The sequence below is a fragment of the Pagrus major genome, chromosome 17, assembly GCF_040436345.1.
Source record: "Pagrus major chromosome 17, Pma_NU_1.0".
Lineage (NCBI taxonomy): Eukaryota > Metazoa > Chordata > Actinopteri > Spariformes > Sparidae > Pagrus > Pagrus major.
In genome coordinates, this window is record NC_133231.1 from 27,058,202 (window position 1) to 27,180,097 (window position 121,896).

At 42.4% G+C, this 121,896-nt stretch overlaps 1 protein-coding gene across 1 annotated transcript; it reads right to left on the reverse strand.

Annotated features, from left to right (window-relative positions):
• Nucleotides 1-52,589: 52,589 nt before the first annotated feature.
• satb1b (SATB homeobox 1b) lies at nt 52,590-115,989 on the reverse strand. Its single transcript, XM_073484570.1, has 13 exons — nt 115,749-115,989; nt 101,875-102,113; nt 98,913-99,089; nt 97,841-97,967; nt 93,875-93,998; nt 86,976-87,087; nt 85,830-85,907; nt 81,396-81,892; nt 78,145-78,357; nt 74,422-74,493; nt 73,682-73,837; nt 56,721-56,927; nt 52,590-54,675 (listed from the first exon to the last, which is right to left on the reverse strand). Exons 2-13 carry the CDS (start codon nt 102,086-102,088, stop codon nt 54,052-54,054), a joined length of 2,601 nt encoding a protein of 866 aa, XP_073340671.1. The 5' UTR covers nt 102,089-102,113; nt 115,749-115,989; the 3' UTR covers nt 52,590-54,051.
• Between the last annotated feature and the right edge of the window lie 5,907 nt (nt 115,990-121,896).

Here is a 121,896-nt window from a genome sequence, read left to right on the forward strand (position 1 = left end):
GTAACTAACTCAGATCTAAATTTATTCTATTGTCATCCAGAGTTCTTGCATCTGATTGGCCGACAGAAAGTGTAAATGAGGACACCTCAGACATAAATCTGACAGTTAAAGTACAGTTACATCACTCTTATAAATCAGTGCTTTAGGCTGTGAGTAATCACAAAACAATGGTACGGTGGCCCTGAGAGCTCAAAGCACTGCAACTTATAAAAGCAGGGACAAAACAGAAACTGTTTCCTAGAGACATTACAAAGTGATGCACTCACACACACGTGTTGTCATGGTCGTAACTCTGAAAGTTATTAGTCATCTAACCGTAAATGGTGTTTAAAAAATTAATTGAAATGTTTTTAATAAAAAGTTTATGTGGTGGGAGGTTTTTTTTGGGAAGTGCCCCAGCTATGTCCGGGCGTGTTCATCATTTTTTTTTTGTATATGACTAATACTCGTTGTCTCATCTTGTCCTTGTTACTGCCAGTCCTTGTTTCTGACATGTTGTTGATGTCGTAAAAGGGTCTATTTTAAGCCAAACAATGATATTTTCCTGAACATAATCTTTACCTTACCAAGTAGTTTTGTTGCCAGACTCTAACCAAAACGAGAAAAATGAAAACTAATAACTAAAAATTAAAAAAACTCAGAATAACAAGTCAACTAAGTCCAAAAATAATAGGCTACTAAACCCAAAACTCCAAGGTGGAAGCCTCGAGTTTAACCTATTTATCTACTACAATCTCTTCTCTGCGCCCCCCACAGTTTCTGAGTGCAACACCACTGTCGTAAATACAAATAACAGGTCTGTAACAGTTTGTCAGACGTAATGTAGGTGCTAACTACAAACAAAACTCATTGCTTCATAACAATGTTAACAATGTAAACTTCATCTACTGTGTCAAAGCCTTTTTCTAACTGCGTGGGAAAACAGAGAGTACGTTCCACTTTTGATGGGAAAATAAACAGATAAAAGATACAATATACTTTATTTTAAGTATGAACAGTTAGAAGCCTGAGCAAAATGTATCCACGCCAATATCAGAGAGCTAAAATTGGCTGTGGCCTAAGAATTAGTAAACTGTCAGTCTTGTAAGATATTCACACCTTAGCGATCATCAGCTGGACTCAGCAGCTGCTGCAGAAAAGGAAAATGTTTCTTTTTTGGTCTTTGCAGAGTCCATTTGTGATACACTAGTGGCTGTAATAGTACACGCAGACAGTATATACACATACCATCAGAGCTGACAAGTGTTGCACTGCTGGCGTACAGTATATATATGTTCATGTTGACAGTATGTGGCGGCACAAACAACGTGACACACCTCCAGCAGAAATAATAAGCATTGTGGAGCAGAGTACCGAAGCAGGTGCAAAGACGCCCACTTTTTCCTCCCCCATCCCCGACGAACCCCCATATCACACACAGATGTTTCCCATCAAAGGCACCCACAAACCTCTCCACCCTGAGTATGTAAACCAAGATGAGCACCCATTCAAACAGAGGGACTCTGCTAACTGCACCTTGCTATTGAGCTTTTCTTTCTTTTACAATACGCACTTCAAGACTGCGAGCTGCCTCCTTTTTTTTCTCCCCCCCCCCTCCTCTGAGGGGTCACATATGCTTTAGCGCCACGAGCAAAACATGTAGGTAGGATGTCTGTGAAAGGCATTTGTAAATTGACAAGAAAAAGGGATAATACCAGAGTGGTATTTGGATGCGGCGGGAAAAAAAAGCGAATGATTGAATAACAGTAATTAAAGCAGTTATTCGTTCGGCGAGCACCTGCATGAGGGATGATATTGCTCCTTAATTCAGCTCAGTTTAACTTCTCTCAGCCGGTGGTTCCAGCATCGCCTCATTAATCGCTGATTGGCATCGAGCTGTTCACAGGAACAAACTGTTTACTCTGTCTTGCCTGCATTCTCTGGGCTGCACGCGGCGTCGGCCTCGCTCAAATGCAGCATTAAGACCTATTGTATGGAATGAGGCCAGCACGGCGCTTTTTACATGTGCTTTTGTCGACTTGTGATAGGCTAATTCACATATACATATACCACTGAATATGACGCATTGCCGTACAATCACAGAGTGCACTCTACATGTTATTTTTTTTTACATGCTGATGTTCTGGGTGAAAAGGTGCACTCGGTAAAAGCTGCATTCAGTCCAGGTGTTGTTACAGGAAACTTGGTTCTGTCACGTCTTCTTTATGAGGGTTAATTAACAGGAAACATTTATTCAGAAATGTACTTTTTTTTTTCAAATCAATACTAATATAGAAAGAAAATGACAATATGAATTGCTCGTAATGACAAATCAGCTAACTTTATGGTTGTCAGCACTGCTATTTTAGCATCTCTCAGCTCATTGTTTTGGTTTTAAGGCCCTTAAACTTAATAGTTTTGGTTAAGTCTCATCAAATGGCAGCAGGCAGCAGTTTTTTTGAGAAAATGCTCTGATATATCCACGTTAGCAACTAGCGCGTGAACACAGTGAAGCATTCAGCAGCAAAGAGAGGCAGCTATTTCTCTCAGGAGTTGGTGGAGACCAAAACAGAGCTAAAAGGAAGAATGACAAAGTGGACAGATGACAGATTATGATTCCAAACAAAATCTAACATTACACATTGCACATTGTAGCCAACATGACAGCTCCTCAAAAGCGAAAGCGAAACATCTTGATCGCACCCCTTGCAGTGGCTGGCTGCAGTATAGGTCATAAGAACACAAAAGCACGTCAAACAAATGTCCTAAAGATGGTTTGGGTAGCTTTTATCATGCTGATGTACGTTCAAGTTTGATGCTGTAAAAATGAGGAAAATGTCAAAGAGATTAACAGCGAGACCTCATTGTGATTGAGGTGGGCGGGTGTGTGGGCGGGACCTCGCTACTGCGGCTAAATGTTTTCAAAATGAATAAACCACACCCATACTTATATATATCCTTGACACCAATAGGCTGACAAGCTCAATGATGGCACATCAAACATCAAAACATACATCTTATATATCTTATAAATCAATAGAAATCTGCAAGTACCTACATCTGCAGAAATAATGCCTGTATCTGGGAAATTTTGGGTTTATTTTTGTACAGTGGGAGGAAGTGGAGACAGGAAGTTCCATCTTTTGAGGAAACTCTACGTTGACAGTAGAAGGAAACAGTAGATTTCTTTCATAAATGAGTAGAAGAAGACTAATCACATGCAGGTTCTTCCACGTAGGTCACAGAATGGTTTTAGTTTGATGCCTATAAAAATAATGTGAATCATATGTCACCACAGTTGAACGCCTGTGTTAGATTTTAGACCGATGTGATACAAACCGCTCCTCGCCACCATTATTCACTCAGCAAAACATCCAGTTGGGTTTAAGATACTCGGAGAATTAATGACAAGCAGCACTGAAGCTACCGTAGCCTCACTGAGACATTATGTTGGTTTATTTGTCACCTGTAAATTTCTCCTGGAGAATGACATCTATAATCTAATTCAGCACAGCGAAGCCTTTAAAGTACATTCGGCTCAATATTTGGTTAAAGGCCAGAACAATTAGCGATCGATTTAGCCTCTAACAAACTGCTTTTAACTGAAGTGAAAAATGCTTTAACAGATTCCCCCTTTTTTCACAGCGGTTGTAAGCTTATACGCACAATTTATAGAGAACATCGAGTTAGCAGACTTGCATACACACTCAAACCTATAGACACAAACACAAACGCACACCTTTCTTGGGGGACGAAACCTCCCACTCGCCTCGAAACACACCTGCCAGTCAACATAAAGTGGGGTCAAATCCCAAAGGGCATCGACTCCGAAGCATCCTACAGACAAACAACCTAATGTATGCAAGATGGATCGGGGGGTTGGAATAAGCTATACATTCTCCAATATATCTAAACACAATTAAGTGAACTGACAATTACAGCGAAAGGAGAACCTGCAATTATCTCTTTGAGGACTAGAACTTCAACTGATGGGAAATAATAGCTGATTATGGATGATAGCGTGGTCACATTGTTATTTACCTGCCAGGCGAGTTTGCTCAACTCGCTAAGTGCAACTTATAAATAGTAAATTAGTGGTTTCAGCTGAGTCGCTTTACTCGGTTAACGTGGTTGTTTTCTAATCGAATGCTTCATTTGTTTCAAACAGAATCCACTGGATTCAAAGGTTGCTTGGGTCAGAGAGCAACCTATGGATCAGATATGGTGGCCCATGAGGGACAATTGTCACATTCATTAATGTTTTTTATGTGATAGGTCTGGTTGCAGCAATTCTTATTCTGCTTTAGGGGGAAAAAAATGCTCTGGCTTGTTTGAATTTCTTTAAACCAATCAGAATCGTCTTAGCCAGCACTTAACCCAGGATGCACCCATGGTGCCCCTGCAAAATAGTGTCACGGGCAACCTGTTTTGAGGGGGCGAGCCCTGACATTTAATTAGCTACATCCCTGCTCGAGAAAAGTTAACAGCTGCTAGCTTTTTTCATGTTCATACAGTTAGCGACCAGCTTAACTTGCCATTTTTAGTACGGAGGTGGCTAGCTTGGAGGTTTTTAATGTTTCCCGTAGAGACAGAAACGCTAACACGCAGATAGCAGAAGCAGGAGGTACGTGTCCACGGGAGCGTCATTTCACATGGCGGCATGGCGCTTCTTGGCTTTGCACGCCTGACTGAAACAGGTTGCACCCTCCGACAACCACGCAAACACTCGCTGGTTGCACCTGATTGGACGAACGCCACTTGTCGGCCGTGTGCATTGAGATTTCAAACTGGACCAACATGGCTGTTCGTTTGAAAATGTTTTCTTATATTACAAAATCAGCACAGCGATTTTAGGTGAGAAAACGTAGTAGCCATGTAGTTGCAGAATCTGTATTCATTTTAACTCGACAGTGTTTAGTTTTTATAGTTTTTCAGGAGTTTCCAGAGACGGCACATCACACCAGAAGCCCCTGATCGGCGTAAAGTAGCCGAAATTCAACATTACGCAAACAAGAAGCAATGTGACGCCCCGTCTCTTGAAATCCAGCTCATTGCTACCAGAACGCATTGCACAGCTTCCTACATAGACAACGAATGGGAGGTGCGAAAAACGACGGATCCTGTGGACACGCACCTTTAATACCCACAATCCACATCTGGTGAGTCGGACTGCTCCAGCTGCTGAGGAAGGCCACAAGATGTGGTCGAAAGCTTCGGAAAACGACAAGTGAGTTGGACTTTTCTTTCTTGTCTAATACTAATTTCCAAAGTTCTCAAACAGGTAATAACTCACATTTCCATGGTTACCAAACAAATAAAAAGAGGATTTCATAGTTTGGAAGTTTCTGTAATGCAGCCCCTGGTGATTAGAGCGCCAATCTGTCAACTAATGCACCTCAATCTAAAGCTCCATGTTGGAAATCATCCATTTGACTGATTTTACTGTTTGTGCGAGACACTTAAGTTCTTCCAGCTTCAGGGCTGCTGCTCTGCGACCGACCCCTGACCTCCCTGCGAGAAGCAAAGCACCTCTGATGTGAATCAATGCGGCATCACATTATAATAAACTACCTAATATGCATTCTGTGCCATGTTTTTTCATGCGTCGGAGAGTGTATGTCAAAAAACAATGTGTTAGGAGGCAGAGAGGGAGAGATAGAGACGGAGTGAATGAGCAGCTGTGGCAATATTTCCAATATTTACTCTTCTCCACTGAGTGCAGTTGCTCGGGCCTTTGAGGAGCAATCAAACATCCGGAGATGGTCGGAAGATTCTCCCTTTAAGCCACAAGGTTTTATTTGAGAAAGAATACCTTCTGTTCATAGGATTTGCAGCCATTTCATTTGAATCCATCTGTTTTTAAGGTGAAAAAGAGAGGAGAGGGGGAGTGAGGAAAAAATAAAACAAACAACAACAACAACAGGAAAAAAAAAAGAGGCAGGCTATTGAAGAGAGCATGTTTGTGCATCATATTGTGCTTGATGTAATGTAGGTCAGTGTTCTGCACAGCACCAGATAAGACACAGGGAACAAGTGTTGTGTGTACTTACAAGCAAATATCTGTCAAAATAGCAATTGACAGATCTACAAGAGCCTTCTCCCTCCCTCCCCTCTCTCCCCTCTCTCTCTCCCTCTCTCTTCTTTTTATTTTTTTTATGTTTTTTTTTTTTTTTTTTTTGGCCAGGGAAGTGGTTCCTTCGTCATTAGCATTTTTGAAAAAAGGGCCAGAGATTTGGGCCTATCTGCCTCCACTCGCTGCCGCAAAGCCAGTCTGGCCCAGGTTGTTATCTGTGCACTACAGAGGTGCAGCTGTTTAGCAAATGGATTTGCAGATTTTTAAAGGGAGATGAGGAGAAAAAAAAAAGAGGGGGAAGAATCAGGTATTCACAACAACCCTCCCCAAACTGGCATTTTGTGTATGTGTTGTGTGTGTGTGTGTGCGAGCGGACATGTATGTGTACGTGTTTTCTTATAAATCTTTACCTTCTGTTTTCCGAGGCCCACATTATTTTTGGAAATGGCATTAAACACAAAAAAGCATGAAAAATGCTTATTCTCCCTTTCTGCGCGTTCCTTTATTCACTTTCCAGCCTCCCGAGGGGCCTTTTTCTTCTCCTGAGCGGGCGCCATCGCCGCTCCGGTTGCCTAACTGGACCGAGGGAGGCTGGGAGTGGAAGGAGGAACCAATGGGTTGCTTTAGGTGGGGTGGGGATGCTGCTGTCTTCACCACAGCTGCTGGCAAGTGCGTCTCTTTTGTCTAATGCAATCCCAGCGAGGCCGACACTCTCTCGCACACAAACATTCGCACACACACACGTGGAGGAATTCTGGCTTCAATCGAGGGCCCCCATGGGAGAGAGAAAAGGGCCCTAAGCCATTGGAGACACTGAGGGTGGTTGGCTTTCCTAAGTGGGGGTATGTATGTATGCACACACACACACACACACACACACACGCTTCCGCAAACACACACACATCGCCTTGTTCTCTCCCTTTTCAAAGATACAAACAGACACCGCCAACATATGTACACACGTAGACCCTCACATATGCGCAAAACACACACCACACACAGACCGTACAGCGTTGAGCGCGATGCCTCCGAGCTGCAGCCTCGGTCTCTACCAGGAGGTGTCGTATAACAAACCAGAGGATGCAGAGATTCTCCTGCAGAGGAGGGAGGACGAACATGACGCCCTCAGAAAAAGTCAGCGACACACACACACACCTGACCTGGACGGAAAGTCATTTCTCAGCTCTACAGAGCCGCAGATAATATGTGACACAGTGCACTATAATTAAATACATTTCTTTACACAAACCTGGCTTCTTAAATACATTTTTGCACCCTTGTTATGAGTAAATATCACAGTTTTTGAAGCTGTACATAAAGTGATATTCCTAATGTTGATTGTGCATTAAAAATGTAACGCACTTCTTTACATTTAGTAATGTATATTTTAGTGAGCAATAAATATTGTACCATCTGTAACGGCAACTGTAAGTCAATCCATGCATGTAAGTTATTCATGCTGTCACCCAGTCTTCCCACTCATCCATTCTACTTAACATGCCTCGAATTTGTCGGCCGCATGTGTTCGTCTCACTCCTGTTTTATGTTCGGGTTCGGTTTTTTTTTTTCTTCCTTTTTCCCCTCCTGCATTCTTGTTTCTCTGCTGCAACACAACAAGAGATCATTAAAGTTTCATCTCGACTTGGTTAACTCCACCCCAAAAGCAAAATGAAGTAAACTATTCGGAGCGCTTCGACTCAGGTGTGACAGCGAGGATGCGGCAGAGTTTTGGACAAACTTGTTGTATATTTTTGTTAAAAATCTTTCAGTCTAAAGTCCCGAATTCAGGTGAAGTTTGGCTGAAATTTAAGGTACAGAATTATTTTAAAATGGTGACACAGGAGTCGGTTTTCTGGCTTTATTTCTTTAAGCGATCTGCACTTTCTAGTAGAATCAACTTTGACATTTAAACATTTAAACTGCGCTTATTTTAATAACCAATACTACAAATTTGGGAATATGGGCAGCCATTTCCCATCATGCTTTGCTAGTATGCTGCTTTCTCCGACTCGTCACGTCTTTTTTCTGAACTCCTCAGAAGGAGTATTTATCCTCGGGAACACCTTTGACCTTTGATGCTCTGAAAAGTCAAAGTGATTATTTCAGTCGTCGGTGCCTCTCAACAATTACCAGCACACAGTGTATTTACAGACTGATTAATGACGGCAGAGCAAGGCTTATACCGAAGGAAAATTAATTCAGATTAAGTTCCAGCGTTCGCTCCATAATGTCAAGTTTTAATTTTTTTCTTTTCTTTTCTTTTTTTTCTTTTTTTTTTTTTTGAAGAAAGAAATAAGATATTCCAAAAGTTAGAATCAACAGATGCACTACTTTGCATTTGTTATCAGTGTAATTGAATAGGCTATTGTGCTGATAAATGCTTAAATGCTTTAAACTGCAGCTTAGGGGACAGTATGTGTTCTTTGTAATGACTGAACTCGCTTCCAAAATTAACAAAGAAATCTATTCAAATAGAAGAGAAGAGGTGTGCAGGTGTCTTTTAATTTTATTCATCTTCTTCTTTGCTGAGCCATTAGTGGGTTTTGTCTTTGCCCAACCATTGTGTGGGCGGCAGAGCTAACAATTAAACTATTGTTAAGACAATTGAGAACTGATAAAACTGTATTTAGACAGTGTAATATTCGAATGTTGCTTTACTATAATTACTATTAAACCATTTAACCTTGAAGTGTTTGCAGCAGGGGAGCTGAGGCTCAGACAGGCGGCTGGTATAAAAGTTGAGGAATTATCAAATGTTAAAGTTGTATAAAGCAAATAAAATGTGTTTTTTTAATTGTTTCTAATAAAGATAAATTAATTCTTTTTTCCCTTTCAGGAATTTGTCTTTCTGTTTGATAAAGTTAATTTCTCCTCTGCAGTTCGCTGTGGCTGGGCTGCAGAGGAGATCAGGTGAAGCAGCCATTTGTCAGAGCGGCTGACAAATGGCTGCAGAGTGAAAAAAAGAGGCTTTTTTGGACTTCATCAGCGGTTCCAACAGATGCTGCCTGTCCGCGTGTTCCTCCCCTCTGCCAGAAATATCAGGCAGAGAATTAGGAAGAGGCGATCTATAATTTAACGTAACAAGTGACAGTTCGTATGCCGCCGCAGCAGCAAAGAGCCACAATGGAAGTGCATCTCAGTGTTGGAGATCCAGGCTCGCCTCAAGCCATCGCCTCCTCCGTTAAAGTCAAGTAGGAGTGAGGGGAGGGGGAGGAAAACACCAACACACACAAACACTACACACACACACTACACACACATACCCCCTGTACCTCACTCTCTTGCTCTCTGCCGGGGAGCGGAAAGAAGAACCTCCAGTGTGGCATAATGACTTTGCAGGGAAACAATAAGAAATAAATACCTTGGAGCTCCTCTATTAGTCAACACTTAAAAATCGTTTTTTTCCTCCTCCCTCCTTCTCTCACTCTCTCTCCCTCTTTTTGATTCTCTCTCTCTCTTAATGAGCCTCTTGTTGGAGAGGTAACTAGGGCCGCCGCTCTGCTCCACGGCGTTCACGATGAGGAGACTGTTCGCTGTAATCACACAGAGGCTTGAGATGGAGGGAGCCTGGATTAGCTACTTTACCATGTGAGGAGTGTTTAACATGGCACCCGACACCGTGCTCCTTCCTGTCTTCACTAGACAAACACTCGCCGTCATTAATTTCATTTGCTTTTCACAATCACTGCCGTCCTCTTTCCTCCCTCTTCTCCCCCGCTCCCTCCATCCCTCCCAAAAAACCTTTCAATTTGGACCCTTCCTGCTTTTTCGATTCAGGCGTCAGTGCAAATTATTGCAGCCCGCTGCTAAGAATTACTAGGTAAGGAAGCTAAATGAAGATGAAGAATTGGAAAATGTTTCCAGTTGGAAGAATGTTGATTACCAGGGCTGGGGTCCTGGAGGATTCCCCACTATTTATCCTCATATTTTGGGCTGCCTCTCCCTTCCCGCTCCCCTCCACGCTTCTCCTGGGGCCTCGGAGAAGCAGCTTGCACTCAGCGCTGCCAAAAGAATTTATTAGAGCAAATGGTATTGTAAGCCCTATGGAAGGCATACCTTATGTGAAGATTTAAAAGATATTAGGAGGATGGCGCAGGCGGGAACCCAGGTGTGCCGGGTAATAGCCATTGTCTTGAGTGTGTGCGTGCACGTGCGTGTGTTTGTGTATTTACATGTGGCTCAGTGTGTTTATAGAGCTTCTGCCTGGGAAGACAAGAGGAGGAGCACGATGCACCCAAGACACCAGAGCAGACTGATTCTGGTGTGTACATACAGCCCATATCTCCTCTCAGTAGTCTTTATTAAAGCTGCTGTATTCACTCTGCAAGCCAGACCTGGGTCAGAAAGAGACTGGGGTTTTTTGTTTTCTCTCAGCGTTTGCTTTATTTCCCCCGTGCGCCAGATGGGCGGGGTTTATCACATAAGGCCGGCTCTGATAGGTTCAGGTACGCTGCCAGTCACAGAAAAAAGGAAGTGAAATCCAAATATGTTCAAGCTGATTGTTCTGGCTTCCTGTTGTGGATGAAATGTCTGAAAACAAGCATTTGAGTTTAAAGGAATAGTTCAACCAAAAAATTAAAATGAAGTCATTATCTACTCACCCTCGTCTCATTTCTGGAGCTGCGCAGCAAAACAGTATTGCAGCATTCTCCTAATCGATCGAAGTAGATAGAAACATGTTTTAAAATGTAAAAATAAAAATGTAAAAGAGATGAAATGGCTCCACACAGCTTGTCCAGTGTAATCCAAGTCACTAAAAGCCCAGAGAGATCCAAAATTTATTTGAAAAGACGTTATTTAGACGCTTTTTAAAACCAAAATCTTCACTGTAGCTGCTAAGCTAAAAGCATTAGCGCATTCCTCATCTTAAATACACAAGCTTGACTGTCTTGTCTTTTGGAGACTTGGATTAGGTCAAAATGGAGCCACTTTACCTTTTATTTTCTTTTGGAAACGAGTCTCCATCTATTTCAGTTGTTTAGGAAAATGCTGCGCCGCTTGTTTTGCTGTGAAGCTCCAGAAACTTCATCTTACTTTCCGTCAGCATGGGGATAAATAGGTAATGACTGTATTTTTATTTTTTGGGTGAACTTATCCTTTAAGCAAAGTTTCACTCTTGATTTCAGGTACATTTTAAGAATGAAACTATTTTTATGTCAGATATTATTTGTAGAACTTTGGATGGAGGAAAATGCTCTTTTTTGCAGCGTAATGTTTGATGCAAGTGATGTTCTTGTCTCACAGATTTGTCACCATTCTCACGGTATTTTAGTTTGTTTTGTTTATAATGCTGCGTTCAAGACAACTTGTAAATCTCAAACATCCTACTAGAAAACATTTTGACATTTTGCACCGGGAACACTTGTAAATTGTGACCACTGACCTCACATTGATCCATGTGGGCTCAAAACGTGTCTGCGCACGACACAATGAATAACAAACCAACCAGGCACATGTAGAGTCACTTGTTTTTATGTTTTCCGTGTAAAGTTAGACTTTACAAGACGTCTCTCGTGATTCAAACATGACTGATTGAAATTATTCTATTTTATCCTCTTTGCAGATTAAAAAAAATATGTTTCCTCTAATAAAGACAAACTGTGTCCGTTGCAAAAAATCAATTTTTTGCCTCAGAAACTAAACTTGTAATGATTTCAGGCTCCCGTACCGGCTGGAGCTGTTTTGGTGCTTAAAATGCGTATTAAGTGTAGTATGGTAGCAACACCTTATCCACATTATGCAGCTCAATTATTCCATGAGCAACACCTGCAAAACAAATTTGGCATTCAAATTTGCTAAGGATGATCAAACAACGCCGAAACACTGTCATTATTTCTCCCTCACATACGGCAGCGAGGGGAGGAGGAGAAAAAAAAAAAAAGACTAGCTGTGTTTTTTTTTTTTGTTTTTTGTTTTTTTCTTTCTGGATGCACTGAATTAACTATTCAGCTGGAAGCAAACTTCATTTTATAGGTTTCATTCACCTCATTTCCCAAAGTGTATTTAACTGCCATTGCAGAAACAACAACATAAATTGATTTGGATCCACAAAATCTCACCTGCGAGAAAAAATAAATAAAAAAATCACTCTGAAAATACTCTGCAGGAACTTTTGGGGATTTATTCCCCTCCTCCCCCTCTTTTAAGCGTTAATGTGGAAAGCATCACATCTGATAACTTTTACACTAAAACTAATTTTTGACCGTACAAGAAGCTCTCTGAGACCCAGAAGTTGTAAAGGACTCTTAACTCTTCTGTATAAAATACAGCGACATGATCCGGCCCGGCTCCGCTAAAGCTAGCCTCGCACTCTGACGCTAGATAAAGAGAAATCAGGGCTAATGAATTGCGCTTCCCCGGATATAATTCTGTAATAGCTATAATCAGGCCGTTCTGAGCGCATGAATATACATGGCCGGCATCAGCTGCAATCCTGTTGGTGGTCAATATTCTTGAAGCTTTGCCAGTCAGGGAATATTCCTGCTTCCCTGCTCTGCCTTAATGTTATCAGGTAACACACACTGGCATTAAATCCCACAACAAAATAAAAGCCTCTTTTTGGAAGCCTTCACAGCAGACAATGCGGCTCTCACCAAAAGCCCTTTAAGTGTTCGTGTTTTAATGTCATTACGGCACCACGAAGCAGCACACAGACCGGGCGGGAGGAGGAAAAGCAAAAAAAAAAAAAAAAAAAGAGCTGCAGCTTGAAAAGAGAAACCCTACACAAGACCTCAAGGTACATTTGCTCCGAGAAGAGACAAAAAGACTCGAGCAATGGCAAAAACAAACGGGACGGGTTTATTACGTTTATGCGGTGAATAGTGGAACAACGGCCTAGGCAGTCCTCGCTGACAGCTTCTAAAGCCGCAGATTTGTGCCCATTAGTCACACATTTTAGCAAGAAGGTGGTTTCTAAAGTGCATTGATAGGGATTACAGTTCTATCCTTTCCTGTCTTTCTTTCAGCACCGAAACATGCGGCTGATTCCTGAGATGCCAGGAGGTTTCTGCAAAGAAAAGAGTGGGGGAACTATTGTATTTGTTTTTCTAAAATGGCAATCCATAGGGTATTAAGGGGCTTAATCTGTGATTAATATTTTAATGAACAAAATAAGCAGCAAATTCTGAAGTTTACACCGTCCCACACCACAGGAAGGTTTATTTACATGCTGTCTGGGAGAGAGGGAGAGAAAGAGGCAGATGAATGCAAAACACGTTCGGTTGAGATTACATGGTGGCACTTGGGTGCGATTACACCACGAGGGATTTGAATAATCTCAGTTTATTGAGTTCGAGATATTTTGTAATCGTAGATTAGTTTTAACAGGGACATTCTTAACCGTGCTCTCCAAAGCTAGGATTAAGACAGATAAGAGTTTGTGTTAGTGGATCCAAAAATCACTATTTCAGGCCCTTTCAGTCCCTTTGCTCCCTCAATATTTCTTTCATTTTTGGCTGAGGTTGAATTTTGGTATTTTCGGCCTTTATTCCTCCGAGGGAAGGTCCAGGATGCTGCCGAGTAAAACACCAAACGGTCTCAGTGTTAAATGCTTTGCTCATGGGCCCTCTTTCAGAAAAAAAACTGGCAGGTGAACTCTCTGGTTTTATCTTGCTGTGGAGAATCCGGGTGTGATTCATTAGAGTCAAATCAACAATGACACGATCACAGATTAGCAGTGAGAGTACTTTTACTCAAGTACTGTACTTAAGTTCAATACTGACATCCTTTTGCTTCACTTAAGTATTTCCATTATCTGCTACATTATACTTCCCCAATATTCTGGAGACAAATATTTTACTTCTTACTCCACTACATTTATTTTCTAACTTTAGTTACTTGTTACTTTGCAGATTACATACTGCATCAGAGCCAAAGAAGCGCATTTTGAAGTTTTTTTCGGCTGATTCTTTGAAAAAATGCTGAATAATGGTTCAGATAATCTTCCAGGATGATTATACTTTATTACATTTATTACTTTATTTATACTTTATTACTTTTCATACTTAAGCACATCTAATATCAGATACTTTTACTCAAGTACTATTTATTTGGGTAACTTTCACTTTTACCAAAGGCATATTGTAACATGATACACTGCAGATTAGTTTCTTTAACATCTCGGCCAAAAACTTGAGGTACTTGCACTTTAATGTAAACCTTTTATTCTTCATTTCTGGGGCGAAATATTGCACTTTTTGGGACACGATGTTTAAATAGCAGCTATAGTTACTTTCCATAACAAGATTTCATATGGAAAACATAAGATAACTTGATATATGTTAGATATGAACCCACCAACAGGATGTGAAGTAGTTCAAATTAGCTCAATCTAGACAAATGTCAACACTAAAGTCCTGCCTATATATTAATGTATGAATAACAACAATGGTCTGCACGCTCTTACTTTTATTACTTTCAGTGCATTTTGTTGCTCCTGTGCTTTTATTGTGAAGTCAGTTTTGAATGCAAATGAGTATTCTTGACATAGTGCTACTTTTACTTAAATGCACAGTATGTAATTTCTGCCGCTAGGGCTCTTTTAGTCAGAACAAAACATGTAGGTAGCATGGGATTGTGGGGGTTGTTCTCTTTCATTGTTACACAAACACTATTGCCAATAAAAAAAAAAAATCTAGAGCATCTCTGTGACTCAGAAATGCAGAAATATTCACTGATGATGTGATGCGGTAAAGTTTTATTGCCGTTTATGTTGAAATGATGTTTGGTGACTTCCTTCCTTAAGTTTTTCTAGAAGTTATAGTGACAGGCAACTAAATGAAACTGTGAAAAATAGTCTGGGTTTGAACACTGTTGGAAACATTTGGGGTAATGTAACACAACAAAATAATTAACAAAGGTCTGGACATATTTATTCAGAATTGTTGCATATTATGTCTTTAAGTAAATGACTTCAGTTCTTCTTCTGCCACTGTTGGCTTCTGCCACCTGCAATAATAATTAACAACAGTCAACCTGTCGTCGCACGAGAACAAAAAGTTGTAAAGTCAACTAATAAATGCCTTTTACTGCTGTTTCAGTAAATGAATGCGATCGCCTAATTCAAATTCTAAAATATGCACGAGGGGCCATAAAAAGTAGAGTCAGCTTCTTTTTCTTTACCTGCAGCTATCAATTTAGAGAAATTCACAAAGTGTCATTTATTCCTGAAGAGGATTATGAATGTAATCACACCTTGAACCCCTTTATTCAGCATATTTGGTCAATCCTCTCACATGTGAAAGTCTTTGACGGCCCGATAATCTTCGTATGAAAAGCGAAATGGCCTGTGTGGAAAATGAAAAAAAACAAAAAAACATCTCAAGTGGGGTCTTGCTCAGATCTTCTCCCATGACCTCACCCGCTGCTTGGTTGTTTCAAAGCAGAGAGAGAGAGAGAGAGAGAGAGAGAGAGAGAAGGGAAGAAAAAAAAAAAAAAAACATTAGATAACCATCAGTGTCTCCAATATCTTTCCTCAAAGAGGCTGAAGGCCCACATTGCCTATAATTGGATTTGATTTGCACTCCCAGCATCAGTTAGGGAGATTAAGGGCAAGCACAAAAATCCCCACGATTCCTTTTCATCCACATGACAAGCAAGGCCTAACAGATCCTGAAAGGAATATTTGTGACGGAAACCTTCGCGTCTCCTCGCGCAGAGGCTGCTCGAAATGACAGTCCTGGGGAACAATGAACACATAATAAAAAAACGTAGATTATTATGGGTGTCTTAAGGATCCGTTTGTTGTTTTTCACCGCTTCAAAGTGGGAAGGAAAAAGTGCCGCTCGGTACCTGGATGCCAAAATAAAAAAAACTGGAATTCCTCAAGAACTTGAAACTATGGAACAATAGTTTACTTGTTACAAAATGCCAAGTATAGGTAGTTAAAAAGTTGCACTGTGGAGTGTATAGAGAGACCGAGTCTTGCCAACAAAAGCTCTCAGTCAGAATAATGCGAGACTTAACTTATTTTTCTTCCTCTTCATCGCCTGTGGGGAGAGAGAGGTTCTGTTCTGGCCTGATAAGTCATCTATTTGAATGGATCGTCATTCTCACAGGTATGTAAATAAAAAAACAACCCATATTCCTCTTCCCCTTTATTCCACTCCTTTGACAACGAGCAATGCTTACACTAGATTAAATCACCATCAATAGACTTCCCCACGCTCGGGTGTCGTATTCACTCTACCCCATGCCAAAAGACTAATATTAGTATCTCCAGAAAATAATCTCTCTTTATTTCGCAAGTTCCCCGCTAAGGCATTCGCATTTATCAGAGGATTTAAATGCGGATGAAATAGTATATAAGCTGGATCCCCTCAGGAGAGGTTCTCATTCTCTTGTATTCTTTCAGATGGGAGAGAAAAAAGAGAGAGGGAGCACGCTGCACCTTGGCGGAGAAAAGGGAGGAGGAGGATGCCGAGGAGGAGGAGGAATTAATTTTTCCCCTCTGGGAGAAACACATGCTGGATCTCAAGAGTTGGAGGGAATCTTCCCATCTTGCTCTGATTGGCATTAAGAGGGTAGTGGGGGGGGGGGGAGCGGAAAGGATGAGAGGGAAAGAGATGCCATGGTTGTTACTAATGATTTATTGTCTGAAATGTGAACGGTGTTTTGGTGGGTGCTTGTCGTTCAAAACGTTCAGCGGATCGTCTTTGCGGCAGGCTTTCTCGCTTTATGTCTGTGGGCTTTAATTTGGCTCCAATAAATGTTATTATCAGGCAGGTAAGACGCAAAAGAACTGGGACATTTGTTTCACTGAGAGACGAAAAAGTTTTAATACCTTGAAAAAAACCACGAAGAACCAAGACGAGGGCTGAAACTAAAGATGGGTTTCATTATTGATTAATCTGCTGTAGCTTTTCTTTATAGCCAATGTCTAAAATGTCTGAATGAGGTCAATCAAAATTTCATAAAATGCAAGTGGATGTCTTTAAATCACTTATTTTGCCTGACCAATGATCTACAGCTCAAAGATATTCACCTCACAGTCATTTAAGATGAAGAAAAGGTGAAAATCCTCACAAGTTAGAAGCTAGATCTAAAGAAGGTTCGTCATGTTTGCTTTGAAAATGTTCCGATCGATTAATCATTTATCAAAATAGTTGCCAATTAATTCTCTTAAAAATGTCTGTAATAAAATGGCAGACATAGAGCTAACCTACAATTTATGGCCTGTACGGAAATGGGTTTATATATCGTACAAACACAGCTTCAAGGATGAAACGTGAAACACTTGAACAAATAAAAAGTCTGTTTACCCAACCTCCACTCTCTAACTACATGTGGGTCGCACTACATCCTGTATTGGTACTCACCATTTGTATCAGTCACATCATCATGATCCTGAGCTGAAATAATATCCAAAGGGTCCAGAGGTTACTCAAGCCTAATCTGACTCACCGGGTGTAGAGTGGGTATACAGCCCAGCCACCAGGATGAAATGTTAGCAGTCACTATACGAACGTGTCACAGCTTACGCACCTGTCATAACTTTCATATTGGGATGTGGAGAGAGTGATGGTGGAGTTACAGGCCAGAAGGCTGCCACACCGGTGAACACAGCTCGACTCTGCGTTCTGACATTTGCAGGTGTGACACCAGTGGATATTTCAGTGTGTTCGCGGAGACAAAAAATATATATTTTTGGCAGGAAGTCGGGACATCTCCAGCTGTGTTTGTGTGCGAAATAAACACAACCCACGGTGTTTTCCTAATTCTGACCAAGTGGCTTTTGAGCCTAAACCTAACCAGAGCATAAGCATAGGGGAGAAATAGAAGACTGAAACTAGAAAGTGTAACGTTTTAACTTATCTGTGGTTTTGCAGAAACGTACTTTGCTAACATTTATTCTGGTGATTTCTGGGATTTAGTCGGCATTCTCCTCCCTTCTGTGATCAGCCTGAAAACATTTCTTTACAGAAAACAACAACCTGCACGCTAGCAACCGACACACAATGGCAAGTTACCCTAACCTGGTCGGTAATGGTACGAATGTAAACACCTTCACCGGCTTATTGCCTGCAGAACATGGTCATTTACATTCACATTAACACATGACCAAGGCACCTTTACTGGATGTAGCTGGACTGAACTTGTGGCTCTTTATGGTGCTGTGTTTCTCTCTGCATGAGAAGTGGCACTTCTTTGGCTGGAAGTGGACGAACTCACTTTGACAAAACACCAGAAACAAAAACACAACCTCGAGGAAACTCAAACTTCTTTAATATAAATGCAAAGGTAAAGTACATCAGAACCCCGCCCACTCAATGCTTGACTGACAGGTAAAGTTTTTAAAGTGCAGCAGCGAGTGCCACACCAGAGACGGAGGGGAAAATAAAAACAAGACTCTCACAGATTACCACTTTAATATTTGATAGCGCGTGTGGGCTTCCTACCACTTAGTATAATTAAATCAGTCGAGACCTCACTTATAAAGACTGAATTTGGACGCCATTATTGTCGTATTTGGTTTCATTCACTCAAACAAGTGGGACGTCGGTTTCACCATGACAGGCGGAAGGCAAAAAAAAAAATTAAAAAATGGTTTCCTCGATGTTTGATGCATTTACTCAACAGACGCACAGATAATGCAGTTAATGGCCAGACGTCTAGCCAGACACTGTCCTCTGTGTGTTGACGGGTAGACAGAAGGCTGAGGAGCTGCACACAGATCAACCCATATTGACTCAATCTATTGACAAATGAATTTGGGGGCAAAGTCCTTCTGCGAGTTGTTGATTTAGGTGTCACAGTTCATTCCTGTTAGTGCCAAACCTCACAACGCATATCTCTGCCTTGATCTGACAGCAAGCTGTGAGTTGAAATACCCTTTTATTAAAGTGTTATATATCAGAATTCAACACTATTATCACTCATGTTTCCAAAGCTCTGCTCATCAAGACAGAGCGGTAAACTGCGAATATGAAGCGTAGCATAGTGAGCCATTAAGAAATTCGGAAATAATGTCTGTGAATTCAAAATGGAAATGAAATGAAAGCAGCACAAACTTTGTTTTCCGCAGTATTATAGACAACCGGCTACATTAAAAAGCAATTAAAACTAACTATTGCATTACAAGGAAATGAATTAACTTCCAGCACATTGAAATGCATGTTTTCTCTATAAGCATGGTGTAAATGAAACTCTTCATTAAGGATTAAGAAATAATAAAGAACATTAGTCTGTACTATGAGCCTTTAAAATGTTCATTATTAGCTTTATTTGCTTTAATGAGCTGTCTGAGGGAAAAAAGCGGAGAGAAAAATCTGCTGTAGACTTTAATGCCGTGATAACTCGATCAAGTTTCCAAGTTCATATTGGGGGGGAAGTTAATGAAATCTCCGAGAGAGATCAGCCGATTTCATTTCAGCAACTTCTCGACTTTATACAAAGATGCAGCAGGTGTTGGCTCCCGAGAAGAATTTTGGGTAAATATTGATCCTGTAAATATGTGTGCTGTTCACACCCTCCCTGTTTCTCCCTTCCTCTCCCTCTCCCTCCTCTCGGAGAGAGACGCACCCTCCCTGCAGCCAACACGGGAGCTAGTTAAGTGAGGTATCATCTTCAGTCCGCAGCTAGCCCACCGTCTCCCACAAGGCCATCGTGGGTAGGGTACAACTGTTGCGAGTGGGTGGCACATCTGTTCCCTGAGACAGGCGAGGCCCCCAGGGTCATCACGCGCCTCGGCTAGCGTTTCACGCGCATCACTAATAACCGCTCTGGTATCTCTGCTTAGCTGGAGACAAAGGGCCTTGACGGGTGCCACTCGCCTTCAGATCCGAGCCTCGACATTTCTAATAGAAAGAGCATTAAGTATCATGTTTACCTTATTCTCATCCTTCGATCCATCTGGCGCACCGTTCACACTTAACAGGTTAAGTACATTCAAGATATACGCATCTGACATGGAATAAATTTGCAGTCGATGGCGCAGGTTCTCGATTGAAGCACCATATGTACAGTGCTGCTGTATGCTATAGTTGCCAGGTTTTCAGAGGCACGCGTGTTTGTGAAAATATGCAAAGACACAATGAGGACAATTTATGGAATTAAAACTGTATCACTCTCTCAGCTTTCCCCCGCGAACTTTACTGTGAGAATATTCAGAATCACAACTGTACAGCTTTTGTCAAAGTCAGGAGTACTCCCTCCTACAATAGCCAGGGATATGCGCGCCCCCGCACCAAACTAAAAGTTTAAATCCAACTCGAGCTCTGAGAAAGAGAGAGAGAGGGAGATTGTGTGTTCATGTTTACAATCCCTGTGCACGGTTAAAAGAGCTGGAGGGGGAGGGGGGGTGAGGGATGAGGGTGGGACAGAGATGGAGAGAGACAGAGAGAGAGAGTCAGGTGAGTTTGTGTGTTGGAGGTAGAAAAAGACGAGCATGTGTCCACGGGGCTGGTTCACCGGCTCACCGGGAGCAGTGATGGCTCTGGTAGTAGAGGGCGAGCAGAGAGCGTGGAGGATGAAAGATGGGGCCTAATCCTCCACATGTGGCGTCTTTCTCCCCCCTCTTTTTTTTTTTTTTTTTAAAAAGGAAAGCCAACTGGAGCCGTTCTTTGGACTCTAGGCCAGGGGCTCCAGGAAAGCATTGCCTCCAGCCAAAGCACATAGTGTGAAATGAGAAGCTAAAGCTTGAATGTGCTTTTGTTTATCAGAAAACTGCACTCTAAGTGGGATTGGCAGTGGAGGGGCCCAAACTCCATAAGTCATATAGACTGGCTCGGGCCGAAGTGGGGATGGCACGCCGAGGTTTCAGGCTTGAGCGGCCCAGGAAAGGCAGCTAGTCAGTCAGCCACTTGGCAACCTCGCTCCCCCCTTCATCGCTCCGCTCCTATAATCTTGGTTCCAACACAAAGGGGGGGATCAAAGAGGTCAATCTAAAGTAGGAAAATATGGTCACAAGTTGAGAAAATAGAGGCGAAGCAACATTTGATATCCACCGGTCTGGTTGCGGCGGCGCTAAGGAAAACTCAAACCTAAGCTCGAGGAATTGGGGACGAAGATTTCTGGGTGAGAAGAGGCCAGCGGGGTGCCAAAGACCGTTCGGTTTTTGAGATGGATTGTACGAGGGGATCCATGACCACGAGCCTCTTGGCTACGAAGTGGCACAAAGATAACTTCAAAGTAGGCAGAAAGTTGTGAAGAGGGCTCAGAGCTTTGGATCAATCTGAGCACAGTGTTCGGGGGGAAAATCTGCCTTCCACCGATCAACTGCTGAGTCCATTCGTGAGGACGTTGAACTTGAGGATACATCCTGCAATTAATTTGAATGAACTGGAATAAAACTTTTCCTTCATTCGCTTACAGTCTGAAACTTTGAGCTGCAGAAGTTGCACAAGTTCTGTCACCTTATGGTTCATTTTTTGCTCAAAAACATCAGATAATATGTGGAGTTGATGTCAAAGACGTAGTTTCAAGAGCGTCGTGGTATCTAAACTTTCACTCTGCCAGTGTTCAGTATATAAAGTATATTAATAGTAAAGCCTTCTGTGTATCAAAAGTCACTGTCACAATGTTTGCTGGTGGCCTTTAATTTCCCTGTGATCTTGCAGCTACTATTAACTGCAAGTGTTGCCAGGGGAGAGGCAGGCTGTCAGAGCCACAACAGTAAGCACACAAGTGAAGTGATGTAGGTGTGAATCTTAATAAGTAATTTATAATGAACTCCTTTACAGGTTTTCTTTTGAATATTTATTTTTAGACAAACCATTTCCTGACGTCCCCGTCACATTAACGGAGTAATATCTAGATCCGTGCAGAGATACTGAGCCCCGCAGGACGCCCCGGTCTCGTGAAATGATCAGGATTGAAAAGCAAAATGTTGAAATGAAAGATTTTCATTTCTTCAGCGGTAAAGGATCGCAACTAAAAACTTGCACTGTAATAGTGCGGCAGAAGGGCAGGATGTGGAGTTCAGAGGGCGGGCGGGTGTATGCAAACTCTGGTTCAAATCCCGACTGTGATGGGGAAAAAAAATTCAATTAAGTTTTCATGTTTGATGTCTCCAAAAACCTTCCTCACCAACTCAAACTGTTTACCTAACCCTCCAGAACAGGGTGGGCTGAGAGGGCTGAGGCACAACAGAGTGAGGTTAGACAGAGGAAGTCAATTCTTAATGCTTCTGGTATTGTTTTGTAGTATTTAATGCTGAATTGGGACGAGTGGTTAAAATGTTTATAGTGTTTATTTTTTTTTAAAAAAAGAAGACGGAGAGAAATATTCAGTGCTGCAATATAACAAATGTGTTTGGAGAAAAGTGTTGTCTTAAAAAAGCAAGATGGCAGTATGGTGACATGCTGCAAGCTACTCTAACTGTGTGTGTGTGTGTGTGTGTGTGTGTGTGTGTGTGTGTGTGTGTGTGTGTGTGTGTGACTGTATGCCATGTACATGTTGACTAGAGAGCAGTTTTTAAATGGAGTGAAAATCACTGTTTATCGTATTAATACATATGACAATAAACTCCTTGAATCCTTGGGATTGTGCACAAGACGTCCATAAAATGAAAGTAATAATGCATTCATTAAAAAGATCACATTGTGGGTTTGACTAATAAAAAACGTTGTGGTGTGCAGCCGAATATTTTTTAGCTGCACAAACTTTATTTTAAATTCTAGCAGAGATCCTTAAGTTCTCAAAAATGCCAAAAATGTGAGGATGAAGGTACAAAACAATGCACACTACATCTAAAATAAAATAATAAAACGTCTTAGGTTTGTATAAACATCACAAACATCATGTAGCTCTAATGAAGACTTTACAGACATTAGACATTACATGTTTAGGACCTGACTGTGATACCGGGAGGTGGAGGGGATGGTGGTGGAGTTACACATGAGAAGGGTGCCAAGCAAGTGACCGCAATTCAAGACTGTGTTGGGATCATCTCCAGCCATATTTGAGGCGCAACACATCCTCATTCCTAAATGACTTATAGGTCGACCGCTAGTGACTCCGAAAACGCCATATGTCTCCGTTCTGACTTAAAATAACCATCTAATATCAGTTACATGACGTCACTTAACTACATAAATAAGTTCATATAACCCATCGTTGAAGTCTGCCTTCACACCAGCGTTCTCCTGAGCTTGTTTGATCCAACCATCCATCCCTGACTTCCTCCTTTGCTGCCATAATAACATTAGGCTACTTTTGGATTACCTCAATACCAAACATATCCAAATAAAGACGAGAGAAAAGAAATATCTTTTAATAATAAGAATTGTAATCCTGTTAGTAATCCCCTTTATTATGAAATGTATCGTAATCTACTTACATATTTTTTCTGTAACTGTAACAGAATACAATTACCTTTTTTTTTTTGCATATTTACGTAATCCTGTTACATGTATTCTGTTACTCCCAAGTCTGTGTAATAATTACCACAGCCACTAGAGGTCACCGCCTAACAAGTAACCTAACTATGGGTCGTAATAAGCTGCTTTCACAGTCGACTTTATACGGTTGTTCTTCTGGACGTGTGGCGACAAACCTTTATCTTTTCCTGAACCTAACCAAGCGCTGTTTGTGCCTAAACTTAACTGGAACATAAACACAAAGATGTCACAACATTAAATAGAAAATATGGACCCTACGAAATGTTTCAACACAATGTTGGTTTGCAGAAACATTCTGTAGATTGCCAACACTTCCTCCTGATGATAAGATGATTTTAACAAGCTTAAAACTACTTAATAAAGAAAAAGAAAATTGTGTGTCAGGGGGTTAAAACTTTTAAACTACTGAAGATCAAGAAGCAAATCCAAACTTTAGAAGAAAGAAAAGTCTGGTGATATTTTATGTTTTTCATATTGTCAACAAACTCTATGAATGAACACCAACCCATCAATAAACTGTATTAATACTAACTAATAAGTATTTCCTGTGTATCCACAGCCTGACGTGTTCGTCCTCTGTGACCATCGAGCTCCATTATTGTCCAGAAACTATTAAAACACATCAGTGAGCCACACTGTCGCACTGACTGAAGTCTTCCTTCATTACTACAGTATGAACATGGGCACCGAGGTTTATTTTGATTCAGTCCCACAAACACTGTCCTGTTGCCATAGCTACTCACTAGAGCACCAAATGTGTGTTCATCCGCGGCTGAATATAGTCCCTTTCAAACAAACTACTTCCCCACGTTTGAGTAATGTTGGCTAAAACTCACAGTGCCGTGCTGTTTCAGGGAATCATTAAGTCTTTATTTATTTATTTGTTGGAGGACAGTGAAAGAAAATAATTAGTGTCCAGAATACATAATACATAATCTGCACTTCGGCTCCTTTTACAAAGGCCTGTGTTACTTTCTCAACTAATCAGGGGTTAAATGGATCATTCGAGCATTACCCACAGTATCCACTGCATAGTTGATTTTTGAAAGAATTAAGGTTGTTACTGACTTTCCTAGTCAATCCGGGGGATTTCAACAGGCGAACATCCAATCTCAACAAATCTGTTCCAACAGACTGTGCTGTGAAACCATTCTCATTGATATCCAATACACTCGAGGGCCAAGATACTTTGTGACTGGTCCTGTTTAACAACACTGCAACACAAAGCCGGCACATCATCGCAGTGCATTTACTCCACTGCAGCAGCCCTGCGTTACTCTTTCATTTAAAAAGGCTGTACCACTTTCAGTCACTCGAGGACAGACACAAAGAGCAGGCGCTTTTCAAAGGGCCCATTGTGGAGCCTAGTGAAATTATTCAATTAGTGAATTTAGCACCTGATCTGGTTAGCCAGTAGCCCCGAGGACGCTACAGCTGCATGAGAGAGGGAGAGAGAGTTAGAGACATAAAAGAGGAGGGGGGCTGGACAGACCAGACGGTGTAATATTCATTACCTCCCACTCCCCCCTGTTTTATGACAGCAAAATTACCCAGTATTCATATCACACACTGTAAAATATTGCTTTTCATAACACACAGCTATCGCTCTTTACAGTGCATGATATTATCGCAAGTTGTAAGCGTGCATGCGTTTTGTAAAACAGATTGTAGATTTCGTAGTTTGGAGGTTTAATCAGCCACATTCAGCCTGAAGTCCTCTCACACACACACACACACACACGCACACACACCACGACACTGTGCGGTGGAAAACAGGAAGAGAAGCAGATGAATGTGGACGTGTCATGAAAGGAAAAGGTTGAAGATGGTTCTACATCTTGTCAAGTTTTGTTTGCACCACCTACATTTGGTATACAGTTTAATTACAGAACCATTGTCGCAGGAATTACGTCCATATTTTAATGTTTACGTCTAGTGTCAGTGTTCAGTGCCAGTGCAGGAAATAAGCAGCCCAGCAGCCGTGATAAAACGTTAGCAGTCAACATTTCTGCAAACCACTGATACGTTACATTTTGTACATGACACAGGCTGCGTACCAACATGTTTTGTGACACTTCCACAAAACATGTTGTATCTCGTTCACATTAGATGTTTCTTACCTGATTTTCTTTTTTTTTTTTTTTTTATCTAAGATGCCGTTCCAATATTTGTAACCGTCACACCTGCGGATATTTTTAAGGAGACCATTAAGGAGACAATTTCCAGCCATGTTTGTGACGACAGAACCAGGTATTTGAAGCCAAAACATGATCTTTTCCGAACCCTATCTAAGTGTTTTTTGTGCCCAAACATAACCAAAGCATTGTGACAAGAGCACAATTAAATATTGAACCGAAAGAAATGTAAAGTTGCAATGTTAAAGCTCAGCTGTAGCTTCCACAGTTCACTTGACGTTAGCAAGAATGCTAAGCCATTAGCGATTCTACAGTTCAAACCAATGAGGTGTGTTGACGGTGTTGTGGGTTGATGTTTGAAACTCTTCATCAGCTCATCACTTAAAAGTGCTAATGAACAAACTGATCCATGTCTTTGTTCACAGTAGCACAGCTAAGTTTTCCATGTAAGATCAAAATGATTCAATCAATGTAATTGTTATTATTTCTAAATTACACTAAAACTTTTCCTAATTTGGTCGAAAAGTGAACGTTTTTTTCGGTGTCCTGGTTTGATTTCGAGCTCCCCCTCAGCAACATTTCACTGACTTTTTTTTCAATGTGTTGTTATGCAAAATATGCCATTATTGAGTGAAATTTAATCGGTGCAGATGTGTAACCTATAAATCAACAAATCAGTGCTCACTGGAAAAGAAATCAGATGTGAAACACTGAGCTTCATTCAACACAGCACCAATAAATCTCAACGCTTCATCAGAAAAACACAAGTGATTTAAACCGAACATGCTGGTTCACTTTCATGAAAACATGTACGAAATTAAAGAATCGACATATTTGTGTAATTACGTTCGATTGTCTATATGATGGAGTGTCGCTTCCTCAAAAAATGTGATTATTCATGTTCATTAACATGCGATCAGGAGGGGAAACACCAAGGTGCTGAATTGAAATCACACACTTGAGCTTTAATCTGTTTGGCCGGCATTCATGGCCGGTCTACCTCCACTTCCTCGAGGTTGTTAAGACAGACTGTTATCTCAGATCCAAGGCGAATCAAAAGTGTTGTAACCTCAGCAGCCATCTGGATCTTGGAAAGCTCTTTTTCAGTTTTCAGAACAGGGAAAAAAAAAATGAAATTTGAGCCTGATGAAGCCAGATGGCTCACAAGGTTAGAGTTGTTCAACACGCAGCCTTTTAGAAAGAGACGAGCACCACTGGCTACATGCACCACAGCAACATACCATGTCTTCTGTATATATGAGCCTCAGAGCACTGTGATCACTTTGTCAAAATGAGACTAATAAACCGCATTACCAAAGTGGAGAAAAACATTTTTTTTTCTTTTTCTGATATGTATGGAAGATTCCTTGATCACTATAATTAGGAGAACTCTAATGAGGCAATTACAGACAACTGATGAAAGCAGTTTGATGAGTTGTACACAAAAAAAAGAGAGAATATCTGCAAAAAAGCAGCAATAACTGTAAGTTTGAACTGACCTGAGTAATTAAAGGCCATGTAAATACTCGCTTCCAAATCAGCTACATTAAATATTAATCATGCAGGTGCCGGCCAAACATTTCCCAGAAGTTGTGGGCAAACTTCAGAATAAAACAACAACAACAGAAGAGAAACACAGCAGTGTATTAAATCACAAATTTAATTCTACAACCAGTAAAATAGCACATTCAGCAGCCAGTTGTTTCACTTTGAGCCTCTCTCTCATCTCAGCCTGCACACTTCTCCCCGCGTGCCGAGACACGAGCTGTAATCCACTCTGAAACGCAGCGACTGAGACGAGAGCTTCAGTAAAACTGTTTAGGCTCGGATACCTCATTTACACTTGCAGCAGTGCAGCAAATACTTTCAGTGCTCGGGGCAGATAGTGAGCCGGTGGCTTATTGTCAAAGATCTGCCTGAAGGACGGCCCGGCTCTGACAGACACTAAACCGAACAACAACAAGATGGCGTGAACGAGCGGCGACACGAAGAGAGCAAGTTTCCACTTCGAGGAAATCATCAGGATCCATACGGATTTCCTCAGACTTCTTCTGACTTTACAAAAAATCTTTTTCTGCATCATTTTTAATACTGAAATCATTTTGTCTGCACATTTACAACTTTTAATTACAAAACATGCTGATGTGTTTTTACAAATTTGGATCCTTTTTGTCTCCGTACTTGTGGACGTTTATCAGCACGACTCTTGGAACTCGCTTGGGTTGTGTAAATGTTGCATTAATGTTTAATTAATGTTGCATGTTTGTTTGTTTTTTTCAAAATATGTGCATAAACTACATGCAATAATATTATAATTCTGGAAAAAATCATGCAGACTTGGTGTTCACTGTAATGGATTTTCATTAGTACAGAGCCAAAGACTACGTGGAACAGTTGGCACAACACAATACATTTATAAAAAATATTATAGCCTCTTACATGCACATACATCATCTGAAAATTAAACACAATCCTTAAAGTTTAGACTGGAAAAAATCTATATTTTTCTTTTATTCAGCAAACATCCAAAACAGACAATATGTTGTCCGTCGCCCTGTCGCTGGCCCTGAGCCCGTCAGTCAGTCAGTCAAGTTTTATTTATATAGCCCAAAATCACACTCTCGGCCTCTGTGGGCTTTTGCAATCTGTACAGTGACCCTCAAGGTCTGAATAAACTCCCCAGAAACAACTCTCTTGTGGCAGGGTGGAAAAAATGGAAGAAACCACAGGAAGAGCCACAGAGGAGGGTGTAAAACACAACAAGAACATCACAGAGTGCACAGATTTCATTGATGGAATATTTGATATGTGCTGAAGACATAAATCCTTTAAAATGATTAAAGTTTCATTTTAAAACAGGTCGGAAAGTAGTTTCCAAAAACAGCTGTACACTGTAGCTTTTTAGCAAATGATCCTCAAACTGGAGAAAATATTGGATTTATTGGGGACTATTTTTAGTGGAGGATGTATACACAATATTTGTTCTAGTGAGGATTCACAGCAGCAGGACAGGTCCCTGTTGGGCCCAGTCACACTAAACTAGTGTGTGTGTTCATGGTGTTAAAGGAACAGTGTGACTGTTGAAATATCGGGTTTTAAAATACATGGACGCTGCTTGTTCACAAATTAAATTCAGTGTTGGTTTTGGTCTTTTGGTGGGATTTGACTACAAGAGAAAAAGTAATTTCTTAAAATAATACATATACAAAACATTTTCTAACTTATTTCCAAGGCAAATAAACTTATTTGCAGCATTTTCTGAAGACATTTTTTATTTTTCTTGACTGTACTGGAGTAATCTGCCTTATTCTTCTCCTGTTACAAGATACAGACATTTATTTCTGTAACATTTTGTTATTCAAATTGAGAACAAGTTGAAATGCTCACTGAAGAAAGGTTATTAAAGTGCATTCTAGAAAGAAATTACTTCATAAATCAGATATATTTTTTGGCGCTTTCTTTCTTCATCCTCAAACGTCTCTGAAATCCTCGTCACAGCGCTCCGCCAGCACTGCAAACTCTTTGCAGGGGCCAGATGCGGACGCAGCACATCCTCCTCCTCTGCCGGCTGTGATGACACAGTCACCTGATGCCGATGACGTCGGAGCACTCTCTGGACGCATGGCCGGTTTAGACCGGTGTCTGTGTGGGCTCGGTGTGCCAGCTCCACGCAGCAGGAGTGTGGCCGAGGAGAAAGGAGGCGGCCCGGGGGCAGACTCTGTGTCAGCTGATAGTGCAGAGGGTGGGCAGGGCCGGGGGGAGGGTGGCATGCCTGGGCGCGAAAGGCTCGCCAAGACCCACACTCTTTTGGCATTTTGGCAAGGGCAGGCGGCAAAATAAAATGATCCAATTTAAGCTGGTTTAGGAGTGCCGGAGAATATTCAAATATTTATTTTTGCAGGGCATTCGGGGAGGCTGTGCTTGCTCCGCAGATCAGCGAAAGAACCAAGTTTTCGTCTGTAAGCCTCAGCGGCGGCAGCGCCATCTTGATAGCCAGTTGGCCTCCAGTGGTGGAAAATGGATCTGACGGTGGAGCAGTGCATCCCGCCGCTCTGCTGTCTTCTCAATCCTCTTTCTGCTCTCTCCTGCTCACCTCTCTTTCATACTGACACTACCTCCTGTGTTTATGTGTCGTTTTTTTCTCTCCAGTTTTTCCCCCTTTATTCTATTATCTGAACAAAACTTAGAATCTAATTGACAACCCAACAAAATAAATCTCATCATCGAGCCGAACATAAAAAAATACATCTTGTTTTTGATTCAGCTTGTACAGGCACAGAGTAATTTGTCTGTGTGTGCTCCGATAATAAAGCCTCTGCTAAATTGTCTCCCGTAAATACCAAAAAATAATGTCCAGCGTCCAGCTATATTTTCTGTTTTGGGGCTGACATTGACGGCAGGATCTTTCAAATGATTGCTTTTTAATGCCATTATTGTTATTACGGCTATTATTACTGCTAATGAGGGAAATACAGCCCTGGTTTTCCTCAGCATGAATTTCACCATGGAAATAAATGAGTAAAAAAGCCTTTATTGAATTACACTAAAAGCAATCTCAAATAAATGGGCCTTGAATCTGCCTCCATGAGACGATGCTCGCTATGCTATAATTTCATTGTGCGGGGAACGAGAACAGCGGGGCCAAAGACACAGACAGACCCCTGATATGGAGGCTTCAGCATCGTCTTGGAAACGGTAATGTGTACGTGTGTCTGTGTGTGTGTGTGTGTGTGTGTGTGTGTGTGTGTGCGCAGAGTGAAGTCAACGTCTTGCTTCTTATCTGCGTGTCAGCCCTCCTGCTTTGAAACAAAAGGGGGGCACCGCCATCGCTGATTCCTCCCGATTACGACGCGAGGTCGTTCACATTCGGCTGGATTATAAATAGAAACAATTAAGCAATTATCGTAACGGCAACTCTGACCCTGTGAGGTTTTTATGCAGCAACAAACAATTTCACAACTCCCACCACATCACTGCAGAGATCTGCATCCGTCCTGCATCGCAGCTGCAGGAACGTGTTTCATTACGTGACCGCGGTGAACGATTGCGTCTTACATCCAAACTCCCGAAGTAAAATTAGCCTCTGAGTTCAGTTTTTAGCTCGTAACCAGTGACAAATAAAGGGGATTTGTACTTGAGCTAAATCTGCATCATTTCTCTCTGTTTCTGGTTATCAACAAGTCCCATCAGTCGTCACTTTATGTTCTATATGTGCAGCTGAGGTCTCCCGGGATGTTTATTGTGAGCGCGTCAATAGACTTTGTTGTTGTTTTAGAGGTCACGGCCTCCGTCACATAAACCCTCCATTGTGTGTCGCAGGAGATCAGGTCACTGGAGCAAATGGCTCTGAAATAACACGATTGTCGGCCTCGACGTATCAGACTGATAATCACGTTCTGTTGGGGGGTTTTTTAAATGGTGTTTTAAAAGCAGCGTCTCTGTAACAGAGAGGGGGAATAATTGAGTGAGTTGCGATCTGAAGTCATTCAATTCAAATAAAACGTCAGATAGAAAGAGAAACAGTTTGTCTCTCCTCTCCCTGCAGACTGACACGTCTCGAGTTATTAAAGCTACTTTGTCCTGAAGTGAAACCTGCCAGTGCAGAAATGTTATTTCAGCTTGTTTCAGGGTTTTTACAGGAAACAAGTCGACTTCTTTCCTGAGTCAAGATACTCCCTCTGATTTCTCCTAAAAGTCTTTTCTGGAATTATGACAAGGTACAGTTTTTATGCCATGTTGAAGGTCTTTGTTTGGAAATATTTTCATGAGCTTTGAGCGCTGAATGAACCTTTAACTCACAGAGGAGCACTGGTGGAGAGGACATTTACTCAAGTATTGTAACTTTGAAGTACTCACCACAATTAAAGAGAAATATAACTTTAGCCTGCTAATGCACTTACTTCTGTATGTGCACCTATGTTCCTGATGAATGATTACTTTTACTTTTGATAATTTAAAACATTTTTTCTGACAATATTAACGCACTTTTACTTATGTAGGATTTTAAATGTTGCACTTTACTTGTATTTAAAGTATTATGGCAATAGACAAGTTTTTTGCTTTAGCGCATGAAGTAAATGTTGATTGCACGATATAATGGCACCACTGACATTTAGGTTGGTTCCTTAAAAACTCCCTAAAGACAGTTTTGTCGAGCATCGGCCACAGAATCTCTGGGACTAGTGATCCAGTCAGACACATTTCTACCTGCTTGCACGTCTCCGTTAGAGTCCAAACAAATGAAGTCACCCACGTTTTGTCCTGGGTTGTTGGTAGTTGCGACTTTGAGAAAAACCGAACAATCCGGTTGTCTTTGCGACAGCGACAATAATACCACTTGGAAACTGTAGGCGGGTGGGAAAGTTGTATATTTCCACTTGAAATAATCGTTTGAGACAACTTAATAAAAACTTGTCCTTTGTTCTTCGCACTTAACATATGATGATCTACCACGTGAAAAGATAACAATAAAGACACAGACATCCCAAAACCCAACAGAATGGATGCTGGATCATAAAATAACAGGCGAAGTTGAAAAAGAGAGAGACTTTTATTTTCTGCGTGATGTTTCAAGTCTCGTCTTCAGACTGCTTCGTTTACATTCTGACCCTCTGGTATATAAACTAGTTAGAAGTTTCTCCACCTCGACCTGCTGCAACAGTAAAAACCTACTTGCGTATTAATGCATCAGTTACAGTTTCATAACGTCATGAATAACATTAATATCTCTGCAGGATGATTTGATTATTCAAAACATTCTTCTGATAATATTTCTGCACTTTTTACTTCTGTGGGATTTTGAATGCGGAGCTTTTGCCTCTCGAGGTGTTAGATGGAGTATCTTAAAAACAAATTTACTTGTCAACATCCAAAATCCCTAAAAAGCACGCGAGGTCTACAGCGACAGCAAATTACGTGTGCGTGCCGTAAAAGTTAAGAAGTTCTGCAACATAACAAGTCACAGAAGAAGAAACATCAGATGCGTTTTGCAAGAACTGGAACTTTCTGCCATCACAAGCACAACACACATATGCACACATACATGCATGGACACACACGAGCACAGACACACACTGAAGCGGACTGACGGAGTCATGCTCCACCATTAGAGAGATGTAGTCAAAACCTAATCAGCAGACAAGCGGTTACAGCAGAGAAGTCACATCCACCCACAACCTGAAGTCAAGGCGATTAATTGAAATGATCCGGTGGAAACAGAGAAACAGACAGAGGTCACAACACCGGCTTAAAAATAGTAGAGCAGCTCTCAAACGCTCCTGACGAGAGGAGAATGGTTTTGTGTTTAGAGCCAGTTAGGCACGTAGAGAATCAACCCATTGACTCTCCGCTGACTTTTAAACCCCCCGGAGCGCGACTCACTCTTCTTATTAATCGACCACGGCTCAGAAATATAAACACCGGTGGAATTAACATTTACACTGGTGTCGGCGTGTCTTATTTAGCCACGCGTTCTCGTTGTCAACATGACAGTTAACATTGTAATTCGCGCTGCTCTCTGCTGTCACCTCTGTTACTGTGAAGCTCCTCAGTTCTCTCTTATTTCACTGACTTTGCTTTGCTTTTGAAATCTGCGAATGTTGTGAGACTTGATGAAGATCTTTTTAATGTTTGGGCTGGAAAGTGAAGCAGATCACATGAAAAGCTCAGTGACCTTCGTCTGACACTCATTAACTTTGAATTAAAGAAGGTTTTTAGACGTGTGACAGCCTCCAAAATACGTCCCTTTATATAAACTGTTGCTCAATGTATGAATGTATTTTGTCAGACTCATGACAAAAACAAGAACCTTCTCTTTTATCTGCATTTCTAACCTTCATCATGGAGAAAGTGCAAACTCAGTGACATTTTTTTCTTACCAAATTGCAAATGAGTGCCGGTCCTTGAAAAAAACAATACTTGTCATTCAAAGTACAAAAACTTGCCTGCTTTAGAAGATTTAACAGCTGCACGATGATGTCGGTACGTCAGTGCTATCAGCCGATAAAAGCTTTAAAATGAAATATCTGCATCAGAACGAAGTAAGATGATGCTTAGTTAGTAGTTTTCTTAATTTGCCCCATGAATGTGTACATTGTGAAAAGCATTGAAGGTCTGCATCCAACATTGGGCGATCATTATATTATTATAATATATTAATCTGTCGAGAGAGAGGAGAGACTTTGGACTGTGGGAAATAACGTGTTTATATTGGTATCGGCATCTGTAACCGGCATGAATATCAGCATATTGGATATCTGCAGAAATCTAACAACTTACTGTACGTTTCAGAGAAGTCTCCTCTTCTTAAGAGCACACATACTGTGGCCAGGTAACTTCAGGTAGACAGTTTCACCTCAGTTCAGCGGTAGAGATACAGTAGATATACTTGATATGTAAATGTTAGCACGTCCCAAATCTAGTCATAAGAAGAGACTAGATTTCTGATACCTGATACTTCAAATAAACTTGTTTAAAAGACAGTAAATTGTAATTTATTTTATTCATGTAAAAAAAAGATCTATTTTTATAGGGAGGAAATTGAGATGATGCGCTTTCAGGAGAAACTTTTGACTAAAATAAGTTGTCATGATCTAATTTTTTCGTAGAGGACTAATTATCGGGCTTTTCCATTGGCCCTTTTGACAGCTTAAGAAAAATAAATAAAAAATAAATGAAACCGTGCCGAGTCAAGCCTGAGATGGAGCCTCTGAGCGGTCTGTGGTGACGTCAGATGGGCTTCATCATCATTCAGGGAGTTCCTCGTCCTCTTTTAAATCCAATGAGTCATCCTGTCTCCATTTTTCAGGCAGGTAAACAGCCTGAAAATCAGTGATCAAAGGTACCTGGCTATGAGTCTGACTTACCAGATGTAGACCTGTTGGTATAAAGCCTGTCATTGGGCGCATATTCCCCGCTTTCTTCCTTCTGCTACCTGTGTGGACAGTTTTCAAAACCCTCATCGCTACCTGAAAGAACGACAACAACCTCCAAGCTATTAACTTACACCCTGAAACTGGCAAGTTACTCCAACATTGTCCTGGTTGCTAACGGCACAAGCTAGCAGCTGTTACCTTTTCCTTTGCGGGGATTTAGCCATCTTAATGCCAGGGCTCACCTTACCCACGTGCAAACCAAGTTTTGCACCGTCACTGCATCCTGGTTTAATGCCCCCAAGACGACTGTGATTGGCTTAAAGACATGTTAACAGGCCGGAGCGTTTTCATTCCCGCTCTACCAGAATGAGGATCAGTGCAACCAGACCTTTTTCCAGTGCCGACACAGCGCTGCGGAGATATGTGGTCTGGATATGTGAGACTACCTGGCTACCAACAACTGCTCCACAGAGGAATAGTAATAGTCACCAGTTAAGGACACATGTTTACCTGTTGTAATATAATTGCAAATCCTTGCCACGCTGGGCTGACACGAGTCAAACCAAGTCAAGCACACGTGTGTGGAAAGAAATTTAAAGTTTACTTCAGAGAGCAGCAAAAACAGTCTCAGCACAAGGTCCATTCAGCGGCTGTGGAAGAGGTGGCCTTCCTTTTCTTTTTCTTTTTTTTCATGAATATGTCTAGAGCAACCAGAGTGAGAAGAAACGTTCAGTGAAGCCAGTGACATGTGTGGGTGGATTGAAGTTGTCATATAACCTGCAACACATTCAGATATCAACATTAATAAAGCGAGAAGAATCTGCCCAGCCGTCATTTGTGGCCTCTCCGCCCCGCATTCACCTCCTGTATTCATCGTCGCGGGTTTAATTTCTGCATTAAATCCCCCCGTTCAGAGCGACTGATTGAGAGAAACTGGCGGAGTTGTTGTGCTTAAGTCGCACAGAGAGCTGTTGCACTAAATCAAAACCGCTCTGATCTGAGAAAACGATACCTAACATTTCAGATCCAAGGGCTTAGCGGCGGCGCTCGGTGATAACACTTATTGCCCGAGGGCGAAGCCATGAATGAAACATCAGATTTCTCTTTCAGACAGTCTTTTATAAACACCCAGCGAAAAGTGAAAAAACACATCTCCATTAATGGTGCTCTTAGCATCCATTTGCTACCTGCAAATGAGACACACTGAGACACCTGCGTGTTCTAGTGAAACAAGAGGCCTCGGCGCCCTCCTCCCATTTGCACTGGCAAAGATAACAGCAAGTAGTGAGTCGCTGGCGAATAGGGGAGGTGAGACCGTTAACTATGAGGGATGATGTCGATTTATCATGATATTACAGCTCTGACAGGGAAACACACCTGTACTTTTTGATGTAATTTATTGACTGGTTTGTGGATGCTGAGCGAGAGAGGGAAAAAATTAGTGCGGCTTTAATTACTGCTGCTGCTGGTTAAAATATTAATGGGGCACAGAGTGTTGCATGCTCATTTCTGTTGATTTTTAATTAGCAGTAATTCATTTCGCACAAAGCATGTTGATGCCTGTGCCGCAGACATTAGCGAAGAAGCTGAATAAAGATGTTTTTCAGGGGGGAGAGAGAGAGAAAGAGAGAGGCAACGTGCATACTGAGAGGCGCTGGGCACACATCTCAGACACTCTCCAGGCCAGAGACGAGGCAAGGACAGGCGTCTGCGGAGGGAGAAAAAAAAAAAACCCCTCCATCAAGTCTGACAAATCCAAATCAGCGTCTTCAACTGCTGCTTTGGGGAAGAGAGCAGCGAGGAGCGGGCAGAGGAGGGAGATGAAGCGCACAGAGAGAAAGAAATGGATATAAGCTAACTGTCTCCGAGCGGCGTTTTTCTATGAATGGCTGCCGTCTTATCTGAGCTCAATCATTAGACAGCTTAATACGTGTTGTCTTCAGATGCTGAACAAAATCAAATTAAGTCACAATGACCTCTGAGTCCACATTCCTCTGCTTTTGTATAACCAATCTTTTGCAAGATTGGATACATTCTGTGTGCAGTTGTTTTTTTGTTTTTTTTCCTTAAATGAAGCAATTTGCTTCTAAGTGACAGATGCGCGCAGGCCTATTAGTACACTGGCGATTAGGAACGTTCCGAAGGATGGAGAAGAAGAAGGAAGAAAAAAATAAACACCCACATCAGGTAGATTTTTAAGATGTCGATTTGTGGCTGGCACGCGACGAAAGCTCCTCTCAGACATTTTCCCAACAAAGCAGCGTTTCACCTCGTGACCCTTTTTACAAGGAGGAACACACCGCCACCATCTCTACACCAGCCTACTCTATTACCCAGAGTTCCCTCCTCCTCCTCCTCCTCTCCTCCTCCCTATCCTCCCCCCTTCCTCCTCCGCCTCCCCCCTCCCTCTGGGTGTGCGTGCCACGCCAGAGTCCGGGCTGGCATCTGGGAGGCTGTGATTGAGAAGTGTAAATAAATAATAATCCCTGGAAAGGAGACCGGCACATCAGCATCTGTCGACTCCCCAGCTAATAGTTTTTATTGTGGTGCCATCAATTTAGCACTCTTTGTTTCCTCGATTCCCCCTCCCGCACTGGAGCAGATAGCTCCCTGTTTTTTAATTGAACTGAACAGATTTTTGTTTAAGGATCTCTTCCTCCTGTCTGTGGCGTTTCAGAGTAAAAAAATCCAGGCGATATACTGTTGATGATTTAACACAGAGGCTGGCGCGGGGGGGGATCATGTGCAGCATGTTGTGTGCGTGTGCAGGGACGCATGCACTTGAGTGTGGCGTGCACGTATGTGGGTCAGGACACGATTTTTTTGGGGGGGGGGTATAAAGCAGCCTTTTCAAAAAAGACGGCGTAAACACACACTCCAGCGAGCCTATCGATACCGCGCTGGGGGTGTGTTTGAGCGTCTATCGTGAAGAAGAACTCTGTATCAGTTTCCATCTCGTTAAACTTCAACTGGAGATGATTGCAGCCAAACCGGGAATGTTCGCTGATTGTCCCACAATGCCAGATGACAGAGACAGCGAAAGGCACTGAAAAGCAGCAGCTCTCTCTTTCAGGGTGTGCTGTGTGCGAGTTTAAAAGGTAGAAATATGCTGGTGTTTTGTGGACATGGGAAGCAGGCTGATGGGTGCATAAATAAGGCATGTTGGAACATCTGGTCTTTGTTGTGCGTTCAGCTTTTTAATGTCTTCAAAGAGCAACTCTGACGCATCGCTGACTACCACTCCTTGCTCCCGCTTCATTTTAGCATGGAATAATAAACCATCTTTGGGGAATTGAGTCCCTCCGTCTCTCCCTCTTCATTTGGATATGCCATTGCAACCCCTCCTCTCCTCCCTCCACTCCTCCACCCCATTTAAGGCAACTTTCTTTTTTACTCAGTTGATTTTAAATTTTTATACCTTAGGGAACTCTGGTGTATGTCACTGCAGTCGCCGGCTGTGTTTCTTGCGAGCACAATTAAAATTCACGCACACTTTCCTCGTCCCCATTCCCCGGCATGCTCAGACGCTTCTTCTTTGGACGGAGATGGAAAAGTTGTAAATTTCTGATTATATGCAGAATAGATTTAGTCCGGGAGGCCCCTCTCAACACAATTAAGCACCCAACGCCCATAAATTAAACACATATAGGACTTGGGATCCGAATGATATTCCTGTTGACCATGAGAGCCCCGCTCGGCTTGTACTTTCATTACGAGCGTAGTCACAAGGCTGCGTTCAACCAGAACTCTCCCACTCAACTCAAAATCAAGCGGCGACATGACACATTAGGAAATGTTCCTACCAGCCCGACACAGAAAAAGTTGCTCTGTCGCGGGCGTCAAAGAGACGGCGACACTCTCACTGTTGTGTCATGTTCCTATTTTAACTAATTCACTTTGGCACACAGTAATTGAAAGATGACGGCAGAGACCGTATTCCCTGAGAAAATGATAACTCTCGAGCGGGCTCAATGGGAGGAAGTGTCGAGGAACAAAAGGCATTTTCATGATTTCACTTCTGGGATCTGAATGCTGTGAAAATTGGCGTGCATGCAGAGGTCAGGCCTGTTTTAGTACGAGGTCAGGCTCATGAGTGACTCGTGACACACTGATATGGATTGAGGTTTTTTATTAGACTCAACTTTTATCTCTCTCAGTGTTTGTTGAATAAAATATTTGCACTGATAAAGTTTATTGGTCTTGTGCACTGTTTTATTCCTGGGAGACAGAATGTTTCTTGACTTTTTAAAATGATATGGATGTTAAGATAAAACTCCACTGATTAATTGGCTATTATGCTACTGACTTATGCGATTGCACGTCCTCGACCAGTAACTATTTAGTGCAGATATGTTTAATGTAAAGGCTGTTTGACAAACTGGTCTGCTTAATTTAAGATTGATGATATTTTCAGATGTTTTGCTTGTAAATTCACATATTCTTTCTACTTTTCAAACACTTTTCTACTGTTTGACATTTGGAGAAGCTCATGGTTACATGTTGTTGATTAATATTTACTGAGATAATAATATTGAGTGTTTATAGCCTCTTTAATGTTTGTTCCAGAGATGGCTGGCTGATGACATACATTTAAAAGGTCCTGATTGAATGACGTTGGTTGTAGGCAGCTCCTATGTTTTGTGTGTATAGAGCAGCGGGAATGATGGATTTTTTTAGGCTAACCCAGAAGTTAGCATCGCCCTGGGCCCCTCAGCAAAAACCTATGGGATTTTTTCAATGTCATTTTGGATTATTGAAGAAAAAAACTTTTTGGCAAACACAAATGTATGACACTGAAGGGCCTGACACACCCTGTCAGAGACTTTTTGGCCGATTGAGCGTATAGAAGCAGTGAGAAAACTCACTGCGATTGGCTGTAAGTGGATCAGTGTATGAAAAGAGAAACAGAAAAATAAAGAAATAGTTTCTTGAGGCTGTTGCTGTAGGATCCATGAGTTCACCCATTTAGTGCGGATTATCCTCATCATCTTCCTCTGCCTCTTCATCAGGGCCATTTACAACTTTTTTATCAGACGTGCCGAATTCTCGATTAGAAGCGGCTGCATTAGCGAGAGTGCTGCTTAATCATAAAACCAGTTTGTTGACCACAGAGAGGTATTTCCTGTCACGCAGGCGCAGAACGTACGAGCTTGTTTGCTGTCGGTTGAGGTCCTCGCGGTGCGTTCAAGTGCAGACACAGGAGATGTGAGGGGACGCAACAGCTGGACATTGTCGCAGCTCGTTCTCTAATGTCAGTTTGGTGTGTAGGAGCCTAAACATTTTTTATTTAGCAAGATAATCGTCAAAGGAAGACAAGGAAACGCCTTAAAAAAGTATTAACTCATTTCCAGGTTTTAGGACTCTTGTGATTGAAGTGTATGGGCTGTCGTCCTCAAAAGGTGTCGGCGTGTAGTATGTTGATAAAAGAAATTCTTCGGAGGCAAGGCTGGGTAAATATGACAGAGCAATCTTTATTGAAACAGATCTCAAGCCAGCGTCCGAACCAGAGTGTGCACTCCCTGGTATTCTCAAATCTCGGCAAAGTGATGCCCAAAATGCTTTGCCCTCTGCTCTATCAGAACTCCTCTCTGACCCTCAGTCTTAGGAGATCCACCAAATTCACCCCCGTTCTCTAGTGTGCAGGTCCTTTTTAGAGTTCATTTGCTCATGCCCGCCTGTTTCCTCTAATTGTTTACTTTTGGGACACTGAGAGCCCCTCTATCCTGTGGGAAAAGAATAGGTCTGCATAACACCTCTAGAGAATATCTCTCAAGGGAATATGTGTACGTGGAGGTGTGTGTGTGACTATATTGATTTTATCTAAAGTTGACCTGTTAGTCTCTCTATACTTAGATGAAAATGTATACATCGGATCAATCTTGAACCTCTGAACTGGTCAATCTTAAGTGTGGGCCTCTTCCTTTAGCTATTCTCTGACGCACACTACAGGACTAATATGTTGTTCTCCTAAACATGAGACCTCTACCTTGTCCCCTTCCCACATATACTTAAAGGGAAGCATCTGGTCCTGTCCCATCCTGTCCTGCCACTCAGAGCTCAGGAGGTATAAGAAACATTCAGACACTACATGATGTTGTCCAGATTCCTGATGAAGGTCGGACAGATTTAATAAATATTTCAGCAGTAAGCTCGACAGCGTAGGGAGATCTTTTCATTGTTATCAAGATTAAATCCTTTCTGATTTAACAAATTAACGATTTGAAACAACTGACTTGAATGTTGTGGGTCAAATGAGTTTCATACTTTCTTTAAAAAATGTTCCTTGAGGAGTCAGTCAACTTAAAGAAACTCAAAGCTCCTGTCGCACACGGATCCTGTATCACTGCTCTGTTCGTCTCTCTGTTAAAGTGGCAGCTTCTTGGCTTTGGAACATATGTGACTGTCTGTAGCACACAAACTGATCTAACGGCTTCACTACCGCTTGACATTTTCATGTTTTTGCAAAGTGGGGATAACAAAAACATTTTGGCACGATGGCCGCAGCCTCAAACCTTCTCCAGGCTGCTGCGGTGCCGCCTGTATTTATAAGCTTGACCCCGCCCGCCGTCTCACAGCTGCAGGTCCTCCGTCATTAGGTGATTCAATTAGACAAGAGGGAGGGACGTCTAAGTCATCATGAAGGCAGAACTAAAAACATTCTGCTTGTTCATTCTGTCAACTAAACCATCAGATGAAGGTAAACGATGTTTACCGATGTTGTGTAAAGCCAAAACAGAGACGTTAAAGTAAACATGTTTAGTCACAAGTTGTTGAATTCATGAGAGTGGAGCTGTCACAACTTCAATAACTTAGTCTGTAAATAAACACCAAGTCCTCTCTGACATCTAAACATTTTATTTTCTTAAAACAAGTGAAAACATCTTTCAAACAGTTCAATCACTGCCGCAAACTCACAGTCTTTTTTTGTCTACGCAACGTGAAAAACAAAGTGTATTTTTTTTCCATTTTCAGAATAATTGGAACAAATGAACTGAACCACTGAGACAAGAATCTGTATTTTCCCCTGAAGACTCTTATATGTGATTTATGTTACCAGTTGCTCTTATGGTTTTGCTTCTGAGGTGCTGCAGTGTCCTCACTGGGGTTCACTGTACTTAATCCGATTTTTCTCCTCATACCACATGCTGATGGAAAGTCTGGTGAGGTTTCGTAGTCCGCAAAACATTTCTGGAGCTTTACAGAAAAATGGTCTGAAGTCGATGGGGATTTGTTTTAAAGGGTAAAAAAGAAAATGGATCTGGAAGCCACAAGACGCCAAACTGACTTGTAAAGATGTTATTACAAATCGTTGATACGGTCGAGCTCGTGCAGCGGGTTCAGCCAGGGTGTGTGCTTTTGATATAAGAGATATGGTGAAGATTTCAGTTTATGTATTAAAACAAGTCCCCATCTACTTCAGTTGTGTACTTGTCTCTGTGAAGCTCCAGAAATATTTCATGGACTACGAAACTTCACCCGGCTTTCCATCATGATGGCGGGTGAATAGATAATGACTGAATTTCATTTTTGGGTGAATTTATCCTTTAAGTCTGACAATAATACTGAGAGAATTCAGGCAATTCAACATCAGGTAGAATATTTAATTTCCAATATAATCTGCAATATTATGTTTTACTTTCCAACACATTGCATATAACCTTTTCTATTTTTGTTTATTTAGAGTACTTATTTTTCTAAATGTACTTATTTTTCTAAATGTATCTTATTTGTATTATTATTTCTGTGGGCTTCACAATCTGTACAGTGAACATCATCCTCTGTCCACAGACCCTCGATTTGAGCAAGGAAAACTTAACAGATGGAAGAAACCTCAGGAAGGACCACACAGGAAGGATCCCTCAGTTCTCTCTCGTCATATCTTACCTTATCTCTATATGTGTCATGCATTCCCCAAAGATTCAATCCAACACTAGCAGCATCTGAGGAAACGCTTAGATCTCCATGAGGATTTCAGATAACCGTCTGGTGGTTTGTCCGGTGCAGCTGAGTTAAGGTGGCGCTGTACCTGAATCAAAAAGATGGAAACCTCCAGCCTCTGTTTCCATCCATTAATCCAACGGTAGGTTGAGTTGTGATGCAGAGTCGGAGGTAGATTCTCATTTAGGCATTGTAACAGTTAGGAAAAAGGTAACGGTACCAGAGGATTTAACTTCTTTTCCCCTGAAATCAACCATTAAATAGCAATAAACAATTTCTCCTCACTATCTAATTGGCATCACATTTGTCAAGATACAGTTAAAGAGACTACTTAATTAATTAAACATGAAATAGCACCTTCCCCGACTGTTTGAGAATACAGATGTAACCCTGGAATTTTTTTTTTTCCACATACACCGACACCTCCACCCCACCCTCTAAAAAAAAAAAAAAATCCAGCACCAGATTTGATAAGATTTGTTCTCTTTATCACTTTAATTAGCACCTCCCTCCTGTCCCCTTTGCAAATGAGGGGTAGGTGGTGGTGGTGGGGGTGGGGGTGGTGGTGGGGGTTCGGGATTTGATGACTTAAAATGCACACAGCTAACGAGTTATTCATACCCTGCACAGCTGTTAAAGCAATTTAACTGCTTCTTCTCCGTTCTCCCTTTTTTTCCCTCTTGATGCTTTACTTGTCGAGGAGGGAAAGGTGGCAAGAGGTCTCACAACTGCTCCATTATCTTGCCAGAAGAAGCTCTCTGATTCAAAAAATGGCCACAATTTCCATCATTCACCTGTAATAAGAAAGATTTACGACCATTCACATCTCAAACTTTGCATCTTTTCCTGTAACTTATGAGCATTTTTTTTTTTTTTTTATGCAACTCTGTCCTGGCTGTGAAGAAGTAGGTGTTACGTAGGCAAGCTAAGTGTGGAAAAAAAAAAAAAAAACCCCACACCTGACTGCTTTAAAGCTGTTTCTGTTCAGAGCTATGAGCACATTTCTATGCACGCTGTATACTTGCGTACTCCACCATTGCCCATCTGTCGCTGTGCAATTATGATCAGAGGAAAGAAGTGCCTGAATGAAATATCCGCACCTCAGCTCCCATGCAGATTGCCGACCAGGACGTGTCAACTTCTCCTGGATCAGCATCCCCATGATTGGAAGATCACAACTCACATCTACAAACAGTGACACAGATGCGAGCACGCTTTACTTAAATCCGCTGAATTAAGTTCAATAAGGTTCAAATATTGCAAAGGTTCTACACGGTTTAAGGACATTTAGAAATATCAAAGACAAAGACTGAATAGGATTCTCCTCCTTCTTGTTTGGGGAATTTTATTGGGAAGGCCTGGGTGTGCAAATCTCCGAGGACAGGTTTGTGAAAAAGACGGAAAATTTTGTGAGAACGTTCATACCTTAAATCCACCGGTTTATCTGCTGAAATGCTTCCAGCTCTGCGGTTTTCAAAAACAGCCTAAAACTGAATATATTACACACAATTCAGACCGATAAGTGGCGAGGCACTTTGACGTGCCAGCGGCCTGAAAATCCGTGATGCAACTTTCACTGTTGAGTCTGTTTTGGTCAATGCATAAGTGGAACCATTGTGACAAGTGGCGACTGCTGAGTGGTGTTGTTCATCGATGAGTTATTGCTTTAAAATGAAAGTGGTAAGACAGGTTTGGAAAAGGAAAATGGGTTCAATTAGTACTTCAAATAACAAGAGGCCACTTCAGCTAAATTCCTCGAACATGAATAACAGGCCGCAGACTCAATAAATACAGATGAGTTGATTTTCACTGTAATTTTCTCTCACCGCAGGCTGCACAGTCAGTTATGTATAATTCCTCCCCATGACACGAAAAGGCGAAAAAACTAACATTTATTAATATTTTAGCTCGTCCTGGACTGATTCTTCTTTTCCCCCTAACGTTTTCATGCTATTTCATGCTATGCTTTTTCACCGCTCTCACAAAGTACATCAAAAAAGACCAATATTGATAGAGAAATTATCTTTGTCTGTGGTTTTAGACACACAGCCGAGTGATTGGACCGGAGGCTTTGGCACAAACTTTGAAGATAACAGAATTCTTTGGAAGCTCAGTAGGTCCATCTGTCCGTTTCACAACATTATGCTTGAGATGCTTGAATTGTAAACAGAGGTTGGAAGGTCTGAGCGCGTTGGAGCCTCGGCTTTTGTTGTTGTGTCTGCCTCGAAAAATTCAAACAAAAGCTGTTATGTCTGAGGCAGATTAAAAGGGCAGTCAGAGGTGTCGGCCCCAGACATAAATACAAGACCAGGAATGTAGAACTTGGAGGAACAGTTAAGCCAAAAAACTGAAACGTCAGACGTGATGGAAAGTCGGGTTAAGTTTCGTAGTCCGAAAAAATATTTCTGGAGCTTCACAGCACAACAGTGGTGCAGCATTTTCCAAAGTATTTGAAGTAGACGGGGAAAAACAGCTTCTAAAAAACATAGCGTGGCTCCATACAGCTTAGCCGATGTATGCCAAGTCTCTAGAAGCCTTGAGATCCTAAATTAATGTGGAAAGACATTATTTAAACCATTTATAAATGCGTTAGCACGGAGTGCATGGCATTATTATGAATCCCACTGCCAAAGACCCACCGACTCCACCTCTGATTGGTTGCCTTCTCTACACTTGGCTCTGTTTCTCTTGCAGTTCTGACACTGCGGTTTATGAGCTGTAGTATCCTGGTAAACACACCAACCTCTTCGGCCTCCTTCCAGGTCTTCTGCTGCTCCTCTCAGGGTTATTCATCCTGCCAGAGTGTCTCTGGGCTACGTAGATATCCTGCTAACTAGCCGAGAGACACTGCAGCCGAAGAAGTTGGTGTGTTTACCGGGGAAACTACAGCTCACAATCTGCTGTATCAGCTCCACCACTGTTTGTTTTGCAAACCAATGAAAAGGAAGAAATAGACACTACCCCTTTATACCAGACAACGACTGTTGGGAAATAGCATGCTAATTCATGTCTCATTTGCGGTGTAATTAAACAATAATAATTTGTTGTTGCCTCCTGACCTCGCTCTCTCTGGTTGAGGGGTTTCTATCAGGGCTTCCGGAGACTTGGATTAAGCCATGTGTTTTTCTAGGGGGGTTGTTTGTTTTTTAATGTTTTAAAACAAGTCCCCATCTACTTAAGTTGTTTTGGAGAATGCTGCAACGCTGTTTCTCTGTGAAGTTCCAGAAATATTTGATAGACAACAAAATTTCACCCGACTTTCTAACGGCATGCTGTTGAGTAGATTATGACTGATTTTTCATTTTTGGGTGAACCGTTCCTTTAACTTAAAACCAACTGAAGCCTGCAGCTCTGAGATGATATCTGCAAACTGTTATCGACATGAGGCCTGTGGAGGCGGAGCTACAGGACTTACCTGACTGAAAACATCGGGTATCCTAATGAAAATTAGAACGTGTTAATAATCAGGAGAAGACAAGGGCATGTGCCATTTTTTATTCCCAGAAATCAGCATCCATATTCATGTGAGCGTGATGTTGCTGAATTAATGTGATCAGAAGGACGGTTTCAATCCCCCCTGAGTTGGTTCATGTTTAATCTCGTCTCCTCAAAACCAGAAGGCAAAGAGCAAGAGAGGAGGCTGGGAAGCAACTCAGTGATTAATGTTATTAATTTCCACACCTCTAACCTTCTGTTTCCGCTTCTCCACGTTTGGAGGTTGAGAAAGCGTGTTTTATGTGAAAATGTTCTTTTACCAAGCAGCTCCACAGAGGAGAGTGAGGAGGGAGGAAGGGGAGGGAGAGAGGGAGAAGTTTCCGATTTACGTCGGGGTGATTCCGCGGAGATTGCTATCATTAGAATAACTTTATTAGGCTTTCTGCTGCATTTCCTGTTTGATTTACTGCGCAGTCCCAAGGGCTCATGGGTAGGCGCTGAGGACTCCCCTGCACGAGCCAGACCTGCCGATGTTGTGCTGCAGCAACCTGAGTGTAACGTCCCTATTAATCTGGAGCTAAACGTAGCAGAAACATAACGAAGGTGCTGCCCAATAAATCTCTTTCAGGCCTTTAAATGCAGCACGAGCTCTCAATGGTGTGTCAATGTTTGTGTTGACAGAGAGATTACAACCATTAGAGGCCCTGCACAGGATTATGGGTATGGCACGAGCAACGCCATGTTCAGAGGTTCTACTCCCAGAGTGCTCTACAATGATGTGAGTGATGTATTGTCTAAGAGCTGAAGTGTGATTTTATTACTTAAAGTAAATATGTGTAGAATTAAATGTCTCACTTAGTATCTTATTATTTATGTGGTGATACATTTTTTTAGACCAATCCTGATAACATAACGGTGACGCCCCCTCAGTGTCACGGTTTACAAAAGAAGACCCCCAAATGGAAGACTTGGGATAATAACAAAAACTCAAAACAAGAGGCAGGCAATGACAGCAGGAAACCAACAGCAAAAAACAAGTTCAAACCAGGATGACACGAGGAACAGAAGCAGCAAACACAGGTAAGAAATGAGGAGTAAAACAAGACTGGGGAACAGATGTGAAAAGGCAGAAAAATCGACAAAAAGTGAGTGAAGACTCTTACTTAAATACAGAAGGACTAAGGGTGCGTTCATGTGCTGTTGGAATTATCAGAAAAACGTTTTTCCGACGGGGAAAATTCAAGTGAATGTCCTCTGAAGTCGGAACAACAACTCAAAAAGAAATTTTTGCTGAAACATGGTGGATGATTGCAAACATTGGGTTGATGGTAAGAAACTTTAACATGTATTATATCGTCATTTTATAGTTTCCTTTGCGCGTCCTTGTCACTCCAAAACTGGAAACAGTTGTCAACCTGTTGTTTAAACACTCTGAGCGATAAAAGGCGAAACAACTTCTTATTGGCGTCCATGCTGCTCCCTCCGTCCGACACGGAAAGACAGCCCAACTCGGTAAACGGGACAATCCGAGGAGCATGTGAATGCAGCATAATTAACTAAAGGGAAGAGGACGGGAAAAAGACAAAGACAGGAAGTCTAAATCCAAACATGACATGAGGAGAGAACCTACAAAATAAAACAGGAAATGACTGAACTAAAAACCCAAACCATGACAGTCAGATGCAAGCAAACCCAATATCACACATGCACCTACATTAAGAACATTTCTGTCTCGTGTCTTTTCACGCGTGTCACGGTGATGCTGGAATAGACTGGGCAAGGCGCGGTCCAGCAGCTGGTGGTAATGCAACATTTATGGATGCCAACCGCCATAAAACTCAACAGAAGAAGAAGAAGAAGAAACCGAGCAAGGCTGGATGTGCGTGTACACAAATTAATTTCAGACGCACGTGGTGGGCGAGGAGCTGTTTCTGTAACATGATTAATATTCAACAAGCTCGCAAGACGAGTAATGTTTCTTTGTGACTGTAAACAGACGACAAGTCATGGACTCAGTTACGTCATCAGCAGAGTCTTGAGTGTTTTCTGTCAGACAGAAGTAACCTTTTACGTGTTTGAACCTGCAATGCTGTACCGGAAATGTTACAAGGTCTTGAGATTTGAAATTGGTGGTACAGATTTACCCTGAATACCCATCCACACACGACCCCCTGCTGGAGACGCATTTTAGCGATAGACTGCATGTGTGACATTCTTAGGCGCCTTCTTGTTTCTACCAAAATTATTTTTCCAGATCAGTTTCGTTTAGCAGTTTTCACGCTGATATTATGTTCAAATGCCTTGCTTGTTTAGTTTATCATCAAAACAAGCAATGCATTTTTCTGATTTTTTTTTTTTTCAAAGATGAAACCAAATTAAACGATTGAAGCTGCCAAAAATGAGCACAAAATTCAAAATGGCCGACTTCCCGTTGGGTTTGGGTCATGGCACCGGAGACTTTTCTCCAGGTCTAGGTGCGATACGCATGTCTACTGTATTTCATACATGTAGGTGTAAGTTATCCATCGCAGTTTAGGGGACGCTAGTGAGTCATTTTGCTCCACACCACATTTAGGCCCTCAGAAAAGCTATTTACTTTTGCGAAAGAAAGAAAGAAAGAAAGAAAGAAAGAAAGAAAGAAAAGGTAAGTGAGGTAAATGAACAGCTGTGGATCTTATCATTACTCACATATGATCACACACTTCACCTGAAACAGTTAAGACTCTTCACTCATTCAGGGTTCATGCAAAGGTTAATGCTCTTCATCACACTCTGGGACAAATGTTCCCCATAAGGACGGATGGTTCGACCCAGTTCTTCTGCCCCTCAGCTCATGTTTTATGTCACATTCAATAGAAAGACATACATTAACACATCCTCACGATTCTATAAAATTCTCTGGATTCTTTAACATAATTGTTGAAGTTTGTGTATAAGGCTGATGAGTGCTAACTCTGGCTTAAGTATCACATGTGACGGATTATATAACAGGAAGCTGTGAGGGCCGGAGCCAGGTTCCTCTCCTGGTGAGACACTCGACAGTCTGGCAGGGCGACGAGTTTCCGTCCACCTTTTTTCAGAGTTGTGAAGTGAGGCTGGAAAAAAACAAAATAAAATGCTCTCCTCGTTCTGCAATCTGCATTCATGAAACCCAATCTCCTGTTTCTCTCGTGTTCCTTCAAGTCCTCTGTGAAGTGTTAATGTGTGCAGTTGATTGACATCTTCATGAGTACTCTGGGGGTTTGTGTTCAGCGGAGCGTGTATACGTTCTTTAAATGCGTCCATCCTGCAGATGTGCATCCTCGCAGTAAAAAATGCACATTATCAGAATAACTTACATGTTTTATAAGTCTGACTTAAGCATTTAATCAGTGCTGGTTTGTTTTAAATTGTGACTTTATTGTAGTTCAGAGGTACTTTACATTTCATGTTACTCTATTACGATTCAATGGGGAAATATTGTACTTTTTCCTTGTATACAGCTCATGTTGACAGTTAAAGATCAAGTTTTTCCAAACAAATCATATGTTGAGTTCATAAAATATAAGGTAATATCAATGAAACTACCCAAAAGTATATAAAACGCTTCAAATTAGCTCCACTGCAACTAGCTACACCATCAAATCACTACTTACACATTAATGCATTAGTATTAATGATGCCTTCATGTGATGTATTATAGTGTAACACTCATTTTTATGCATTATGATACGTTTTGATAAAAATACTTTACCTAAGCGACATTTTGAATGCAGGATTTGACTTGCAATGAAATGTTTTTATATTAGAGTAATGCTGAATACAGCCCCGTACAATGACAACAAACAAGTTTTTAACCGGTTGTGAAACAGTCTCAGTTCATTACTGATGCGTCTATATGACCTAAATAAGCAAATGAAACCATCAGCGAGAAGATTTAGACGACTATTTCTATTTAGTTTTTCTTTTCTGTGTGTAGACTGGAGCAGCCTGTTTCCATCTTCCCAGGCAAAGTTAAAAAGAAGCGGGAGGACATTTTTCTTTAGATAATTTTATTTTTTTAATTATATTATGTTGTTTTGGCAGAGAAACACTGTCACTTTTGTCCCAAATCAAACAAAACAAGTTCCTTGTAGTCGCTTTAAGCAAAGTTTCAGTGTTTTAAACTTCCACCTGTAGTTCTGTTGATGTTAAAGGTCCAGTGTTCAGGATTTAGGAGGATGTATCGGCAGAAATGGAAGAGTTTTCATTAGCGTATAATCCATAGGTGTTATTTACACCGGGGAAGCTGAGGATGTGACCCCACCACTTTTTAAAAAAATGATGTCACAGATTTTTAAATCTCTTTTCTCAGCTCGAGGACAGTTTTACAAATATAAAACCTCCATGGATTAAACATTCATAATAGACAGAGTCATAATGGACCTGTTTGCAAAGCGTCCTGTCAACAGTTTTACAGAAGTCTCTTTTATAATGATGCTATCTGGGCTGGAATTTTTTGCTGCAGTACTGCAAATGACCACCGGGCCTGACTGGAAGCGAGGCTAAACGGCTAAAAGCCATCCTATCGACAGTAAAGTTCAATTAAAATGTATGGATTCAGCCCACTGTAGCAAAGGTCTTCTAATGTTTCCCTCCTCGTCTTCGGCCTTAACGTACATCGAAAACTCATAAACTGCTTTTGCAAACTGCTTTCCCTTATACCAAGAGCTCTGTGTCTGTTTACAGGCCCGTAAAACAGTTGCATAGTGCACCTTTAAGAGCCTAATTTGTTAAATGTGCTTGTGTAAATTTGTTAATGTCCTAAAAATAGCTTGTACCATGAGATGTTTTCTAACAAATGAGATTAAATTAATTTTGATGCAATTTTGTTCCCCTGCTCTGATCTACTCTGATGTTTTATGATCCTCCTCATTACATCGCCTAAAAACAGACCATTTAAAAAATGTTTCATCTGAACCCTTTTGTCCCCATCACTTGTGATTTTGTTGCCTCAGAATGAGGCTTTTATATCTTACAGCGGGATCGGGCCCTTTTTCACTGAGGCCGCCGTGTTGAACCTCCACAGTAGTCCAGAACGGACGAACCGAACACCGTCTCTGGAGAGGACCTCGTTTTTTGCTACCACTGAGGTGAGGGGTATTCATTTGGTTGCAAAGATGCCACTAAATTCAACACCCTGGATCTTTAATGACCAAAATTATTGCTTCACTTTAAAATGTAACCTATTAATGGATTGCATTATATACATCCTCCTCTGACAGCTACATATCTGTGAATCTCAGCGGGACTGAACTGAAGCTTTATTTGGCATTTTGACCTCAGCAGCTCCTCCCCAACCCTCAGCGAGCACATGTGCGTCAACGGGAACCTTAATGTGGAAACTTGTTTATTTGCTATGACACAGAGAACATCCACAAATATCACAACAACATACTGTATCTGCTTGGCCTTTTTTTTTTTTTTTTTCTTTTTCCATAAGTGGAGTTACCGCAGCATGATGTGGCGTCATCTGTGAGCGCTTTCCGGGAAACCTGCTACTTTTTTTTAAATAAGCAACAGAGTCAGTGATTCATCAGTCGCCATTCTTGTCGTGATTATGATTTTCTATTTTGACATCTGGGGAAAGTCTTTGAAGTGTTGTTTGATGCTGTGGAGAGCGAGCAGCCTAATGGAGATGGGAGTTTAAAAACTTGCAAGTCTTTTCTGAGCAGTCACCCATGATACCCACCCGTGGAGAGACTCCAGCACTGAGCACAAAAAACTGGAGCTCTCCGGTTAGGAGGCAGCGGTTATGATCCTTTTCAGCTTGTCAGTTTTTTTCTGACCATTTTTTTTTGGGGGGGGGGGGGGGGAGGGGGGATAATTTACTCAATTATTGAATTAAAGACTTCTCTTTTTCACTCAGAAATCTCTCCACAAATATTCTCGTGACCACCTCCAAAATCGACAACCACTGTTATAGAAAAGTATTAGCCATCTGTGAGGAAAAACCTTTTCTAAGGCGGAGGCAAATATGGCTGATCCTTAAGAAAACAGTGATAATGAGGAGGAGTATTAGCTGGAGTTCCTGTTGTTTGTTGGTGCCTTCACCTCTGTTTGTCAGTGAGTAAGTCGCTTGTAAAGTCAAAATCAAGGAAATAATGAAGCTTAATGGGGCCTCTTGACTTTTTTTTCACGTGTGTTCTTTCACCTCGCAACACCTCGTGATGAAACCACACCCGCTGGAGAATGTCTGACACTTCTGTATGATCTGTTTTATGTGATTTTTTTCGTTTCCTCCGAACACACACAATGTTACACTCTGGCTTTTTATTCATGAAAAAGAAAAAGAGCAGAACATCAAGGGAACGCCGGCCGAGACTGGCTGGCACATAACGCAGGGTGTTAACAGGTGAGGGTAATTTCCTAAAGGTGCAGACACCTGGCCTCACCTGGGGTTCACAGCAAGGTCAGGACACCTGTGCTGTTTTATATCTTAACTCCCTGCAGAGGGCTTTTGCTTTTACAGGTGTTCACACCTCACATTTATTTATTTCAGATTTCACAGGTGCTTCAGATACACTCAGCAAGTAGAAGAGCTCAGGTACAGTCGGTCTGAGAGGAAGAGGCACGACAGAACGTTGAGTTCAATTTTTTGTACGGTGAGCTCTTGCACAGACTTCAAATATATTTACAATAATAAACAATCAATGATTCATAAGATGTGATATTTACAGTTATTACAAATAACGTGTTCAGTGACTGCAGCTGAATGAGTCAGTAACTGGAGCTGATATTCACATTGTTTTCCGTCTCTCGCTTCGTCTGGTGGTCAAGGTAATGCCAAGAAAATCTGTGGTACAATACAAACAGTTTAATTGTGTAATTAACAATCAATAACCACTTCTAGTTAGAACATTTTCTGCAGAAAGGAACCGAGAAACACTTATAAAACAGTCAGTCGTAACAAAATAACTGGTGTTCTCATTGAAATAAACTCATAAAAAAGAAACACTTTTATACAGAATATTTATACAGGAATAGCTTTTTGAGTTGGATTGTTAACCAAAGGAAGACACATCGCAGACATCGATTTTCACACAGATTGCATATGTTTTTCTTTCTAAGGTGTTCTATAGGTTAGTCATTTTACCTAAGCTTATTTGCATGATAGTAAAAATTGCATACAACATTAATTGTGAAGCTTGTAGCATGAGTTGGTTGACATACAGCACTTTTTATAGGCAACCTTTAAAGCACATTTCTCCATTTAAAACGTTTAAGACACTTTTTGTTTTTACTGCCCATCGAAATTACATTTATAAATAGAAAAAAGATCGGTGGAATTTTAAAAAAAAGCTCTACGCAACATAAACTTTTAAAAAAAGTAATTACATCAGAAACACTGCATGAACTGCAAATAAATAATGTCGGACAACATAAACATGGTGTAATTCACATTTCTAACTGTGTGGCAATTCAGAAAGTTACAGTGACAAAGGTTTTGCAAAATAATCTAACGTCGGCAGTGCCGTATAGTACAAGGCATTTGTTGGCATAGTTTCTTTAAGACTGTATTTTTTTTTACAGTTACAATATAATGTCTATATATATATATTTATATTTCCTCCCTAACAAATAATATGTAAAGACTGAGCTATTCTCGGAGATTCACCTGGGCTGGGTGATCGCGTTCCAGAGTTTGGAGTGATCCATAATCACATTATGCGCTTTTTAAAAGAATAACTAATCTGCCAGCAGGCTCCAGACTCGATACCTCATAATTAAGGCCTTGTCAACCACTTGGTCCTTGATTTCATTTGCTATTTTTTAAAAAATCCAGTTAAACATCACGTACGTAAACACCTATCAAAGTCCTAGCAAACTCCAGGGGGACTTTTGTTCTTTTTAAATATAATCAGTAGCTCAAAAAGATAAAGTAAGTCAGTGTAAAACAACAGACAGAGTGCAGTCAGCAAATATCCACGGCAACATACTTAGAATAATTTTTTGTGCAGATTATTTAAATGATGCATCAGTCTTTACAGTGAATAATACAAGTTTTACAAAATCCAAAAAGTAGTACTTGAGTCTGAAATGGGCTCTCCAGTGTGTGAACACTCGCTTCACATAGCCTGTCAGTCTGCAACTGATATATATAAACACTCCTCATATAGTCCAGGCTGATTAAAAACACTACTTTTCTTTATTTGCGGTGTGGTGGTTCTGTGTCGGCCGGAGCGTTACATTTAGCACAGTCATCAGTCTGTGTGTGTGCACAAGAAAACTCTCAGTACATGTTCAGACGGGGGGGGGGGGTCCTACTCCTTGGCCTCGTGTTCTATCTCTGACTGGGCCTCGGCGCCTCGGGCCAGCTGCTCTTCCATCTTGATGGAGAAGATGGTGCTGTTGGTCTGCGTGCTCTCGTCCAGCTCCTTCAGCAGCTCTCCGCTCTCCCTGAAGTCCGTCAGCTCCTCCTCGAAGGCCGAGCTGCTGCTGCTGCTGCTGGTGTTGGTGTTGGTGGTGGCTGTGGTGCCGTTGTTGTTGTTGGGCTCTTTGAGCGCCTTGGCTGAGTGATTGACGTAGAAGCGCTGGTTCTGGAAGAACTTGATGATGGTGAGCTTGGGCAGGTCCAGCTGGGCCGACAGGGTGTGGATGGCCTCCTCATCGGGGTACAGGCCCACGTCCTGGATGAAGCTCTGCAGGATGCCCAGAGCCTCCAGGGAGATCTTCCCTCCGCAGGTGCGGGACTTGATGCTCCCTCCGCGGCTGCCGTCATCCTCCATCTCGGCTGGAGAGGCGGTGGAGGGCTGACGAGGCGGCAATCGAGGGCCGGTGGTGGGCTGCAGTTGCTGCAAAGGCTGCTGGGACAAAAGGGGTTGGGAGGGGTGCTGCTGGGACAGGGAGGGCTGGTGGTGCTGCTGCTGTGACTGGGGTGGCTGAGCCTGCAGTGGGAAAAAAGGGGAAGAGAAAGGAGACGGGGATGTTATCAGTGAACACTTATCGGCGCCTTAATAAGGCCTTTCATTAAAATCAATTGAGTTGTGAGGAAAAATGGTCCCGCTGTGTATAGAACAGGCACTTGGTTGAAGGAATTTTCCATGTAATATCTCATTGAATGTAATCAGTTCTGCAGATATGATTTTTTTTCCTTTTTTGGTAGTGAGAGATTGTGTCTCTTATTGTGGGGGGAGAGGCAACACTCGTGGAGACACACACACACACACACACACACACACACACACACGAAGTGAAAAGACACAATCAGCCCTGCACACAGTGGGAAACTGGCCTCTCTATTATAGCCTCTGCTGCTTATCAGGCTCTATTGCCTGGCAGTGATAAACAAGCTCCCTGTGCACAATTCTCGTTGCGATGGTCTGGCTGATTTGCTGCAGTGTGAGAATGCTATCGATGGCTTTCACTCGGCCGTCAGAATCCCGTTAGTGTAAACACATGACACATTACTTGTAAAATGTCTCATTGTGTGGTTGGAGAGGGAGTGAGTGGGCAACTCGTGGTCCCTATTGACCCCGCAAAATGGGTGCTCTTTTATTTTCATTTCTGAGTCAGACACTGTAGAATAGGTGTTTCATAATGAAGTTTGCAAAACAGCACTTTGCAGGGACTCGTTCTGCTCGCCAGCTGCATAAATGCACCCAAAGATGTGATTTTTACTGTACCAATATACCGAGCTATGATAGTTCTTGTTGAGCAAATGTGAGCTAATTTGGCTAATGCATCGTATTAGTGAAGGACCCGCACGAAATATTTAAACACTAGTCTCTTATGGACAGTTTAAAACTGAATCATTAAATCAGAAATAATCCTATTTTATCAATCTACAACCATTTTCTGTTTGCATGCAAAGTATGAACAAAATTTCCTCATTCCATATCTGCTGCTGGATTTGATTTGTAAAAGAAATCCTATTACCTTATTTATATCCACTAAATGGCAGCCTTTGTGAAACACTGGCCATGTCTGGGAGTAACCAAATAACTAATCAACCACTCAGCTGTGGCTCAGACTTTTAATAGAAGTATTATTGTACTTCATTAAGATACTTCGACCGTTAACCGAGCCTGTGTGTTATTTTCATTTCATTCATCTGCCAGATGTCTTTTTATAAGGCAGCTCTTTTAAATAAGTTCAGGCTAATGATATCTTTGAAAACAGCTTTTTCTGCTGGAAAGGAGGAACTTTCAAGTGTTGCTGTGTTTCTAATTAACAAGAGTTCATAAAAACTACAAAGTGTTGTTTATTACAAATTCCTGGAAAATTAGTTGAGATTAAATGAACAGGGGAGAAATTAGCTTTTTTATTCATTTGTTTTTTTTAATATAAAACTTCAGAAAAAGCAGGAAAATATGCACAAATACAGGAAGCAGTTTGTTTTGTGTCTCACTGCAGCCTGTTTATATAAATACAACTAACAATTATTTACATTATCTATTTAATTACTGATTATTTATATATATCAAAAAATAGAGAGAAATTCTGATTTCAATATCCTACATCCAAAGTTGACGTCCTTAAATTGCTCGTTTTGGCCAAACAACAGACCAAAAACTGAAATATATTCAGTTTGCTGTCACCCGAAGCAGCAAAATCCTCACATTCGAGAAGCTAAAACAAGTGAATGTTTGGCTTTTTGTCAAAATAGTTGCAGAATTACATTCTGTTCATCGACTAATGGATTAATCAAATTTCAGCTCCAACATGAATAACAGGGTCGGGTCTGTGATTACGGTACACGTCACAAGTTAAAACTTGTATTTATGCATCTGTGCTTCCTACATGAGATAAACAAGTTTTTTTTTTTCAGAAACAAGTACAGTTCCCAGCGTGTGGTGTTGAATTCTGTGGTCATGTGTTTATGTTTCATTATAAACTTGTCAACAGTGTTCCATCAGAACACATTAGTTTAAACTAATGTTTAAGGAGAAGTGTGATGCCCGAGCCGTGCACGTGAAACCGTCACGCTCACCTGTAGCTGGTCGGCTGAGATGTGCATCAGGTGCGTCGGCCGCTCGTTGTGGTGCTGCTGCCCGGCGCTGCTCTCCTGCTCGTAGATGGCGTCGCGTTCGACCTGGGAGAGGCTCAGGAAGCGGCGGATCATGGAGAGGTTCTCCCAGAGCGTCCTGTTCTCTGGAGAGGGATCCTCCTTCCAACGCAGCAGCTCACAGAGCCAGCCCTGGAGGAAGGATTAGAGAAGGAGAGACGGAGAGGGAGTGAGTATGTCAGTAAAGCATGGTGTTCAGACTCAAATGCAAACACAGGTCAAAAAACAACTGCCGGTAATTTTAGACCCACGAGTACAGAAGCTGGCTCACACAGTCAATCAGTTTTATAGTGCTTTACTAAGAGCAGAACCAGGTTGTTAAATATGCCTCTTTTGGTGTTGAAATAGATACGAGTAACAGAAAGACTTGCACATCCAAATGTTCTGAGGAAAACATCAAAGTAGTGCGATGACAAAGATCCAATGTAACACCATTTCAAATGATCTAAGTAATTAAAATTATTGAGAAAGATGTTTTGCAAAAACAGCCTCCAGTTCTAAAATATAAATCAAAATAAAAGTAAGAATTCACACAAACACAACAGCCTGCTGTTTCACAATAGCTGCACCTGCAGTCTGTATGTTTATTTCTGCCGCAGCTGAAGATGAAGATGTGAATTAGCCAAGGTCAAGCAACACAGCAGGAAGGAACAATTTAACGTGACGAGAAACACACACTCGCATATTGTGCAGCACCCTTGGGAGGAAACGAGTGACTCCCATGTTTGAAACACTCCAGCAGAGGGCCATGAAAGACAGAGCTGAGGGAACAGCAATCAGAAATGCTTTATTTCATCAATACGGTGGGTGCACAATGAGTCTGACCTTCACGACTGAGACAAACAGTCTGAGAGTCTGACACATTCCTGGAGGTTCAGGACAAAAAGTAGCATGAAGTCACTTGTAACCAACTTGTAGTTTTAGATTGTTTTTGTATGGTAGAAGCTGCACAACTGCACAGAATTACACATGTGCAAAGTACAGCTGAGATACTGTTTCATGGTGAACTGTAACTGAATACTATAAAAAAGGTTTTTTTTGCATGTGTGTAAAACTGTTTCTTAAATTAACATGGAATTTTGCATTTACTTGCTACACAATTACATAACAAAGTAAGAACATATTTGTAATAACATTACGTTGATTTGAATGGAGCAGAAACAATTAGTCAATTGACAGCAAACTCTGATAATTAATCAAATTTAAAATACATTTTTTAAGCAAAAATTGCAAACTTTTGCCCGACACCAGCTGCTCATTTGTGACGATTTGCTGCTGTTTTGTGTCTTTTACGATAATCATCTATAAAATTTTGGCTTTTGGACCATTAACTGGACGAAACAAGTGATTTAAACACATCACATAAGGCTCTGGGAAAATATAATCTTCAGTTTTCACAATTTTATAGCTATCAGTATATGAACTATGAACAGATTAATTGATCATTAACATGTTTGTTGGTTAAGTTTAAGTGCCAACAATGTCCCCTCCTCTTCTTTTATTTCTGTTCTCACGAAACCATTTAAAAAAATAATTTGAGTCAAGACTTGTTTGATTGAGATCAGGTTGAGACTAGGGCTAAATTTCATATTACAGATGAGAGTTAGATGTTATAAAATAAATACAATGAACAAAAACTCTTCACTGTTTCTGTGATTCAAACATGTGTTTGTGTTTGTTCATCGAGCTGAGTGACGAAGTGAAGATTCACGACTGTACAGACAGAAGGGCTCCGCGGGGGCTGAGTGACGTGGCCTCTCGGGCTCAGACGTGACGACCTCAACCTCAGCAGGCCAATGTGTTTGTGTGTGTGTGTTTGTGTGTGTGTGTGTGTGAGTGGGAGTAAGGGGAATAACACACTGTAGTGCTCTGTGGGAGTGTGAAAAGGAGTTGGGGGATGAAGCTGTAGTGAATCGACAAGAGAGCCGTAAAGGGACAAGAGTGGATGAAGAAGGAGGGACGGCCGTGGAGTGAAACCAGCGAGGAGGAAACGCAGCGTCAAAGAGAAGCAGCGAGGTGTGTGTGACTGTGTGTGTGTTACAGAGGGCTACTCGCTCAGCCGGGTCTGTCCTGGCAGCGTGACAGAGCGTCGCTGTAATCTCCCGGCCAGTGCGCGGCAGCACCTTTCATTTCCACAGGATTACACCGCGCTGCTGGTCCGCACACAGACGCACACACACACATGCATACACACAGAGGGCAGAGCCACGCCGCCACACTGCATGCAAGAGATAACTCAGCAGTTTGGTTGTCCCCTGTTCCAACTCCTCCCATAAGCCACATCAAACCCAGGAGGGGTTTTGGAGGAAGCCGAGAGGGGGAGAAAGAGAGAGAGAGACATAAAGAGGGAGAGAGGGGGAGAGAGAGAGAGAGGGAGAGAGAGAGAGAGAGAGGGAGGAGAGCGGGTAGAGGGGGCCATAAAGCCTGCGTGCCCACCTTGTTCCTTTGCCACGTTTATTGTTGCGTTTTTAATTTGCATGCAGAGGGATTTGGACGGCGCTCCAGTTGGGCTGTCTGTGGTTTCAGCTGATTCGGTAGTGAGGGAGAACACACACACACACACACACACACACACACACAAAACACAAACAGACGCACACAAACCACCACACACCATCTTGTCAAAGCCAGAGAAACAGTACCCCGGCCCAACGATGGAGTAATCCAACTCAAACACTCCCCAAACCAGCAGGATTAAACCCAAAGTAGCAGAGCCAATCAAACAAAGGCACGACGTGAACTCCATTTCAATGCCAGGAAGTCCATTTGATGAAATAAAGTACAGAGAGTTTATTAGTTCACAAGTGTGAATGTTTGTCTGCGTGGCTTCTTTTTTTATTTTTTTACTCCAGTTTTTCTGAGCTGACATTTAACTTTCATAGAAGGAGCCGAAGGAAGAATCAGACGAACATTTGCTAAACGTTTTTTTTGTGTGATGCACGTCAAACAGCAGTTAGCTCTGCTCCCGGCCAGCGCTGTGGACAGTGGACAGTCAGCATTTTCCATGGCACTTTCAAGAGCTTTGTTTGTGTTTGTCTAATTGCATTGCTTCCACAGGCCAGGCAGAGGCAGCGGGGATAAAGGGAGGAGAGAAAGACATGGTGAGAAATTGAAAGAGAGAGAGTGAGAGAAGTTAGTCGTTTGACTGCATGTTGTAAAGAAAAGTTAAAAGGAAAAAAACTGAAAGAGAAAATGCATAAAACATATTTTTTCTCAAATGTAAAGTAGCATGGAATTTATTGGATGTAAAACTGACTTATATATGATGACTCTTTTATAAGACTGATTAAACCAACAAGATTTTATGTCCAACATTCCCGTTCAACATTATCATACTGCTGCAAATCTGTTTTCCTCTTTATTGTTTAATGTAATTTGTCGAGCCTCTCCACCGCAGCTGACAAGCACCAACCGCTCTTGATTGGATCATGGAAGTTGCTGCCCCTGCTGCTAAAGTGTTCCAACACGGTCCAGAAAACAAAAATCTAGGGCTCTTCAATCCAGTGTACTCTGTGTTTTGTTGAAGATCATTAAGGGCTCTCTATAAATAAATAGAACAGGTAGTTCAGAAGAGGCCCAGTTGTTGGCCAACACAGAATAAAGTACACGCTGACTTTTGACGTGTTCCACAACAACTCTCGTACAGTAAAGACATTTTTTTCAAGTCACGGTTCAACCGTAGACAGGAACCAGACTATTGAAAGTCTGTGACTGATGAGATTGATTATCACTTACTGCAAACACACACTCATATCAGAAACGGTATTCACATTTTTTCTTTTTTAATCAAGGTAGGAATGTGTGTCTCACACCTCTCATCAACTGTCGTTGCACAAAACCACAAGCAGCCACTTCCAGCAAACCATCAGAGACGAGCACAGAACGACAGACACAGTAAACAAGTGTCTGGCTAAGAGGAGAACTCACACCGGTCACATCGTTGTTGCTCTGTGTCTGCTGGATGCGACTGTAGACAAGTGTTTGCTAACATGTTGGCCACATCAGGTTCATAAGCCGATGGTATGTCAGGACTATTTTGTCGGTTTGGTGGTGAGATCACTTTCATTTTTTACTTACTTTGTTTGTTTGTTTTTCTTTTGAGTGCTTCCCACTTAATGTTATTGGCTTAATGTTGTGCCAAAGTCCATTGAAAAATTAGTTAATTGTAAAAAAAAAAAGACAAAAAAAACCCCAAACTTTTTTTATACTGTATTTTTGTATTTTGGACTGGTGGTCGAACAAAAACGAGAAATGTAAAAATGTCAACTTGAGATGTAGGAAGTTATGGCCTGCACTTTTCTCTATTTTTTGACATTTATCGACAAAATCATTTAAAATGATTGTGATGGGAATTTTTCATCATTTTGTGACATTTTATTAAACTAAACAATGAAAAGATTATCTATAAAACTAACCAACACATGAATTGATAACAAAAATAATTTCAGCATTAATTTAGACTATTATGGGACGCAAATAGTTTCGCAATATATCTCGATATTTTGAAACCTCTACAAAAGCACTTCATATTTGTGAGGATTCAACATTTTTTTCCAAATACCTTGATATCGATATTGTGACAATATTGTTGGGATGACTATCGGTACTTTCACAAAATATCACTACAGTGCGATTTTTGATACAATGTTTAGTATTAAAACAAGTAGAACAGCCTGGTTACTGTAATGCAGCCTTTAAAACCAGGAAAAGACAACACTTGCATCATATCAGGATATAACGATATCCAAAATTTAAGACGATATATTGTCTCATATCACGGTAACGATATAATATCAATGTATTGCCCAGCCCTATTTGACAGGGTTTACTTACTTCTAAGGTGGTGTGACATGATGACAGACAAAAGTCACTGCCAAATACTTATCAAATACTAAAGGACTACATCATTGAAGGTTTTAAAAAACTACTTTAGTAGCTGTTGTGAAAGAAAAACCAACATAATTTCTCCAATGTATCAGTTTACACCTGGTAGAAAATTATCCTACAACTCCTGATAGGTCTGCAGGTATAATAGTGATTGTATTAGAAACTCTCCAGTGCTTATTTTAAACAAAGAGATATCAGTTGGGACATGACAATGTTGCTTATTTGGCCGACGTCCTCATAAAACTCAAATACAAAAACAAATACTGGTAAGCCCTTTCAGTTAACCTACCGGAGTAAACCGATGCGTGCTCCCAACCTAGATTGCCACAAAGTGATGAACTAGAGAGCCCTGTTTATTTTGATGCTAAATACATCTCTCAGTTGAACTCACAGATGCGGCAAACAGGTTCATTGAGGCAATAAGCACTGACAGCCATTGGATTATCTTGCTATGTTGGCACACACCTGCGACAATATTGCACAATAATCCGCTGCCTCCGGGTCATCGTTGCTTAATTATTAATTAGTTTCAAACAACGGGACTGGCAATCAAGAACCACCAGCCTTTTCTTGTTTTACAGCAGACACAGATCTGACCAGAGGCTCATGGGGCTCTGGGGTCATAAGGTGCCAAATTAAAAGGGTAATAAACTCTTCAGCAAGCTATTGTTTAGTCCTGATATAAATAGAAACCGGCTGTTCTGATAAAAATATTTTCCTCGCAACACAATAGTTGAATTCATGCATGAGATTCATCCAGCTATGCAATGCGGTACACCGTGTATGTGAGTGCTGCAGTCACAAGCTGCCAATAAGAGCATAGGCCTGCTCTGTCAGTGAACAGCATGGTATTCACCGCCCAACCTACCCACCCATTTACCACCAAACTACCACTGCAAACACCCCCCAACATGGAGGCTCAGAGAAACATAAATGAACAACTGGCTTCGCTGTGAGACAGTAGATAGACAGAGAGACAGACAGAGAGAGAGAGGTCTGTCACACGGCCTGGCCAACACCTTCCCCCTAATCTCATTTGCTTGTTATCAGCCCCATGAGGCTGACCTCGGCCACTGCAAAAATAAATAAATAAAATAAGCCAACAGATGTCCATCAATTTGCCATTTGAGTTTCTCCCCCCTCCTTCCTCGGATTACTGCGTGACCAAAAATAATGCCTCAGTTTCAACCCCAGAAACAGACTATGCGAGTATATCGAGTACCATTTGGATTTGTACCATTTGGACAAAAAAAAGAGGCCTGGATGACACATCAAAAAATCACAGATGAAGAAATGATTGTCGCCATTGTTGTGGCTGGCTGGTTGGAGGACAGGACCGTTTCGGAGGCAGCCAGACAAACCTCTTCTGTGTCTGAACAAGAGAGAGAGCTAAAAGTAGGGGGAAGACAATGCATTATTGTCTTTCCTCCTCCTTGAACCTGGCAGAGGCCCAGCACTGGCAGACAACACTATGCAGATAAATGCAGCCGATAACATGCTTCTCCTCCCCGAGCGAGCCAAACTGGCGGCTGCACGTGCGCGTTCACCACGGAAGGTAACGTGTGCTGTGTTGTAAAAACATGACGCCATTGGTGGACGCCCATCTGCTGACGACAGTGGAGTGTTGAAACCTTCCTGATGCTCGGGCATATGTGGATCTCCCGCAACAATAAGCAATAATTGACTGCACAATTCGGGGCCAGATTTTTGGGGGGCGAATAAGTCTTTATATGCAAATAGAACAGCTCTGAGTGACTGTACAAATAATCTTTGGTGTACTGTGAGGGAGATAGGGCAATGGAAATGGGGTCAGTGGCCTTATTTGAACTGCAATTGGAAGGCCAGCAATGGTGCCAAAAAATAAAGTGAAAAACTCATTGTACTCTGCTCGCAGACAAAATATGACACCACACAGTCCTATTCATTCATCTATTAGTGTCTTTATTCAATTTGTTCTTTAGCGTCTTCAGTCAGTGAAAGTTGTTTGCTCAACAAGCTGTTCAGCAATTACTTTTACACTGTATGTTACTGGAATAACACGAGCACTGGAGTGAACTTATAGCTTACAGAGATGATTGCGGTGCCATTTGTATCATCGGATAAAAAGGTCGGGAGAGCAAAGACCCAAACTCTCCCAAATAAGTCTCTTCAGTCCTTTAATAACCCTCAAAGACCTAGACAGCCTGCGGCGACTACAAATAGCCATTGTTTTAAATGTTTAATCATTTTTTAACCGCTGCTGCTTTTCAGTGGTATCATACACGTCTTGTTTGGGCATTCAGGGGCTCCGTAGTGAACGTGATTGCACCATCAAGTTCTGAAGCATTTATTTGCCAAGGACACCGGCGTAGTTTCTTCCTCTGGGATGACGGGTGATGGTTGGAGCTACTTTTGTTGTTCATATTCAACAGATAATATATTCCTCTGAAAAAGTCACTGTTAGGATTTAATAACTTTTTCTATTTACTCTCTGAACTTTTGGGACACATCTACATGGTCTGGAAATTAAATACAGGATTACACCTGTTTTTCACAAAAAAACTTGGAGGATATTATTACAAAAGATGGCTGTAACTTGCTTAGGAAAGGTCAGATGTAGACAACAATTCATGAGGAAGTCTAAAACATCAAAGTACATCTTTTTAAATAAAAAAACTAAACTTCCTGGGGTTTCGTCTGAGTTCACAGTGAAAAAAATGGCTTTTTGGACTGCTGTTTTTCAAAAATTCTAGTAAATTCATCCATTCTCAGACAGAGAAAATGTAAAATTGGGAAACTTTAACTTCGGCTGATTCAAATGATCAGCACTTGATGCTGATTGCTAGAATAGGGCAGGAAAAACAAAATAAATACAGGAGAGTCAGGCGCTAGGTCTCTGAGGGTTAACAGAGGGACAAGTGTTAATCCAAATTTATGCTCCTCTGTGGAGGTGTTCTGGTGGTCCCGCCATCAATGATTCAAGTGTAGGAATTAATTTATGGTTCAACGAAGGATTTAACCCATCGATTATCGTTGTACCACTCCAACACTAGCTGAATAGCAATGCTTATGTTGTGAATTCATTTTATACCCAAAGTAATCATGTTTATATTCTTTCATTGACTATGTGATAGACAGATGATCACTGCGAGGGCAAGGTTTGAAAATGACTGCTAGCTAGATCTTAACATACAAATTTGTCTCGCTAGAGAAAAAGAGAAGATTACTGAACTGTGCATTCATTATATACCCAAACTAATCGTGTTTGCATTCTTTCATTTACTTAGAGCACAGTGACGAGAAGGTTTGTGCTTGAAATGGCTTTGCTAGATCACAAAATACAAAATAAAAGAAGATTTCTGAGCCCTTGTTGAACATGCGCCATCTTGAAAAATGTTTACAATGCGGTCTCTAATAAAGTCTCCAGTTTTTGAGAAGGACCATGTCGGTGCTACGCAGCATCTCAAGCAGCTTAATGCAGAAGCATAAATCCACCTTTACTCAATCCCATCAATTCTGGGAATTCAAGCCAGCGATCCAGCGGTCACAACCTCGCCTCTCTCACCATTTCAATCGTCAACAACATGACTGGACGTCATCGAGGGAAAATAACGCACAAGACAGCAGAGGGTATAAACATATTAAATATTTCACGTGGTTGTAGAGGAAAAATAATTAGTTACAGATAAAGGAAATTAACATTTTTCTAAAAATATTCTCCCTGTTTACACCGTATCTAAGGCTGTTTCCCATATGGTGATCAAAGAGTTGAATTTATTAAGCCACATTTTTATTTACCTCTGCATCATTTTTCATAACCTCGCCATCTGATTCCAAATCACACGCTGGTCCTGAGCATTCGTAAGTTGGCATACTACAAACAGACGGATCAAACGGACATCTTTTGAAATGACAGACAGGCCCTAAGGATTGTTGGATCTGTGACCACAGTAATGGATGATGAAATTTCTAGTTCTCATGTGTACCAACGAGGAAGCCGCTTCTCTCTCTAGGAAAGCTTCCGAGGATTAAAAAACTGAGTCATCTGAATCGTTCGAAACTTGCCTTTAAAATATATATTTTTTTGTTATTAAATCACGGTGATACGACTCTGATGTCTTGTCAGAGTGGATGCCTTCCAGATTGTGGTTGCCAGATTGTGTCACCATCCTCTTTTGTGAGGATGTCAGTGGCTGAGCTTTAGGAGAGAAATTTGCTAGTCTGAATCATACATGCCAAACAATTAATCTCTATTCGTGCTGCGACATGGAGAAGTCTCAGCCAAACAGTGAACGTTTTCTGAAGAGGGGTCGCGACCTTTTCAGATACAATAAGCGAGTTGACAACAATAACAGACTGACAGCTAACACGACACACATTGTGGAGGCTAGGCATGACTATGCAGGAAATGGCCCTCTCTGTGTCAGCACTTGCTCCCAGAAACAATACCGACCAGTTCTGTGTGGCGGTTTACGTCATGGCTGCCGAACCAATAAAGTGTGCAGGGAATTTTTGAGCAACCAAATAGAGGCAGATGGAGCATAAAGAATAGCCAAAGGCAAATGACCAGTCCATCTAAAATGGAGCACATTAAACATCTGTGTGGTTACTGTGTTTTTTTTAACTGCACGTTTTGTTCTTTCCCAGCTAAGTTGTTCTTCACACACAGCTGCACATAGCATAGTAACAATAATACAACCTGGGAGTTCCCCGGTGCAACAACAGGCTACATGTGTTGGATTTTCGGCAGGAGGAGTGCCTTGCTCAAGAACAGTAGAAAACAGACAAGAGAGCATGTCTAATTTGCTCATTATTTGTCCACAGAAAGAACAAAACATTTGAAGGTAACGTAATTTATCTTTTGAAAATGGTCTCTAAATATCAGTAGACATCAGATTCTAGTGAAATTGTGTTTCTCTTTGTCCACAAAAGCACTTCAGCTTGTTTGTGTGTACAAAATGGCAGAAAATCAAGTCACTGATGATGCTACAGTACACGTGCCTCTTTGTATCAAATATTAGTATAGTTGAAATTGCACCATAATCTAGTTTAGCCTGGTGGTGGGCTGATATTTGGGTACCAGCACTGTCTGCACAGCACACTGAATGTTCAAACACTGTTCTCCCACCACAAATTTACCTCTTGTTTATAATCTTTTCTGTTCAATACTGCCGAGGCAGATGGAGGATGAATGCACAGAAGACAACAAACACGCTGAAGATGAACTAGAGATAAACAACGACGGCAGCAACATTACAAACACAGAGAGCACCTACATGGAGTCTGATTCCATCAATTATAAGAGCTTGATTGAGATTTAATTCAAAGCTTGGGTTTAATTGCTAATATCAAAGCGTAATTAAGCTGATAAATCATGACTGATCTTATTGAATTAGAGATTGAAATAGCGGAGAACCTGCAAATTGTCTATGTCAGCTAAATAAGTGTTCTTAATTGGCCTACAAGTTTGCTTCAGATACTAATGAAACTGAACAAATTTTCCTCCCCAAAAAAGTCTTCATATGCAGTTGTTTATTCAGAGCTATGGCTGTGTGTCTTGTTCAACTTGGAAAATCATCTTGAACTTAAAATAGAATATTTACACAAGTGGCAACAAAATAAACACACAATCTCAAATATCTCTCTGTGCGTGGCTGAAAAGGCATCTTATACGTCCTCCTCCAGGCTCAATCTATCCAGTATATTGTAAAAATAGTGACTGAAAAATATGGTGTGGACAGAGTGATGAGGATGGAAAGTCAGTTTCCCTTTGAGAGAGAAAGATAAGGACACAGAGAGGAGATTGTGAAAGACAGAGAGGGCGGATAATGCTAGCAAAACCAAGTGCACACAAGCAGCAGCATGAGTACTTGGATAGGTCCTAATATCTCCCCATGCAATTCCCCCTCACTCAGTCACACACACTCCTGTATGCACGCACACAGACACACTCTCTCTCTCTCAGACTGCATCTGCTGGAGCTAGTGGCTGTAGTTAAATTGAAATATTTCCCGGCGTGTGTCAGAAGCATGCAGAATGATAATTATGACAGATCTGATTAGGCGGGCCGAGTCGGGCGGCTCCGGGCTGCAGGTGCGACCTTGTGCATTCCTGAGTGTGTAAATAAAATTAATTACAAGCGTAGGGGGCGCGCAGCGCGTGACATCAGCGCGCACAGGGGGGACTCCCACGGGGGGCACCCTAATGGAATATTTTCCCCGAGTCTAATAATACAGTTGGTATTGACTTGAGGTAATTAGGGGGATCATTAAAGCGCTTTTCCCGGCGTATTTGCCTGCCTGATCAGATTAGCGAGAATGGGCCTCAGAACAAGCCCTGTGTGGTCTGTCAGGAGAAGTGGAGACAGTGGGAGAGGGTTAGCTAGCGAGCATTTGTAGCAAAGTAAGAGCTAGCAACATGCTGTCACTGGGACAAGGGAAGCATCTGCTATCACACAAGGTGAGGACTAGCAAGGTTAGGCATGTGGCTAGTAGGCTAAGCACTGGTTAGGCCTTGAGAACTTAACATTGAGGGAGGACTGGTGAACTATTAGAGAGGTGCTCAGTTCAGTAGCAAACTGGCTAACACCTGCTCCACAGTAGAAGACATTTGTCATATAATAATGCATTAGAGGTGATGACGAAGAGACGATTTGGAGTCCTGACAGTCGGGGTAGATTCCTAGTTTGGACTGCAGGGTAGGAGGCAGGCGAGGAGGAGGGAGTGGGCTGTGCAATTGGAGACAGATGGGGTGAGAGGTGGCATGTAAGGCGTAAGTGAGAGAGATGGCAGGAGAGACACAAAGTGCTCTGGGCATGCTCAGTGAGACCCCGAGCTCCTGCTAGGAGGAGGAGGGTTCGATGAAACAGGCAGCGGAGAGAAAACAGGCTGGTGGGAATTCCACTGTCCATTAAACAATAAGAGAAAGGCTCATTTCAGAGGGAGGGGAAGACTTACCGTTTGCAAGATAATTCATTCGCTAAATTAATTATTCAGACAGCTGGGTCTCCAGTTCAAGAAATTGTGTCTTTAATAATAGAGAGGATCTGGCCTAGCCTGTTTCCCATGGCAACCTAATAACCAAGCAGGCACAGGAGATAAATAAATAAATCAATTAATAAACAGTCACGGCCTTTTTAGATCCCTAGGGGTTTTGATATGCTCGCTCTGATCTGCCTAATTTGAGGGAGAGAGAGGTGTGAAGAACTGTGAAACAAAAAATGAAGACATCTCGCTGCCTGCCCTCCCAGAGCACACAAAGTACAACTTATGAAAAGTGGAGCAAAATTTCACTGTGTTGCTCCAACACACAGCCCCCAGCAGTTCCTGATATTAAAAAGCATCTGAAAACATCTTCGCTGTATCAATCTTACTATCCTAGGATGCCATTTAATGCCATTTGTACACAACTCTTCATGCAAAACATGACTTCTAACACACTGACCCCAAGTGGCTTCTCAGTAACAGACAAACCTCTGAACGGTCACAATCTAGAAACAGACACCCAAAAGGTCAGCCATCTGCCCCTCTTGTTAAACAGCCATTGGATGGAGCAGAGTGATAGAAGTGGTGTGTGTGTGTGTCGTGTGTGAGTGTGTGTCACGGGTCTGGTCTGGTTGGGTGCCAAAGATCTGAGATTTAAGATGAGAAAAGCGTTTGAGCCCCAATAAAACACGTAGGACCACGAAGCTGATTCTACCTCGAACGGGAAATTAGTCATTTTTCAAACATGACGGAAGTCGTTCCAGTTTATTCTGTCATCCGACTCCCTTCCGACTCATATCAGTGTCCCCCACCCGCCTCCAACCACCTCCACCCACTCCCCCACCTCTCCAGACCAACAAGGCACTCACCCCCTCCACCACCACCATCACCACCACCCCCCCACCCCTCCACTCCAGGGACTGCCGTGCCAGGCGGGTGCAGGGTGACAGATGGCATACACCAACCTCCCCCCTCGCTCTCCCCTCTCCCCCCTACTGCACCAGCCCCCCTGCCCGGCCCCCCCGGTGGCGCAGCGGCGGACCAGATCAGTGCCATTCTGTCTCATTAGAGCCTGGCTAATTAGCGTAGCCTCTTCCAGGGGAGAATGAGCGAGTGAGAGAGAAGCAGAGAGAGAAAGAGATGGGGAGAGAGGGCGGTGTTGGTGGCGGTGACTGCGTTCTGTACTCTTCTGGTCATTGAGGAGTCGGAGGGCTTTGAGCCCCGCCGTGCGCAGGACTCCCAGGGTGCTTGTTTTATGACAGCAGGGACTCTGATTCTATCCGTTGCGCAATTCCTCTCAGGAAGTGTCGAGGATGTTTGGACATAAAAGTCGTGTCAAAGGAATGCCCCCAACCCGCTCCGCCCCACCCTCGGCTAACCTCCCATCGCTCAACTGAACATTAGCCGCCCTCTTTGCCAGGCTAGCCAACACAGCTAGCCTCCCCTGTTAATGTGGATGAAAACAAAGCACAGTAGCTTGCTGGATAGCGCCCTAGTTCTACTCAGCCAGTTAATAATTTTGACATCGACTCCAGGCTATCCAGATCGTAGCTTCCACCTCTGCAGGCTAAAATGAAATGGGCCGTTTGGCGAGTAAAGCTACTTCTGGCAGCGCCGTCGCTGGATTTGAAACATTAGCGCGCAGATGTTTTCTCCAAGTCTGACATCTTCTGAAGCTAAATTGAGATGGAGCAGTCTTGGAGCAGGTCGATCAGTTAGAATCACTGAGGACTGGATCATGAATAATGACTCGGATTTTATCAAAGAGTGAATGTGATATCTGTCCTAATAAATCAGAATTGCTGCATGGATTACTTAAAAAAAAATACGTGTGCCCAGACTTGAAGTGAATGGCGACCATTAATCTGATAAAGTAATATGGCTTGGGTTAGATTCACTGCTCTATAGTTACTACGCTGAATATGTGGCAGTAAAAGAGTGATTGAAATGCAACATTGAATATGTGAGAGAGGAGGGGCAGTTAAAGGGTGGCTGAGGCCTGCTGTGGTTACGAGCCCTAGGAGAGGACAGGATGGCTGCGTTCCAGGAACCCCCAAACACACACACACACGTTCAAATGTGCCTGCACATAAACCCGTATTTGATGCACAGAAAAGCACACACACAAACATCTACATACAGTATATACACACATCTCAGCAATCAGTAAACTCCTGTTTACTGCTTTCTACCCAGAGGACCACTACTGCCTCTGACCTCCTTCACATCTCCATTTTCTCTCCTTTAAATCTCCATCACTCTTCTACTTCCCTTCTCATTGTATCATCCGTCTCTCTGCGAATGAGATAAATACGCTGTACATTAATGCTAAATACGCTAAGATTCACTACATGGTGCAGAAATACCCGCGCATATACAGGACTGACACCGACAGATCCTGGTCACCTGATCCTGTGCTTGCGTAAGCATGCTGGGAAATCCTAAGCCTGAGCTGAAGAGGCAGAGGTTGAACTGCACACCAAGCTGACAGGATGGTGCCAGCCTTAGTGATGAGGCCTCTTCCACACCCTCCCCCCACGATTATTTCCCCGGACCCCATATGGGCATGCTGCCAGTCCAGCCCATCCTCCATCCTCATCACCAACCATATCCACACTGCACTTCCAACCCCAGTACCAGCAGTCTCTGCTGGCATGGTGCTCTACCCGAGGCTTGGATGCTGGTTATTTTCTTCCTGCGAAGCTTCAGCTGTCATTTACAACATGTCGTTTAAATATACATTTTCCCTTTCTTCCTGGCTGACTGACTCACACTAAAGTAAGCCCATGAACAATTTACAGTGACACACTCAACACCTGGTATTCTAGCAAAAATGTCCTTTTTTGAAGAAATATTTTTCTTTTTAAATAAACAAGTAGCTAACCTCAGCAGCAATTTAATGTTCTGAAAAAACGTTTTGTTTGTATTTTTTATAGACAACTAACATCTACACTCGGGTACCTTAAGACCAGCATCACCTCCCTTTCCTGAGACCTTCTTTTTAAAATACAAAAATGTGAAGTAATCGTTTATGTTATTAGTATCGGCTGTGAGAAGCAAGTAATTATCAGTTATTGTATCAGCAGGAAAAAAATCTGTGTCGTGCATCCCTGCTATTTTCATTATTGATTAATCGAGTTATTACATTCTTGATCAATTGTTGGTCAATAAAATGCAAAATGACTCAAATGATTGACTGAATAGCAAAATAGTTTCCATTAATGTTCTGTTTATAAACATATTTGTTGCAGCTCTACTGCTTCTCTATAACATAGGAATCCTACAGCTCCCATCGTATGTATGGAAGGGACAAAAGACAAAACACTGAAGGTACAGTTTATAAAACTAAATAGGTAAAACTACAACCTTATCCCACTTCAAATAAAAAAGAAATAAGGCAATTGGTGGATTTTTAGAGGAGTTGTGTGGAAACAGAGACTGAAAACTGGGTGCTGGTCTCTGATTGTCAGAGTTCAGGGGTCCTGATGGGGAGGAGCAGGCCTGGCCTGGCGGTGCCGGTAGCTGTGGCAATGCCGGCTGGGTAGTAAGGGGGGAGACCAGCTGCCCGGGGAGCGCCCATTACGAGATGGAGCCAGAGATAAGTGCTCTCCCAGGCCCCCTTTCACAGGCATAATTAGCACACTTCTTATCTGCTGCTCAATTCACATTCACACCCGCCTGCCATGAATGGAACGTGAAAGAGAGGCAGAAATCGGGGGAACGGGAGAGGTAGAGGGGCAAGACAGAAAGATGGGAGTGAGGTGGAGAAGGCAGGGTGGAAACCTGTTCCCAGACAAACCTTCATTTGAGAAGAGAGAGACATGTGCGAGTTAATGCTGCGACCGCCTCGCTCTCCCCCTTTCTCTTTCTCCATCCTTCCAAGGAGTCTTTGAACTCCTTAACAAAAACAGTGGTTTGTGCATCAAACTGCAATTTGGTAAAACAAAGCTATCTGGGGGTATAATCATCCTAATCAGCAAGAAAAAAATAAAGCCTTTGCAGATATTTCTAGATTATTCCGCCCTTGGTGATCTATTTCTCCCCCCCATCTTCTTCATCAAGCACAATTGTGGAAATCTTCCCAACTCTGCCTCCGACAGACACATGAAAACCTTTAATAATAACTCCTTAGTGCGACATTTTTTAAATTACTTTTAATAAAGAGTTAAACTGGTGCTGTGTTTCCAACACACACAGGCTTGTATTGTGTGAGCGCCCTGCTCTCTGGGAGAAGATAACAGGGGCCCCATCGTCTTACTGAGCGGAGCTAATATAAACAGGTTTGTTTGGTGTTGAAACAGTGTCGACTGCTAAACTCCAAACCCACAATAAAGAGGACATGTGTCATTATGTCGATAAATCATCGCGGTGATGCACTGAGGCAAGTTCAGTTGGGGTTTGATGGTTATTACTTCTTTTACCTTTAACTGTTTCATGTCAAGTGTATCTTGTGTTAAATATTGTATCTTTATCTCTCTATAAACTGATGTGGGTGTCAGCTCAAGAATTTGCTTGTTTGGAAATCAACGGGACAGTCTCAAAGCTAAATGATCTCTATTCTCTTGCTTTAATTTTTGCGAGACATTCATCAGCCATGTGTCGTTTGTATGCAGGTTTAGTAATACAGTTTTGGATTTATCGCGGATTGATACCGCTGTAAGAGCTACTTTACAAAGTCAGATCTTGTGAAATGATTAACAGTATTTGTACATCATGCTGCTTTTAAATCAATAGAAAGAAAGTGAAATCCTTGTTTGACAAAATGATTTTCACAGACTCGATGTTGGATACTGAATAAAGACCATGTTTCATGATATATTTTCACTTCAATGGTGAAAAAAGACAGAAAGCTCTTTGTGTTTTGCTTGTATTGAAGCTTGAACCAAAATTGTCTGTTTGGTTTTCTGGAGGAAGACAATGACTGGGAAGCTGCTAACAGAAAATTTAGTTGGTATATTGCCATCAGAGCTTTGGATGTGCAGAAAACCTTCTTCCTTCTTTTTTGTTCAGTGAGCTGTTTAGTGTGTGTTTCAGTACCTGGCTCTTGGAGGCAGCCACCTTTGCGAACAGCGCCTGGGAAACTTTGGCCCTCTTCATCTCCTGCTGGATCTCATCGTAGATGGTGGAGTTGATGTTGAGGATGCAGCTCTCTGTTTTGCCGTTCCACTCGCTGGGCAGAGGCGACGGTTTCACCTGGTTGATCGAGTGAAGACAAAGGAAATTAGGTAAAAATCCTACACAAAATCGTACACATTTCCAATTAAAACTCTGCCAAAAATCTGCCAGATATGTCCTCGAATTTTCCTTTGTATTTGATAGATTTTGATTGTGTGCCTGGACTGAGTCAACTGTAGATTTATGATATTTATGTATTTTTCTAGAAGTGTTTTGTAACTGACAAACATTACTTTTCTTTATTTTTCAAGACTTTTTTATACCAAACTAGGCTAAAACACACACAAACTAAAGCTCTATTTGATCCAGATCTACTTATCAGTGTCATTTAAAGCTATGTAACAATGTAAAACAAAGTAATGCTACTCTTCTATATATATATCTTTGAGTTTTTGAAAAATTAACAGATCAAAATGCTGATACTAGCCATGCACCTGAGCGATAAATTCACATGTTGCTCCTATTAATGCTTCTGAAATAACAAGGAATTGCATGTTAGGAGATGATATGCTTCAGTGTGTGCATTATCCATGAGAATGTGTGCATTTATGTGGGTGGTGGTGGCGGTGTAAGGGTTGAGGAGGGTGGAGTTATTTGCTCACAGGGGAAATGCCCACAGGGATTCGGGGATTCCAGTCCTCGGGCCTCACGCTGTTACAGTCTTCCCTCCGGGGCTGCAGTGCCGGGAACACAACACAACAGTGCTTATTCAGACTCACATGAAGGAAAAATAAAGGTAATCTGGCTAAACACCAGCACACACACACACACACACACACACTGGAGTGTAGATTACACCCACACACGGCTCCACTGTTACTTTGCTCAAAAACACTTAGATGTGTTGTACGAAATGTTATTATTCTTGTGTCAAGCTGGTGATTAAAAAATAAATGCAAGTCAAGTGAAATCAAATCATCTTCATTCAGCGGCTTGTTGCATCTTGACAAAAATCCTTTGACAAGGTAACAAGTATCCTAATAAAAGCATTACCCAAGAACCATTAGCATATGAATCATTCCATACGAGCCCTTTTGAAAGCAGACATCCACAGGGTTGGGTATGAGTACAAGTACAAGGCATTCAAATAAACCATAATAACACCAACAGCTACTAACTCATGAAACAGCCTGTGCTTAAAAACATATATATTAAAGAACTGGTCTAGACACCTGATACGAGCTCCTTTATGTGTTAAAAAACAATCATACGATCCTCAAATTTGTGGTGAAACTGGAATGTCTGCGCATTTCTGAGCCTTTCATCCTGTTTTTTTTTTTTCACGACAGCTCGACGTGGGCTTGTCAGTCTGAGCGGTAGGTTACCATGTCAAGCTAATTGTTAAGGCTGGGACGTGCGCTAACTGGCTTTGGGGGGGGAGTTGAGCCGACCCATCAGCACACGTGAGAGAAACATACCTCTGCATCTGTTTTTATGAGGCCAATAAAAACCCTCCTCTGTCTCTGGCTCAATTGCCACCCTGGCTGATTTATGTGCTTGAATTCACACCGCATTGCTCCATAGGAGAGGCTGGCAGATGGCCAGGTGTATGAGTGTGTGAAGGTGTATGCGTGTGTTTGTTGGTCTGAGAATTGCCTTGTGTAGGAACAGGTCTACATGATAAATGTCAATGTGTTTAAGGTATACAGGTGAAGTATATTATGCCTTAAGATATTCGATTGATGTGCCAACAGTAGTCTGAGTGGCGTGATATTAAAAACCACAAGCCAGAGTTCTGGGTCATGTTTGAAATAGTTACAGATTGCATGCCATGTAGTAGTGCTTGTGTTTCTTGTTCAGCCTGAGAATCTGTGTCTGTTTTGTAATGTGTTTCTAGCTCTGTGCGCTAAAAGGCCCTCGGTACATTCATTCTAATTCACCTGATGTGATTATTGAAAATCTAAAAACTCAGTTCCAAATCCCTCTCTCTGCTCTGCTTCTGGGATGTTAATAAAAACATTAACAGTGGGCTATTAAACAAAACAAAATGTGCACTCTCCAACTCTGAATCTCTGTCCTACTGATTGTAAAGATGAGCTGTGAACTGCAAAGTGGCCCTGCTAAAGTTCAGCACCGCTGCTTCAGAATGCCACTCTGTCTGTCTTAGTTTTGTAAAGACAGCAGCTGCCGTCATGCTGAGCAGTTTCAGAGGGAGGCTCCATTTCGGAGATGGGTGGGCCTGTGCCTGTGCCTTTCTTTCCTCCACACCTAAATAAAAGCCAAATCTTCACCGAGTACCGGACAGAGGAGGCCTTTGTCCGCCCCTCTCACCTCCCAGATGCAGCTGACCGCACTTCAAATGGGCTTAAGTGGCAGAAAGTTGCCACATACCTTTCAAATGAGGGACACTGATCTGCGGTGAGGGTACAAAGTTGTGCTGTGGCACGCAGTGATTTTGAAACGGGGGACCGACTAAAACTAAACGATGTTTGATCTTTCACAGAGCTCGTCATCAGTGAGTGAGCTATACTTTGAAAATGGGAGGGCTGTTAATGCTGCCTAATGCATGGTAAAAGGTCAAAATTAGCACAAAAAATTATCCACCATTTGTGCACCATTCTCACCTGTGTGGTGAACGCGGGGATGATGCAGAACTCATTTACATGCAGAGGGAATGTACTGTACCTCGACAGAACAGACAGGCTTTTATTTATTTCATGTGTTCTCAGACAGGTCGTAGCCTGATACAATGGAGGGGAATGTGAGGTGTGGAGCAAAACAGCGTTGGGGTGGTGCTTTTATGCATGCTTGCTGTCGTCACATGAGAACAAAGTGCGCTAATGAGTGCAGTGCATGACTGTGTCTGTGTTTGTGCAAGAACACACAATGCACTTTTTACACTCTAATAGACTGAATAAGGGACGAAAAGAGTGACATTTTTGTTTAACCTCTTGTCAAGCCTTTGAAACCTGGCTGATGTCAGCGGGCTTGTTACACATGTCTGGATTCGGTCCATGACACCACCGCAAAGACAAACAGTAAATTCCAACACTCCGACTTGCTCTCACACCTGCTCTCATTCACACACTACCAACAATATCTTGTCATCACCAGCTAAACAGTTCATAGGACTAGTTATTTTGTTTATATGATGAATGAAACCTTTGTCTTTCTTTTTGTTGCATGCCTTCTGAACTATGGCCGCACTGTTGTGTCAGCGATCTGAACTTTTTTTTCACAATAGTCTGACTGTGCAGTGATTCTTGGTAGTTATACAAATATTTCTCTAGTTGTTCGCTAGCTGGCAAACTTGAATGGTATGTGATGGCTCGGGTGGGTAACAAGGTTGTTGCAAAAGTGATTTATTTAGTCAGTTAGTTTTGGCCAGATTCTTCTTCCTCAGACTTGGATCTGGTCTTACCACAGCTGATGTTCGTCCCTCTGAAATATAACTACACATCTGACCTACATGGTTGTCTGCCTTGTGTGTCCACCACGTTTCCACTGCTGATCGTGTTTGTTATTTGTTTGTTTTCACCCGAGTCCGATTCTTTGTTGGTTGGCTGGATGGGTCTCGGCCCAGAATAAACCCCATTAACTTTTGGTGTGAAGCCAAATAAAGGACCGGATCAAGGAACTTTTTCTCTTATTCTTTAACATTGCGAGATAGCAGGTTTTTTTTGTTTTTTTTTGACATTTTAATTAATTTCTCAGGGAATAATGCACGGATCCTGATGAAAATATCTGGCGTACTTAGGAGGCTGGTATCTATGAGTGAGTACATTTGCGGATCCAAATAAAAATCTGAATTAAAGGGGACTGTTGGGTCTCTGCTGAGTGCCATTCTAGATGCTAAGGAAGGACAGTAAACACATGCTGATATTTTCCTTTTCAGCAAAGCCAGAATAAAAATTGTATTGAGTTATCTAGGAATAAAATTCTGGCTCTTCTCTCTGTGATTTTCTTTTAGAGAGTGAATAAATTAATGTAAATCTGATTACTTTAGGTGCGTAGCAGATGCTTAACACTGGGTTGCAATGCACAACACGTCCATCTACTGCTGCAGGGGTGCTATAACAATCGATCGGTCAAACCATAAATCAGATCTCACTCTGTAAGCATCTACAGCAGCACCTTGATGGCGGAGTATAAATCTGCCTTTACACAAAGACTTTAAATTCCAATGCAACTGCTCACAAATCTCTTATTTATTAATTTATTCAGATTTGTGAATTATCCTGTCTATAGAGCAGCTCTGACTCTGAGAAATATTGGTAAATCTCAAATTCGAGTCTACTAATTAGGTCCTACTGAGTAAAGATAACAAGAAGTAATCTGCAACAGATATGGACGACATGCACAGGGAAGAATCAACTCTCTGGTACCTGTACAGGTCGGCTGGGTGGAGTGCTGATGAGTGGAGCGGCGCCCATTGCCGAGGCTGCCGTCAGGCTGCGTTCCCTCTCATCCTGATAGATGCGATCGCGCTCAGCCTCCGGCAGCTGCAGGAAGTTCTGCATGGCGCGCAGGTTGACCAGCAGCGACTGGGACGCTGTTTTAGGGTCCTCCTCTTTGCGTAGAATCTCAGACAGCAAGCCCTGCATGATGGGGTGGGAGGAGAGATGGAGAAAACGAAGAGTAAGAAAGATGGAGAGGAGGTGAGAGAGCAAGTAGAGGCAGAACGACAGAAAAAGGAAAAGGTGGGGGGTCAGCATGGCAAGCAAGAAGGGAATAATCACATTAGAGGATTCTTAAACAAGAGAGCAGAGGAGAGCCATGAGTGTAAATGGAGACTCTAATGACAATGGTGATTTGACACTCTTAAACTGTAAACTAATTCTACCTCTGAGCTACTTAATTTAGACCACAGTTTGTTGATCCACACTGAGTTTCTGTTCTGTTGGGTCACAGGCTTCCCCTGTGACCCCTAATTAAGACAGTGCCTCCACTTCCCTCTGACTCAGCTTTCTCTTCCATCATTATTGTTGTCAAATCACATTATCAAGGTTAGCCTAATGTTCTCCCGTGCTGCTCCGCATCCTCACGACTCTCTACAGAACTCCTGAAGGAAATAAAAAAATCCTGTTCCATCAGTTTCATAGCCTTTTATCCATGCTCAGTCTTGGGTGTCAAAGCTACTTTGTTTAACCTTCTCTGTGGCCTTTGAACACTCAAGACTTCTTGTTTTACTTGTGTGTAATTTTGCAGATCTTGGACATATTCTTCGAGCCGTATGTTGCTTTGGATAAGAGCCGCAGCTACTCGCCTGAAACATGACAGTCTTGTACGACATGCAATCAGCGTATCCTCTGTTTACTTTTCAATAGCGCTCAATTCCATCATTATGAGACGGCGATGACTCCATTATCAGGGATGTGTGATTGGGCCTTTTCATCAGCTCTTGGCCACACACTGTGCAAACCATCGCTCCGCTTCTCTCACCATCAATAGGTGTGATTTGGTAATAAAACAAGGTGATGGGGAAAACATGCTTGTGCTTTTATTTTTATATATTTATGTGGAGCAGGCAAGTCCTCTTGTGAAATGAGCAGAGCTGCAAATATGTGCTTGTGTGTCATTCGTCTGGCAGTTAAAATGTATACAACCACATGTCATGTTTAAAAAGGTGTGTCTGTGGCATCCAGACAAGTGTGAACAGATTCTCAAACGTAATTCGACTCAGAGTGACGTTTTAACGGCGAAGGGGACCGTTCACCTACTTCCACAAGTAGGGATATATTAGTGGCGTAACTCATTTATTTTTGTACTGCGTGTGTCTGCATTCTTCAGTGTTTGCATGCTTATCAGTGTTCACCATCAACCCCTTCTGTCTATCTCTTTAGTCAATCAGTTTCCTTTCCGAACAAAAAAAAAAATGAAGACAAGCCTCAATCCCTCCCCTCGCCTTCTCTGATTCACCTCCTACATGGACCGCCGCCTCTTCATGTCACTACTCGAAACCCCCCCCCTTCCCTTTATTAACACAGACTCGTAGAAAAACACAAGCCTAATAAATAATCCTCCAAAGGCAAACTCTCCAACAGCACATTGGGCTAATTCCTCGTATCAGCCACAGATAAGACTCTGTTTGTGTGGGAGCTTGCAAATCTGCACAAAAACACCACTGTGTGACTCCACTATATAAAACACACACACGCATTAATTTTTTGGGTGGGATGGGGGGGGGGGCTGTTGTAAGTTCTAACTCTAATAGATCCTTATCAATTTCTGTGTTTTTGTCTCTTTTCATACAGTGACTTCAAAGCAAATGCAGTCGTAATGAGGTTTGCTGTCACCTCCTTCCACCAACCCCCCCTTAATACAGGCAGTACGTTTTAAGACATTATCGCTGTCGTCGGTGTGTGTGTGTGTGTGTGTGTGTGTGAGGCCTCTGACTATGAAGTGAAACCACATATTTTGGCAGGGAGAGAACGCACGCCATGACCGAGCCCGGGTCTTTCACATGGCAGGCTGCCAGCTATCTTGAAGAACAGTAGAGGTGCTAGATTACTGGAGTGAGAATGAATGAGATATAAACTGTGAAAATAAACCAGTTCAAACACCAGGCCCTGCTTTGTATTTCTTAGCAAAGAGAAATTGTTTAATGACTTCCTTAATGTGGTTTGTGTCCCCTTTCAAACAGGATGTTGGTGTAGAATCTCTAAATGGCGAGGGGGAAACAATTTAAGCGTTTTGTGCAATTACATTTCAAAAGGAGGATTGTTAAAAAATTTACAATTTTGGATTGACACTAGTCACACCCTGTGCTGCATGATGTTTTTACCAAAAATTCACTGGTTTTCCAGAAACTTCAAGTGCCCGTTTAATGGCTACTGTTTGTACTCTAAACATTTTATTACCCTGTGAATACGAGTCAGACGGGGGCATAAAATTAAGCATAAAAAATTGAATTATACAGTAATAAATTGAATTTTTAAACAACTTTAAATGGTGCAGCAAATACTAGATGCTTTCCCTTACATCTCAAAACCAAAAAATAATTATTGCTTTTATCAAAGTTGATCATTATGTATCACATGACGCTTTTTGTTTCTTTAAATTTGATTGACAAACATCAGTTCCATCGACCTGAATTATTATTTAATTTAGTTACATCTGTGAATATTCAGTCTAGGGCTGCGAAAATATCTGATTTTCACAACACGCCTATCGAAGCCAAATGAATTCACGATAAAAATATCTACAGAAAATTTGAAATCAGTCAAATTAGTTTTTAACTTTGTTTACTGTTTGTTTTGTCTCTTTTTTGGCAAATAAATAACACTCAAAATACGAGTGTAGGGAGGTGCGAAGACAGTTTGTAACCAAAACAAAAAGCAACGGAAAGAACAATTACACTTAATGAATAGTGAAAAGGCAACCAGATAAACTGATAAACAAAAGGTTTAAAAGGCCTACCATCTGTGCTGGTTATTCACAAGATATTAACACATGTGTACTATTAATAACAGTAAAGTAAAAGTAATATTTCCTTTTTTTAAACTGTGCTATCATTAATACCAGTATATTGCAATACCCTAATTCAGTACTACCCATAATTTTAGTACATTTTTATGTTGTTGTTTAAAGTTAGGGAGGTCCCTGTTATTCTGGCCCATCTGTCTCCCCTCCTCACCTGGGTTCTGTTGAAGGCCACACGGGCAAAGACGGCCTGTGAGATGCCGGCCCTCTTCAGCTCGTCCCTCACCCACTGGTAAATCTCGACGGACACCTCTGTGTTTGATGCCACCTGTGGCTCCATCGGCTTGTTGTGGGAGTTGCGGCTGACAGGTGGGTGGTTGAGGTACTGCTGCGACAGGGACTGCTGCGCCAGCAGCCGGTTCACTGCGTACTGCTGGTTGAGGATCTGTGCCATCACGAGCTGCTGGTTCACCAGCTGGGGGCTGATGGGCGTGGACACCAGGCCCGGGTGGTGCAGACCGGGAAGCTGGGGCTGTCGACCGCCAGGCTGGCCACCGTGTGGTGGCGGAGCGTGAGACAGCGGCGGCACCGGTGAGGAAGGAGTCTGCTCTGCTGTGCTGCCGGGGATGGGCTGCTGCTGCTGGGAGAAGCCCAGGTGGTTGTGGTTGTGGTTGGAGCCAGGTGGAGACAGGTCGGAAAGGCCATCCATCTCTGGCAGAGGAGGGAGTAAGACGAGCAAAGAAAAGGCAGAGAAGAGTGGAGCGCAGAGGGGACAGAGACAGAGACAGGGAGAAAAAACAAGGTCAGTTATCGGTTTAAAGTCTTAAACACCAAAAAGAAAACACAGGAAGAGAATTTGGAGAGAAAGCGAGCTGGAGTATCTGAATAAAGTAAAACAGTCTTAATAAGAAGAAATGAAATAAATCTGCTCTGCATCAGATCAAACTCGATCCCAGCTAATATTCCAGTTTACTTTCATGACAGCAATGGAAGACATTTTCCTGTCAGCATATATTCATATTTAAAAACACAAAACACAAACAAAAAGATGTGTGTCTTCCCCCTGAAGCAGTACCCTGCACAGGCCTCTTCCTCCCTGATTGGATATGAAACAGCTGATCAGCCAACGACTGGTTAAAAAAAGAAAAAGATGGAAACGCAGATAAAAGAGCTTCATTGTGTTTGACCTGTGTCTCCCACAACCCATGCCTTCGAAATTAAGTTCAGAATGTCTGTGGCCTCATCATGTGAAAAAAAAAAATCTGGGAGAGACAGTGGAGTGTGTGTATGTGTAGGTACAGAATTAATGTGTGTGTGTTTGTGTGTGTGTGTGTGTGTCCACAAAGCCAGAAGCAATGCTGATAAATGTGATTCTCTTTACATCCTTAATTCTAAAATAAGGAACACAAGCTAGCCATTATGACATTTTTAGGGAAGGATGGTCTAAATATAAATGTAGGGAGCAGAGAGCGGAGACAGAAGGAGCACATCGGAGGATACTGTGTGTAACCTGAGTTAAGGCCTCGTTTGAGTGTATTTAAACAGGCTTGACTCGAACTGTGAGACAAAAAAAATATCCATGTGCCGTCATTTAATGGTATTTTGGAGATTTTTGCGGCATCTCTTGCTTTGGGAATCTTTAAGTCCATAATGGCTGCTGGGGAATATTTTAAGACAGGTTTAAATTATGTGCTTAGAGGATGAAAACAATGATTTAACATTCAAAGTACTACCCACAGCGAAGTGAATGAGCATTTGGAGCAGCTGAATGTTTTCAGGTTTCCGCCTCTCTTTAAGGAATCTGCATATGCTGAGGCTTTTTGTGCGCCGAGTGAGTGAGTGAGTGAGTGAGTGAGGGGGCAGCGTTTAAGAATTCATACGGATGGCAACATTAACACCTTAGAAGTGCGCTGCGGCCTCCACATCCCACAGAAAGGCGTCGCATGAGATTGTGAAAAGAGTAAATTGCTGTTATGGGGAAGAGGGGAGGGGAGGGAAGGGGGGGGGGGGTCTTCAACAAGCTGAATTTTTCAGCAGATGAAAGATTAAGTGCATGGATGTTTTCCAAAAATACCCACAATAATCGTGTGTTTGAGCTGCCTGTTTCTTAACTGTCAGCAAGCACAAAACACCCGGCCAAGACGGGTCTATTGAGCGTTTGTCGAAAACAAATGATGTGGGGGGAAAAACAAAACAAAAAAATCTTGGTAATAATCACATCTCTTCCCATAATCCCTGGCATTCCCTGGCTCTGATGGTATGGCATGTCTATTCACTCATATGTGAATATGTGTGTGTATGTGTGTGTGTGTGTGTGTGTGTGTGTGTGTGTGTGTGTGTGTGTGTGTGCATATGCTCACTCGCACAGACTGCTGGGGGGCATGCTCACAACACACAAACACACAGGCACACGGAGGCATTTCCATGCAAATTGAAAAGAGAAGGGGTGACAGAAGAGCATGGCAGGCCCTGGGAGAAAAAGGCTGCCACAGAAGCGGGAGTCCTCGTGTGGAATCCTGCCACAAAAGAGCCCCGGATTAAACACACAATGGGAATGGGATGTGGGCTGAGGGAGGGAGGGTGTGTGTGTGTGTGTGTGTGTGTATATGTGTGTGTGTGTTTGTGTGTGACTGTGAGTAAGAGAGAGAGAGACAGAGAGACATACAAAGTGACCCAACTCTCTCTCCCGTGTTGGCTTCCCTGGTGCCACGTCAAAAGAAGAGACGCGACACTCGCTGGAGGCCGGTAACACCACTTCAGCTGGCAGAGCAGCAGAGCAGCTTGCCAGTACCTGTGACCAGGTACTTATTCCCCTTGACTTCAGGCTCAAACTGAGTACTGAATGCAGTGTGGTGAAGTAAATGCAGAGTCACATTTGACACCGCTGCCAAAGCACAAAGGGATGACCGTGCCACTCTCTCTCCCTGCCTTCAAACTTGGCATTTCACCATTTGTGGCCACGTACAGCAGACGGCGGCCTGTCATGAATACTAAGGTTGGGAGAGTTGCCGCAGGCGTTCAGTGGGCACCTGAAAGCCTGTGCGCCAAGGTTTTGTGTCTGACGTTTGGCTAACATGACAAATGGGTACACAAGTTTGTGTGAATATGTGTAAGAACATTTTGAGATGTTATCGCTGCTTCTGTGTACATCTGTGGTTTTGTCCTTATCTGGACTAGATGTTTACACCAGAGTGACACCAAAAGAATTTTTTTCTCTTTAACGTCGAAAGGAGATGGTATTTCAACGTTTCTGGTTAAAGGTGCGCCAATGTCGTTGCCACTTGAGTCATTTTAGAAGTGTGGTTAGAGGCTCAGATAAGAAAGGTGACAGAAGGACTGGCTCCAAATTCCGATGTATGAGCTGTTAAACTAAATTAGTCATTTTTTCTTTTAATTTGATATAACTGCTGTTTGGTTTTCAGATTAAGATTAAGATCTTAATTGAGATTACGTTTAGGCAACACAGCCGTTTGACATTAAGCAGTATGGTTGGGTATTAAGGAAGGAATGTAGCTCCTCACAAGTTAGACAAATTGAATCATTGTGTGTGTGTGTTTGTGTACTTTCCTTCCACATGTATCAAAATCTGTTCACATAGTCACATTATGGCCATAAAAAAGCTGGACAACATGAAGTAACGCACTAAATTTTTTTTTGTTGTTTAAATTTATGCATTAAAATGTCTGAAAATGACTAACAACAATGTTCAAACCAGAAAAACCTGTAATTTTCTTCAAGGTAACGTTGCATTTTATTTGGTCGCCATACCTCTGTAGAGAGTTAAAAAATGAGGAAATTGTCGGCAAATGAGTCTAAATGTTACTAATGAGGACAACAACTCAGCCAACAGCAAAGTGGTTGGTCTATCAGAGAGGGGAGGCAGTGTTAACGCTACTCCAACTCACTCTTCAACTCATTTGAGTGTGAAGCAGGGTTCTGTTGTTTAGCTTAGCATTTACCTAGCATTACGAGTAACTATGGCTAAACAAAGATTGATGACTACAGACCAGGGCTGGGCAATATATCATTTTGTTATCGTGATATGAGACTATACATCATGTTTGAGTTTGGATATCGTTATATTGTGATGTGGCATAAGCCTTTACACACTTAGTCATCATATCCACATTATTGTATTATCAAAAATATAATTTTGTTCATATTTAGTGAAACTACCAATAGCCATCCCTACAATATTGTCGAAATATTGATATTGAGGTATTTGGTCGAAGTATTGTAATATTTCACAATGCTGCTCAGTCCTAGCATTTATGAAGTGCTTTTGAGGAGATGTTCAAAATATCGAGATATACCGCATTGTGCCCAACTACAGACAATGAAACTTCAAGAACAAGTGCATAATCAAAGACACCACACTGCGTGGGAAGAGAGGTCCACAAACACACCTGCGATTACCGCTTACGGCCACAGGTGGTGCCAAAAAGAACGAGACAAAGATCTTCAACATCGTTACTTCAGGTTTGGGTTTAAGGTTAAAGTTCATAAAGTTGCAGTAACGACTGGTTTAAGCGTGCGGTAGTCATAGTAAAGCTTAGAGTAGGTCTATAAGGAGTAGGAGGAGGATTTTTGGTCAATGCAGATATCAAACAAAGGGTGTGTTTGTGTGTGTGCCCATGTTGCGACATACCTAGTGCATTGGCACGCGGGCTCTCACGGAGGACACACGTCCCCAGGTAGCCCTCCAGCTGGGAGGGTTGGCGCATGCCTACACAGTTGGATGGCAGGGCAGGGCACGCACACACACACACACAAACACAGTCACACACAGTGTAGAGTTGTGAGGAAGAAAAAAAAAACACAAGGTTAAGTTCTCTACAGTTCTTCTCTCCCACTTCAGCTCAGCAGAAATATGACATTTAAAGCACCGGCAACGCTGAGGCCATACTGGCAGCTGCAGCAGCCCCATCTTTGCAGAAAATACAACCAGATAGAAAACAATTATGACAGAAAATGTGTAGGAGTATGCAAGAGAATACACAAGTACAGCAGGTCTGAAGTAAATAATGTTGCCAGCGTATGTTGCCACTTCAACAGAAGCAAAAAAACATCAGATAAGATTTGATCACAACACGCTATTTGCATGGAGGCTGTGAAAACATTTTGATATAATATCTCATCTGTCATCACTGTGAGCAGTAGCACACTGGCAAAGAAAAAAAAAGATTGTTCAACAGATTGTTAAAGCTAATATCTCAACATTATACTGCCTTATGAGCCTTGCAACAGAGTGGTGTTCTGCTTAATCAAAAGACAAAAATATACCGGAATTCTATCTCCAGCTTGGGTGCTACTAGTATCACATAACCTCATTTCCTGTTGGGTCAAAGGGGATTTTTTTGAGATAATATAAAGCATGCGTTGTTAGAGGGTTGATAAGAAAATCTAATTGAATTTCAGACAAGGCGCTGGCTGGTTGAAGCCATTGCTGCCTTTTGTTCAGGGAAACCTAAAGCGTGGTAGTTTCTCACAAACAAAAAATAAAACAGTCAGAGGCCTCAGTTTGACTCTTGCATTAGTGTTGGTTAAAGCAATAAAGGATAAATCAAAGATAAGACTGTGTTCAACTGCAAAACAGTGTGGAGTAATCTTGAATTATTAGATAACAAGATAAAAATTTATTTCTGCTTCATGCAACGGCAAGAAGACAAAGAGACGGTTGGTTAGGAACATATTGTAATGGCGACTGGTGTGTACGTGTGTGAATGTGTGTGTGTGTGTGTGCAAAGAGACAAAAGTGTGAGCGCCATACTTTGCGCCCCTCCGTTTTGCTTACCCATCATATCTTTTGTCTTCTTGAAATGTTTATACCAGCGCCCAAATTCCTGACACTTCGCCGCCGACACATTTGCATAGTAAGTGCTGTTCACAATGGAGGAAATCATACTCTGAAAGAGAGAGATTGATTGAGAGGGAGAGAGAACAAGAGAGAGACTTTAGATTCTCATTGTGGAAAATACAGACATAATATTAAAGCTTGTGAAACATGCAGTAACACTGTAGCTTGTCAAAACAAATGAAAGATAGGGACAGGGTAAAACCCAGCACTAAAAAAAAAGCCAACTGAAAAGTATCAGACATGCAGAAATTTTGGATCTCCCCTTCTAAAAGGTAAAACAAATTAAATCAAACAAGGTTTTATCTGTTCTTTTTTATCAAATGCCGTTGAGTTTGTCTGAACATTTTTTTTTATTTCAGAGTGGGTAAATTATAAGGTCATCTGACTTCTGAGTCTGATGACATTAAGAGCAGGTGGCAGGAAAGATTTATATACCTTCAAAACGAAAGGAAATAGCGGCTTACTGATTATCAGCATCTGGGGAGTTCGGTGATGTAAACAGATAAACCTCTTTCATTATTCATCTCTTTATTTATACAATCTGTTAAAGACAACAACTTCAAGCAGATCCGAGGGCCGCACTGTGCATGTCGTTCTCCGACGCATGTGTGCTCCCATCTCCCCCTTTACAGTCGACTCTTTGCCTTCTCTACATTTACTTCAACCGCCCTCCTTCGCCTCAGAAAAAACAAAGAGGCGATATCTTTTTTTTCCCTTCTAGTTTCATTAAAATGAATGTTTTAACACCTTGCCGGCCTCCGGGCGAATAGCGAGGTTGGTGCAGGAGAAATTGTTTTTGATTGTTATAAATATTCAAAAGAACCAAACCATCTGTTTTCAAATTACAGGTATGCCATCTTTATCATTTCTTTATAATATATTCGCTCGGAGGATGGCGGGGGAACCTTCTGGCAGAGCAGCATGGCAGTGTGAGCACAATGAACTCGTACAGGATGATTCTGGTTCTCTGGCTCCAGCTTTTCCGCACAAAAGGAGAGTAAAGGATGGCAGCTGTGCCGTCAGAAAGGTCGATTTAACTCTGAACTCCTGACCTCTCGATTAAAGCTGTACGCGATGGCCCCACTGGACACGAGCAACCAGAACTCACCAAAAACAAATGCAGGAAGAAGGACACAAGTTTCCTTTCCAAACCATAGCAGGGAGGGATCTGCTTCAGGATAAACTAAAGCATTCAGTTATTTTAGCGTAATGTGACAACATTTCTACTGGACATATGGGGCCAAAACACAAAGCTAGAGTTCTCAAAGACAGTCGAAGTAGAGCTGCCAAGTCTCGGTGCAACAGTATTAAAATGCAACAAGGAGAAACAAAATTAAGTTAAGATAAATGTCGAGGAAGAGTTCACTAATATCTGCAGCTGTTCTTTCTATTTGAACGGAAGTCGCACATGACACCAACTATGGCCATCCTGGACAGGCAGGAAAACTTCAAGTGACAATTATCCTGGCCAAAATAATTGATTCACAATATATCCTGACAATCATCAAAATATGCTTAAAGGAGACATATTATGCTTTTTCATTTTATTCCTTTCCTACAGTGTTTTATATTTGCACGTAAAAGATCTTGAAAGTTAAAAAGGTCTCGTTAGTTAATTCGCCTTTTAAATCTGTGACTTTGTGACATCACACTATGTCACCATGTCACACATGCATAATCTATGCCTAGTGGCTAGTTTGGCACATACAAATTGATTTAGCACAGCTGCTCTGCAGTGCTGGGTCAGGCGTGTGTAAGCTGACCAACAAGAGGAAACTGGGTATTCTGCCTTAAAGAGACAGGAGCTGTGAGTGTTTCAGACAGAGGGGGAATACAGTATGAGAAAACTTGAGCATTAAAGCATGTAAACCTATTCTAGTGGTAACCCTAAAAAATTATGAACTTGATAAATGAGCATGATATGTCTCCTTTAAAACTCTAAAAATGGCACGGCTTCTTCAAGTCACTCCGGGAGGATATTCATGATTATCCTGATTCATGGTGATCCAGATAACTGAAATTCTCCTTCTTTATGACTATCCTTGATGAGATCTTATATTGTCCCCAATAATGGACTCATCATACCTGCTCGTACCAGGTAGAGTCTTTTGTTGCACTTTGTTACACCCATTTAGCTGCTAACTTCTTCGAAGTCAAATACAAGCAACTGAGGGAGAGTCACGTTGCAGAGTGCAGATGGGTGTAAATTTGTGCCAACCACACTGTGGTGCATCATGCTGTCATGATGCAAAACAGGAGGGTGAAGAGGTCTGCATTTGGACTTGCACAATATAACAAAGCAGGCTTTTATAATTGTACTGAAAAGGAATCATTCAATGAAAACCCTGATAGAGTTCAGGTCAGGGTTAGGAAGTTGGAGTTGCCCTTTAAATGGGTCAAACGTTGATGCACGAAGCAGCTCTTTCTTTTACACTTATGCAATATTGGCATGGTCCTATTTATTCCTTATGATGTGCCATAGCCAGTGTAAATCAGACTGAATCGTGTTGTAACATTGTTATGACAAATATTGGAGCAGCAAACCACACATTCCAGTTTAACCTGGTTCTGGTAGCCAACTCCCAAGCCAAAGATCTATCTGGAAACCATAAATTTAGAGTAAGAAGAATTCTCCTTCAAGTCTGTGGGATAATGAACTCCTCTCCTCCAGCCTGACATGTTTTATTTACAGTATATCTGGGCTAAGGCGGCTCCAGGCAACAAACAAGAGGCCTGCAGAAGATGGTGTGCCTCTCTCTCTCTCTCTTCCCATCTTTCCCTCTATCTCTCTCGCTCCCTCTTTCTCCGCCATCTTTGACACAGATGTTCTAATAAACGCTCCTCATTAATCAGCCCTCTCCCTCAATACATCACTCTACCTCTCACAGGGGGCCCTGCGTGTATGTGTGAAGGAAACAATACACACACACCTATTCTCTGCCTCGCTCTCCCTGCTGCTCTGTCACACACACACGCATACGCACTAAGTGAAATCAAGCAGATAACCAGAGCCTCTGCTGCCACCGCGGTGCCAGCGGGAGGGCTGTGCTAGGGCTTGTCAACAGGTAGTATGGCTGTGTACGTGTGTGTGCCAGTGTGTATCAGTGTGTGCGTGTGTGCACATGAGCATGTGTGTGGACCCTTTAAGTGATAGCCATCTGCAGCACAGAGAGCTTATCAGCAAGACCAGGAAGTGGCACTGGGCTACTATCGGTCCCCAACATCTACTCCACTCCCCATCATGGGAGACAGGAAGAGAGAGAGAAGGAGTGTGTGTGTGTGTGTGTGTGTGTGTGTGTGTGTGGGTGTGAGAGAATAGCGGTGCAGCAGGCAGGTACTGTAGGCACCCAGCTGCCAATGTTAGAGTGTGGTGCACACACTGGCAAATGCAAACACACACACACACACAAAGTATAACCCCTGCAGACAAACACACATGGCGCAGTTACACAAATGCACACATGCAGATTAACACACATACACCATTAAATACACGCACACACACACATTCAAACTTAGCCTGATGTCTTGAATCAGCTGGGGAAAAAGCGCTTCCCATTTGCAACACTGTGCCTCGTCTCTCGCCAACATCTAACACAGCTCAATTATGGCACATACCCACCTCAACTGGGGTGACCCCCCCCCCGCACGCACCTTCAATCTAACACACACACACACACACACACGCATATATCCACACACGTATACACACATATACTGGCAACCAGGTTGCGCCTATGGCAGCCGAGGTGGCGACGACCTGCAAAGATGGCATTTTGATGACTATTTGCTGCTACGCAACGCAGCAGCTGGTGCATCAGGGGCCGCCCAGTGAGAGTGAGCAGGGGGTGGGCAAGACGAGGTGGTGGCAATGGGAAAGAGTGGGGTGAGGGGGGGTGTCTCGTTTGTTGCCATAGTTTCTGTGAACATGGGCAAGGGGGTTGCTAAGCTTGGTAGCAACCTCAGAAAAAAATAATAATAAGCCTGATTATCTGATTGAGGCAGAATCAGGAGAAGTTTTATTTTTGGTGAGGCTTCTCTGAGCTCTTGTGAATCTTTAAACTTGCCTCACATGTGTGCAGGTCGGAATCAGCTCCTCTAGCGGACTGACAATGAGCAAGAGTGAATACATTTCGTCTCTCTGAGTTTCCTCATGCCATTTGTAGGCCAAACACACAAAGCATGACTCCTCGCTACAAAAGAATGAAACTAAATGTTTGACAAGGCCCTGGACAAAAGCAGCATTTCACAAAATAACCCCCCACCGCCCTCCCCTCACTGCTCCGCTGCCCCTCCTCCTCCTCTCTCCTCAGAGCTCTGTTCAGAGGTGAGCTAATGCTCTTTCACTCACTTGCTGCGATTCTCTCATCTGTTAACCTCTCTTTTCGGCCTGGGATTACGCAGCAGAACATCAAGGAAACACTAATCCTAAAAAAAAAGGTGCCAATCTTCTCTTCCCTCCTGCAACGCCCCTTTCCCCTCCCACTCATTTCACTTTTTTTGGTCAACTCAGAAACCGCAGAGGGTTGGCCGAATGCCTTCTGGCTTCTCACCTTCTCATCAGACTACACGCGGGCGCTGACGTCACGAATCGCAGGGCAGCGAGTCCATGTATGGAGGCGACGTGGGGACAGCCCTCAAATGGGACAACCAGTCCACTAAACCAGTTGGGTTTAGGAGGAACAAACCATCGCTCTATGGGTGTAGCAGGCCGCATTAAACCCCACAGAGTAACAGATGTCAAACACCATCTTGGCAGCCATGTTTGAACAAGGCAGATACAGATACATGTAGATCCTAATTTATGGCTCAACAGCAACAAAATATAGACGATTTATATGTGATATTTGGGTTTATGCTTTATGGTGAAAAATGTGCCTGTACTAAAAACTGGTTTGACTCCAGCAGTTAAGATTATTTAAACTATGCACTAGCAGGTAGGGCTGCAACAATTTCTTTTAATTATTGATTAATCTGCCAATTGTTTTCACGATTAATTCTTTAGTCCATAAAATGTAAAAAAAGTGTACATGCTCACAATTATCCAGAGCAAGAAGACTCTTCATTTACTATCAACTGCAACCAATGATTATTTTCATTGTCGATTATTTTCTTGATTAATCGAATAGTTTCTTGGTCTAAATGAAATGGTGAAAATTGTAGGTGTTTCCCAAAGTTAAAGATGATGTCCTCTAATATCTTGATTTTTACACAACCCAAAGATATTCAGGGTGTGGACAAAAAATCATTCATTCTGATGTTTTGTCCCTTAAGAATTACTAAAACCGATTAATCATCAACGCAGCTGGTGATTCATTTAATAGTTGCTGTTAGCAGCAAATGTTTTGACATTTTTGCTTGAAAAGTGGCTGAAATGATGAATCGATTAACAAAATAGTTGGCATTGAATTTTCTTTCGAACTTAATTGACTGATAGTTCTCTGCTCTAGAAGCAGGGATGCACGACGATGAGAACAGAAGTGAAGGATGAAACTACACTACACCGAAAAGAAAGAAGCCACCAAGAATCCCACAGTTTTGTGCGCAACAGTAAATGTTAAGACCATTTAATACCACTTAGATCTGAATTTAGGACAAAATCAGCTGTTAAAATACACACAAGAAACAAATAAACGGATTCAGTTCAAGATGTTTCCAGGACCTTCTTTCATCCTCACTGGAAAGCTAAAACAATCTTCAGTTTAATTTGAGACTAGTGTGTATGTGAAAACTGCAAATGTGTGTCTGAGGGGGAGTGTGTGTGGCTGTGTGTTAGATCCTCCGAGCTCGCGTGTGCTCTCTTCTGAGCCGTCTTCACATATGGACCGTAAACAGGGTGATTACCAGACCGGGCTGGGCTCCGCCTGAACGCCACCCAGGGACTCTTTACATCATCAGCGCACTGCTCATGCCCGGCTAAACACACAAACACACACACTGAGAGCAGCCGCTCACACACACACACACATAGACACACACACGCAGCACAAATGAGGGTCTCCAGGTGACCATACGGTGGCCTAGGAGGAGAGCTGGCTTCACACTGAAGGCACCTACGCACAAGCTTCGACTGAAATACACACACACACACGCAAAACACAAATAACCCTTTCACATACACGTCCTCTACGTTGATATACATTTCAAAAACATACTCGAGAGAATACACACAGAAGCACACACACACGCACGCACACACACACACACAACACTCACTGTTACACACACACATTATTGGCCCCTGTGAGAGATATACTGCCGCTTCATTCCATTCACTCCAGAGCTGCCTCCATGATATACTGACTACACTGCCTGTTAATACAATATCTGCACTGGTGCTTTCTATCCAACCTCCAAGCCAAAAAAAAAAAAAAACACTGAATATAACACCTTACATGTGAATGTACAGATCTCTCGTGTGACGCTGTGAAATGTTGAGAATTAACTAAATGAGAAAAAGAACAAAAACAATCAGGATCGTTCTGGGTTCGGGCCAATGTTTATCCAACAATAACCATACGTTCAACAACACCTCTGCTTTTTGGCCGCCACTACAAGTCTGTGTGTGTGTGTGTGTGCGTGTGTGTGTCGGGGGCGGTAAAAGAAACAATAAAAAACAACATGCGAACAAATGACAATAGCCATTGATTTGGATTTTCTATGCCGATTCTCTTTCCCACTTGATCAAACTCAGGGCATTTGATAAGTAAAAGGATAAAAGACGGAGGTGATGGAGATAGGGGTGTTTGTTTTGTTGTGCAGTATGGTAGCAGGGGGGTGGGGGATTGGCGTTAATTGTTTTTTGTTTTTTTAATAAGCAGACTGGGCTTCAGCACCTGTGATAAGGGACATTCTTTAGCCAGAGAGCTCTGATTCATGTCTTTGAGTAACTCCTTGAGGGCGTTTCTTACTGTAGAGTGGCTCCATTGCTCGGGCGGCAGGTCCTCCAGCTTAGGACAACTGTGGAGAGAGAGAGGAGACATATGGGGGGTGTGGGGGGTGGAGGGGGACAGGGAACATAAGATAGGGAGAGGAAGGACGGGGAGGAAGGGATGTAGAGAGGGAGAGGGGAGAGCATGAGAAACAATTCAGATGGAGAAGAGGCTGAGATAGAAAGGAAAGCCAGCAGCCCTGATGGTATCTTGAATGAAATGATAAAATACAGCAACACAATATGAAAATTATTAAATCTGATTGGAAGGGTTGGACATTTCCCTGACATATGGAGCAAAGGGGGCAATACCGCCAATCTTTAAATCTAGAAATAAATCCGACCCAAAAAACTACCGAGCCAACTAAGGGAAGGAATACCAGCCTGATCGTACTGATGGAAAATGATGAAGGGAAAACGAAGTGTAGATCTTTTTTTTAATTATTGATTAATCTGTTGAATTGACCCTTACCAAATGACCAAACCAACGGTCAAAACCCAAAAGATATTCAATATTTAATTACATATATCAGAGAAAAGCAGGAAAATCCTCTCAAGAGAGAAGCTGAAACTAGTGACTTCAATGATTATCATGGATATATTTCATATCAACCACCTACTCAATGATCGTTACAGAACAACTCAAGTGTTCTGTTAAATATTGGCAATTTGGATAGAAATTATTTTAGAGCCTGACCAATAATGGATCTTTGGGGCTGAAGCCGATATTTAGGAGCTAAATTAAATTATGATGTCGATATCTGGGCATTATTCTATGTACTGTGTATTAAGAGAATATATATGAAACTAAACTGAAACTGTAAACTTGACTGTGAATTTGACAATTATAAATTACCCCAGGCATCTTTTTCTACACTATTTTTCCCTATCAGACAACATGTACGCTGGCCAATATCGACCGAAAATAGAAGCCAGCTTATATATTGGTCGGGCTCTAAAATGAAATCTTAAGACTTTGCTTTTGTCCAACCGTCAGTCAAAACCCCAAAGATATTTAATGTTTAATGATTTAAATCATATAAAAGCAGCAAAATCCACATAAGCTGACAACTGAAACCAGTGACTATTGGACATTTTCACCTGAATGAAATGAATGAAAACGATTAATCGATGTTGTTGAAACATTTCCTATCAATTGACTAATTCATGATTGTTTCAGCTATACTCAAGTGCTCTGTAAAGAATGTCAACTTGCATAGAAATTATTTAACTGATTCATCTCAGACAACATATACGCCGTTACCGATATATCTGTCACAGGCCAGTATCGGCCGACAAAATCCGTTGACCAATATATCGGTCAGGCTCTAAATTATTTAGCTCAAAACAGAGATTTAAAACAGGGTTGCAATATTAGTCTGAGTCTGCTTAAAATATATATTGATGAATTGGCCAAATCTCTGGAACAATCAGATAGACAGAGCGGTAGAGACAGAGCGAGGACACCAGAGAGAAAGAGAGCAGAACACACACGGGCTCCCGCTCTTTTTTCCTGCTGCAAGCGCCCCTCCAAGACAGACAGATTTCATTTGGCGCATCAAGCAGATGCATCTGGAGATTGCTCTGTCTCTCTCTCTCTCTCTCCCTCTCTGCCTGCCTCGCTCCCTCTCCCTCTTTCATATTCTCCCTCTCTCTCTCTCTTTCTCTCTCTCCTGATTGTTCTGATTAGTTAATTACTTTATACAACACATCTGCTGGATTGATGCATGAATTATACATCAGCTGCATGTGGCGACTATTATTTCGTGTTACTTCTACCTTCCTGGCTCGTTGTGCTCGGCGAAACAATTTAAGGTGTTACTGGCTAGATTTCTGCGGCAGTCAGGGCGGGGGGTGGATGGAGGGAGGGTAGGGTGGGGAGAGAAAAGGGGGGAAAACAAATACAAAACAATAACAATACTGACAACAATATGCAGCAAAATCAAAATAGATTTATATATCAAATAGATTGGCTCTGACATTAGCTGGTGCTAGATTCGTGTGCCGCAGGGATTCAGCTCTACCTGAGGAACATTTCGGGTTTTGAAAATGAGAAATATATTTACGAGGTGGGTGGGAGTGTGGAGTAACCGAACTGAGCACCAGTGAGAGCGCCCAGTTTGTTCTGGATAAACGTGTGCAAGACATATGTTCGATGTGTATCGCGTTGCACGTATCGCTGAATTACTTTTTGGTTAAACCTGCCTTGACACTTGACAAGCGAGAGAGATGAGAGATTGAGCGAGGGGTGATGAGTGCACAAGATGGGTGTGTGTTTGTGTTTGTGTGTGTGTGTCCATAAATCTGCCAGTCTGTGTTGGAAACGTTATGAGCAAGAAGATAACAGGAGAGTGGAAGAGAAAAAGATGCGTGCAACGGTCGAGGCTAACATCTGCTTGTAAGAAAACACGCAGCTAAACACACACACACACACTCGCACACAAACAATGGATTTTCCAGAACACCTTAAACTGCTCCAGCAGCGAGAAAGCCTCTGGGGAGAAGGAAGTGAACAAGAGGAAGGAAGGAGGGAGAGACAGAAAGGGGTAGTGGAGAAAGACAGCTATCCATGCATTCAGGGCTAGCATGCCGGAAATAAACACAGCCTTCTGTATTCTGGCTGGTGGACGTGTTCACATCGGTGTGTGTGTGTGTGTGTGTGTGTGTGTGTATGTGTGTGTGAGTGCTTCATTGGTGAAAGTGGGTGGTGTTGGTGGTGGTGGTGGAGAGGAGGAGGGCACAGAAGGAGAGGGGAGAGAGAAGGAAGAGGCAGAGCGAGGTAGAAAAAGAGTAGGAACAGCAGCTGGCACAAGCCTCCACACCAGCACCACTCGGCTGTTAGTGTGTGTGTGTCTGTGTGTGTGTCTGTGTGTGTGTGTCTGTGTGTTTGTGTGAGCACATATGAGCCCGTTTGCATCGAAGTCTATAAATGCTTGTAAGCGCTCGCTGTGTGTATAAATACAATGAAGCCTCACACCTACAGAGTAGCATTTATCATACAATATGGTGAGTGATGGCACAAGACAGCTAGCAGCACTCACTGAGGGAGGTTTCAGCTTGTTAGGCTTCTTTATAATATGTGATGTAGATCCAGAAGAAATACATTTCACTTAAAATAGCCGGTGGAGCCACCAGCAGCTTTATTTATGGAACTATTTCAGGTGAACAACCTTGTATTCATCTGCTGCAAAGACATTTTTAGCCGTGAGCAGTCTCCGGTTGCCCACCACATTCAGGGTTTTTTTTCATGAAAAGAGCTCAGGTAGAGTTTGGTTCAAAACCATTCATTTATCATTTTACCAATTTTGAATTGGTAAAATGATTATCTGCATCAGCATTATCTGCACGTAACAGATGCTATAAGAGATAAGTCTGCTTGATCACTCATCACAGTGTAAGCTAAATGGCTAGCTCGGACTCACGGACGGACGGTTGTGTTATCTGTGTTCCCATCGCTTAACGGTTGAATTCATAAATAAACCAGTCTCTGTGGTTTCTCAGCACCGTGAGACAAGGAAGTTTTTCGGTATTCAAATGGGTTTTTCCCATTTCCTGGGAAAGGTCAGCTTGTTTTGTGTGAGTAATAATGCTATTCTCGGTATCAAACATGCAGAGGGCATCGGCAGATTGGCACCTGCCTCCGGGCATACAATACGTGCTGTGTGTGTGAGTGTTGGAAGCGAAGACTAGCAGGTAAAACTGCCTCTATATGTGTCAAAGCAATCCAATACTGCTGTGTGTGTGTGTGTGTGTGTTTTTAGGTTATGACACTATACTTGTGTGGGTGGTAGGCAGAAAAAAAAAAAGTTGTACGATCTACACACTGTAAAGGGAAACATAACGTGCCTGAGTGTGAGTGTGTGTTTCTTACCTGTGCAGCTGGATCTTAAGCGTGACCACGTGGTAGACGTCCTGCAGCATGTCAGCCACCGTAGCGTCTGGTGCATCTGTCACGTATGACAGGGGGACGGGGTTCCACTTCCCCACCTGAATCATACCTGGATGATCCGACATACACATATGCGCACGCACGTAAAAACATGAGCCATTGTGGACGCACACACGTTGGGAATAAGCACAACAATGGAGACAAAAGCAAACATACAGAGAAGAGAGGGTACATCTTAGCTCGCAGAATAGGTTTATACTCAAACAGTGTGATGAGTAAAGCCACATGTAGCCACTCCTGCGGTGTTTTGGTGCCATAAACACTTTTTATATACTTTATTTGTAACTGAAATCACAGTAATCGTGTGAGAGTTTCTCCTGAGACTGCCTTAAAAAAGTGGCAGCCCACACAGCAGGATGTAAGCTTATGGGAGAGCTGGACTAGGGTGTGTGTGTGCGTGCGTGCGTGCATGTGTGTGTGCGTGCGTGCGTGCGTTTGTCTAAGTGTGATGGACAGGCTATAATAAAAGAGCATGCTAAGAGGCACCTTGAAACAGCCACCCTCGGCCTGCGTGCGCTCAAGTGCAATTAGCAGACCCTTTCCTCCACCTGCCCCTCCCACCCACTGAGTCACTGTGTATGTGTATAAATATATACAGTACGTGTGTGTGTGTGTGTGTGTGTGTCTTATATGTGCGTGTAAACATTTCTGTGTGTAAGCGACTTTGTGCGCATGAGCATGCATCTGTGTGGGAATGTGTGTGTGTGTGTGTGTGTGTGTGACCCCTGAAAGACTCGAGCATCTCCTGTCTGGGATCAGTGTCAGGATGTGTTACTGTGGCTTCAGATCTGCTGGCGGTAGGCTATAATGGTCACAGAGTGTGTGTGTGTGTGTGTGTGTGTGTGAGAGGCATAAAGAGTGTGTGCAGAAGTATCAGCATGCTGTAGAGAAGACTGTAATGAGCGTTAGAGAGATCAAGAAAGAAAAAAGTGGCAGAACAGAGAGGAAAATGAAGAGATGACGATGAGACTGAGTGAGTGACAGCAGTGGTTACCTTTGGCCTGGGCCGCTGAGCTGTGGGAGTAGCCCAGTGACAGCAGGGCCATCTCGATGAGCTGGTTGAAGAGCATGTCCTTGCGCACCAGGACGAACTCGGCATGCTCCTCCTTGCTGTCGAAATCCATGGGATTCTCGTAGTGCTCGACCACACAGAACACAGGCAGCATATTGCCTGAGGACACAGAGGCACAAGTAAGAACCGGCAGGGTTCACACTCCTTCACATGGAAAACTTTACCCTTAAGTATTCTGTGTGTTTGCGGAGGGATGAGATTAATATTTAGAGCTGATGATTAAGTTTCACTGTCAAGGGATTATGAGCGAGTGAATAGATTGCTGCTGAGTGGAAGTTCTGGGCAGAAATTAAACTAAAGGATGAGTTTGGACCACAAAGGCATTTTTCAACTTTTATAGGGCAATTTTTATCTTAACTTTCACCTCTTTGTCTCGGTGCCAAACTCTCACATCACAACACTCTTTAGGCACACAACAACCTGCACAATTGTACAAACTGGACTCTGTTGACTGAGAAGTTTTCATGAGTGATACACTCATTTTGAGTGATACTGTTGGAGGATTCCTTACTGCGGTCTTAAGTTCATCTTCTAGGTTTGAAGATGACGACAGGCTGTGTGAGTTTTATAAGCAAATATAAATATTACAGAATGATCACCTTTAGCGCAGTGTGAACAAACACCAAGCAGCCACAAAATCCTTCAGTTTTGGCACAATAAACTTTGCATTCGCTATCAAAGATCTGGGCTCACTTTAGCCGATCCTTCTGCCTGCCAAACCAAAATCACCTTCCCATGATGCAATGCTTCAAATCCCGAGCCACCTCTGCGCCCTGAGGTTTACTAGTCTGTGTCAACAGTGGCTCTGCTTTTAGGTGGAATGAGCAATCCTTGTCCAAAGACCGCCGAATGTTCAAGAGACCAACTGTGTAAATATCAGCCAATATGCCATTTTTTACTAAAATAACATCCCTGCAATTCAAGAAAGTTTAAGGGAAAGTGGACAAGCCTTCTGAAGTCTCAGTCTGAATGAGAACGATGGCAGAAAATCGGAATTTTGTAAAAGCGTTGATGAAGTCGGTATCTACAGCTTACTGTACACTGTTTATGGCGGTGCCCTGATGCCCTACTTTCTCAGTGTGTCTCCACTCAACTGCCACCTGAACAAATTTCTGCACATTTATTGTCCTTGCCGATTAAAATGATTCACATTCTAATATTTTCCAATCCCAGGCATTCCAGAAGATGCACACAGCTCTGGCAAAACAATCAATAAGCCGACAGATGCCAGGGAATGTGCTGAAAGAGCTGCTTTTCTCCTCCCCTGATTTTAATAGATAAAGATCTAACAATAAAGACTGCTGTGTAGGTTCATTTGGGGGATCAATACTGGCTTTGTTTCCAGGGAGCCCAGAGAGGGCTGCGGTAAATATTGTTTCGGGCTCGGACACAATGCCCACTGTGGGCCCTCTGCGAAGCCTCCGCCGCGGACTGCCCGCCTCCCTCGGCTGCTTCACCCTTTACCCAGGAAGAAACCAAACAGAAAAGTGACGAGATGGGAGGGGAGAGCGAAGAGGAGGCTTGGAGGAACAAACGCTGTAGGAGGCCAAAAGAAGCAGAGATGATGAAGGTGAAAAATTAGGCTCTCTCTGCTGGAGTGCGACACGTAGATTAAAGGAGCAAATAAGAGAAACGGCCCATCGGAGGACACTCACACAGCCACATTCCAAGAGTTCCTGAGTCCCTCTTGCCCAAAGAAAACCAAACCAGCCAAACAAACAAACAGACCAGAGTTAGCTGCCAAGTGCTATTACAACTCCAAACATGCAGGTTTTCAAACTCATTTCCAACCCACTAAGAAAAAATAAAAACAAAACATAATCATAAAAAGGTTCATGTTTGGATAGCTCTGCCTGCCGTGTTTTTCACGAAACGACACCAGTTATATTAAAAAGCTATGTCATAATCTCAAAGTAAAGACTCCCCTTAAACAGGAATGGCTCTTAAAGGACTGAAACTTTCCCTTAATAAACAAATGTCGGAGCAGGAGGGCTGCGGTTGGAGAGAGGAGCCGTGACACAGCGCTATGCAGCACGACACAGGAATAATTCTCACAGCGCTCTTCTATTAGCTATTGTCTGGGCAAATAAGTGGGAGTGTGTGCACTCTGTGTGTGTGTGTATGTGTGTGTGTGTGTGTGTGTGTGTGTGTGTGTGTTTGCAGTGAGATGACTAAAGATGCATTGTAAAAAGGTTTAAGAGTTTTGGAGAGCGTGCAGGGGGTGGAGGTGGTGGGTGTAAGGTGGTGTGTACGAGTGTGTGTAGGAGGGGGGCTTTTTAAACTGCATTTAAATAGCTTTCCTCTATTTACATGGTTTATTCCTCTCGAACTCATGTGCAAAGTGAGTTCAACTTTATTTGTTTCAATCAGTTTGTGCAGACTACGGCCGCAGCTAAAGAATAATTAATTTATTATTTTGTCAAATATTTACTGAATAAATTCATCTTTTAGTCTATGAGATGTCAAAAATAAGGGTTGAGGAGATAATTTTATCAATTTGTAGTCTATGAACTGTTTGAAAATTGCGAAATTTGTTCACGACACGTCCGTTTTGTGTCACATGAGACAAAGACGTGCAGCAATTTAAGGGGCATGTGTTTGATACTTTTTTAATGTCGATCAGCTAATCAATTCATCCCATAATCATTTCAGCTCTATCAGAAATAGTGAGAGGTGCCCCCGTAAATTTCCAAGAATTCAGAGCAGAGTCTTGTTTTGTCCGAGAAACACAATCATTGGAAATATCACGAGAAAGTCGGCAAATCTTCAAATTAGAGAAGCTGAACGCGGCGAATTCTTTGCATTTTTTCTTACTGAAATCAAACTAAATGGTTGTTGATTAACACACACACACTCACACACACTTTCTCTCTCTCCCTCTTACCTCTCTTGTGGCAGGTCTTCAGCAGGTGGCCGGTGGGTTTGTACGGGACACCGGCTAGTTTGGCCCCAGTGCTGCCCAGCCTGGCCCGGCCCAGGGGGCTGCCGTTCTGCTCCAGCCGGGGCAGCTTGGCCGGCGGGGCCTTGGCCTCTGCCATGCTGTTGACCAGCTCAGAGTTCTCCTTGCCCAAACACGTCTCGCTGAGATGTTCCATCATTCTCAGCACCTCTGCTCACTATCACCTGGGGAGACAGAACGATTCAGCTGTCAGCCGAGATATGTGCGCGGCATAAAAGCAGAACGAACGGCTGAAAGGTGATACGAGGGGGAGCGATGAACACAAAATCTCGTGTGTTGATATCACAGACATGTGAAAGACGTCAAGGCACGTTTTTATAGAGCGAAAAAAAAAAATGCGCTTTAAGTAATTGAAACCTCCGAGAACAAGAACCCATTACGGCAATAACTGTCAATTCGCTTCTGTTATGTCGACTCGGGCCGGGGTGACGTTTTCGTGCCGCTGTAATGTTCCCATTTTTCAACGCATGTATTATGTATGGGTGTCCCGCTAGAGATTCCCAAGCGAGAGGGGGCAAACAAGCCCCGGTTTTAGTGCAAACACATTAATTTGCTGGGAGATTCCACTTGAATGAATACAGTGCAGTTCAAGGAACAAGGTTCTGCTGCGGCGCACGCAGAGAAGGGGAAACTAACGTAATTCGGTTTCTGAGTCACTTGGTGTGGCTTCACATTCATGACGCAGCTCGGGAGGGAAAGGGAGGCGAAAAGGCCGCAACGTCGTTTTTCGCAGTGACAGACACACACACACAGACGCACGCACACAAACACGAGCAGTTACATGACTTTACAGGTGGGAACTTTTATTTTTAGATTTTGCAAGTGCAGAGCGAGTCTACAAGTTTGAGTGGAGGGGAAACTTCAAATCAGGCAGCTGCTGACTCATGAAGTTAAGAAAGAGAAAAAAAAAAAAAAAGGGGGAGGAAAGATGGAGTCTACCACAGGTGCTTCAGTGCACAGATACAACGCTGGACCGGGTAAAACTTTTTAGGAAACCGAGAAGCAAATCGTTGGGGTCGCTCTGCACGCAGGTCGACGGCACAGTGCTGATGAACATGAACTGGAATGCTGTTGTCAGAAGAGCGAAAAGGGCAAAATCATCCACCCCCACGCAATAGATCATGAACTCCACCATTCATTACACGCAATGAGGCAACTAATTCCCCCACAAATAAGGGGGCCAAAGGAATCCAGACCCGGGGGATCCAGGTCAGGATTTTTAAATGACCTTAAAAAAAACACACACACAAACACAGGAGCAATAGTTCAAATGGACACATTTAGCCTCTTAAAGCTGGAGGACAAGTTGTGTGTGTGTGTGTGAGAGAGAGAGAGAGAGAGAAATCTTCCAAACCAACCTGAAACGCAGCACTTCAGCACTGGAGAGCATAAAACACCGCCTGGAAAACGCGTCTTCTTCAAGTTTGGCCAGGGTAAGGAAGGAAATGAAAAACACAAAAACAAAAAAACCCTCCAAAAACAACTCTTCTCTCTTGTTGTTATCTACGTGTGCATGTCAGCGAGCAGTTGAGGAAGAAGAAAGAAAAGAAAAGGTTTAAGGAAAAAGACGCTTTCTCCTGCTCTCCTGCGACTGACAGGCGGTGCGAGGGAACAACAGCCCGAGTCTGTGGGAGAGACGACGAGGTCGAGATGGACCGCGATAGGCGAACATTGGTAAAGCGGTACTATGTGTGTGTCCGTGTGCGTGTGTGTGTCTGTGTGTGTGTGTAGTAGCCCCCCTAACGTTAGCTAATTCCGTCCAACTGGAGGGGAAAAAAGCGACATTTAGCACAAAGTGAGCGGGTTAGTCGCGTCCGTCCGTCGGGTACAAGTGAAGGCGACTTCGGCTTTAGTTCGGCACCGCAACATCCAAAAACCAGGCAGAACCAAGCAGAACCAAGGCAGAACCAGGCAAGGCAAGGCGGTACAGTACAGTTAGCCGTCGCCAGCACACACACACACACACACACACACACACCGACACACGGCACCTCGGACACAGTTGTAATGATAATAACCACCGCCGAGACCTAACAAACCCCTCGTTGTGTGTCCGTGTGTGTGTGTGTGTGTGCGTGTGTGAGGGGGGGGCTAACTAACGCACACAAAAATAGCTTAACGTCGCTTTTTTAGCTCGATAGATAGAAAACAGATAGATAGAGGTGACTACCGGCACACACACACACACACACACACACCAGAAATAATAAATAATAATAATAATAATAATAATAAGAACCGACAGTGTGTTCTTCGCTACCGAGGCGATGTGGAGACGATGTGCGGTAACAGCAGCCCCCGAAACAGGTTCGCCAAAATAATAAAACAAGGAGAGGAGAAAGAGGGAGGGGGGGTCAAAAAGTGCCGTCTACTTTCCCGATGTCGAGCAGGAATGACGGCTCGCGGCGGACGCAGCGGCGGCGGAGCAGCCACCGGCGGTAGTGATAGTAGGAGGTGTCCTGTCGGCTGGTCGGGGATTGGCGTCCGGACGGAGCTCCTCTTTTCTTTCTATCTCCCTCTTCTGTCTCTCTCTCTCTCTCTCACTCCGTCTCTCCCTCTCTGTCCCCATTAAATTATTAGTTGTATTGACTCATCACTCCCCCCTCCTCCTCCCTCTCCTCCCTCTCTCTCCTCTCCTCTCTCTCTCTCTCCTCGCTTGCTGGTGCTGCCGCTTTTGCTTGTGCCTCTTTCCCTTTCTCCTCCTCATTTCAAATGGCGTGGTGGTGCGAGGGGGTAAAAAAAAAAAAAAAAAAAAATACAAGACAGGAGGGGGTTGTGTGTGTGTGTGTGTGTGTGGTGGAGAGAGTGTGCGTGTTGGGGGGGGGGAGGAAGTGAGAAATAATCCCCTTGAAATAAAAAAAAAAATGAGAGAGAGGATGAATCCTCCGCATCTCCAGGCCGAAAAAGTCCAGGAGGAGACAAATAAAGTGGAGAAAGTGGACACATGCACATAAACACACATGGATGCACACACACACACACACATACACATGAACACACACACACACACACACACACCAGAGGAGGACGGTGGTGCGATTTCCGGCTGTGCGCGCAGGAATTTTTAATCAGCTTGATTAGAGTGAGGCGGTCCTGCATTTATTACCGGGTACACACAGATGCTCACACTCTCTCTCCCTCTCTCTCCCTCACACACACACACACACCTTAATTTATTATGTTTTATTTTATTTTTATTTACTTTTGCCCAATAAATAGTTTACAATCCGCACAAATATGCTCGAAAACAGCCACAGGTAAGGTGGACTAGTTGACCTGCGGGCAGTGGTGGTCACTCTGAGATCAACAAACATCACAATAAACTATAAGGAACATGAGAAATGCATGTTATATTTACTTTTATGTGGCATCTAACGCTAAAACCTTCCATAACTTATAACGTTTGTTTAAAAAAATTAGGATTGTAGTGATTTTTAGGAGTTTGTAAAGACAAAAGACATATAAAAACACTTTTAAACACTATACGTATACATATTCAATGAACAAAACAGGAGCAGGAAGATTGGAAAACTTATATTACCTGCCCTTTCTTCATATTAACATAAGATACTGTAGATTCAGATGGCCATCCCTTTTTTGTCCACCTTCTCCTTCTTACAAATCACGTAAAAATTCAGCAGTAAATACTCAGACACGATCAATAACATCTAAATAGTCACCTTACGATAAATATTACTTGATAAGTTCATAATGTGCCATAATGAATGAAATCAAAAAGCAATATGACTTCCAGTAAATGTTCATTCTCTGACTTTGACCCTAATAATATTATAAAAAGTACATATTTATGTGTTTAAGTAGGTATTTATAAATATGTATGACAGCGTTATAAAGTGTTAAGGCTCCATTATTCTGCACACTGAAGGTGGAGAGCTGCGTCCCTGGTTGTAGTTCAGTGGCACAGTGTCAAGTTGAGAGGAAAATATATTTTCAAAAGGGTTTTTTCAGCTTTATTGCCAGATAATTTAGGTCAGTTTGTGTTGATTTATGCTAAAAGAGGAGGCTAACTTCTATATAGTACAAATCAAAAAGTGAATTTAGGTGGGTTTTCCCATATATACATCTATATTCTTGTCAGTTCTTGTTGGCAGACAGCCTTTAGCTTGTGCACTGTTATTATTCTGTTATTATCTCAGAAACTTTACCTCCACAGCAGGTTATGTCAACCTGGATTATACCAAAAATATTAGACAAGCTAATCTCTGTTGATATTGTCAACAAAACCCTGAACCGTCAGAGAGGTGCAAGAAACTGAAGTGAGGGAAGGGGAGGAACGTTGGGAGGCTGGAGAGCGACACAATCTCTGCAAACAATAGCCAGCTGGGAGGTTTTTCTCGAGTTGATGTGTGAGCTATTGTTATTATTTTGTAATTATTTCATGAACCTTCCCCTGCTGGCGGGCTTTGCTGCTCTGGAGCGAACTGCAAAAATATCAGACAAGTTAATCTCTGTTGATATTGTCAATAAAGGCCCGATATGGTGTTTGTCCCCAACCTGAAGGTGGCCTAATAATAACAGTTTGACTTTGACTTTATGAGCAAAGGCCAGACTAATATCTGGTGGACACACACACTCACACACACACACACACACTCTCAGGTGACAATAAAGGCACCAGTGCTGTCTGCTAGTGTGAGGTGTAGATGTATTTGGCTCTCATTTGACCATCTTCAGGTCCTATAAAGAGCCAGAGGGGGTGAGTGTGTGAGGCAAAGTTCAATGTCAAGACCACAGGGGTTTTTACACACATGTGAAATATACTGACATTGTAATAATAGTATGCAGGGTGAAAGGTAATATCAGAGAAATGCTCTCAAAATTCATCACCGTTGTGCCACAGATTGAACATTAAGCCTTTTTTTTGGCGCCAGAAGTATAGAACGAGCGAGGTGGAAAAATTTGATCCGACTCGTCAGGCCAATATCCACATCAAACAAAAATGAACTCGCACGTCTGTCCAGGTTGTGTAAGAACAAAAACAGGAAACCATCAGAAAACAGGAAATGTGTACACCTATCAAGGCGACAAAGCCAGAGGTTGCGAGCCGACCGTGGAGGTCAGGTGCATGTGAAATGCTACACAACGCTGCATGCTTACTATCAAAGTGTTGCAGGGCTCATCAACTCCCTCTGTGCGTGAGACCATAAATACAGTAATGGTACATCCTCTCACACAAAGCTGTTGTTTCATAAACAATGCAACGCCGCAGACATGAGCTCCTCGGCTTTGCTTGACAGGAACCACAGTCAGGTGACGCCGACTCCACGGAGCACATGTGAAGAAAAATCAATCAGATTTACGGAAGGTGTTTACGGCTCAGTTTTTAGGGGAAAACATGAAGGAGTCCTTTTAAAAGAAAGTCGAGCAGATCAAAGAATCAATAACGGAAGAAGTGATGGAGTGTTGTATCACTACGCAGTAGAAACGGTACAGTTACACCTCTCATTCAACCCCTGGATGTGAAACCAAACCATTGTTCCACCCACCATGTGAGGTCAAAAGTTTTCGCATTTCAAAATACATTTGCGTCCAAAAAACGCTGCATTAGGAATTCACTGCTGAAGGCCAGCAGAGAAGCTTTTAACGGAAAAATAAAATGTGAAACTCACCTTTCGGACCTGAGATGGAACAATGTCTTGCGATATTTGACACCTAGTTTGCATGAGGTGTAAGTTTTGAGGGGGTGGCTGCATTTTAAAAGGGTCCCACGACTGTGGTTTTTTAAACAGGAAATGTGAGGGCTGTAGAAACTGCAAGTAAAAGACCCTGACATGTTTGAATTCATGAGCAGAAGCTGCTGCACAGATTCAGTGATCAATTCTTATCTTAACCATTCTCGGGGTTTCAGTGAGCTGCCAACACTGTGTACTAAACACAGCTGCGGTGTGCAGTGTGGTTAAATGGCTCTGCTATGTGTCTGAATAAAGGACCCAAACTGTGGAGTAATTACTATATTTTCAGAGATTCATTCCAACATGAGATATTATTCAGCTTCTGAAAAATGTGACAGAGATTTCCACAAAGTCACTGACGACATGAAAGTAAAATTCACAAATGAATCATATTGAAGTTACTGTCTATCTTGAGCTCTTTGCTACATGATAGGTACATTAAAGACAAAAAAAAAACGTCCTGCAACTTTTCATTTTTAAATATGAATATCAGGTAATAATTTCTCTCTGATATGGATGTGCAGCATTTCAGAGAGTGTTTCATTTTTCCACAATGTGCCTCCTGCTCAGGTTCATCTGTGTCACTGTGATACGTACTAACATGACTCGCACAGACAGGCTGCAGCCCCCCCCCACCCCAAACCTTTTCCTCAGCAGATCACTTTGCATCACTTAGACCTGCGCGGCATCGCTGCACAACATTCTGCATGTTGACGTGTTTTCCACGTTGACATGTTTTACATGATGTTCTCTGCAGCTCCCGTCTCTCTCTCTCTCTCTCTCTGTTTTTTTTTTTTTCCTTGGCGGCAGTTAGCAGCGTTCGGAAAACAGGAGCGACGGTGAAAGCGAGCCATTGTCGGCAAATGCTCTTTTCTATCTGGCATGACGCAAGCAGCCGCAGTCATTTCCACTGTGATTGTCGGGCACCATCAGAGAGCATCGATAACCCCTGCCAGGCCTTGGCACCGCCAACAGGTGCCGGCACTGCCAGCTAGGTTGGCACCGACGTGGCTGTGAAAACCCTCTGACATCCAGAAGGGCACAGATTTGCACTGAATGCACCACTGAATCAACACTGCTGATTATCAATTAACATATACCGTTTTGTATCACACAGAATAGAGGGAAAAAATGGGGTTTTGAAATACAGAAAGCCTGTTTAAAAATACTAGCTGTGTGCTGTTATAATCGTGTGCTGAATACAGATTTAGCTCTGCTCAAGGTGGGTTTTTACAAGCCTGTGCGGCTTTGTGTTGGGGAGATACAGTACGCGGTGCGCTGTGCGTGTACACAAGTGTAATTGTTCAGGCAAGATTTTTGTGCCTGTTGGCTGCGTTTGTAAAGAAAACATGAAACATGACATGAGAAACATGACAGACTGGATGCTACATTGAGACAAAGACACCTCATATTTAAATGTCAGGAGTCATAGCATTACACCACAGATGCATTTCACCTGCGCTGTGTGTATTACCACAGTGTACTGTATGTTTTTACCATAACACACTTATCAAAACTATCACATCTGGCCTGCTGCTTTTCAAACCACATGTTTATGTCTCAGCAGGAATTAAATATTATGTCTAGTTCCTTAAAAAGACACTATTAATCAGCACACAAAGGGAGAAAATGTGAATAAAAATGCATCTGTTGGCTCAACATCGAGAAGCGTCTTTATTTACTTTGTCAGGCGAAACCGGCGCCATCACTTGCTGTACGTAGGTGTTGTGATGTCTTCATGCTCGCCACTTGTGATGCTTCTAATGGGCATTAATACGATTATTTGGATTACTAATACAAATTAGTCTGCGCATCCCGTCTGAGCGAGCACAAACAGAACCGGGGGTTTAAGCGCTGTCACTGGTTTGACTTTGAGCTCTTTCTGCAAGTGTCTGCCACAATAAAAACACGCACACACATAAACATAATGGTATTATTAGAGGCTGCAAAAGGATTTAATAATCTGTCGGGGAACGTGTCACAACACGCCTGCATCAGTGTGGGTGCACCGATGAAACTCAGCGAGACAAGATGTCATGTACAGTGAAAAAAGGAAAATGAGGGTGGTGTACAGTAGACGCCGTGCAAAACCAACAAGCACTTAAATGAGTGTTTTAGAATGAAATGAATGTCTTGTGTCAACAAAAGCACTGCAAAGACACAGGAGGTAGTGTTTTATGTATTTACAATTACAGATTTAATTTTTTTTATGAATTAATTCACACAAAAGAGAAAGAAATTGTTTATTTTTGTAGGTCATTATGTGGTTAAATGAGTTTCAAAATGTGTTACTGACTCACACATGCCACGAAAACAAAATATAACGAGCAAATCGAACACAATATTTACTACAAGCTTAATGCGTCATCTTGTCGGCTAAGGTCTCACTCTGTTCTTTGTCTTCTCAGAAACGCAGTTGCAGTTTTTTTTTATCTGTCTGCACAACTGTTGCACCAAACCGAGGTTCACTCCTGCATAGAGTTCAGTGGTGAGGTGGTTCATTAACGTTTCCCTCACAAGACACCTGAGGACCATGAAAAATTGCTTCATCACTCGTTACGAGGTAAGCACAGATAGACTAAATATTCCGTAATGAACATAACCCCCGAATCAGATTAGTTCCATGTTTTCCATTAGCCTCTCATCCAGCGAGCGTGGCTTTCAATTACTTGTGAAATAAGGTGATTTCTACATTTTCATATGTCCGCGCTCTGGTGTGGGAGGAGGGAGAAAAGAGAGAAAGAAAGAACAAGGGGGATGTAATGAACTGAGAGTCGACTCCTAAGTGCTTAATTGTTTTATAATCACATGAAGTCGACAGAAATAGAAGCGGAGCGAGTGGTCTCCACCTCAGGTCTGCTGACAGGAAGGCCTAACGCCAGTTGGCCTCGACGGATCTCTGCGTCGCCGCCGAAGACAAACTTTTTTTTTTCTCCCCCCCGCCCCCCGGATATATGAAAGACAATCACCGCTCCTTTCACACCCCTTGCTCCAACATCTCCACTCTTAACACCCACCTTGAGATCTGTGGTGTTCACTGTACACAATGCAACTCCCACGCAGATGCGTGCCACACAGACACATGTGCATCCGCTCAGAGGCGGCAAAGCATGCTTCAGCGTGGAACAAGGCCTCGGCCTTCGGGGACGGCGCCTCAGCCTGAACCCTGACGGTGGCATCAGGTCGGCCGTAATTACCGCCGAGCCAGGTCAGCTCAGGCCTGTGGCGGCCTTTCCTCTCAGGAATCTACACTAAAGATTCAAAACTGCACAGAGAAGACCCTCCGCTGCCTTGTTTATCGCCCCCTCCCTCTCCCGCTCTCCTCGCCTTTATCGAATTATAAAACCAATTAGTCATAGAACAATCAACGGGCATCAGAGGCAGGGTTGTTTTAAAAGAAATAACTTTTCTGCCACCGCTTGCTGGACTCCCGTCATCACATGACCGAATAATTAAACTCTAATTTCTGCCTCGTGGATCGCAACAAATAAACAATTAATAGAGTTAGAGAGACAGGGGTGTTTGTGTGTGTGTGTGTGTGTGTGTATAGGAGAGAGAAAGAGATACTGAAGATGGCTTTGTGGCACCGAGAGAGGACAGACTGAAGGGGTGAGAAAGGTTGCGACGTCCTGCTGGTTTTTTCCTGTACTGAGGAAGAGGCGGTGAAGGGCACGGCACGGCCTTGTGGGGAGTTCTTGGGAGTGTTGAGGAAATGAAGGCAGGTGATGTGATGGTGTTACTCGCCTCAGTGTGTGCGAGAAGTGACGGTACGCTGAGATGAAAGGAGAGATGGGATGTGAGCATGTGGGGAAAACGGCTCTTAATATCGAGGCTTAGGCAGAAGTATTGAATAAGAGGTGCAGACTTAAGGATGCGCGTCTTTATCTACATATTTTTCTTTGCATATTTAATCCCTTGTCAAAGGATGCATCATCCAGCCACTGACGAACAAAACGGTTGATAAGGCAAGGGTGTGTATGTGTGTGTGTGAGAGAGAGAGACAGAGAAAGAGAGAATACAGTATCTGTTGAAATTGTTTCATTGGAGTATGTGGGTGGGTATTAACAACCTGATCTTAGCAGGATGCGCTTTCCTCTAAATCGCTCTCTTTTTTTCCCTCTGAACAAAGGATTCAGAAAAACCTACACAGATTGGATAAAGACAAGCATCGGAATAAAAGACAAAGAGTTTGTTTTTTTTTTCCTCTCAAGAAATTTAAAAAAAAACAACAACAACATACGTTGAGACCTGTAATAATGTGATTTGAATCGTTAAAACTTAGATGTATATGCTCTTCCTAAATTATATTCGCCACGGTAGCATGAAGCGCGCTAAATAACAAGAACAAAAAACAATCCAACAACAGGAGGGATGTCATTTTGCAAAAAGCGTGACAAAACCGACATGACGGACTTTGGGTTTTATATCTCGCGGCGAGGACACGCCAACCCATTCGACAAAACGGGGCTGATTGTCAGGACCCAAAAACAATGTGACGCTTTTATCACTAAGCCGAGGAATCTGGATCAACAGTATGCAAAGCATATGCCAGAATAAATGCAGTCGAACATGCCGGGACAACATAACCCCCCTCTCTCTTCTCTTTTTCCTTTTTTTTTTTTTATAAAGAAGTTTCCAGATAATGACAAAATGAGCTGTAACTCCCTGAATCACACACTAAGCACTCACCCAGGGTGGTATGTCTGCAACTGTCGGAGGGGGGCTTTCTTACATTTCTGAGCCCTGGAATGCAGCGGTCCCTATTAACACACCAACCTTTTCTTTCTCCAAACTAGTTGCAACATGTCTTTAAAAAAAAAAGAAAAAAAAAAAGCGCTGGGAATCATTGTTATCTTTCTCCTCTATTAGCAATCATAACAGAGCTATTTCATACAGAGGAGGGATGATGGTGGTGGCGGTGGAGGGGCGGAGGGGGTGGAATCCCCAAAGAGCCACACATTAAAAAACGAGACAGGCCTCTTATTTACTGGCGACAGTCTAATAAATACATTTGCTGGCAGCTAAACAGGTATTTACTCTGCTCCCTACCACAGGTATAATTTCACTGTTTGCTGAGCTGTTATTTTGCTACAGCGATAATTATCGAGGTGGTAAAGAAAGACGATTAATGGTTTTACAGAGATATCAGTCTCAGCAAAGTGAGGCACAGCCCAGCTTCTAAACTCCCAGCAAATACTCAGCGGCAGGGGTGTTAATAATCTGCATCTTTTGCTTGCAGGAAATCAAAGAACAACTCCACAACATATCGAGGTTTCGTATTTTTAGTGTGGCGGCAACACTTTCCCTGCACGTTTTTATTTTATTGAAAGCAATAAAACTCATGTTTCAGAGCAAAGATTCAATTTTAAACGCACGTATTGAAGCATTCTTAATATCATTTTCAGAGCACACTGCAAAGCAAAGACAACAACAGCCACGAAAATAAATCACAACCTGAGCTCTCCAAACGACTAATTGGTCTCTCAGGGTCACGGGACAAACTTTGTCGCCTGCTCTCATCTGACAACCTGCTCCTCAGCGTCTGCTAAACCTGAGACTGAGCGAGAGCTCGGCACGCCAACGTGCAGCCGCCGGATTGTGCTTAACTAATCTTACTGGAGGGGTTTTAAGGTTTAGATGATGATGCACAGATCTCGTCATCCCTCCTGTCCCAACGCCCGACCTGACAACCTCAAGTGACAATTAAAGGAGTTGCACAAGTGGCACCGGTGGCTTTAAAAAGGAAGAGACAACAAGAGATCTCTTAATGTTTGTGAACACTACAAGCTGGTTTCCTGCCATCACACTACTACAGTACAGTAAATGCAGCGTGCACTAGTTTCGATTAGATGTAATGAAAACAAAAGAGCCTGACGCGGGGGGAAAGATGTGATTGTAACAAGGTTAAACCTGTAAGTTAGAAATAGAAAGGTGGAAACACTGAGGTGTTTTCCTGGGTCTCCTCCTAATTATAAATCACAGTGGGGTTATTGTAAGAGCTGTGAACGTGACAGAACACATTCAGAGGAATTAATTACACACTAATAAGCTGCGACAGATGTTTAGGCTTTACTGCTGGATCTGTGTGACCTGGCAGTCATACTCAGCGCCGCCGCCGCCGCCGTCCTTACACTCTTGATTCTTATCATTCCTGCCAAACAAGTTTATGTGCAGAAATTTTGCCAAACACATCGACACGCCGCTGTGGATATGTACACGAGTAATTCTTTTTTATTTTCTTGTGCCAGTTTCCCAACCACAAACTGATAAAGAAGTGGTTGTAACGAAGGGCTCAGAGTAAAACCGAGAAGTTTTGCTTCAACGTTCGCGAGGCTGCCGTTGAGGCTTTCGTCTTTCTCTGAGGACTTTTTACAAGAAGTGACACATGGCAGCCTGAGACAGGAAAAGGGCTGTGTGTCACTGCTGTCAGAGGCACTGACCAGATAAGCCACAGCACCTTGAACTGCCACAGATCTGCAAAGATAAAAGGGGAAGGTGCAGCGCCATAACCTGTTTTTCCCATGCAGAGGTGCCATGCTTGACCTCATAATCGCATGTGTGCGAGCAAAAAGAAAGCTCACGGCCCGACAACAATAGCAAGATGATAAACAACCGGTGACACTGAAGAAAAAAAAAAAACTGAAGACGATATGAGGATAATTATCTGATCAAGTTTCTGATTTAATGCAAACTTCTGCACCAGAATTTGTGATTTTCTCCAAATTAACAATAATAATCTTTACGACAGATTTACACCTGAGACACAAACCCAAGTGCATCTTACACGAGTGTGTTTGTGCTGATATCTGACACAAATAATCATGAATATCAGAGTGAGAGCAAGTGGCCACGCTGGCTGCTGTGTGAAATGTCAGCTATTTTGTAAAAGAGCAGAGAGTGAAACCTTTAAAAAAACCTGTAAACCACAGAACAGCAGTGCCCACGCAGGTTTTAAAAGATGGCAATTCATCTTCTCATAACTGCTCTCTATCGCTCTCTCACACACAAACACACAAACACACACACGCACACACACATCAGGTTGTACCTGAAATTACTTTATCAGCACTGTGACAAAAGCCACAAGGCAGCATTACTACAACATTTCTGTATCATCACATCTATCTGACTGGCTCGCACCAAGTCAGGCAGAAAGAAAGCAATAAATTCATTAACTGTTTGTGTCACACACTCACACACACACACACACTCACACCTTCTCCTTTTTTACTTTACCTCGCTGTCCTCGTTCAGTTGAAGTGTGTGTGTCTTTTTCTCTTTTGAGTATTTCACGCCACAGCGATAAAAGTGTTGAAGCAAGTTGACACGTTAATTAAATATTAAGTGTACAGAGAGAATAAATGAAGTGGCTCTAATGGCCTAATAAAAAGTAGTAAAAGTAGATGGGCAGGTGGGGCAACTGTCCACACACACACACACACACACACGCACGCCATCATAAAGAGTTTTTAAAAAATGAAACTAAAGGCCTGTTTAAATCTAAAGTCCTGGTTTTAAAATATCTCCCTTGAAGATTCATGATTTGAGGGACAGTATGAAAGTTTGTGCAGCAGTGAGGCAGCTCCAGAGATCAGCAGGTCAGCAGCAGCAGCAGCAGCAGCAGCATCACTTCTTGCTCCTCTGCTGCGCGCTGAAGAAGTTGTTAAACGAATTAGAGGAGATGGATGTGCTTAACCCCGCCGATATCACGAGTGCTTTGCTTATTCGTGCAGAAATGACACACTGGGCCTGTTTTCTGCACATTTAAAAATCAAAGTTCTGCACGTTTCACATTTACCATTACGCACGACACTCACAGCTCTGCGTTTTTATTTTATTTATGAAATATTAATTCCGAGCAGGCACTTGTGGTCTGTCTGGGTTTTAAGTGATTTAGAGGAAATTGCCTTTAATTCATTTAATCGCTCACCCTTTCTACAAAAATTAAAAAAAAAAAACCCAAGAGAGACGCGCCTTATTTTTTTTAAATGAGTCATGCAATCAAATAAAAGCGATATGGTAGAGTTTAAAAAAACAAAATAAAACACACATGCATGTGTGAGAGAGACACACGAGGATAAAGTGTGATTTGTGAGGGGTTCGTACCTTTAAAGTCAGCAGTCGCCCGACCTCTTGTTTTCCATCAAAAGTTGAACAACCTCTTGTCACTGCTCCACGACGAGAGATCCAAAAATAGGCAACTGCTCTGTGGGAGGACAAAAAACAAACTGCTTTTTCTCAACAACAAAAAAAAAGAGAAAAAAAAAAGTCAAAAGTCCTATGGTGGAAGGAGAGGGAGGGAGTCGTCTCGCAGAAAACCGCACCGGCGGCGGTGGCGGCGGCGGCGGAGAGGTTGAAGTTGGGGGAGCGCACACGGCGGATGGAGCGCAGAAATGTGAGCAACCGTGCGCTGCGGGCTGCGGGGGTGAAGTAGAGGAGAGGAGAGTAGCGGCATGTGAGGAGGGCTGCTTTGAGAGGGTGGCAGGTAAACGAACCGCCCCTCCCCGTTTTCTGATGCTCAAATCGATGATTTGCCAGCTGTGGCGCAGCTTGTCTCATTGCCCCACTTTGGTTTTTACAGCCGCTCCTCTCCGACGCGCTGCTCTCCGGGGACACGGGGAGAGCGAGAGAGAGAGAGAGAGAGGAAGAAAGACACACAGAGAGAGAGAGAGAGAGAGAGAGAGAGAGAGAGAGAGAGAGAAGTCAGTGCCAGGAGAGCTCTCACACTCATTCATTTTCATATTTACACGCCACATGTTTGCATGTCAAGAAGAAGACGAAGAAGAAGAAGAAGAAGAAAAAGTGTGGTAAAAGAGTGGATTGCGCGCAGCGGCGTGCGTTTTCTTGCTCCGCGCAGAGTCAGAGCCTGTTGTTTTAACAGCGGAGGGCAACCTGCCAGCTCCGCTCCCCGCACACCTGAGCGGAATATGAAACCATCCAGCCCCGGTGCACATCAGGTGCTCTCACCGACATAAAGAGCTGCGGCTGGTCTGCTGGAAAAAAAATGCACAAAACAAATAAATAAATAAAATAATAATAAAAAAGTTTCCAGGAATAATTAAGTTTGAGCCACGCTTGTTTGTTCTCTCCATTAATCCAACGAGGCTTTTAGCGGGAAATAATTATTATTCTGACTATTCGACAGTGAACATTTTTAATGCACCATTATTGAACCGGACTCACTTTTATTTTGATCAGAAATGCTGCTTTAACTAAGTTTGACTCCACACACACACACTCTCACACACACACACACACACACACATCATATTTTAAAATCCTACCGCGGGCCCATCCAAAATAATAAATAAATAAATACATAAAATGAAATAAAATACAAATCTACGCTTAAGGAATGCAAATTTGCCAAATTTCACGTGGAGAGCAGGAGGATTTTATTTTCATTTTTGCCTCCTTTTTCTTGGACATCTTTAAGAAACAGAGCCTGGAGCAGAATCAGCCGAGGCTCAGAGGACAGTGACAGATAACGGGAGAAGAAAAAAGCTTTTTCTTTTTCTTTTTTTTTATTTTCGCCCTCACACTGTCTAAATGTATTTGTGCTGTTTTAATTGATTTCCAGCTGTAACTGTGTGCACTGCTGAATGAAAAGTGTAGAATATATAAGTCGCCCTTTTTTCCCCTCCTTCTTTTAAATAAGAAAGGGGAGGGAAAAAAAATCCAGTCTGATATTAGATGAGAAATAAATGTGTAGTTTGAGAGAGTAAATTAAATTAAATAGTCTTGATGAAGAACATATTACAGTGAATGGAGGGGGAGGAAGAAAACGCCTCTCCTTCACGGTGACACCTGTCATTATTACGTCTGCATGTTGGTACATTAACGTCTCCCACAATAGATTTTTACAAGAAAAGGAAAAAATGTGAAATAGTTGAACCGTGAGTGAAGATTCCTCCTTCGCTCTTTGTTTGATTTTATCATGACTGTGTCCATCATGTGTGTGTGTGTGTGTGTGTGTGTGCAGCTCCTGCACATGTGGCTGCATGAGCGTGTGTGTGTGTGTTTGTGTGTCACATTTTGTGGTTTGAATGCACATTTTTATTTGTGCCATGTGTGTGTTTTTGCATCCGTGTGCACGCATTTATACCCATTTGTTGTTGTGTATGCCTCTCTTTGTGTGTGTGTGTGTGTGTGTGTGTGTGTGTGTGTGTGTGTGTGTGTGAAATGATTGACAGTTTGCATCTGCACACAGGCTAACTGCTCTGCACTAGCAGGTGTGCATGAGCCCACAGGTAATGCAGCTGTTTACTTACAATATGACTGTGTTTCTCTTACCGGGGTTTAGCATAAATAACACACTGATCCATTTACATTTACACTTAATTTACACGTCCCATTGAAAATAGAATTAGTGGAGGGAAAAAACAAGGGGAGCTAAAAGAAGCCGACACGAGACAACAGAAGGTGAGAGCCGAAGGAGGCGTAAAAATCGTGGAAACGATTGTGAGTGTCCACGTCGAGGTTATTTATCAGAGAAGATGCAGCAGGACCGGAGCTCTTATTGTAAGCTGATACGCACAAATACTTCTCAGAAAAGTTCATTTGTTGTGGTTTCAGGACTCCACAAAAGTTTCATTATGATGCATCTGAGATCTGCATTTAAAAAAAAAAAAAGGACGAGGGAGAAAGAAAAAAAAAAAAAATCTCACACACTCACAAACACACAATCTCTGCATATGATTCACACCAGCTCTCTCCTGGGAGACTGAATGGGAATTGAAAAGTTCCAGTAAAGAGATTCAAATTTGCCTTCTGCATAATTATAAATTCATACTAAGTTAGGGATGTTTTCATCATTACAGACAACAGCTGGTGATTTCAATGCAGCCTGTGTTTTATCCAACAATTCATGTTGCTGCTCTCCGAAGAGCCCCACATGTGCTGCAGTTGTCGCTTTGACCACAAGGGGGACCGCTGAGTCTCATCTCGAAACAAGAGGGCAGAGAGTGAGAGGAGATGAGAAGGAGGGCAGCTAATGATGACCTCCCTCCGGCAGACACTTGTAAACTTCAGGTTTTAACAGCCGGCTGGTGGGTTGTGCCAATATTTATGATTCTCCGGATTCAAAAAGCATCAAACCCTGACCTCCTCATTCAAACGCAGGGAAGATTATTGACGCGGCGACGGCGTGTGAGAGCTTGTGGACGAGCTCCAAAACGTTAATGCAAATTGATAATGTGCGTCTCTCTCTCTCTCGCTGAAGCATAAAGAGGGCACATGTAAAGCACCAGAAGAAGAGAACCAAATGTGTGTGAAGTGTAAACAAATCAAAGCAGACCTTGAGCTGAGACGTTTCAATCGTCTGCACTTTTTTTCCTCTGAAAACAATAAACAGCACTTGGAAAATTACAAGGGTTATACACCCCAGAATTAATCTTTCCAACCCATAACTAAACAGAGAGACACTGTTGCCTCTCCATCAAGTGGGTATATTTTAATTACAGGCTATTGACTACTGAAAGTAATTTGTCTCAGAAAGATGCCCAAGAGCTAAAAGACAGACGTCTCGTCTAAATCTGGAATGCTCCGCCACTTATTTCTGCTCTGGTTTTTGTGGTTAGCCTTTGCAACTTTCTTCAGTAGCTCTTTTATAATTGCTCACCTTTTAAAGATTAACAAGGATTCCTGAGGAGACTAGCACTTGTCTCCTTGGCTTTATCCCGGGTAAGCGCTGGATTTTCAGATTGTTGTCCCTCTGATCGCCTCACCAGAAATTGAAATTTAAATGTGGCTTTTCTCTGCCTTTTTCCCTTTTTTCCTATTCAGCTCCCCTTTGAATGTCTGAAACAGAAGAACTCCACGAGCTCACCTCTCAGATGAAACACTATTAATCCTCATTTGCGTGCTGCCAAGGAGGACAGTGGAGATGAGAGCCAATCAGAACAATAAAAGCTGACCCACAGCGGCGCCTCCAAAGCGCACACGCCTCCAGATGTTAATGGGATGTCAGTCAGCTGGGCGAAAGAAAACAGCCCAGAAGTGTAATTACTGTCTGGTGTGAACTCTCCCATCAGCTGTGGCAGCTTAATGTCACTTAGTACATTACTGCCTGTGGAGAGCGTCGGCTCAACACGGGTGGCAGCTGCCCAGATGTTGGAGGACTCTGTGAGGGGAAAGTTGCCGGTTTCACTTTTCAGGTAGACTGAGGTGTTTCTGAAACTTAGAGATCACCTGTCAGTCAAACCGTAGGGGCTGCGCTGTGATGTCTTTTCCTGTTAATGAGACCGACCTCCTTACACCTGGATTACCTGTAGATTCTTAACTCCTGACCACAAACACATCCTTTCATCAGGTGGATCAACACGGATCATTTTTAAGCCGAACGAGCTGAGAGTTTGGTGAAACCCGCCTGTGAATTTGTCTCACATGGTGTAAAGAAAGATTTTATTGATCCCCAGGAGGGAAAGCAGGAAAAGTCGTGAGAGAATTTTAATTCTGATGATATGTATCAACTGTTGCCTCGGTGTGCCGCAGCGGTAACCCTCAAATTTAATTTTAATTGATATTTCTTGGTTGGTTAGTTCTTGGGCAGCAATTTTTCCCTTAATGTAATGATTGCTCTTAACAATAGTCATTTACGCAGGATCCTTGCCCATCAAGTCCTCTAAATTAAACAACAAAATACATTATTACTACTTGGTTAAGGTTGGGGAACGATGACGGTCATGATTTAAAGTAACCAATGTTGACTGTCATTAGGAAACATAAAGCAAACGAACGTCATGTATGTGTGTTCATGTACGTTGTCGTCTTCTTAAAGTTATTTAGTGGCGGGAGCATTTTTGACGTGCATACGTGACCCATCTTTTCGGGACAGGTTAACATCCATTTTTTAAAAAATATAACAATCCATTGAGCCTCGACAAAAACGGCAACATTTTTTGTGCTGTATAACAAGTTTTGTGTTTAACGCACTGTATGTCATTTCTGCCACTAGAGGTCCCTCAATCAAAGCAACAACAAAAGACGTAGTTTGATTTTATCGTCAAGCAGTACGAGATCATTTCCCGACGTGAAAATCTATCCGATGTGATTCTGGCAGTAACGTTCATGGACGAGGAAATGTATTAAAGTTTTATTCACGTAACATTTAATCATGTTCGTCGACTTCCTTCCTCATTCTTTGACGTATCATCTGATGTTTCCTGACCAAATTAAACTTGAATTGGATTCGAACAATGAGATATAATGTTAAGTACACAACTAAATATACACCAGAGGCCTAGTTTTTTTCAGACATTATTGATAAAAAAGATGGTTTTCATTCACATCCCCCTAATATACCACTGTCTGTATATTGTGAATTGATTAGCTGTATCTGAAAGGATTTATTAAGGCCTTCAGTTTCACTGTGAGCTTCCTGGAGATGTTCATCAGTTTGTCCACAGCAGTTCTGTTAATAATGACGCTGTAAGATAAGTGAGAGTCGGTGTGGATTGAATGAACGAGAGAAGTGTACACGTGCTGCCGAGGTCACGCGTCCAGTGAGAATTCACCATTGTACAGAGGAGCAACCAGCCAACAGGTGTTAAGAGCTAAGAGTTAAGTTTCATGAGTGGCAATATGTTGAATCACAAAGCAGACATTTATCTTTATGTTAACATCACAGATTATTTATTTTAAGGGAGATGCTACATGCACAAAAAGGAAAGTAAACTGTCTACTCCAGGAGTGAAGCTCCTGTCAGACGTTCCACTGACATCCATCCACTCTGCCACGTGTAACCTTCAGTATTTAACCTCCAACTTGTCGGTGTCAGCCTCGCAAACACGCCTGGATGTCGGGCCACGTCAGCCGGTACAGAGCCCTGGGAGCCGCAGCGATACCAGGCCTCCGTGTTTGACATGCATCTCAATGCTGCGGCGCCGTCACAGTGAGACACCCTATCTCCTGGAGAGTCTATTAGCTGTGCTTAATTAAACAAATGTGATTAGACTGATCCAAACTCACACAACTGAATCCCCGGTAAGGAGTCAGCCATGAGAGGCGGCTGCAGAGAGAAAGTCGAGTCACGCATGGCTTGGCTTTATTAATAGCGCCTATTACACACTAACACACACACACCTCGAACGAGCCGCAGAGTTAACGTGTGAATAATGTGTGCGTGCGGCGCCGTTTTCAAGTCAACTTCTGAAGTTTGTCAATCACAGTTTAGTGCCGACTGTCAAGAGAAAACGAAGCTCGGCGTGTCGGGATAAAGGTGAACACTAATAACAGATTCATTACTGGTTATTTA

Excerpts from the sequence above, each read along its gene's own strand:
- satb1b (XM_073484570.1), bottom strand. The coding sequence starts at position 102,088 with ATGATGGAACATCTCAGCGAGACGTGTTTGGGCAAGGAGAACTCTGAG. Across the intron at positions 87,088-93,874 it reads AAGAATGTCCCTTATCACAG|AGTATGATTTCCTCCATTGT; the intron begins GTGCTGAAGCCC and ends TCTCTCTTTCAG. Across the intron at positions 54,676-56,720 it reads TCTCAGCCGACCAGCTACAG|GCTCAGCCACCCCAGTCACA; the intron begins GTGAGCGTGACG and ends TTCCCACTGCAG.